At 45.0% G+C, this 144,179-nt stretch overlaps 1 long non-coding RNA gene across 2 annotated transcripts; it reads right to left on the bottom strand.

Moving 5' to 3' along the window:
• Positions 1-43,464: 43,464 nt before the first annotated feature.
• Positions 43,465-98,915, bottom strand: LOC134935140 (uncharacterized). Of its 2 annotated transcripts, none has more exons than XR_010179929.1 (3): positions 98,739-98,915; positions 46,646-47,071; positions 43,465-45,828 (listed from the first exon to the last, which is right to left on the bottom strand). It is a non-coding gene; the product is annotated as an uncharacterized LOC134935140 (long non-coding RNA). The 2 variants fall into 2 exon arrangements; XR_010179930.1 differs by having other exon boundaries at positions 46,646-46,818.
• Between the last annotated feature and the right edge of the window lie 45,264 nt (positions 98,916-144,179).

Below are 144,179 nucleotides of genomic sequence, written 5' to 3'. Positions count from 1 at the left end.
CTGTTATCCAGTGTCTCCCTGTCACCCACTACCTACCTGTTACCCTCTATCACAGCGTCACACACTATCTCCCTGTCTCCTATGCTTCCCCAGTCACCCACTATCTCCCTGTCACTCACCATCTCTGTCACAGTCTATCTCCCTGTCACCATCTCACCCACTATCTCCCTGTCACCCCTGCATCCCCAGCCACCCACCATCTCCCTGTCACCCACTCCCGGTCACCTCTATTATCTCCACAGGGGGTGGGGGGGGTTTAGGGGCAAAATATTGCCTAAGGAATCAAAATAGTTAGGGCCAGAAGTTCAATCCAAATTTTTATCTTATTGTCTGTTTGGGCGTTATCATTCACACAATGCAAGCCACGCAAGTGACCCAAGCATTCCTTGCCGCCACTCACCCCTGCTCAGTGCCGGCTCCCTGTTGCTGCCCACTCAGTGTCTGCCAGGACGGGTTATACGCCGGCACCCGTCCCTGCTGTTACTCCTCTATAGTGCTGCCACCTCTGCTGCTCCTCTCCTTTCTGCGGTGGGCTGCTACCAATCGACGGCTGCTTGAATGTGACCCACTTGCCCCTGATGCTGCCTTACCATCGACGCTGGTGTTCCTGCTCCTGTTCTGGCTGCTTCTCCAGTTTTGAGAACCCACAGGATCTCTTGGCCGGGTGAGTGCCTATATTAGGGTAAAGGTGAAAAAATAACCTGGGGCACAGCAAGATTTGGATAAGGGTAATGGTATAATATTTAGTTTGTTTAAACAAAGTGTCTGTTAGTACAGGTAACAGATATGGCGTAGAAATAGTACATTTAAAAGAAATAAAAATCAAAGTCAAAATAAAAACAGTAAAAACTGTTTTTGGTACCACTGTGTCAAATAAATAATGTACAATGTAAAAGTACAGTATACAAACAGTTTTGCAGCCCATAAAGATTCGTTTTGAAATGGAGAGAGCAGCATAGGTAGTGGTGACTGATGGTCCTGCTCCTAATATGTTAATGCAGAGCGTAATACTAATATGGGCACTTACCTGTACATCTACCCGGCGGGGGTTAGCAGCCCAAGTTCATAATGCAATAGTTCACTGGATCCTTTTGTCTGCTATCACAGTGTAGCAATAGCGTCTGCAAGACGCTATCGCTACACTGCAGGAGTCACCTGTGTAACAACATCATTGCCTCTGGGAAGAGACGCCACTTAAACCAAATCCACACAGATGGATAGACAAAAGTATCCAGTGAACTATTTCTACGCCATATCTGTTACCTGTTCTAAAAGACACTTAATTTAAACAAATTATAAATATTATACCATTTTTTTTCTTTATATACTATGCTGGGTAGCTCTTATAACGTTTGGCCACTCCTCTCTGGTCAGGTGGCCACACCCCTTCCAGCATATGGCAACGCCCCTTAGTGGGCCCATATGATTGCATTTCCTTGGTGGGCCCTTCATGCCCCAGTCCGACACTGCCTGGCTGCCATGTCAGGGTTGGCAGAGGGGGGCGCCGCCAGCCAGTGTCCCACTCGCAACCCTCCCCCCCATAGTTTCTAGGACTTTTTTTTCAAAAGGAGAGCAGTGAGGAAAGCAGCAGTGCAGTCCTTCCCCTTTTCTTTCCCCTGTATGATGCTGCTGTTGATGGGGATGGTTGAGGTCACGATCAGCCCCAGCGCAAAAAATCCTGCACTGTGGATACTTTTTGTATTAAAATACAGTTTCATTTAGCAGTGAAAAACACATTATTAATAGCACACATACAAAAATATAAAATTAATAGAGCTATCTGTCAATGGGGGAATTCCAGGAAACAGTATCAGTCCCTCTGATCTGCGATCCCAGAGAGCGGGTGATCCCCTGCCTCTGCATTGCCCTGCTTCCTCCTCACTGATAGCAACAGCCTTGCTGGGACATTCCTGACAGGTAACAGCTTGGTGAAACGTCTTGAGCACAGTGGCTCCAACAGGAGAAGAACAGAAGAGATCTCCAACAGGGTGTTAATGCACATAAATATAATTATTTCATGATATTGTGGCTAGTTATGGGTATTATGTAGGTAATTGTTGTATAAGAGTTAATTATATTAATTAGATTGAATGTGCGTTACACTGTTGATGAAGTAGGTTATATTTTTTCATTAGAGATTGATATTGATGAGACAATGATACTGTAAGAGGGTCAAACTACTCTTTGCATTATATGGTGATCACACTCCTCTGAGTTATATGCCAGTCACTGATGCTTTATACATTGGCACAAATACTCTGTATTATATGGTGGTCACTGTGATATCTCTATGTATTATATGGTGGTCACTGTGATATCTCTGTGTGTTATGTGGTGGTCATTGTGATATCTCTATGTATTATATGGTGGTCACTGTGATATCTCTATGTATTGTATGGTAGTCACTGTGATTCTAGGTGCATGATATGGTGATTACTGCAATGCTCTATATATTGTATGGTAGTCGCTGTGATGTTCTCTGCATTATATGGCGGTCATGTAGGCAGAGGGTGACTATTACCTACTGGGGTGGGAGCCAAGCTGAGTCTTTTTCCCGGGTGACAGAAATCCTAGCTTCACCCCAGCATTCGGTTATGTTTTCTTTGCAGCATTGTATTACTTGTATGTTTTGTGTGAACTTGAGGGCTAATAACCACTTTTTATAGTTAACAGATATTTGCTTGAGTGTGAAAATATATTCCCATATCTACATTGCTGTAGAGTCCGCATCGGCTGGCTGATTAGGGCTTTGCTTACGGTCCATTTATGCCAGAACAACGTTTCAATGCACCCGGCTCTTTACACCTATGTCAAAGTCAGAAAAATATCTCTATGCACACTACCATATTTGCACCTCACACAGGTCCGTGCTGCGCATGCGTACGCTCTCCCGTACGTGCGCATACTCGCAGTCGCGGGCACCCGCAGGCGCACGGTATGCGTATTTACGGTAGAGTTTATGTGATCGTAGCGTGCGACTCAATCATTACATATTTTCACTATATAATGTATTTTTTAGATCATGGTCCCTTTGATAGATTCTGAAAGTTTGGTTAATATAGAATGTTCATGAACAGAGAAATCCCTCTTTGTTTGATACGAAGGGTCAGACAGGAGTAATACAGTGGTGTTTAGTATCCATCGGAAGAATATTTAATTAGAAATATTCCGGTGTTGGTTTGAAGCAGATCAATCGCTCGTGCGAATAGTTATGGACATAAGAAGTTTATGAACATTTACTTTATTTGCACTTTATTACCCATGCGGCGGGAAACCCAGTTTCCCTCCCACCTGAGCTGTTGGAAATAGTCACAGCCCACCTGTATGAATCAACCTATGACCTTTTGTTATAATGCGAAGCCGAATTCCTGTGTCCAATGAACAATGAGATTGTAGGGACCATTGAATTGCATTGTGTGTGGGGCATAAATAGAAAGGCCGATCACATCCAGCTCTCACTCTTCAACGGTTATCATTGCTGAAAATCGGGAGCTGGATGTCCAGAGGCGCATGCGATCGTTTCCTTTGTGCGTAAGTTTTTCTCCGTAATCATACTGTTTCTCTCTTGTTATTATGGGCCATATCTCTCTCTCTCTTCTCTTTCTCTCATTTTTCTCTTAAACTTAATTGTATTGTATTTACTGTGTAGTTACCTGGTTAGTTAGTCTATGTTATATTGTAGTGTATGATTTGTATTTGTATTAATTCTTTTGCAAGTATATCATTCAAAATATATATATATTAGGCGTTGGACCCTAAGCCCAGGTATCTGTGTATTTCTTATAGAGTTAAGTATTCTCAGAGCGTCGGTGACGCTCAAACTGCTTTTAAGCTAGTAAGGTTATACTGTGTTGCATTTACACCATATCACTACACAAAGGGTTTACTGCATAATACACTGTTTATGGTTTAGATATAAAGGTTTTACATTGTGAGCGTATGCGCCGCTGGTGATCTCCTCGTGGTCTCGAGCGGTCGCATCGCTGTAGCGAATCATTACGGTATTCAGCAGCCAATAGCGTGCCTGCCAGTGATCTCTTGGCCGTGAGCGAACGTAACGCTTGAGCGTCTCGACCACGGCTAAGCGATTGTTACGCAACGTGCGTACCCTTACGGTACTTCATACGTAGTTAGCGTACAGTGTTCTTAGACCTCATAAAGGGTATTATATACGATAAATATTTAGCTTTATCACCTATTACCTGCAAGTGCAAGGAACTGGGTGCGTTTAAACAATGCCCTGGCATAAATGGACCGGAAGCAAATCCCTGTCTAGCCATTTTGACGAAGTGTACAGTATATGTATATTAGGCGCAATGCTGGACCAGGAAGTGCTTACTTGGCATAGGAGTCTCTGCTGGATTTCTCAGAAAGGCAATGAAGGACATTTTATGTGGACATAGTGACATAAAGCTCTAGGTCGATGGCTGCCTGGTATATGCACATTATGTGGGTGTGGCTTGGGGTGCCAGGTGAGGCAGTGGACCTATCAGGTCTTATATGCGAACAGGTGACAGGTAGGTCCCCCATGGGTCAGGGGGACTAACTGATCCTAATAGCCTCTTCGCCGGGAGAAGCTGACTCTCCCTTTCATCCCGATATCTGTGTCAGCTTGCTACATGGTGGTGGGAGGGATGACCTAAGGGTCGTTTTGTGACCAAGTCTGTATTGCCCTGAGGTGCCTTGTGGCAGTCAGTGGAAGATGGGTGAGATCCCCTATAGGGATAGGGGCCACCACCTGCCCAGGCAGGCTCCCCTTTCCCTACAGTGCGGTACATTGACAGACATCCCAAGTTGGGGTGGGGTAGGCAGCAGGCCACCACCCTTCCCGCAGTTGTCCCAAAAAGGAGGGTAACTGTAAGCCCAATGTTGATGGAACCCCTCCTTTTTGAGTTGCATAGGAGTTTGGGCTGGAGCGTGGGCCCTCCTGAGTTGCATAGGAGGTCGGGCTGGAGCTTGGACCTTCCTGAGTTGCTTTGGAGGTCAGGCTGGAGCTTGGGCCCTCCTCCTGGTTGATTTGTTATTACATGATTTGTTATTACACATTCAGCATTCAAATAGGCCATCCATTTCCTGGCCACCATACTCATTTTAACAACCTTAAATAAAAGCTGACCTATTGGTTATTTGGCAATATGGTGGTCTGTGTCAATTATTTTGTAGGTGATTGGGAGTGCATGGACATTTACAGGCATTAGGCCGATAGAGGATTATACACTCTCCATTAGTGAGTGTTGACATATAGCCTAAGGGTACGATGGCAGACAAATATTCCATGTAAAAAAAAAATTGGAAGTAAGATATAGTCAATAGATGGAGGCAAGGTGAAGAACATGCTATGGGGGTCATTCCGAGTTGTTAGCTCGTTATTTTTTTGTCACAACGGAGCGAATAGTCGCTAATGCGCATGCGCAATGTCCGCAGTGCGACTGCGCCAAGTAAATTTGCTATGCAGTTAGGAATTTTACTCATGGCATTACGAGGATTTTTTTTCGTTCTGGTGATCGTAATGTGATTGACAGGAAGTGGGTGTTTCTGGGCGGAAACTGGCCGTTTTATGGGAGTGTGTGAAAAAACGCTACCGTTTCTGGGAAAAACGCGGGAGTGGCTGGAGAAACGGAGGAGTGTCTGGGCGAACGCTGGGTGTGTTTGTGACGTCAAACCAGGAACGACAAGCACTGAACTGATCGCAGATGCCGAGTAAGTCTGGAGCTACTCAGAAACTGCTAAGAAGTGTCTATTCGCAATTCTGTTAATCTTTCGTTCGCAATTTTAATATGCTAAGATTCACTCCCAGTAGGCGGCGGCTTAGCGTGTGCAAAGCTGCTAAAAGCAGCTTGCGAGCGAACAACTCGGAATGACCCCCTATGTCCTATAATAGGTAACACAATATATTAAGTAATGCAAGACTTCCAGTAGTGCTTTGTTTTGTAGTAAAAGTGATTCCTACAGTGAGCTTAGGATATAACATTATTCTCTTATTTTTTTATTTTACTTACTTCTTATAGGCTTTTAAAATAAAAAATAAAAAATTTTGTTCTGGCTTTAACATTTCATTTTTTTTTTGCCAAATTATGAACTTTGTTAAATTGATTTGCTGATCCCTAAGTAAGTAATTGCTTTTGTATAACAAAAAAACAACAACTTTAATATGGCTATAAAAAATAGTTATTTAAGGTTGCAATGTTGCCATTTAAAATGTGGGTTATTTTCTTTGTACACCATTAATTTTATTCTATGCTCAAGGGTGCAAAATAAGTGAGATCCACACAACGGGTTGCAACTGATATGACACCAGGCAATTGATTTCTATCTGTTCAGAAATGTCAGCAGCAGTGCCACATTGTGTCATAAGATCTTATACATTGAGAACTCTGCATCTAGATGGGTGTCACAGCTAGTGTACAGAAGTAAAGAGTCAGGACATTGAGTGTTTATTAGTGAGACAGGGATAACTGGCATCGCACCTTAGAAGAATGTTTTACAGATGATGTTGGGACAGACAGTTGTGCATATTTCTGGACATGTACAGTATGTGCAGAATTTGTAGACTTGTACAGTACAAAGACGCACGATTAAAGAGGAGAATTATCAGAGCAAAAGGGGTCATTTGCAGGGATCAGTTGCTGTCAGAATGGAGAAGTCATCGTCTACTCAGTGACGTCTTGCAGCTATAGTACATATTAGATTCTATTTACATATTAATAAATTGAATCAACAATGTACAAAGAGACTTTCAATGTTTTCATTTTAACATTAAAATACATTTGCTCCCGATTTTCTCACTCATATTCAACTGGAACATTGTGCACACAAGGATTGTGGTAACTATGCACTTAGGGCTTTGGCGTATCTATAATGGGTGCAGTGTGTGTTGTATACATGGGCCCCTTGGACCAGCAGGTCCCACACTGCACACTCTGCACCCATGTTTAATTACTTACCTCTACAGAGTACTGCTTTGGCGCTGCAGCAGAAATCACCCGGTAGATGGCGCAGCAACCATTTTGCCTCGTGATTTGCGCATGCGCAGTAGAAATTGGTCTCCAGGAACATGGATACATGCACATGCGCAGTACTGCGCCACAGAGAGGAGGGGGCTCACATGGAGTCTGCACACATGCTTCCTTTTCTCTTAAACAGCCCTGACTTAGGGCCTGATTTCTGAGTCGCACACAAATTCACTTTACAGGCAGACACAGAGATGTGGCCATCCTCTACTCTTTATCTCTCTCTCTTGCTCTCTCCCTCTCTCTGTAAAACTCTATTTACGTTCATATTTATTTAATTTCATATTGAAATTTGACTACTTGTACTGCAGTGCCTCTCAAATTGAGTCTTTAGGATGAGTTGGATATGAAATCCCAGCAGCCGGGATCCCGACAGTCAGAAAACCCACACATCCCGGTAAATATTTTCACCCTAGGACTAACCTACCCATCCGGCAGCCTAACTAACCTCCCTCTCCCTCAGCTTAACCCTAACCACCCACCCTGCAGCCTACCCTAACCTTCCCCACCCCCACAGCCTAACCCTAACTCTTGCCCTAGTGCCTAACCCCAACCCCTGTGTATATAGCATCGGGATGTGTTGGGTTTCTGGCCATCGTCTTTTGACTGTCAGGTTCCCGACTGCCAGTGTTTTGACCGCATCCTATTGGGACACATTAGCAGTGCATGTATAGCAAGTTTCCTCATAGAACTGCAATTAAAATAAAAAAATAGGATTATAATTACCTACCGGTAAATCCTTTTCTCGTAGAGGATATTGGGGTCCATTTAGTACCATGGGGTATAGATGGGTCCACTAGGAGCCATGGGCACTTTAAGAATTTGATAGTGTGGGCTGACTCCTCCCTCTATGCCCCTCCTACCAGACTCAGTCTAGGAAACTGTGCACGAGGAGATGGACATACTTTGAGAGAAGGATAGATAAGGATAGTGGTGAGATTTCGAACCAGCACACGCAACAAGAGGAAAGCTAAGCTAACCAAACTTGAAACAGGAACAGCAACAGCTAAACCAACAAATACTTAACCAAGTAACAGTGCAGGAAGAACGAAGCACTGGGCGGTCACCCAGTATCCTCTATGGACTACGAGAAAAGGATTTACCAGTAGGTAATTAAAATCCCATTTTCTCTAACGTCCTAGAGGATACTGGGGTCCATTTATTACCATGGGGATGTACCAAAGCTCCCAAAATGGGCGGGAGAGTGCTGAGGTTCCTGCAGAACTGATTAACCAAACTGAAGGTCCTCAGAGGCCAAAGTATCGAACTTGTAGAACTTAGCAAACGTGTTAGAACCTGACCAAGTAGATGCTCGGCAGAGCTGTAAAGCCGAGACACCCCGGGCAGCTGCCCAGGAAGAACCCACCGACCTAGTAGAGTGGGCCTGTACAGATTTTGGACATGGCAAACCTGCCATGAAATAAGCATGCTGGCTAGTAAGTTTGATCCAGCATGCAATTGTCTGCTTTGAAGCAGGACACCCAATCTTATTGGGATCATAAAGAACAAACAGCGAGTCCGTTTTTCTGTGACAACCTGTTCTTTTCACATACACCTTCAAAGCCCTCACAACATCCAAAAACTTTGAAGTAGCAGAGGTGTTGGTGACAACTGGAACCACAATAGGTTGGTTGATGTGAAATGCGGACACCACTTTAGGAAGAAATTTCTGACGAGTTCTGAGGTCAGCTCTGTCCTCATAAAAAATTAAATAGGGACTTTTGTGAGACAAAGCCCCCAGCTCTGACACACGTCTGGCTGAAGCCAAGGCCAACAGTGTGACGGTCTTCCACATAAGATATTTTACGTCCACCTCCTGTAACGGTTCAAACTAGTCTGATTGGAGTAACTGCAGCACCACATTGAGATAACAAGGTGCCATGGGAGGCACAAACGGAGGTTGGATGTGCAGAACACCTTTCAAGAACATCTGGACCTCAGGGAGAGAAGCCAATTGTTTCTGAAAGAAAATGGACAAGGCCGAAATCTGGACTTATATGGAGCCCAGACGCAGGCCCACATCCACGCCTGTCTGCAGAAAAAGCAGGAAATGTGCGTCCACTATTGGTGGATTTTCCAATTTTTTCCTATCTTCCAGAGGAAAAGGAAAAGATGAGAGCAACCTTTTACGGATCTGAAGCTTCTTATCAGGATTAACCCATGGTTCTTCAAACAGGGTATTCAATTCCTTTGGCACAGGAAAAGTAACTGAGGACTTCTTCTTTACATTAAAATAAGATTCCTCACTTTCCTCTGACACCTTATCAGGAATATGCAGAACAGCTCTGATAGCCTTTATAAGATCCTCTATTCCCTGTGACAGAGCCACATCCCCCCTCCCCTCCAAGTCTACCGCACCCTCCTCCAAGTCTGACCCCTCAGCATCAGAGTCAGATTGCAGGATATGGGCCAGAGATCGCTTTTGCGGTGAAATGTGAGGGGACTAAGACGCTTTTATGGGGACTGAGTCTCTGTTCATAAACTCATCCACAGTTTGTTTTAAGTATGGCGTCTTTTTCTCATTGCGGGACAATTTTGTAGAAAGAGTGGAAATCATTCCTTTGAGAGAATTAACCCACTCCGGTCCAGCCCCGCTAGCCTGTGAACCCTGAGTACCCAGTAGTGAGCCCCCTGGTGAAGAGGAACACTCCGCTGTACAAGAAACAAACTCTTTGCCTGACATAGGCCCTCATTCCGAGTTGTTCGCTCGTTCTTTTTCTTCGCATCGGTGCGATAAGTCGCAAACTGCGCATGCGCAATGTTCGCAGTGCGTCTGCGCCAAGTAAATTAGCACAAAAGTTTGGTATTTTACTCACAGCGTAACAAAGAATTTTCATCGTTCTGGTGATCGTAGTGTGATTGACAGGAAGTGGGTGTTTCTGGGCGGAAACTGACCGTTTTCTGGGTGTGTGTGAAAAAACGCTGGCGTGTCTGGAGAACGCGGGAGTGTCTGGAGAAATGGGGGAGTGTCTGGGCGAACGCTGGGTGTGTTTGTGACGTCAAACCAGGAACGAAACTGACTGAACTGATCGCAGTGGCAGAGTAAGTCTCGAGCTACTCAGAAACTGCAAAGAAATTTCTAATCGCTATTCTATTCGCAATTCTGCTAACCTTTCGTTCGCAATTCTGCACAGCTAATAATCACTCCCAGTAGGCGGCGGCTTAGCGTGTGCAAAGCTGCTAAAAGCAGCTAGCGAGCGAACAACTCGGAATGAGGGCCATGATGTAAATGTGACAGCACACACACACACACACACACACACACGAAAAGGTTAAGTACAATTAACTTACAAAGAGCCCTTCAGGGAGACACATAGTTGTTTGGAGCCAGCCCCCACCGCGCCCTTATCGCTAATGCCAAGCTTAGCCAGGTCACAGGCTAAGTACGCTGGTAGGGGACTTAGGGGGTCATTCCGAGTTGATCGTAGCTGTGCTAAATTTAGCACAGCTACGATCTTCTTCCCAGAAATGCGGGGGGATGCCCCGCATGTCAGTCCGGCCCCCCCACAGAAGTGCAAAGGCATCGCACAGCGGCGATGCCTTTGCACTTTACGAGTAGCTCCCGGCCAGCGCAGCTTTAGCGTGCTGGCCGGGAGCTACTCATCGCTCCCCGGCCCACAGCGGCTGTGGCCCGCCCCCCGTTCGGTCTGGCCACTCCTGCGTTGGCCGTACCAAACACTGCCGTTCCGCCCCCTCCTGCCCAGCATTCCTGCTACGGCCTTGGGCCGCCTGGCATGCGCTGGCGCACTACGGCGCCAGCGCATGCGCAGCAGGGACCCGTTCGCTCTGCTGCGTTAAAACGCAGCAAGCGAATGGGTCAGAATGACCCCATTAGTACACTAATAGTCGCTCCCCCCCTGCTATGACCCCCTGGTACCGCTGAAGTAATCTGGAGTCACACCGGAGGAGCTGCGCGTCCCTGTCCTGTCAGCGTCTGTGTCCACTGCAGAGGGAAAATGGATCTGGTAAGCTGCTGGATCCTCTCATAGTGAAGCCCCACCCCTTCAATGGCGCGCGGTCTTCCCGCTTTTTTTATACTGGCTGAGGAATCTGGTGCTTAAAATGGAGAGAAACCGTTTTAAGGCTGTTTTGTCAGTCTGGATACTGTGTACAGTGTACTGAGACGTAGTTGTGTACTGTGTCTGGAGACACATTCCGCCCCATTTAGAAGCCGTGAGTCTCCGTACCCTCGTGCTGCCATAATGGCTGGCATCCCACTAACCGGGACGCCGGCTCAGTACTCACCGCTCTTCATTCTACTGGCTCTGTTAGGGGTGGCGGCGTGCTGCGGGATGTACGCTCGCCGTGGCAGGGCTTGCGAATAGCTCCCTCAGGAGCTCAGTGTCCTGTCAGCGGGGAACAAGACCATTAACCCTTCAAGATGTTGGGCTGTTGCCCCCTTCTAAGTCCCACGAAGCAGGCAGGCTGGTGCCAATCAGCCCTGCCTGAAAACAACAAACATCGAAAATAAATGCAGAAAACTCTTCAGGAGCTTCCTTCAGCGTGACCGGCTCTTCCGGGCACATTTTCTAAACTGAGTCTGGTAGGAGGGGCATAGAGGGAGGAGCCAGTGCACACTATCAAATTCTTAAAATGCCCATGGCTCCTAGTGGACCCATCTATACCCCATGGTACTAAATGGACCCCAGTATCCTCTAGGACGTAAGAGAAAAAGTACCTGTTTATTTTTTTTAATGTGTCAGTCGGGGATGAATACACATGTTCCAGCAAGAAGATATAGAAAACATGCACTGTTAGCGTGGAGGGAATCACGAGACCGACCGTCGGGATCCTGGCAGTCACAATGCTGACGCTGGAAACCCGACAGATGGTGAAATGTCGCCGCCGGAATCCCGGCGCCACAGGCTTTTCTCCCACTATGTGTGTCCACAACACCCACAGAGGGAGAATATAACTAGTGGCGAGCACAGCAAGCCCGCAAGGGGCTTTCCAGCGCTCACCCCGCTGCCGGCATACTGGTGGCTGGGATCCCGGCTATCAGTATAACGTATGTATCCCGTCCTGAGGACTGGGTTTCAGAAGCACTGGTGTAATGTATTGATGCAGCTTATGTATTTAACACCTTTACTGAACCGATCCAAAATCTGAAGCAATGTGCCAGTAATCAATGATCCACTTCAGCCCAAACCACTAGGATCTAATTTAGAAAAACATAGAATGGATGCGCAGAAGTCTTGCAAGACCCACTGACTGACTGGAAAAGAGGGATCTACTGTCACTAGACAAGGACACATAGGAACCGATCCAAGAATCCAGGCAGTCAGAGGTTTATTTACTCACTGTAGCTGAGTAGATCTACTGTTCTATATAAATGCACCCTAGTAAAATGAAAAGGAGTGCATTGCTGACCATTAAATATTTAAGAAGAAGATGGGTAAGATGGACTACTGCGCACTAGGAGAAAAATTGCTGCACACTAAGAATATCAATTAACTAGAGATGAGCGGGTTCGGTTCCTCGGAATCCGAACCCGCCCGAACTTCAGCTTTTTTTACACGGATCCGAGCGACTCGGATCTTCCCGCCTTGCTCGGTTAACCCGAGCGCGCCCGAACGTCATCATGACGCTGTCGGATTCTCGCGAGGCTCGGATTCTATCGCGAGACTCGGATTCTATATAAGGAGCCGCGCGTCGCCGCCATTTTCACACGTGCATTGAGATTGATAGGGAGAGGACGTGGCTGGCGTCCTCTCCATTTAGATTAGAAGAGAGAGAGTGAGATTGAGACAGAGACACTTGATTTACTGGAGCTTAGGAGTACTAGAGAGTGCAGAGTTTACTAGTGACTGACCACTGACCAGTGACCACCAGTGCAGTTTTATTTAATATAATCCGTTCTCTGCCTGAAAAAAACGATACACAGTGACTCAGTCACATACCATATCTGTGCTCAGCCCAGTGTGCTGCATCATCTATGTATAATATCTGACTGTGCTCACACAGCTTAATTGTGGGGGAGACTGGGGAGCAGTTATAGGTTATAGCAGGAGCCAGGAGTACATATTATTAAAATTAAACAGTGCACACTTTTGCTGCAGGAGTGCCACTGCCAGTGTGACTGACCAGTGACCTGACCACACTGACCACCAGTATAGTATACTATATTGTGATTGCCTGAAAAAGTTAAACACTCGTCGTGTGACTTGTGTGGTGTTTTTTTATTCTATAAAAAACTCATTCTGCTGACAGACAGTGTCCAGCAGGTCCGTCATTATATAATATATACCTGTCCGGCTGCAGTAGTGATATATATATATTTTTTATATCATTATTTATCATCCAGTCGCAGCAGACACAGTACGGTAGTTCACGGCTGTAGCTACCTCTGTGTCGGCACTCGGCAGTCCATCCATAATTGTATACCACCTACCCGTGGTTTTTTTTTTCTTTCTTCTTTATACATACTACATCTCATTATCATCCAGTCTATATTAGCAGCAGACACAGTACAGTACGGTAGTCCACGGCTGTAGCTACCTCTGTGTCGGCACTCGGCAGTCCATCCATAATTGTATACCACCTACCCGTGGTTTTTTTTTTCTTCTTTATACATACTACATCTCATTATCATCCAGTCTATATTAGCAGCAGACACAGTACAGTACGGTAGTCCACGGCTGTAGCTACCTCTGTGTCGGCACTCGGCAGTCCATCCATAATTGTATACCACCTACCCGTGTTTTTTTCTTCTTTCTTCTTTATACATACTACATCTCATTATCATCCAGTCTATATTAGCAGCAGACACAGTACAGTACGGTAGTCCACGGCTGTAGCTACCTCTGTGTCGGCACTCGGCAGTCCATCCATAATTGTATACCACCTACCCGTGGTTTTTTTTTCTCTCTTCTTTATACATACTACATCTCATTATCAACCAGTCTATATTAGCAGCAGACACAGTACAGTACGGTAGTCCACGGCTGTAGCTACCTCTGTGTCGGCACTCGGCAGTCCGTCCATAATTGTATACCACCTACCCGTGGTTTTTTTTTCTTTCTTCTTTATACATACTACATCTCATTATCATCCAGTCTATTTTAGCAGCAGACAGTACAGTACGGTAGTCCACGGCTGTAGCTACCTCTGTGTCGGCACTCGGCAGTCCATCCATAATTGTATACCACCTACCCGTGGTTTTTTTTTTCTTCTTTATACATACTACATCTCATTATCATCCAGTCTATATTAGCAGCAGACACAGTACAGTACGGTAGTCCACGGCTGTAGCTACCTCTGTGTCGGCACTCGGCAGTCCATCCATAATTGTATACCACCTACCCGTGGTTTTTTTTTCTTTCTTCTTTATACATACTACATCTCATTATCATCCAGTCTATATTAGCAGCAGACACAGTACAGTACTCCACGGCTGTAGCTATCTCTGTGTCGGCACTCGGCAGTCCGTCCATAATTGTATACCACCTACCCGTGGTTTTTTTTTCTTTCTTTATACATACATACTACATCTCATTATCAACCAGTCTATATTAGCAGCAGACACAGTACAGTACGGTAGTCCACGGCTGTAGCTACCTCTGTGTCAGCACTCGGCAGTCCATCCATAATTGTATACCACCTACTCGTGGTTTTTTTTTTCTTTCTTCTTTATACATACTACATCTCATTATCATCCAGTCTATATTAGCAGCAGACACAGTACAGTACGGTAGTCCACGGCTGTAGCTACCTCTGTGTCGGCACTCGGCAGTCCGTCCATAATTGTATACCACCTACCCGTGGTTTTTTTTTCTTTCTTCTTTATACATACATACTACATCTCATTTTCTCTATCGTCCTAGTGGATGCTGGGGTTCCTGAAAGGACCATGGGGAATAGCGGCTCCGCAGGAGACAGGGCACAAAAAGTAAAGCTTTCTGATCAGGTGGTGTGCACTGGCTCCTCCCCCTATGACCCTCCTCCAAGCCTCAGTTAGATTTTTGTGCCCGGCCGAGAAGGGTGCAATCTAGGTGGCTCTCCTAAAGAGCTGCTTAGAAAAGTTTAGCTTAGGTTTTTTATTTTACAGTGAGTCCTGCTGGCAACAGGATCACTGCAACGAGGGACTTAGGGGAGAAGAAGTGAACTCACCTGCGTGCAGGATGGATTGGCTTCTTGGCTACTGGACATCAGCTCCAGAGGGACGATCACAGGTACAGCCTGGATGGTCACCGGAGCCTCGCCGCCGGCCCCCTTGCAGATGCTGAAACAAGAAAAGGTCCAGAATCGGCGGCAGAAGACTCCTCAGTCTTCTAAAGGTAGCGCACAGCACTGCAGCTGTGCGCCATTTTCCTCTCAGCACACTTCACACGGCAGTCACTGAGGGTGCAGGGCGCTGGGAGGGGAGCGCCCTGGGAGGCAAATGAAAACCTATTTGGCTAAAAAATACCTCACATATAGCCTCCGGGGGCTATATGGAGATATTTAACCCCTGCCAGAATCCACTAAAGAGCGGGAGACGAGCCCGCCGAAAAAGGGGCAGGGCCTATCTCCTCAGCACACAGCGACATTTTCCTTACACATCTCCGCTGGTCAGGACGGCTCCCAGGTCTCTCCCCTGCACTGCACTACAGAAACAGGGTAAAACAAGAGAGGGGGGGCAAAATAGTGGCAAAAATTATATTATAAAAGCAGCTATACAGGGAGCACTTATTATAAGGCTATCCCTGTCATATATAGCGCTTTGGTGTGTGCTGGCAAACTCTCCCTCTGTCTCCCCAAAGGGCTAGTGGGGTCCTGTCTTCGTTAAGAGCATTCCCTGTGTGTCTGCTGTGTGTCAGTACGTGTGTGTCGACATGTATGAGGACGATATTGGTGTGGAGGCGGAGCAATTGCCAAATATGGGGATGTCACCTCCTAGGGGGTCGACACCAGAATGGATGCCTTTATTTATGGAATTACGGGATAGTGTCAACACGCTAAAGCAGTCGTTTGACGACATGAGACGGCCGGACAATCAATTAGTGCCTGTCCAGGCGCCTCAAACACCGTCAGGGGCTGTAAAACGCCCTTTGCCTCAGTCGGTCGACACAGACCCAGACACAGGCACTGATTCCAGTGGCGACGGTGACAAATCAACCGTATTTTCCAGTAGGGCCACACGTTATATGATTTTGGCAATGACGGAGGCGTTACATTTAGCTGATACTACAGGTACCACTAAACAGGGTATTATGTGGGGTGTGAAAAAACTACCTATAGTTTTTCCTGAGTCAGAAGAACTAAATGAGGTGTGTGATGAAGCGTGGGTTGCCCCCGATAAAAAGATGCTAATTTCAAAGAAGTTATTGGCTTAATACCCTTTCCCGCCAGAGGTTAGGGCGCGCTGGGAAACACCTCCTAGGGTGGACAACGCGCTCACACGCTTATCTAAACAAGTGGCGTTACCCTCTCCTGAGACGGCCGCACTTAAAGATCCAGCAGATAGGAGGATGGAAAATATCCAAAAAAGTATATACACACATACAGGTGTTATACTACGACCAGCTATAGCGACAGCCTGGATGTGCAGTGCTGGAGTAGCTTGGTCAGAGTCCCTGATTGAAGATATTGATACCCTGGATAGGGACAATGTTTTACTGTCTTTAGAGCAAATAAAGAATGCATTTCTTTATATGCGTGATGCACAGAGGGATATCTGCACACTGGCATCACGGGTAAGTGCTATGTCCATTTCGGCCAGAAGAAGTTTATGGACGCGACAGTGGTCAGGCGATGTGGACTCAAAACGGCATATGGAAGTTTTGCCGTGTAAAGGGGAGGAGTTATTTGGAGTCGGTCTATCAGATTTGGTGGCCACGGCTACAGCCGGGAAATCCACCTTTTTACCTCAAGTTACTCCCCAACAGAAAAAGACACCGACTTTTCAACCGCAGCCCTTTCGTTCCTTTAAAAACAAGAGAGCAAAGGGATATTCATATCTGCCACGAAGCAGAGGAAGGGGGAAGAGACAGCAACAGGCAGCTCCTTCCCAGGAACAGAAGCCCTCCCCCGCTTCTACAAAAGCCTCAGCATGACGCTGGGGCTTCTCAAGCGGACTCGTGGGCGGTCGTCTCAAGAATTTCAGCGCGCAGTGGGCTCACTCGCAGGTAGATCCCTGGATCCTGCAGATAATATCTCAGGGATACAGGTTGGAACTAGAGACAGATCCACCTCGCCGTTTCCTGAAGTCTGCTTTACCAACGTCCCCCTCCGAAAGGGAGACGGTCTTGGAAGCCATTCACAAGCTGTACTCTCAGCAGGTGATAGTCAAGGTACCTCTTCTACAACAAGGAAAGGGGTATTATTCCACTCTATTTGTGGTACCGAAGCCGGATGGCTCGGTAAGACCTATTCTAAATCTGAAGTCCTTGAACCTGTACATAAAGAAGTTCAAGTTCAAGATGGAGTCACTCAGAGCAGTGATAGCGAACCTGGAAGAAGGGGACTTTATGGTATCCTTGGACATCAAGGATGCGTACCTCCACGTTCCAATTTACCCCTCACACCAGGGGTACCTCAGGTTCGTCGTACAAAACTGTCACTATCAGTTTCAGACGCTGCCGTTCGGATTGTCCACGGCACCTCGGGTCTTTACAAAGGTAATGGCCGAGATGATGATTCTTCTTCGAAGAAAAGGCGTATTAATTATCCCATACTTGGACGATCTCCTGATAAGGGCAAGGTCCAGAGAACAGCTAGAGATGGGATTAGCACTGTCTCAAGAAGTGCTAAAACAGCACGGGTGGATTCTGAATATTCCAAAATCCCAGTTAATGCCGACAACTCGTCTGCTGTTCCTAGGGATGATTCTGGACACGGTTCAGAAAAAGGTTTTTCTCCCGGAGGAAAAAGCCAAGGAGTTATCCGAGCTTGTCAGGAACCTCCTAAAACCAGGAAAGGTGTCTGTACATCAATGCACAAGAGTCCTGGGAAAAATGGTGGCTTCTTACGAAGCAATTCCATTCGGCAGATTCCACGCAAGAATTTTCCAGAGGGATCTGTTGGACAAATGGTCAGGGTCGCATCTTCAGATGCACCAGCGGATAACCCTGTCTCCAAGGACAAGGGTATCTCTTCTGTGGTGGTTGCAGAGTGCTCATCTATTGGAGGGCCGCAGATTCGGCATACAGGATTGGATCCTGGTGACCACGGACGCCAGCCTGAGAGGCTGGGGAGCAGTCACACAAGGAAGAAACTTCCAGGGAGTGTGGACGAGCCTGGAAACGTCTCTTCACATAAACATTCTGGAACTAAGAACAATGCTCTAAGCCAGGCAGAACCTCTGCTTCAGGGAAAACCGGTGTTGATCCAGTCGGACAACATCACGGCAGTCGCCCATGTGAACAGACAGGGCGGCACAAGAAGCAGGAGTGCAATGGCAGAAGCTGCAAGGATTCTTCGCTGGGCAGAGAATCATGTAATAGCACTGTCAGCAGTGTTCATCCCGGGAGTGGACAACTGGGAAGTAGACTTCCTCAGCAGACACGACCTTCACCCGGGAGAGTGGGGACTTCATCCAGAAGTCTTTCACATGCTGGTAACCCGTTGGGAAAGACCAATGGTGGACATGATGGCGTCTCGCCTCAACAAAAAACTGGACAGGTATTGCGCCAGGTCAAGAGATCCGCAGGCAATAGCTGTGGACGCGCTGGTAACGCCTTGGGTGTACCAGTCGGTGTATGTGTTTCCTCCTCTGCCTCTCATACCAAAAGTATTGAGAATTATACGGCAAAGAGGCGTAAGAACGATACTAGTGGTTCCGGATTGGCCAAGAAGGACTTGGTACCCGGAACTTCAAGAGATGATCACGGAAGATCCGTGGCCTCTACCTCTAAGGAGGGACTTGCTTCAGCAGGGTCCCTGTCTGTTTCAAGACTTACCGCGGCTGCGTTTGACGGCATGGCGGTTGAACGCCGGATCCTAAAGGAAAAAGGCATGCCGGAAGAAGTCATTCCTACTTTGATTAAAGCAAGGAAGGAAGTAACCGTGCAACATTATCACCGCATTTGGCGAAAATATGTTGCGTGGTGCGAGGATCGGAGTGCTCCGACGGAGGAATTTCAACTGGGTCGATTCCTACATTTCCTGCAATCAGGATTGTCTATGGGTCTCAAATTGGGATCTATTAAGGTTCAAATTTCGGCCCTGTCGATTTTCTTCCAGAAAGAATTGGCTTCAGTCCCTGAAGTCCAGACTTTTGTTAAGGGAGTGCTGCATATACAGCCTCCTGTGGTGCCTCCAGTGGCACCGTGGGATCTCAATGTGGTTTTGGACTTTCTAAAATCTCATTGGTTTGAACCACTAAAAAATGTGGATTTGAAATATCTCACATGGAAAGTGACCATGCTACTAGCCCTGGCTTCGGCCAGGAGAGTGTCAGAACTGGCAGCTTTATCTTACAAAAGCCCATATCTGATTTTCCATTCGGACAGGGCGGAACTGCGGACTCGTCCGCATTTTCTCCCTAAGGTGGTGTCAGCATTTCATCTGAACCAGCCTATTGTAGTGCCTGCGGCTACAAGTGACTTGGAGGACTCCAAGTTACTGGACGTTGTCAGAGCATTGAAAATATATATTGCAAGGACAGCTGGAGTCAGAAAATCTGACTCGTTGTTTATATTGTATGCACCCAACAAGATGGGTGCTCCTGCGTCTAAGCAGACGATTGCTCGTTGGATCTGTAGCACAATCCAACTTGCACATTCTGTGGCAGGCCTGCCACAGCCTATATCTGTAAGGGCCCACTCCACAAGGAAGGTGGGCTCATCTTGGGCGGCTGCCCGAGGGGTCTCGGCATTACAACTTTGCCGAGCAGCTACGTGGTCAGGGAAGAACACGTTTGTAAAATTTTACAAATTTGATACTCTGGCTAAGGAGGACCTGGAGTTCTCTCATTCGGTGCTGCAGAGTCATCCGCACTCTCCCGCCCGTTTGGGAGCTTTGGTATAATCCCCATGGTCCTTTCAGGAACCCCAGCATCCACTAGGACGATAGAGAAAATAAGAATTTACTTACCGATAATTCTATTTCTCAGAGTCCGTAGTGGATGCTGGGCGCCCATCCCAAGTGCGGATTATCTGCAATAATTGTACATAGTTATTGTTAACTAATTCGGGTTATTGTTGTAGGGAGCCATCTTTCAGAGGCTCCTCTGTTATCATACTGTTAACTGGGTTTAGATCACAAGTTGTACGGTGTGATTGGTGTGGCTGGTATGAGTCTTACCCGGGATTCAAAATTCCTCCCTTATTGTGTACGCTCGTCCGGGCACAGTACCTAACTGAGGCTTGGAGGAGGGTCATAGGGGGAGGAGCCAGTGCACACCACCTGATCGGAAAGCTTTACTTTTTGTGCCCTGTCTCCTGCGGAGCCGCTATTCCCCATGGTCCTTTCAGGAACCCCAGCATCCACTACGGACTCCGAGAAATAGAATTATCGGTAAGTAAATTCTTATTATCAACCAGTCTATATTAGCAGCAGACACAGTACAGTACGGTAGTCCACGGCTGTAGCTACCTCTGTGTCGGCACTCGGCAGTCCGTCCATAATTGTATACCACCTACCCGTGGTTTTTTTTTCTTTCTTCTTTATACATACATACTACATCTCTTTATCAACCAGTCTATATTAGCAGCAGACACAGTACGGTAGTCCACGGCTGTAGCTACCTCTGTGTCGGCACTCGGCAGTCCGTCCATAATTGTATACCACCTACCCGTGGTTTTTTTTTCTTTCTTCTTTATACATACATACATACTACATCTCTTTATCAACCAGTCTATATTAGCAGCAGACACAGTACAGTATGGTAGTCCACGGCTGTAGCTACCTCTGTGTCGGCACTCGGCAGTCCATCCATAATTGTATACTAGTATCCATCCATCTCCATTGTTTACCTGAGGTGCCTTTTAGTTGTGCCTATTAAAATATGGAGAACAAAAATGTTGAGGTTCCAAAATTAGGGAAAGATCAAGATCCACTTCCACCTCGTGCTGAAGCTGCTGCCACTAGTCATGGCCGAGACGATGAAATGCCAGCAACGTCGTCTGCCAAGGCCGATGCCCAATGTCATAGTACAGAGCATGTCAAATCCAAAACACCAAATATCAGTAAAAAAAGGACTCCAAAACCTAAAATAAAATTGTCGGAGGAGAAGCGTAAACTTGCCAATATGCCATTTACCACACGGAGTGGCAAGGAACGGCTGAGGCCCTGGCCTATGTTCATGGCTAGTGGTTCAGCTTCACATGAGGATGGAAGCACTCAGCCTCTCGCTAGAAAAATGAAAAGACTCAAGCTGGAAAAAGCACAGCAAAGAACTGTGCGTTCTTCGAAATCCCAAATCCACAAGGAGAGTCCAATTGTGTCGGTTGCGATGCCTGACCTTCCCAACACTGGACGTGAAGAGCATGCGCCTTCCACCATTTGCACGCCCCCTGCAAGTGCTGGAAGGAGCACCCGCAGTCCAGTTCCTGATAGTCAGATTGAAGATGTCAGTGTTGAAGTACACCAGGATGAGGAGGATATGGGTGTTGCTGGCGCTGGGGAGGAAATTGACCAGGAGGATTCTGATGGTGAGATGGTTTGTTTAAGTCAGGCACCCGGGGAGACACCTGTTGTCCGTGGGAGGAATATGGCCGTTGACATGCCTGGTGAAAATACCAAAAAAATCAGCTCTTCGGTGTGGAAGTATTTCACCAGAAATGCGGACAACATTTGTCAAGCCGTGTGTTCCCTTTGTCAAGCTGTAATAAGTAGGGGTAAGGACGTTAACCACCTCGGAACATCCTCCCTTATACGTCACCTGCAGCGCATTCATAATAAGTCAGTGACAAGTTCAAAAACTTTGGCCGACAGCGGAAGCAGTCCACTGACCAGTAAATCCCTTCCTCTTGTAACCAAGCTCACGCAAACCACCCCAACAACTCCCTCAGTGTCAATTTCCTCCTTCCCCAGGAATGCCAATAGTCCTGCAGGCCATGTCACTGGCAATTCTGACGAGTCCTCTCCTGCCTGGGATTCCTCCGATGCATCCTTGCGTGTAACGCCTACTGCTGCTGGCGCTGCTGTTGTTGCTGCTGGGAGTCGATGGTCATCCCAGAGGGGAAGTCGTAAGCCCACTTGTACTACTTCCAGTAAGCAATTGACTGTTCAACAGTCCTTTGCGAGGAAGATGAAATATCACAGCAGTCATCCTGCTGCAAAGCGGATAACTGAGGCCTTGACAACTATGTTGGTGTTAGACGTGCGTCCGGTATCCGCCGTTAGTTCACAGGGAACTAGACAATTTATTGAGGCAGTGTGCCCCCGTTACCAAATACCATCTAGGTTCCACTTCTCTAGGCAGGCGATACCGAGAATGTAAACGGACGTCAGAAAAAGACTCACTAGTGTCCTAAAAAATGCAGTTGTACCCAATGTCCACTTAACCACGGACATGTGGACAAGTGGAGCAGGGCAGGGTCATGACTATATGACTGTGACAGCCCACTGGGTAGATGTATGGACTCCCGCCGCAAGAACAGCAGCGGCGGCACCAGTAGCAGCATCTCGCAAACGCCAACTCTTTCCTAGGCAGGCTACGCTTTGTATCACCGGTTTCCAGAATACGCACACAGCTGAAAACCTCTTACGGCAACTGAGGAAGATCATCGCGGAATGGCTTACCCCAATTGGACTCTCCTGTGGATTTGTGGCATCGGACAACGCCAGCAATATTGTGTGTGCATTAAATATGGGCAAATTCCAGCACGTCCCATGTTTTGCACATACCTTGAATTTGGTGGTGCAGAATTTTTAAAAAAACGACAGGGGCGTGCAAGAGATGCTGTCGGTGGCCAGAAGAATTGCGGGACACTTTCGGCGTACAGGCACCACGTACAGAAGACTGGAGCACCACCAAAAACTACTGAACCTGCCCTGCCATCATCTGAAGCAAGAAGTGGTAACGAGGTGGAATTCAACCCTCTATATGCTTTAGAGGTTGGAGGAGCAGCAAAAGGCCATTCAAGCCTATACAATTGAGCATGATATAGGAGGTGGAATGCACCTGTCTCAAGCGCAGTGGAGAATGATTTCAACGTTGTGCAAGGTTCTGATGCCCTTTGAACTTGCCACACGTGAAGTCAGTTCAGACACTGCCAGCCTGAGTCAGGTCATTCCCCTCATCAGGCTTTTGCAGAAGAAGCTGGAGACATTGAAGGAGGAGCTAACACGGAGCGATTCCGCTAGGCATGTGGGGCTTGTGGATGGAGCCCTTAATTCGCTTAACAAGGATTCACGGGTGGTCAATCTGTTGAAATCAGAGCACTACATTTTGGCCACCATGCTCGATCCTAGATTTAAAGCCTACCTTGGATCTCTCTTTCCGGCAGACACAAGTCTGCTGGGGTTGAAAGACCTGCTGGTGAGAAAATTGTCAAGTCAAGCGGAACGCGACCTGTCAACATCTCCTCCTTCACATTCTCCCGCAACTGGGGGTGCGAGGAAAAGGCTCAGAATTCCGAGCCCACCCGCTGGCGGTGATGCAGGGCAGTCTGGAGCGACTGCTGATGCTGACATCTGGTCCGGACTGAAGGACCTGACAACGATTACGGACATGTCGTCTACTGTCACTGCATATGATTCTCTCAACATTGAAAGAATGGTGGAGGATTATATGAGTGACCGCATCCAAGTAGGCACGTCACACAGTCCGTACTTATACTGGCAGGAAAAAGAGGCAATTTGGAGGCCCTTGCACAAACTGGCTTTATTCTACCTAAGTTGCCCTCCCACAAGTGTGTACTCCGAAAGAGTGTTTAGTGCCGCCGCTCACCTTGTCAGCAATCGGCGTACGAGGTTACATCCAGAAAATGTGGAGAAGATGATGTTCATTAAAATGAATTATAATCAATCCCTCCGCGGAGACATTGACCAGCAGCAATTGCCTCCACAAAGTACACAGGGAGCTGAGATGGTGGATTCCAGTGGGGACGAATTGATAATCTGTGAGGAGGGGGATGTACACGGTGATATATCGGAGGATGATGATGAGGTGGACATCTTGCCTCTGTAGAGCCAGTTTGTGCAAGGAGAGATTAATTGCTTCTTTTTTGGGGGGGGTCCAAACCAACCCGTCATATCAGTCACAGTCGTGTGGCAGACCCTGTCACTGAAATGATGGGTTGGTTAAAGTGTGCATGTCCTGTTTTGTTTATACAACATAAGGGTGGGTGGGAGGGCCCAAGGACAATTCCATCTTGCACCTCTTTTTTTCTTTTTTTTTTCTTTGCGTCATGTGCTGTTTGGGGAGGGTTTTTTGGAAGGGCCATCCTGCGTGACACTGCAGTGCCACTCCTAGATGGGCCCGGTGTTTGTGTCGGCCACTAGGGTCGCTTATCTTACTCACACAGTCAGCTACCTCATTGCGCCTCTTTTTTTCTTTGCGTCATGTGCTGTTTGGGGAGGGTTTTTTGGAAGGGACATCCTGCGTGACACTGCAGTGCCACTCCTAGATGGGCCCGGTGTTTGTGTCGGCCACTAGGGTCGCTTATCTTACTCACACAGTCAGCTACCTCATTGCGCCTCTTTTTTTCTTTGCGTCATGTGCTGTTTGGGGAGGGTTTTTTGGAAGGGACATCCTGCGTGACACTGCAGTGCTACTCCTAGATGGGCCCGGTATTTGTGTCGGCCACTAGGGTCGCTTATCTTACTCACACAGCTACCTCATTGCGCCTCTTTTTTTCTGCGTCATGTGCTGTTTGGGGAGGGTTTTTTGGAAGGGACATCCTGCGTGACACTGCAGTGCCACTCCTAGATGGGCCCGGTATTTGTGTCGGCCACTAGGGTCGCTTATCTTACTCACACAGCGACCTCGGTGCAAATTTTAGGACTAAAAATAATATTGTGAGGTGTGAGGTATTCAGAATAGACTGAAAATGAGTGGAAATTATGGTTTTTGAGGTTAATAATACTTTGGGATCAAAATGACCCCCAAATTCTATGATTTAAGCTGTTTTTTAGGGTTTTTTGAAAAAAACACCCGAATCCAAAACACACCCGAATCCGACAAAAAAAATTCGGTGAGGTTTTGCCAAAACGCGGTCGAACCCAAAACACGGCCGCGGAACCGAACCCAAAACCAAAACCCGAAAAATTTCCGGCGCTCATCTCTACAATTAACATACAAACACCATATGTCAAAATATTGAATTTGAAAGAAAAGGATGATATCTATGGTGAGCGCTATTTTTCTCAGGGAGGTAGCAATGATGATCATAAAACAAAATTTAGTTTATAACAAAAAAGACAAATGTTTTATTTTTAGACATCCATGGTTATAAAGTGACAGTGCACATAACATGGCTCAGACAAACAATGACATGTATTAAAATTATGTATTGCACAGACCCTTATTTTGTAAACATTAGCATTGTAAACATTAAAGGACAGTCTTTGTGCAAGATGTTTTATCAATGGTGAGACTTCTGACTCATACCGTTTTGGGTATGTGGTGTGTGCCTTGATGTTAAAAGGTGGGTTCCAGCCGGGCAGCCCAGCAACACACCACACACTTGGCCCAATTGCAGATGGATGCAGCGAAAACACCGGTAGAGGTCCAAAGAAGATTGAAAGTCCCACTCCAGGCACAACGTGTTTCGGATAGATGATCCTTTTTCAAGTGCTTTACTTGAAGTGTGAATCATTGCCCTATTTAAAGTGCTTATCCGTAAGTATCTGATTACGAAGTTCCCGCCGTTTTGCGTTCCACCGCACGGCCGGAACCGGAAGTATGCGTTCCACCTACGTACTCTTTGACGCTTAAATATTTAAGCCAAATTCACTATGATATTAACTAAAGAGACACTAGGAGAATTCCAAATAAACCTAAGCAACCTGGATCTGCTGCCTCTACACCCAAAATGGTGGTTACAGTGTAATGCAGGCTGTTCATGAGGTGCAAATATATTTTATGGATACACAAAATGCCCATAATCACACACAATAGTTAGTGTATGTGGCAGGGTCTAAAATATTTGGCATCTAATGAGAATACACAAAATAGCATTTCAAATATCCTATATTCTACAGCATTAATAGAAACTTAAGGGAGTGATTCAGACCTGATCGCAGGGCTGCTAAATTTGTTGTCCTGCTATCAGATAGTCGCAGCCCAAAGGGGGTGTATATTCGCCAGTGCAAGTGTGCGATCGCATGTGTACGCCGTGCTAAAAATATCCCTCAGGCAGCGGACAGCTGCAAATCTGTACGCACCTCACTCACCATCAAATGTTTTTACCAGTGTGTGCAGCCTGGGATTTACTCCTACAGTGCGATATGAACAGGCTGATCGGGTCCAGAGCTGACATCACATACCCTCCCTGAAACCTCTTGGGAATGCCTGCATTTTCCCTGACACTCCCTGAGAACGGTCAGATACCACCCACAAACGGACTCTTCCTGTCAATCAGCATGTGACTGGCTTAGTGATTAAAATTTTCGCACCAGTCTGTTGCTGTTCGGCGATGCCTGTTGTTATTTGGCAATGTGTGTGTGCATTGCGGTGCATATGCATGTGCAGTCTATCGATAATCGCCCGCTATACGAAAACGCACAGCAGCGATCAGATCTGATTAGGGCCCTTAGTACAACAGAGATGAGTTTATTAAGCAGTGATGCTGGATAACTCAATTCTAGTTTTGTCTCTGCCTTTGGCCAAATCCAACAGGTAATTCTGTCTACCTTACCTGGCACATCTCCAGTGGCGTAACTCCCACCCCTGCAGCCACTGCGGAGGCTTGGAGGCGCAGGGCTGCGAGGGGTGCCGCCACTGATTCAGAGCAGATTGACATGCGGACTAGCCCATACTTGCCTACTTTTAAAAACTAGATTTAGGGAGATTCCAGGCAGCAGCAGAATGCGCCATGCAGGGGTGTGTCTAGTTCCACCTATGGGTGTATTTATTGCAATCAGGGGCGTGTCCTGCAATGGCAGGTGAAAACTATATTACTAAAAGCAGCAAAAAAAAAAGAACAAAAAAGAGTAAAAATATAGGTACAAGATATATTAATGCACCGTGTACATTAAGTGACTGAGAAAACCAAAATCTATATACACTGGTGCGGGATTATATATATATATATATATATTATATATATATATATATAGAGAGAGAGAGATATTTATGGTAGACTTACAATTGTTAAACATCTTTCTGCGAGGTACATTGGGTTCCACAGGGAATACATTGGGGTGTAGAGATGGATCTTGATCCAGGCACCAACAGGTTAAAGCTTTAGCTGTCCCAAGATGCATTGGGGCCTCCTCTATAACGCCGCCTCCAGGCACTGTGAGCTCAGTTTAGTTAACCAGTCCAATGCAGGAGTAGATAAAAGAGAAGGAAGATGTTAGTCACATAGAACCACATTCTCACGACAGAAGTTACCAGCAAATAATGCCATACAAACCCATAGAAGCTAGGTGCATCAGGGTAGGCGCCCTGTGGAACACAGTGTACCTTGCAGAAAGAGATTTAACAATGGTAAATCTACCATAAATCTCCTTTTCTGCAGCGGGGTACACTGTGTTCCACAGGTAATACATTGGGGATGTCCCAAAGCAGTTCCTCAAGGGAGGGGACGTGCCTTAGCGGGTATGAGAACCTAGCGTCCAAAGGAAGCATCCTGAGAGGCGGCATAGAACCTAATGAATGTGTTCACTGAGGACCATGTAACCGCCTTGCACAAATTTTCTGTGGACGCGCCACGGTGGGCCGCAGGAAAGGGTCCAACAAACCGAGTAGAATGGGCTTTAATAGCAGCAGGAGCTGGAGGTCCAGCCTGTGCATAAGCTTGTGCAATCATAATTCTAATCCATCTGGCCAAGGTTTGCTTAGTCGTAGGTCAGGTTCGTTTGTGAAAACCAAAAAGTACAAAAGGGAATCTGACTCCTGATAGAGGCAGTCTTCTCCACGTATATACTGAGAGCCCGTATCACATCCAAAGACTACTCTATGTAGGACAAACCAGAAGAGATGAAGGCCGGAACCACAATCTCTTGGTTAAGGTGAAAAGATAACACCACCTTAACCAGGGTGAATTCTAAGAACTGCCCGGTCATGGTGAAATATCAGAAAGGGTGGACAAAGCGCCTAGGTCCAACACCCTCCTAGCAGAGGCAATAGCCAGTAGGAACAGGACCTTGACCGTGATCCATTTAAGGTCCACTGACTCAAGAGGCTCAAATGGAAACTCTTGCAGGGCATTCAGAACAACAGACAGATCCCATGGAGCCACAGGAGGGACATAGGGAGGCTTAATCCATAAAACACCCTGAGTGAAAGTATGAACGTCAGGAATAGATGCAATTTTTCTCTGAAACCATACCAACAAGGCAGGGATATGAACCTTGAGGGAGGCCAGACGAAGGCCTAAGTCCAGGCCTTGTTGCAGAAAAGCCAGAAGTCTGGAAGTACTGAATTCGTAAGTCTCGTAATTCTTAGCAGCACACCAGGTGAAGTAAGAATTCCAGACCCTAAAATAAATCCACACAGATGTCGGTTTGCGGGCCTTCAGCATAGTTTGGATGACCGCCTCGGAGAATCCTTTGGCATCAGGAGTAAAGCTTCAAGAGCCACAGCATCAAAGCCAGTCTAGCCAGATCTGGATAGACACAGGGGCCCTGAACGAGGAGGTCTGGGCATTGAGGAAGTAGACGAGGATGCTCTATTGATAGACCCTGCAGGTCTGAGAACCAATGCCATCTGGGCCATGCTGGAGCGACTAGAAGTTGTATTCCTCCTACTTGTTTGAACTTCCATAGTACCCTGGGCAAGAGTGACACTGGAGGGAACACGTAGGGCAGCCAAAAGTTCCATGGAATTGCCAGTGCATCCACGAATGCTGCTTGAGGATCCCTAGTTCTTGATCCGAAGACCGGAACTTTGTGATTGTGTCGAGATGCCATCAGGTCTACATATGGTAGGCCCATTTGTTCATTAGGACTTGAAAGACTTCCTGATGAAGACTCCTCTCTCCAGCGTGCCCTTCCTGACGACTGAGAGAATCACCTTCCTAGTTGAGGACTCCCGGAATGAACACTGCTGATATTGCTGGCAGAAGGCATTCCACCTAACATAGGATTTTTGTCACTTCCATCATTGCCATGCGGCTTCGAGTGCGCCTTGATGGTTTATGTACATCACCGTGGTGGCGTTGTCTGACCGTACTTGAACAGGCCTGTTCTGTATCAGAGGCAGGGTGAGAGACAAAGCACAGAACACTGCCCGCAATTCCAGAATGTTTATTGGGAGGAGTGATTCCTCCATGGTCCACCGACCCTGGAAAGAGTGTTGCTCCAACACTGCACCCCAACTCCTCAGACTGGCATCCATAGTCAGTAGGACCCAGTTGGGGATCCAGAAGGGACAGCCCCTGCTCAAATGCAGGTCCTGTAGCCACCAGGTCAGCAACAGATGAACCTCTGGAGTCAAGGAGGTTCCATACGGAACTTGTACACCCTCACAAACTTGTTCAGTGATTTGTGGCTGAGAATAGGCCGGAAAGACCCATCAGGTTTCATGACTAGAAACAGTGTCGAGTAGTATCCTCTGCCACTCTGGGACAGAGGTACCAGCACTACCACTGCTGTATCCAGGAGGGAATGCACAACCATATGTAAAGCTTGCGCCTTTAACGAATCTGAAGGAATAACCGTTGTGCAGAACTGGCGAGGGAGACGTCTCTTGAAAGAGACTGCGTACCCGTGAAAGATAACTTCTCACACCAATGCGTCTGAAGTGGTCATTAAACAGACCTGGATGAATCATAGTAGTCAGCCCCCCACCCTTGGATCCCCCAGGGGGAGGCCTTTCCCTTCATGCAGCAGGCTTGTTATGAGAAGCAGGCTGACGAGCAGCCTAGGATAGTTAGGCCTTGGGCTTAGTGGTTGTTGGGAGCATGAGACAATCTCAGGTATGCTTGACCTTGGCCTTCCCTTAAGGCCGAAAGCAGGGAAAAGCGGTACCTTATGCCTTCTGTGCAGAAGTAGTAACAATTGGGAGAAAGCAGTCATAGTAGCCACCGATTCAGACCCAATTTTTAATTAGGTCTTCCCCAAATAAGATGTCCCCAGTAAAGGGGAATACCAGATCCACCTTCCATGACCTCAACCACAGAATACGGCGAGCCAGGACAGACATATTCGACGCCTTGGCAGCCAGCACACCTGCCTCAGGGGATGCCTCCTGGTGTAGAAAAAGGTGGCGGTGGTATTGTGAGACATGGAATGTCTGGCATTGTCAGATATCCTCGGGCAGCTCTTCCTCTAATGCCTGATACAGTCATGAATCTATTTTGCAGCCCCAAGAAGACGCAATCGTGGTCTATGTACAACACCCATAAGGGAGTAATAGACTTCAGGCATTCCTCCACTCGCTTATCTGTCGGTTCCTACAGTGGTGAGAGGCAGAGTGGATGACACCCGATGGGTGACACATGAGTTCACTAGCAGTGAATTACCTACTTGTTGTATAACTCTGCAGGGGGAGGATATCGAGCTAATGCCCATTGTAGACAGGGGGAATGTCTTCCCTGGATTAGTGGTAACAGAGTTTTATTTACCCGACGTGTGAACATATCAGTTTGTTTAACCACAGTAGGGGAATCCTCTTATCAGTGATTTGTAGGATTTGTTTCCCAGTAACCCCTGGTGTCCCCAGCACACCAATCTGTACCTGTACCAAGCCATGAAAGACTAATATATATATATATATATAATAGAAATCCAGAGGTCTTAGTTACATACAGTTTGCAAACGTATGATAAGCCACCAGGCCCCGACAAGGCTCCTCTGATGCTGGTGGTCCCTAACTCTAGGTCTGGGCCCGGGGTGTAGAACCCCATGAACCGGCAAAGGCCAGCTACCCCACGGCATCACAATGCGAGAAGGTAAAGTGTTAGTATGTGTTAATAAAAGGAAAACAAAATCTATATACAAAAATTTATATACTAGTGATAGTGTAATTAAAAGACCAGAAGGATTAATAAATGTGTTAAGGGGGTGCTAAATAAGATCTCGCAGTGTGCTACCCCAAAGCAGAGCTAGGGACTACTAGCATCAGAGGAGCCTTGTCGGGGGGATCAGGCAGCATTGCTGTTGTGTCTTATATGATGAGAGAATGGAGAGCAGAAGTTGTTTTAAGGAAGTGCACTAATTATTGAAATAAAACTTTTAGGGTTCTATTAATTATCATTTGCAGTTAGAACTCAAAAAGAAAGATTTCAAATGGCAAATATATGTTTCCAGGTCACATGTATATTTTTAGAGGACCATCCAATTTCGTAGTCATCCTCAAGCTAAATTATGCTCTAGATTTGATGAATGGATCCAGGGTTGGGGAGGGGAGGGGGTGGACTGCTGTATGCCGGGGGACTGTAACGCCTGAGGTTTTAGGTTTAAGCACCACAGGGAAGGGTTATGGTTCGGCTGCCAGGGAGGGAGGGGGGGGGGGGGGGGGGGGCTAGAGTTAGGCAGCGGGAGAGGAGTGTGTGTTTAGGTTTAGGCACCACCGGGAAGGGCTAGGGTTAGGCTGCGGGCATGGGAAAGGGATAGGGTTAGGTTGCGGGAGAGGCGGGATTAGGTTTAGGAACCACCCAGGAGAGTTAAGGTTAGGAAGCGGGGTGGGGGTTTAGGGTTAGGCTGTGCGAAAGAAGGGTTAGGGGGTAGGGGGGAAAGATTAAGTATACTTACCGAACCCCTGTCAGGAATCTCACCTTTGGGATGCTACTGTCGGTCTTCTGACCGCCGGCATACTGAACGCCGGTCATGCGTATGTATTCCCCATGAACTTGTAGCTTCTAGCCAGCTCTCCAGTAAAGACATACGGTCACAGTGGACACTTGTAATCTGCTACTATACAGTTGGCAGTGCAACTCTTCAATACTGCCTCAAGGTGTGGGCACACCACATAGATTGAGGCCCTTGAGAATTTCTTTATCCTGCTGTAGTCCCAATTAGTCTGGCTATAGGTGCCTCCACATATTCTGGGTGGTCACTTGGCCATATATGGGACTCTCTCTGATGAGTCACTTACATTCACCCCAGGGCCGGCTCCAGGCCTACTAGCACCCTGAGCGAGAAAATGTAAAAGCGCCCCCCCCCTACCCCCCCCATGCGCGCGCCGAAGGCGCGCGCGCTCCCGGAAAAGTGGGTGTGGCCTCTGGAAAAGTGGGCGTGGCCTCGTAACTTCATATCATCAAACTATAAACATATTTTCACACAATTAGCAGCCTTACACATAGCCACAGTAGTGTTCCTTACACACAATGTCTCCAGTATAGTGCCAGATACACATAATGTGCAGTGCCAGATAGACATGACATGCCCCCAGCAGTACCAGCTACACATGACATGCCCCCCAGCAGTGCCAGCTACACACGATAGTGTTCACTTTTTAGGGCATGGTGCTGATCACAGGGAGGGCACATTTTTAAGTTAGGAGGGCAAAATGATGTACATACTGCTTGTTGTTCCCATACCCATACGTCAAAGCATGGACAGTGCGCGCCGAAGGCGCGCAGCAAAAATTAAGGGGAGTTACTTCGTGGGGAAGGTACGTGGCCACATAATAGTGGCAATTTGCATTACACCACACAGTAGTGCAGCTAATACACACTGCACCAGGTAGAACCTCCTATACACTTTGCGCCAGGCACAGCACTGAGACACATTGCACCAGGGAGAGCACTGAGACACATTGCCTAGCCACAGACGCCTAGCGGGAACACTACATGACATGCTCCCCAGCAGTGCCAGCTACACGTGACATGCCCCCCAGCAGTGCCAGCTACACGCGACATGCCCCGCCCAGCAGTGCCAGCTACACGCGACATGCCCCCCCCAGCAGTGCCAGCTACATAAATGGCCACACAGTGCCAGATATGCCCCCACAGTGCCAGATACATTAATGCCCCCACAGTGCAGATATACCCCCACAGCGCCAGATACATAAATGCCCCCACAGTGCAGATATGCCCCCACAGTGCCAGATACATCAATGCCCCCACAGTGCAGATATACCCCCACAGTGCCAGATACATAAATGCCCCCACAGTGCCAGATACATAAAATGCCCCCACAGTGCAGATATGCCCCCACAGTGCCAGATACATTAATGCCCCCACAGTGCAGATATGCCCCCACAGTGCCAGATACATTAATGCCCCCACAGTGCAGATATGCCCCCTCAGTGCCAGATACATAAATGCCCCCACAGTGCAGATATGCCCCCACAGTGCCAGATACATTAATGCCCCCACAGTGCAGATATACCCCCACAGTGCAGATATGCCCCCACAGTGCCAGATATATAAATGCCCCCACAGTGCCAGATATATAAATGCCCCCACAGTGACAGATATGCCCCCACAGTGCCAGATACATTAATGCCCCCACAGTGCAGATATGCCCCCACAGTGCCAGATACATTAATGCCCCCACAGTGCAGATATACCCCCACAGTGCAGATATGCCCCCACAGTGCCAGATACATTAATGCCCCCACAGTGCAGATATACCCCCACAGTGCAGATATGCCCCCACAGTGCCAGATATATAAATGCCCCCACAGTGCCAGATATATAAATGCCCCCACAGTGCAGATATGCCCCCTCAGTGCCAGATACATAAATGCCCCCACAGTGCAGATATGCCCCCACAGTGCCAGATACATTAATGCCCCCACAGTGCAGATATACCCCCACAGTGCAGATATGCCCCCACAGTGCCAGATATATAAATGCCCCCACAGTGCCAGATACATAAAATGCCCCCACAGTGCAGATATGCCCCCACAGTGCCAGATACATTAATGCCCCCACAGTGCAGATATACCCCCACAGTGCAGATATGCCCCCACAGTGCCAGATATATAAATGCCCCCACAGTGCCAGATATATAAATGCCCCCACAGTGCAGATATGCCCCCTCAGTGCCAGATACATAAATGCCCCCACAGTGCAGATATGCCCCCACAGTGCCAGATACATTAATGCCCCCACAGTGCAGATATACCCCCACAGTGCAGATATGCCCCCACAGTGCCAGATATATAAATGCCCCCACAGTGCCAGATACATAAAATGCCCCCACAGTGCAGATATGCCCCCACAGTGCCAGATACATTAATGCCCCCACAGTGCAGATATACCCCCACAGTGCAGATATGCCCCCACAGTGCCAGATATATAAATGCCCCCACAGTGCCAGATATATAAATGCCCCCACAGTGACAGATATGCCCCCACACTGTGGGTGGCTGTGACTAAGCAGAACTGGTCTGGACTGGTCTCTGTGTGACTCACGTGTTAAGCAGCTGCAGCAGGAGGAAGGGAAGGCGGCGGCCAGGCAGTCTGCAGCAGCGTCCCGCCTCCAGGCTATCAGTGGCTGCCTGTGCCGATGACTCATCTCTGAGGGGGAGTACTGTGGTCTGTGGGCGGTCCGCAGACGGCAGAGGCAGAGACTAAGCTGTAAGGTCTGATGATCGATTCGGCTATGTGCGCTGTGCGGCGGCGCCCGGCGTCTGACGTCAGACGCCGGAGCCGCTGCCGCCGTATAGCGTCAGCGCGGACAGCCTGTGTTACTGTGTAGTTTACATTCAGTCCGCGACCCGCCCACAGGCAGCACTCCCACCTCATGATGACGAGTCATCGGTACGGGGCAGCAGGGCGGCACGCACACACCACACACAGTCAGCCGCGGCCGTCCTCTGCTACTCGAGGCTACTACTATACTACCACTATTAGGAGGCGGGCGGGCCGGGAATGGATAAAGGGACGGATCGCTGTGTGCTGCAGTCACAGGTGCTCCAGCCAGGTTCCAATATGGCGGCGCAAGCATGCGGCGCCCATTAAGGGTGGCGCCCTGCGCGGCCGCTCTATTGGAACATGACTGGAGCCGGCCCTGATTCACCCACACTACATTATATGAAATAGAGAGAAAACAGTCTCTGTAGGTCCACCTCCACCTGTCAGCAAAACAATCTGAGGAGTTTAGGCTATAGGACAGATCATTTTCAGGTCAGTGGTATTCCTGCAACCATAACACCTTTCCAGCCACGGGGCCTAATTCAGACCTGATCGCTAGGCTGTGTTTTCGTGTAGCCTGCGATCAGGCCTAAACTGTGCATGCGTATGCACCACAATGCGCAGGCGCGTCACACGGGTACAAAGCAGATCGCCGCTCAGCGATGGGTTTGTGTGAAGAATCCATTTGCACGGGCATTCGCAAGGAGATTGACAGGAAGAAGCCATTTGTGGGTGGCAACTGACCATTTTCTGGGAGTGGTTGGAAAAATGCAGGCTTGTCCAAGCGTTTGCAGGGCGGGTGTCTGACATCAGTTACGGTCCCGGACAGGCTGAAGTGATCGCAGTGGCTGAGTAAGTCCTGGGCTACTCAGAGACTGCACAAGATCTGTTTGTACAGCTCTGCTACACATGCGATTGCACACTTGCAAAGCGAAAATACACTCCCCTATGGGCGGCGACTATGCGAACACAGGACTGCAAAAACCCTAGTGAGCGATCAGGTCTGAATTAGGCCCCATGTGTACTGCAGGGGGATGATGGGGGGGGGGGGGGGGACAGATATAACATGTGCAGAGAGAGTTAGATTTGGGTGTGGTGTGTTCAAACTGAAATCTAAATAAGTGTAAAAATAAAGCAGCCAGTATTTACCCTGCACAGAAACAATATAACCCAACCAAATCTAACTCTCTCTGCACATCTTATATCTGCCCCCCCTGCAGTGGGTTTGCCCATTAGCTAACAAATTTGCTGCTGCGATATGATCTGAATTTCCACCTCAGTTCCTATTGTCTCTGATGGCTTCCAGGGACAAAACAGTGTTGTGGCTGGCTATATTCCCAGTTTGATACTGGGATTATTCCACTGCTTGCCAACAGTTATAAACTGTGATAAGCTGGGTTTACCTGTATAGTTTCAGTTTGTCTACAAATATTGGTGCTACTGGACTACCAGACTCAGTGACTGTGAATGGGAACTGAGTAAAAGATGTAGGAGATACGTTGCTATCACGCCCATGCTTCCTCACCAGCACTTAGATCAGCACTTATGGGTGCTTGGGATAGCTGTTGCAGTACTCTTTGCTGGTGCCTATGGCTGGTTCCTCCTGACTATTTATTTTGCTTCAAGACTGCAGTTTAGTAGGCAGAAAACTAACTCAGGGCTTCACTGGATTCAACACAGAAAAGCCCGTGAATGGATCAGAGTTTATCTGTTATCTGTAGGTTACAGGTATAAAGCAGGTAATACAGTAGGAGTCCTACAGGATCTTGTAAAGCAGAATGAGTTTACTTCTAATAATGAGTCCTTACAAAGACTGTTACATACCTTTCTGTGATAGAAATGATCATCTATAAATACAAGATGGTACAGACATTACATGAGTCTTTGCTGCCCTTTTATATAGTTTCTATACACATGCTGGCAGTGTGAAATCACCATCATCAAAGTTAATTTATAAGGGGCTATAGGTTTTGCAGCGACATAGAGTAATAGAGGTCTGATATACAGGAAAACAGTTTGAGCAGAATAAACAGTGAATGGATGCAGCGGTGCATCAAGAAAGGGGAGTGCCTGTGTGTAGCCTCTGTCGTCGTCGTCGCCCCCCCCCCCCCCCACACACACACACACTTGTTCTTTCCATAGTAGACTCCTCGGAGCTGCCAGGAGTCTACTGCTCATGCACGTGATTTCTATATTGCATATGTGCAAATCTTCGGAAACATGGTGCCTATGTCATATAGTGATGATACGGAAAAATGGCGCTTGCACTATGTTCCTTGTAACACAGCGCAAATGGGGAGGTATTTTGAATGGATGCAGGGTGTGTGGCATGGCCCTACGGGACCCAGGGGTTTGTTTGTACAATACACATTGAACACATTATAGATATGCCCATGGATCGATGCAATTCATTTTCCAAATATTAAGGCACACAGACAATGGCCGGGATGTAATTAAGTCCAAGTTCGGCGGCCTGTCGACCTCTTGACTGTCGACTATATGGGGTCGACCTAATCACTGTCTATCTTCTAACTGTATAACTTCCATACCACACCTAGGGGGAGAGTTTCCTTTGAAACGACATGGAGCACAGCTAACGGCTCAGCAATTCACTCGCTTTGCGGCCTGATCTCACCCCGGACTCATGGATTTTTGTACACAGTCCCATGGGAATGCAAACAAAAATCTGCGAGTCCGAAGGTAATGTAAGTGTGCCTTCAACCAGTGGCACCCTTGCAAGTGCCCTGCTGCACCCCAGGGTGCCACACACCCACTTTGGGAACCTCAGAATTACATAAATAATTGTATTTGCCCCCCTTCCAGTCTAACATGGTTTGTTTCAGATACCAAGTTACACTGAGTCTACCCCATTTGATTTATTTAAGCTTAAATTGATTTGTTTCAATCCTTATCATTCATTTCTCCAACACAGCACATAACAGGGGACATCTTCTGTGTACAGTAAATGAGTAGATATAAAAGGTAAATAGATCATTTAAAGTTTCTTCAAAATAAAAACAATTAATTCCCAGTTCCTGATCCACTGAAAAGATCCCCTATTACAGATAGGAAACTTGTGTTTGATTTGAAAAGTAATTGTGTTTCATGTGAATCAATGAATCTTTAGAGAACCGTTTAGTTTCACGTCTCTGCAACATCTCAGCATCATGTCAGGTTTTGCCATTGATTGTGTGAAAGGTGTGTGCTGACGGTTTGTTGTCAAGGCATGAACAGAAAGAGAGCTGTAAAAATGTCATTGTCAGATATCCTATACTGTTTATTAGCTGAAACTTGTTATATGAGCTCACCCTCCTCATGCTAAGGCAAGTTACAGAGAACCCTCAAGTATCAAAGGTTGGTTTGTCCTTCTATATAAAATAGACTGAAATGATATTTCAGGGCTTTTAAATTAGGTATATGAAATATAAATCAGCATCTGTATTTTTACTGCATGTTAGGTTTTTTCTCTCTGGCTAATACAGCACTTGTTCTCTGGTGGCTAGACTACATGAAGTGCAACATAATGGCTTGTCAGGAAGACGCTGCTTCACTGGAGTCAGTAATGAAAACAGTAGGTGAAGATGTTTATTGGCTTAACCCAAGTGTACTATTGAAAACATGTAACTCCTTAAAGGAAAATTATAGCTTAAATACAAGTTGCTCCTGAAGCAGAAAACAAATTACAAACACCTGAAAGTATATGTAAATTTGTTGATCTAAAATAGTTGGAATTAGCACATATGCCATATACATAATTGTGTGTGTACATCATATTTATGTTGGTGGAGCTGTTGCTATTGATATCTATAGACACCATTCAGCTCTGATCTATTCCCACTATGGATTGTCCTATTAAGATGCATAGAAATGGACACTTTATCTTCCTAAGTTTGATTAACCCTGTCGCTGTGAAATGGTTACATTCCAACATCAACATCCATAATTATTTGTACATTACTCATACAATTATACCATGCTGAGACTTTGAATTTTCTGAAAATAACATTAGTTTGCTTAATTCTGCCACGACTTTCCTGAAAATACTGTAGAATTAGTTTATTTCTCCTTACATGACAAAACCAATCTACCCAAAATAACCAAGTTAGGGTTTGTTTTTTTTATTGAAAAGGCAGAAAAGTGAACTACTGTACAAGCAAACGCGTTGTTTGCATCGGTATAAATCCACTTTTCCAACAGAACAAAAACAGGTTTCTAGGCATAGATTTTTGTAATAAAATATTATAAAATGTGCACTTGAAAATGATACTGTATTTTTCTGTTTCTTTACAAGTTTGAATGAAACTCATAAAATGTGTACAATTAATATGGTGGTCCAACCCTTTTATAAATAAGGCAACTTGTTTTATCAAATGAGGTAACCCCTGTGTTTATTTATGCCAGGATGGAGGAAATCTGTGTATTAGAACCCCCCCCCCCCCCCCCAACTCTGGTTTCCCTATTTTTTTCTAGCATATAGTATGCTAGGGTGCAGTATGGTTTGCCGGCGGTCGGGGTCCCGGCGACCAGCATACCGGCGCCAGAATCCAGACTGCGCTCGCCACGCTGTGGGCATGGTGGCGCGCTATGCGAGCCATGCTATCTATTCTCCTATTCTCCTTCTCCCTCTTGGACCCCCAAGAGGGAGAAAAGATGTCGGTATGCCGGCAGTCGGGATTCCAGCGCCGGCATGGTGCTCGCCGGGAGCTCGGCCGCCGGCAACCTGAAGACCACCCGGTATGCTACTATCTGATCACCAGATAATAACTACCAGATAATAACTACAGAGCACTCTGAAAAAGGGGACTTTCTTTTTATACTAGGGTTCCCTCGAGTTTGTAAGTACCAAGATGGGCAAGATATGTGTATATGTACATAAACACACAAATACAATCAGCCTTGAGTTTTTGGAAGAGTGTGTTATAAGAACAGCGATCCACAAGTAAATAAAACACTGAAGTGTTTTGTAAGCGAAACAGTAATGTTTTGGGCAGTGGTGAATTTCCCATTAGGCACATGAGGCGGGTGCCTAGGGGCGGCATTTGTTTGGGGGCAGCATTTGGATGCTTGTGTTGGTACTGTCAGCCCAAAAAGTACCAGTGACTACAAAATATTTCAACTTTACTGTACCATGTGCCATCTTGAATAGAGTGTAAATGGGTAAGATATGCACATACTGCCCCTGTAAGCTGTCCCACTTAGTAAATATGTACTGTATACATAATTTATTAAAAATTCACAGTTTGTGGCTTTTTTTAAATTATTCAATTAAATTGGCTATCATCAAATGAGGGTTTATAGCCAACCAATAAAAATAATAAAATTAGGCAGGTGGGTGGCGGCCATTACTGTTGTGCCTAGGGTCGCCCACACCCCTAAATCCACCCCTGGTTTTGGGAAATGAGAAGCAAGTACAAACTATAAAATACTGCACAAATTAGATTCATAAAAAGATTAGGCAAGAGGTTCTCAAACTCAGTACCCAGGACCCCCAACAGTTCATTTTTCCAGGTCACCTAGCAGGTGCACAAGTGTACTCATTCCTCACTTACAAATTTGAAAAGATCCACAGGTGGCGCTAATCATTTCACTTGTGATTCTGTAAGGAGGCCTGGAAAACATGAACAGTTTGTAGTCCTGGGGACTGAGTTTGAGAATTTTTAGATTAGGCCTATATTAATCATGAAAGTGTGATGTCATAGGAACTGTCTATACTACTGATGTTAATTTTGTGTAGGTGACACATTGTATGAATTGCTTGAAATGCATCTGGAAATTCCTGTCTTCACCAAAGTGCAACAACATGAGGACATCAAAAGGGTCACAATAATAGTCTAGGACCAAATCTCCCTTCCAACTCACAACTGTTACAAAGTCCTTTTAGAACAGAAATGGCATTATGACCCTACTAACAGCAAGTAACACACCTACAAATGAGCCCCCTCCAGTGGCGGCTCAAGAGGTGGGGCTGCAGCACAGTCCAAAATTCAAACAGGGGAGCCACACCAACCACCCCAAATACTGCCAAACATCACCAGCCGGGACTCACTGGCAGTTGGTGTGGCTCCCCTATTTGAATTTTGAACTGTACTGCAGCCCCACCTCTGCAACTGCCACTGGCGACCTCCACTCTCCTTTACCTCCAGGCAATAATGTTTAATCATAAAATGAATTCTTGTTTCCTCTCCACTGCCACATCTCTAATAATGTGGCGATCTTGCTCCACAAGTCTACGTGACCTGGTGGAAGTACAGGCGCACTTGCACGTATTGAGGTGGGTTAGAAGTTTGTCTTTGGCATTGCAAAGCACCAATATGTACTTCATAAACATTTATATTTGTTGGAAGAGAAGCTTCTAAGAGATGGCGTTGTTATCAATGCTTTTTTTATTATTGTTCTCAATGACTTCTCACTTTTAACTGTGCTGAAAAGCACTTGACAAACACAAACAGCTAAATATTAAGCGAGCTTGTATGTATACTGCATTTGGAATGAACAGAAATAAAAAATCATGACAGTGTGGCGTTTACAATGGGCCATAAAGTTGATGTTTATCAAGGTATTGACAATGTCACATTATCAAAATTTTATGAGAAATATGTAGTTTTAGAACAGTAACTTGAGGCTTTAGAATTGTAAGAACAATGCGGATGGCATAGAAACTGAATCTGATAATGTGAAACATCACAGCCCTTCAAACAGCTAGACATACCCAATAATGCAAAGTTAACAGCTGTAGCTGTAGAGAAATTCTTTGATGCAAACATGATCATGAATGTATTCAAATGGGTACTGTTAAGATGTATCAAAATAAAAGCATGATGACTGAAAACTGTACACTGTGTCCTTCATAACTTGTATCTGTGTTATACTTGCAATTGACTCTATTTAAACAGTGATCTACACTAGATATTATTTGAATATGTGCTTCATTCAATTTAGATACATTGAAATGATTGTTGAAATGGTTATTATTATTATTATTATTATTATAAATGCATCGAGGACCAATTTGCGTAGCCGTGCCAAGATTTCTGGTGGTCACAAGGGTCTGTAGGGCAAGATTACATCTGGAGGAACAGCAGTTTGCATGGCCCAAAGCAAGGAATTATTTTTACACCAGCCAACAGAGATCAGGTCTTGTCCTATAGTTTTAATGGGGTGTAATTTTCACCTCCCGGATGCACTCTGGCAGAGAAGCACATTTCTAAGTACCCAATCCTTCTAATCTTCTTAAGGTTCTGCAACCAATACAGTTCCAATGTTCTCTCACTCTCATGATTAATTTAAGATATAAATGAGGCTAAAATGACCGGTAGTGTAGGAGGGAACATATATGTTTTACTGGTGACCGGGATCCCGGCTGTCATGATCCCAACAGCGGGATCCCGGCCACCAGTATGCCAGCAACGGGGCGAGCGCTAGAAAGTGCGATTGCCACGGTTATATTCTCAGAGGGAGAATAGCCTGTGTCGCCAGTATTCCAGCGGTGGCATTTTATCACCTGTAGGGATTCCGGCATCGGCATTGTGACCGCTGGGATCCCGACCGGTGGTTCTCCATGCAAAAGAACAATAATGTTTTATTTAAAAATAGCACCCCAGGAACTTGCTGCAGAACTGTGTACAGAATGCTGTGTCGCCAAAACCAAAGAATGTAGAAAACTAGAAACATAGAAACAAAGAATTTGATGGCAGATAAGAAACACTTGGCCCATCTAGTCTGACCTTTTTTTTTTCATATTTTTATCTCAAAACTTATTTGATCCTTATTTCTTTGTAAGGATATCCTTATGTCTGTCCCATGCATGTTTAAATTGCTCTACTGTCGTAGCTTCTACCACCTCTCATGGGAGGCTATTTCACGTGTCCACTACCCTTTCTGTGAATTAATTTTTCCTCATATTTCCCCTGAACCTCCCCCCTCCAGTCTCAGTGCATGTCCTCGTGTCCTATTGCTTTTATTCATTTGGAGAATGTTCCCTCCTGGACTTTGTTAAAACCCTTGATATATTTGAAAGTTTCCATCATGTCCCCCCCTTCCCTTCTCTGCTCCAAACTATACATAGAGATTTTTTTGGTCTTTCTGGGTTATGTTTTGTGATGTAGGCCATGCACCATTTTAGTTGCTCTTCTTTGTACAGTCTCTAATGTATTAATATCCTTTTGAAGATATGGCCTCCAGAATTGGACACAGTATTCTAGATGAGGCTGTACCAATGACCTATACAGTGGCATTATTACTTCTTTCTTTCTACTGCTAATTCCTCTCCCAATGCAGCCAAGCATCTTACTAACCTTCCTCATTGCTCTGTTACATTGCTTACCTGCCTTACCTGCTAGTTATAGCCATCTTTCTATTTCAACAGGACAATGAGTGAAAGTGGAAGAATCTGCTTCAGTGGCAGAGTTACTGTGTGTTACTATATATATCTGATGTACTTTGTACACACATGGCTTACTGGATTTAAGCATACAGTGTTCTCCTGCTCTTGTCTAGTTGTAAAAAAATGTACAGGACTGCTTTTGTATTTTCCAGCTCACTCTCATACTCTGTGGTCAAAGACAAATGCCATGATAGACTCATTTGGCAACAGGTGCCCTATCCCACTATCCTACTCTAAATGACTTGGCTCACCTTTGTAAGTATATATCAGAAGGTGGGTGAGCTACTGTACATCTAAAAAAACATAGCCAGTTTAAAGAGGTATCACATCCAAATTATGCATTAGTTATTTAATAATTATGCAGCTGCTTGCTACAGAACTGGAATTTTAATAAATATAGATCATAATTTACATAGCTATTTGGGCCAGTTAGCACCAATAAACCACTAAAACTAATGATCACGAGGGGCGGATGGATCTCCATGCTCAACTTACAAGTGTCCTTCTCTAACTCCCCCTCTCCATCCACCACACACACAGCCAGAGTAAGCACTGGTTACATGTCTCATTTTACATCTAGGGACTCTCAACTTGTCTTAATGCTACTGGATAACCCAGCCTTAGAATATCAAAGGTTTGTCCAGCTTATACTTTACATAAAATATGAAATGAACTAGCTCACTGATAAATTCATAGTAAAGGAATTATTAGACTTTTTGGGTTTCCAAGTTTATCCTTTGTAATTTGTAGTTATTTCTTAGCAATTGCTTTAGTCTAGTTTGTCAAAGTTCTATAATGATCCCTTTAATCAAGACTAGACATTCCAGCATGGGGCTGGGAAAATATATGAAATAAAATATTCATATGTTTTGAAAGCCAAGTGTATATCATGTATTTCCTGTGCATAGTTTCGGTGAACAGGAAGTGATGTCGAGTAATCCCCAGACCTGTGTTCCTGCGAGAAGCATTTTCACTTTAGCTACTGCGACCTGGTATATAGAATTTTTATAATAAATAAAATAACATAAATCTTTTTTTTTCCCATCAAGTTAATGAAGTACTTACAGTACAGTATATTGCTGTGAATGATGCACTGTGGCCACAGATAACTACTTTAGCTTAGAATAGTTTGTCATTTATTTTCTTGTTGTTTAAGACAATAAACTTTGCTTTTCTGTATTTCTTATTTATGTCACGTCTGTCTTGTCAATCTCTCAAAATTCAACAATGGAGCCCGGATTCTAAACACTATTACCAATACAAAAAGTGCAAGAGAGTTTGGTGATGTCAGACACAAATGTGTGCTTATAAGATATTTGTGAATGACTCTTAAACTTGTACACTTTCCATCCATTCAGCATGTAAATATTAACTAAAACATTCCATTCTTTGCACGCACGTTCTATAATCTCTTTACCGAGCACAATTATTTCATGGAAGTAGATTTAAAGACACTTTTCCAGCAAAGCAGAAGATTAAGCTATACTGATTTTGTTCATACATTACAAAAACTGTTAAGATAAGCAAATATTCAAAAGTTGGAGTTTGTGGATCACGTTTTATTTCCTGAGCAGTTAGTGGGCATTAAGATGGATCTGCTTTGCTTATATAGGTAAAGTTCTGTATGCCATTTTGGAATATGCATTTCCCTTACTGCACAGATTTAAAAATAAGTGAATGGCATACTCCAACTTTTCTAATTTAACCCTAATGTTAGCCAAACAAGTACAACATTCTGGCATGATAATTGCACTGCCTACAAAGCAGCCTGAATAAGTGTCATCACCCTGAAACTTAAGAGGGCAGACTGGGTTCCTGTGTATAAAGACATGGTTGCTGTGGGTAAAGTGGGCAAAATTTCAAAACTTTTCTGCGGATTCTTAGCCTCATTCTGGCTCTTTGTAAGGAACTTTGCTCGTTTCTCAGGAGTAATGTGACCTTAAGTATTCCAAGCATAAAATATATTATTAACTTTTTAACATAAATTATTTTATTACAAACCTCGCATCAACCTCTTTGCGTCTACTAGGTCTTCCTTACCCATGATTTTCTGATGGAGAGAGGAGACAAATTCTGCAGTCATTGTGGTCCCTACAACATTAGCTTTGGCTAGGGAAGAAAGCAGTCATAAAAGTCTGTGTCCCCACCCCGTCAGCTAAATAGCAGTATACTGTATTTAATATTTTACAAGTATTAGTATGGTTTTAGATGGTGATGATAGTTTTATTTTAAACTCTCTAACTCAAGTTGAAAACAGAGCAGGTACAACATATATATGTTGTATTATAAGTTAGTCTGAAGCATTGTAATGCTATTGTCACCTATTCTCTTTAATAAGCTTATCTTTTACACAGTCACTACTGTACATCTTTTATTTATTGTGTTCTATATGCTGGGCGAGGGTATTTCTCTGCTCTTTCAGTGGATAGTGCTTGGTTAGGCAGTCGACTTGTCAAGTGTCTGTTTCTTGTAGAGAGGAGCTCATTATCCCCGCCTTAACCCAACCAAGCCAATTTATTTCAGAACTTCCATCGTCTACTTTATGTGCTATAATAAGATCCTCTTTTCTCTTCATCTCCTCCTCCCCCTCTTTTGCCATGCGAGCTAGGGCCAACTTTGTAGGGACATCAAACCACTTTGCTGATGATGGAGGGGAAGACTTCTTCACAGGGGCGGATCCGACTCCCAGTGCCGGTCTGAGGTTCTTTGTGTTCAATAGTACGACCCGTTCTCTTTGACATCCCACTCTCAGCGGGCGGCTCATCTACTCTTAGCCTTGGGCTTTGATCATGTGTTCCACTCGCTGCTCCCGCCGAGTTCAGCTCCTCGGGAGCCCATGACATAGCGAACCGTTCCACTGGTTGTCGCAGTGCTTATAAAAAGGAAGAGAAGATTAAAAAGCCCTGGTGTAGAAAAGATGAATAAATGTATGAATAATATACAGTTAAAGTGGAGAATACTCTCAGTAAGGCCCCTCTAATTTAGTAACTGGATGTCTCTAGTAGGCCTGGCACAGAAGCTGCCTGGTAGGGATTTCAGTTTTGTCAATGCATTATTAGTATGTCATATTTCCAAAGAGAAATTGAACAGTTTGCACGAATAAAAAGTGGAGAGCAGTTCCATTCCTCCATTGAGAGCACTAGCTAATACACCATAGTATATGACACTGCAATATAATATAATGCACCATACTGTACTTATTATTGACCTGCTGTACTATACTTTTTATACCAGATCTCAGACTAAAAATGAAAAAATATCTATGACTAATGTATTAAAGTAGATGGTAGTTTGTTTGGCTGTGTTTTAGTACCTCTCTATGACACAACCACTGTTACAAGCAAAGGCACAAAGAGTCCAAAAGAGACATTTAAAAAGTGTTAATAGATTTTATATTATATTTTTAATGTATTCTGTATTATGCAGCTACTGCATTATATTTTATATTAATATTATTTCTTTATAAGGCACCACAAGAGTGCCACAGTGCTATGCAAAAGATTACAGCAAACTAAAAGTTACAGAAGCACAAACTACTGCAAACAGTTTCACAACTTTTCAGAAATACATAATACAGTTCATAACTATCTCCATCATTAAATATAGTGCTCAATTACATCATTATGAAGAGAAGAGAAAAGGTCCTGCCAGCAAGAGCTTGCATTCTATATACAGTATGTGATACTTACTTTCTTCTTCTAGAAAATATAGCACTAAAATGTTCTTTTCTGCATAAGAACTGTTTCCTTGCCACATTTGGCATTATTTTTCTTTTAAATATTTTTGTTCTTCTTATACTTGATTAAATAGTGAAGAAATCCGTCTGTATATAATTCAGTCCTTGCATAGATGGCAACAGCACCTTAGGCAGAAGAGTCGTTGCATTTCAAGAAGTATCTTCTGAGAGTGGCTAGATAGACATTATAATATACAGTAGAGCTTTTTGCGAACAGACCCAGTCATCGGGGGGAACAACATTTAGGACTTCAGCACATATTACAGAGCACTTGATTGAGTAATGGAGTTTAGTCCCAGTGGAATTATCACATTGGGATGTGCACATCCAGGTATTTAGCTGTCCATATGATGTGGATTTAATGATGTGATATGCAGACCTTGTAGAAATTAAATAAGATGCACTATAGTTCAATGCAATTACAACAGAGATGGAAAAACAATACTCTATTATTTTTAGCATTATTTTATCTTTATGTTTTCAAGTATACACATTACTTCTGGGAGACTTGTGGAGGCAAATGAAATTGAAAGCATTGGCTCCATATAGTATAAAAAGTAAACTACAAAAGAATAGAACATCAATTCTGTAAGGCATTGTCATAAGGATTGGAATAGTAGAATATACGTCTTCCTCACACCTTAAAAACATAGTAATATACTAAAATTCTGAAGACAATTCCATTATATAAGGGACTACATACTATATACTATGCTATTATACTACTACAGAACTAGACTGTATTTTTCAGTGTGTTATGTGATACTGTTTGTATTCCGTATATTCATGTATATCCAGCAGTCACTGTATGCCACACTGATATACAATACTTTGAAGATGCAGTTTTTTATGTCACTCACTGATGCTGGTGAAGCAGATGGGGATAAGGCTACCACAATGTAACCTTTCAGTGGCTTTCAGAAAAACAAGATTATGGATGTTGGAACATGCCTGAAATAATGCAAAGGCTGTTTATGATGGATTCTGGAGGCAGATAACAGTATGAGTGCTCACCAACTGTTTCATATAGGAACTACATTTTCAGTTGTTTCTGGATATGATTTATCAGCAGACTGTGGGGGTCATTCCGAGTTGATTGCTAGCTGCATTTGTTCGCAGCGCAGCGATCAGGCTAAAAAATGGCAGTTCTGCGCATGCGTATGCGGTGCAATGCGCACGCGCAACGTACGGGTACAACGACTGATGTAGTTTTGCACAGGGTCTAGCGATGCATTTCAGTCGCACTGCTTGCCACAGAGTGATTGACATGAAGTGGGCGTTTCTGGGTGGCAACTGACCGCTTTCAGGGAGTGTGCGGAAAAATGCAGGCGTGCCAGGAAAAATGCAGGCGTGGCTGGGCGAACGCTGGGCGGTTTTGTGACATCAAATCCGGAACTGAATAGTCTGAAGTGATCGCAAGTGCTCAGTAGGTTTTGAGCTACTCTGAAACTACACAAAAAAAAAATTGTAGCTGCTCTGCGATACAAGCGTTCGCACTTCTGCTGAGCTAAAATACACTCCCAGTGGGCGGAGGCATAGCGTTTGCATGGCTAATAAAAACTGCTAGCGAGCGATCAACTCGGAATGACCCCATGTGTGACCAAGCAAGATAGTTATATACCAATGGGTTGATTTACAAACATGCTGTAAAAGTGCAAACATGCAGTAACACATTGTGACCAATCAGCATTTAGCTTTGATCCAGTGATAATTTGATAATGAAAGCCAATTGTTGCTATTGGTTGTTGCTCATTTCCAACGTTGCACCATATTAGCACCAAATTGTCTCCCAAAGCTGTTATTTAGTAACCATCTAATTCTGTAATGACCTGGTGTAGGAAATGTGGACAAATGTATGAATAAATACATACTATACTATAAAGTGCAGAACGCCTTGGTTGCCTATAGTACATTTCTGTACTGTACAGCTAAATTATATATATATATATATATATCACTAATATCTTTCAAATCAGCTTGATAGTGCAGCTATCACTGAGATCAAATTTGCTATTCAAAAAGAGATGCATTAATGTAAAAGTTACTTTTATTATAATCATCATAATAATACTCAACTAGATTCTATGTGACTTGGATCTATTGTCAACGTGCTAACCTCACACTGACGCTTTGTTGAGCTCAGCATTGTGTTACAAAATATGTTTATTGCAGTGTGTGTCTTGGATCACAATACTGTCCTTTATTCTCCTTACACTGCATGTGTTATCCTGACCAGTAGATGTCTCTATTGTTTGCATTTGGCTTGATTGCAGCAGACAGCCCTGAGATTCTGTACCTTGTCTGCTAGAGAGAATTGAGAATGTGTGTGTCAGAGAGTAGACTGGGAACTCTCTGCTATATCTAAAGGGAATTGTTCATATGGATTTTTTTTCCTGTTCTAGCTGATGGTGTAAACTTTAATCATAGAAACACATAAACAGACACTAGAAATCTGAAACAGATCTTAACAAGCTTTTCCCTCTAGAAACTTTGTAACTCAGCTAAAGTGTGATAACAGGAAGATGAAATTATCCATGATACAGTACAAACTGAAACACATCACCAAATCATCTCCAATTATTGGAACAGTGAACGTCTAAATTGGTTTGTTTCTCACTGGGTTCATTGGGAGTATAAAAGGCGCTACCATTATTAGAGACACATGTTAGTTTCACTTGCAAGGTGTTTAACTCTTTCAAGTAATTTCCTCTTTACGTATCACTTAATTGTGTTAATTATCGGTTAATTCTCTGAGGAGGATAAACTGCAACAGCCCTACAAAGACAAGATAATAATGGTATAGACTAGTATAGACAGCCCCCTCCCAGCTCCTCACAGGAAATAAGAGAATGGTGACAATGGGGATAGCCACACATTGAGAGATCCTATTGCATTACCGTATCCTAGAATTATTGTCTATGTGGGCAATTTGGGCACACACGTGGTATACAAGATATACTGTATATACATTGTTGCTGCAAATACACCTAAACCCACCAAGCACAAGATGATCTACACAGCTATTTCTGCGCTAAGTACACCACTGATTTTAATGCAGTTTTCTTGCATTTGAAATACTGCTATTCAATAAATATTCACTTATGAAGTACAAAGAATAGGAACAGAGGTGACAATTTCATTCAGAATACAAAGACAAATATGACAAAGTGACCTTTTTTGAGGGTCTGTGCCAGGAAATTAGGGGCCATTTCCTGTTGGCGGAACATACTGGACTGTTCATATCAGTCTGGTCCTATGCCAGTTAGATTTTCTAACCAGATCAAATAGTTATCAGTTATTGGTTATGCCGGCCCACAAGCAGAGTAATGGCAGGACAATATGACTGGAAACAACCATATTGGCCAATCAGATCTGTCAACTTGGGAACATCTTATGATGGATTAGTGGTAATGGAGTGCTATGGCTGTAACCATTTCTTGCTGCAGCTTATCACACTGCTGATACAGTATTAGAATTATATGAACACTATATGGACTTGTTAATGACATACAGCAGCCACTTTTACACAATTAAAATGAAATGCCCAAATATACCTTTTTTTTCTAATATACTGTAACTAGAAATGAGTAAAGTTGCAGCAAAACATTAACTGTTCCTTTGATTCTCTTTTCTATATTTATATTTATATTTCTCCCCCTTTAAATGACAGTACATCTGATGTGACTATAAACTGAACAGATTGAGGATATTTCTCATATTTAGCAGCTTGGAGTTTGAGGATAGGGTTAGGGGCAATTTTTGCCCAAAACTCAAAATATATCCACCCGATTGCAGCAAATGGGAAACCTCTTGCCTTCACTATAAATAAAATATAAACAATCAGATAGAATATGAGGCATAAAGTGTTCACCTTCAATCATTGCATTCTTTTTTGTGACATATGAAGCATTTTTTTCTAACTCTTTCTGAACATTTAGTAGAGTCCCAAATTCCAGGGAGCTGCCCCATGAGAACAGACAACCTTGTTGTATTCTGCCCAATTCTGAAGTCAAGTGGGTGTGGCAGGAACATGATGATATGATTCGCTGTGGGTCTCAGCATTTTGCAGCAGGGGTGAGCGTGCCAAGCTTCCCGCAGTTGTCCCTGTACCTTACAATTGGTTCATTGACAAACTACAAAGCTGAAGCATCAATGTAACCCTATGCCCATGTATTAAGGTGATTAGTCTATATATTATAGTTGGCTTAGTCAATCTAGGCTTTATCTTAGGGCCCAGAGGCCACAAAGGGGCCCAAAACTGTTTATAAAAGGAGGGAGAGGGGGGTTGGGGTGGCTGGGGCCAAACTAGTACCTTGCCTTGGGACTTTTGTTAATCATGCTCTGCAACTGCACATCATTTTCTCTGTCTTATTCCACCGTCTGACACATTTGTTACCCACAAGCTCTAAGCAGGTATTAACCTTGTTTACCTAAGAAACCTGCAGCCGATGTATCACATTTAAAGCATAAGTTTGTTACATTTGATGCAGATGCTAACAGACAGGACATTAATTAGTTGAGGGGGCTACCCAGCTCGGCTATAGACAGCCGGCCTGATAGAGATCCCCCTATGTGTATGTGTGTGGGTGTAATAAAGATATTAACAGGATGGAATTTTTCAGTTCTCTCCCCCCAGGGTGTCTGCCTGGGAGAGAAAGAGATGAATTTTAATAACAGATGCCTTAAAAAACTGATAGTGGTATCACAAGGTCATAACTCATTGTGTCACAGCGTACAGGCTTTGACTTTTTCACTCTACCTTCAGGCAGCTTCCATTTAGTGAAGGCCCATTCCTCCAGACACTGACAAGATACCAGAATAAAAAAAGCACACAAAAAAAACAAATGAAAGCCGGTGACGTGTTAACCTGTGCATGCATAATAGTTACTGTTCTACAATGCAAAAGATTGTGAATAAAAACAAAACACATAAGGAACATATAAAAATATGCCACTGACACACTTGCACAGGATGTGAAAAGGGAATTGTGGAAGAAGCAATTCATATAGACATTATCTAGAGATTTGAGACCAATAAAGATGATTGGAATAGTTCTGGTACGACAATGGAGTCAGGGAGGTCACTAGTGCAGCGTGGCAATTCTGCAAAGCGAACTCATCTGTCGCACATGGCGGACCAAGTGGGTAAATTAAAAACTACTAAATGTGTCCCCCGTCATCACTAACCTGCGTATCATTACTTTGTTCTATGTACATGGGCGCCAAGTGCTTAGCAGTGACATGTAGGCATAACATGAAGAATGGAAGCACAAAATCCCAAATGATTTAGAATGAATGTACACACAGAGCGTTTATGGAATGGAGGCACAGCGTTCTCTATTTGTGAGGGGAAGAGATCTTTGAAATAAATGGTATAGGGTGGGATCACCTTTATCCTCTTGGTATTTTGTCCTTCTCAGGGTCATTAAGCAGCAGCCGTTGTGTGGCAAGCAGCTGCCCCTGCAGTCAATGTAGAAGGCACTGACTGCTGAACACAGAGCAGCTCCCTCCAGGAGATTCAGCCTTCACTTGTGCGGCCCTTGTCTCATTCACCTCAGTGACTTCCGAATGGGGATTCTGCACCGCTTAACATTATTTGACAACAGATCACATTAAACTGACCTACTCCCAGTATTTAAAGAAGCAGACCCGGAGGACAATAAGTCTCATATATACAAACTGAAATCAACTCTGGAAGTTACTTCATTTAACATTTTTCCCTTTCATCTCAATATAAGGCGTGCAAAATAATTAATGTGGTTATTGTATTTGAAGCAAATTCGTCCAGATGTTCCTGTAAACCCTGTAGTGACACAGACTGGTTATAGTTTTCATCTCTGATAGAGGGTTACATTCCGTGGGTCAGTCACATCATTCTAATGCGATGTTAATATTCTCTTCACAGAGTTGTCCAGAGTTAGTTCAGCAGACTGCATGAGGCCTCAGGTGTGTGCTATTCCCCTGTGACATCACTGATCAACCATTTAACCCTTATAGTCCCACTATGGCGACACTTCCCCCTACTGTATGCTAAAAGACACATCTTCATTCAATCCTATGTCCACTTACCTGCAACTCTGCATAGCCCACAGTTGCATTGCCACGTCCCCACTGAGCTTCACCGCCACCAGAACGCCTCGTGCAACCAGGGTACATTTATTAGTCAGATGTGATGGAAATGAGTGTGACTCCTCTGTATTTAATGTGCCCATTTCTTGAGCATACAGTTGTTTGCCTAACTGTCCCCAGCACTTATGGAGTTATGGGCCGACCTTCAGTGGACACCACTTTACAGCCTGGTGTTAGGCATTGCTTGTACCTTCAGTCAAGAGTGAAACATTGCTAATTGAAACATTAACACATCCATCCCATGCAGTCTCTGACAGGTCTATAGTAATTTAAAGATCAAACATGCTTAAAACTGTGAAACGGATGTCATTGTTAATGTTGTTCATTATAATAGATCAATTGATGTGCCACACTTTGCTGTTAACTATGTAGCTGCTGCCCAGACTTAGCACCCCAGGACCACAGAGCATAACTTGCTATCTCATTCAGATGACAACCAGCTGACCAGCAAGATGTCATGGGTGGAAGTGTGCCCAGACTTCTAATCTGAGATGGAGCCAGCACACATATTCCATGTATTGCAGTGAGCAAAGAATAAACAGTCAGTCGGACATTCTGTCTAACATGACCATCAGGCACCGGCCAACCCTTTCACTATTGCCAATGACAGTCACTGCATTATGTATGCTTTTTACCGTAAGAATGCTAAAGGCAGGTAGTTGTGAAACGCGGGGCAGAAGCGCCCGCTGTGAAAGAGGTAATCATGGTGCCGTCTGACAGTGTAGAATTAACGTTCACTTACATGATGTTTTATAATAAGTAGCATTGCTACTTATTAAGCTTATCCAAGCTCGTCAAAATGACGGAACAACATAACAGCTATGTCAGCACCGTCGGCTGTGCATGCCCCAATGAAGCAACACTTGAGTTGCTCCGCTGGACATTATCCAGTAACCACTGGTGTGCAATACAGTCAGATTCCCCCCTTAGAGGTAAGGAGCAGCGTTAGCCTTTTAGGATATATATATATATATATATATATAGATATATATATATATATATGTATATATTTTATATATATATATATATATATATATATATATATATATATATATATATATATATATAAAAACAACATAAAAACATAATGCAATATCTATCTATCTATCTATCTATCTGTCTGTCTGTCTGTCTGTCTGTCCATTGGTCTGTCTGTCTGTCTATAATGAATACTACATGCTGTTTATATAATAATTTACAAGTTTGTTGCTTTAAACTATAGTTAACGAATGTGTGTGTGATAAGCTCACAAACAAGATGAGCGCACTGTACACTTTAGCATAGCAGCAAACAAAACACATGAAAGCAGTTCGTAAATAATGATATCTTCCAACAGTCCTCAAAGGCTTATGATCTAAGGGTATACAAAAGCAATAAATGCAGGAGAATAAAAAACACTGGTTAACCAGAGCAAAAGTACATGCCACAAACGAGTATTGCTATTATAATTACAGTGTATTTATGTATGCAACGAGAGCAGAATTGGGACCTATTGATGTGAGCTAGCCATGGGAAGAATCACTTTCTGTGTAGGGTTACAAATACCAAGCATTATAAAAAATGTACGGAACAACCTATTTTCCCGTTTTAGAAACATTTCGTACCAGACATGTACATATAAATATATAGCAAATGTCATATGCTTACGTGTTAATGTGACAATACAAAACTAATGCATTTTAGATGGCAGCCTTGACTTGTAACTACCATTCATTCATTGCTTGCAAATTGATCTCACAAATATCCCCATGTTCTTTGCCAGAACAGTGACTTTGATCTTTCTGCTTCTCTTGGGTCACTCACAACTGCATTAATGACAGTCTTAGAAGGCCACGAGATTCAAAGCACAGTGAGGGTGTATTTAGTATATCAAGAACAATTTATATATTGTCCGAATCAGCATCTCTGCAAAGTGGAAATTGCTGCGTGTCCTTACCCAAAGCAAGGAGAGCTCCTAAAAATGCACCCCTTCCCCTTTTCTCATTTTTGTATTCTCCCACAGCAAAACTAAATTGGTTTTTGCAGAGTTCCACGTAATAAACCCAATCCACTCGTTTTCTACCAGTGGCTGAGCACCACCATTGTGGCCTGCAAGCCCATGTACTTGTTACGATTCCTGTACTCCAGACTGGAGAAGATCTTATGGCAGAGATCTGAGTACAGGAATGAAATACAGGTTGTGGGAGCTGGAGAGCCTAGTAACCCCTGGCGCCCTAACTCCGTTGTCTCGCCCGTGTTATCAGAAATCCCCTGCGAGACTATGGTTGCTTGAGCCCATGGCAGCCGCGTTCGAAGGGCGGATTATGTCTGCCCAACCCCGATGCCCCCGCAGGTCTTAATGGGAGACAAGGGGAAGTCCGAGACAGGGTGATAACAAGGGGCCCTCTGACTAAGCAACCAAGCCAGGGGTTACAAGCTAACTAAACTAAATCAAAAGGTATGTGCGGACTAGCCGCCAGGGAAAAGGACAACCAAAGATCCACGGATCCGACACTCCTATCCGGCACCGCTGGACACCAGAGTGGATCTTGTGGAAGCGGAATTCTCCGCAAAGCTCCAGAACTCAAAATAAACACAATAATAAATAGTAGCGGACAAGCCGCAACACACGGCTGCGCCGCGACTCACGAACGCCACCAGATGTTAAAGGTGCTCGATCAGACTCCAGGAACAGATGGTAACTTCCGAGTACAGGATCACTGAGAACAGGAACAAACGAACAGACCGGGACTGGGAACTCTCTCTGCAGCAGAATCAGGCAAACAGGAAGCTATCACCGGCGTCTGTGAGGAGTCCTGGGAGTGCTTTTAACAGAGAGTCCTAATTAAATAATCCAGAGCAGCTGGCCTATTGCATGATTCCAACTGACAAAATGCAATTAGCAGCCAGGTGAGGCTGAACACATGGAACAAGCTGCAATTACACAGACTAACCAGCGGCAGCAGACAAGAGCATACTAAAACAGAGCAACAGGAAATCCTGGCATGCAAGACAACTTAATAAACATGAAATACCTAACAAAAATGCAAAACAGGAATGAGCCACAGCCGTGGCTCATAACAGTACTTTGGTAGAAAACTGGGTACCCCAGCATAGTGAGGACAAGTGGAATTGCCATTGGATCTCTGCTTTTTTTTAATGTCAACCTAGGCATGCAAGTCAACTTATTTCAATAGGGGTCTAACATACTAAACAGTCCTGACAAAAAAAATGGTTCATAGATTTTTATATCTTATGATTTTTTTTTCTGCTGAGCATATTACTTTGTTCCATTTTTTTGACAGCATCCTTAATTTTCTTCTTATTCTAGTATGGGAAGGTCAATTTTGGGATTATTCATTGATTATTAATTTCTGTACTTTTGGGGGTTAGCTTACTGTGGTTTTATGTTCCACTGGTAGCTTAGAAACACAATTAGACAATTTCAGTATGTTTTTACCATTTTCTTTCCATAAGTAGTTGACTTCTGATCTCTTCATCCTCTTTGAAAAACCTTTCGCATCATGCCAATCGAACTAGACTTTTACATTATTCTTGGCTACTGATAGAGACTGATTGTTGATGGACGTTTTCCCCTATTATCATCCAGTTAGAAAGAGTAACTGCAAGATTCTACCATTACACTGTACATATAGACTTGGGACATTTGTAGATGCCTGCTAACTGGCTTGTTAAGGTGCCATTCACTCTGATTGGCTGCACTGATTATCTCACCTCTTAGCAAGGGTCTTTCGCGTATAGCAAATAGATATGTGTGCAGACCACAGTGTTTTGATTTTGTTTCTAATCATCATGTTTTGGTTTTGGCAACCCCCCCCCCCAAGTGTTTTGGTTCAGATTCAGTTTTTAGTTGACTTAAAAATCTATAAAAATTTTTTGATAATCATTGATTAAAAAAAGTGATAAAAATAGAGAAAAACAGCTAAAATGATGTACATTTTGCCATCCAAAACACAAAATTTGGATTTAAAATCTGATTTCCAAACCACGGGAATTTCTGAACTGGATCTTGGTTCAGATTGGATCTCCTCAGGAGATCTGAACCAGGTTTTAGTTTGGTTCAGATCCACAAAACTTGTGTGGTTTTCTGATTTTTGAGAACCGAACTGCACATCTTTAATAGTAAAGCACAGTGAAATAATAAAGATTAAGTTAAATGTATCACCTCAGTCTTTGCTAACTATTTTGAAGAAAAATATATCTTCTCTAGAACTGAGGTTAGCACACCTTAATTAGGCAATAAGGCCTTGTACACAGGAGCCTTACTGTTACTATTAATGAATGAGAGTACAAGTTTTCTTCAATGCTTTAATTAGCATTGTAAAATGGTTATAAGCAGCAGTAGTAACAGAGAAATCCGTTACCACAAAGATCAATAAGTGAGACCAATTAAAAAATTAAATGTGTGTGAATGTTACTATATTCTCTTTCATTTTAACATAGACTAAAGTTTTTTTGTTGTTGTTTTGTTTTGCTAAAGAGAACTGTTGATTTAAAAAAATATGTTTCTTAAAAGTTTAGATATTAATTATTATTTATTAAGGTGTTTTAACTTTTAAGGAGTAGTTTCCCTAATTGGTAAGCCAAGTCAGCCAAATGCTGTACCTAAGGTTTTGTACTTCTCAATACAAATCTTAGGGTTAAGAAAAAGGTAAATCAATTGACCATTATATTTCCAAGTATTGAAGCTGTGCTCCACTGTTGGATGTAAACGTTACCATGAGTTGCCACAAATAATTTACCTGAAGGCAGTAAATTGCACACTCTCACTCAGTATATTTTTGTGGATAAGTAACCCTGGAAACTTAATTTATTTTAATTAATGGTCATGTTGCTGTTCCCTTCCTTTACTTGTAGCAAGAACTATTGAATATAGTGAATCAAATGTTTTATTTCCTTCTGTGTTTCTTTTGTATGTCCAGTAGAGGGCACCTAAGGTACACGCTAAGCCACAGATACACTGCAAATACTTAGAAGAAAGGATGCTTTTACTTTTACAAGTTGTTTGTTATAGATGGGGCAGTTGTCACTAGACTTATTTGTTATGGACCAGTAGTACTTGTTTTAGTGTGTAGCAGTATTAAGTGTATAGTGCATTTGAGACTGTCATAGAGTTATTTGAAGAATTGCCATTTCTATATACTGTAATACTTTGTCTCTAGTACAGTGCACGCAGGGGGTTATTAAGAGTTGGTTGCAGATTTTGCTATCACAGCCAAATCTATGACCTCTAAAATCACATGCTGGGGGCCACCAAGCACAGGGCAAGGCCACTCAGCATGTGTGGCTCCACCCCGCGATAGACCTCTATGGCTGTGTATGCAGGCGCTCCTGCGTCTTGTTTCCACTTGCAGGAAACGCAGGTGACGTTATCGGGCGGCCCTGAAAACGCCCGTGATCCTCCCTCCCAATGCCGCATCGACGTACCTGGACGCCCATCACCTGTCAATCACCATGCGGTCACATCCTTCCGGTGAAGGGTCATGCGCTATAGCCGCTGTGCGTGCGCAGACCTTCTGGATGCGGTTACTGTGTGCGAATGCATCGGCTGTGTTCAACTCTGAATAAGGCCCTCAGTTCTGAAATGTTTTGCACTGCAATTTGTTTTTCAAGTCATGCTCTTTAAGATTGTAAGTTCTTTGGGATAGTTCTATAGTACTTTTTCCCTGATCTCTATGTATGGCTGCGACTACTTGTGCAATTTTACTACTGTATACTGTATAATTGATTATTTTTACAAGCATTTTACCTAGCATAGTGAGAAGAGGACATTGCAAATTTGTACTTTACTTAGAAACTCTATGTTTCCTGTTATACACTTTTTGTGTCATTGCTAATGAAGAAGTGATGTTTGTCTGTCAGTATGCTGGATATCATTACCAATGTGTCTTCCTGCTTATATATTGTAATCTTGTAACTCGGCTCCACTCATCACAGGAAGCAGATTTCCTCTCCAGAGAAACAGCCTGGGTACAGAAGAGCCACAGGAGATACACTCAAGCTAATAAATGCTATATAACTAGGTGGTTTTCAACCACAGCGGCCACAACAACTGACTCAACATAAGGATGTGTGTGGTACATAGCTCAGAGCTTCTCAAATTCACTTGAAATTAGATCAGATGATTTACTCAGAGTTGATGATTGAATCCCAAGTTCAACAAATGATCCAACCTCTGTAACATACCACTGAGATCAATAATAGTGCTACTACTGGAACTGAGATATTAATATCTGCTACATTAGTGCAGTGCATGATGGGTCACAGATAAGGCAGATCATTGCTCAGAATCGGGATTCGTAAACTGATCATTCACAACATTGGCGGTTTAAGAATTAATAGCACTAACTGTATTATTGTGACTGTATTATTTCGTTATATGCAGTCACAGTATTTTAATTCCTCCATACAACACTGGAAGTGTTATCGTCACCACGATCCTCATATACCAATTCCTCCAATATTAATTTTGTTTATTTTGTTCAACATGGTATATTCACATTGATCATAGGCAGGGGTGTATACAGAATGAAATGACAGGGTGGGCACCATAACAGAGGAAGGGATGGGTGGGTGTTATTTGCATGCTGCCAAAGGGTTACGTGCTCCTGGGAAACTGGACATGGCCTCATAACAAGGGTCATGGCATCAAAGGGGGAATGCCATAACCGTATGATGGGTAGAGGGTCATGCCTTGGAGAGGCAGAGGATGACAGGAGAGAGAAGGTGATGGGGAGATAGTGATGCAGGGGAGAGGCAGAGGGAGAAGCATTGGGTGATAGAGAGAAATAGTGGAAGACGGAGAGGCAGTGGGTGTCAGGGAAAGACAGAGGGTGACTGTGAGAGGCAGTGGGTGATGCCATGGAATGGGTGACAGGGGGAAGCTGTAGGTGATACCAGGGAATGGGTGACAGGGGGTACAAGTGGGTGATGGAAATGGGCGGCAGTGGCCGACAATGAGGATGACGGGAGAGGAAGTGGGTAACAGGAGAGAGAGGCGACATGGAAAGATAGACAGAGAAAGATAAACAAAGTGGACGTGGGTGACAGAAAAGGGTGATGGGGAAAGGCAGTAGGTGACAGGGAGATGATGGGGAGACACATTAAGTGACAGGGAGAGGCAGTGGATGATAGAGAGAATCAGAGGGTGAAGGTGATGCCTTGGAGAGGCAGAGGGTGACAGGAGAGAGAGGTTGATGAGGAGATAGCAACGCAGTGAGAAGCAGTGGGTGACATAGAGGATGATGGCTAGAGGAAGTAGGTGATGGAGACGGTGACTGGAGAAACGTGATGGGGAGAGATACTGGGAGTCAGGGAAAGGCAGTGAATGACAGGGAGAAGGTGATGGGAAGATGTTGACAGGGAGAGGCCTTGGAGAGTCAGTGGGTGACAGGAATGGGTGATGGGAAGATGGTAACACTAGAGGGAGGCAGTGGGTGTCAGGGGAGGTAACAGGGGGCAAGGAGGGACAGTGGGTGAAAGCAGGAGGCAGTAGGTGATCACATGGGGCAATTGGTGGCAGAGGGTGAGAAGGAGAGGCAAAGATGACTGGGAGAGGCAGTGGGTGACAGTGTGAGCAAAGAGTGATTGGACAACAAGTACGTGATATTCACAACTGGTGCTACTCCAGAGGACTACAAGGACACTTTCCCTTTCTCCTGGCAGTATGCACACATGCCCTTGTCAACTCCAATCCTGGCCTGGCACGTACTGGGAATGGGAGCTGCCCCACTCAGCACCTCTGGATGTGTGACCAGTGGAGGATTTAAGAATAAGGCTGCACCTAGGCACAACAATATTGCACCCCCACCCAGAAGCTGTGGCAGGTGTCTCTTCTTGAAAATCCTCTTTGTGTCTCTTCAGCTCCCTTTTGTCTCTCCAGTGCAGTAGTCTAGTAGTAGCAGCAGTAGTAGCAGAGTCTATGCCAGGGCCACATCTATGTGGGGGGGGGGGGGGGGGGGGGGGGGGGCTAGTTAGGCAGTAGCAACAGTAGGGTCACATCTTTGGGTGGGTGGGAGTGGGGGTGTAGTTAGATAGTAGCAGAAGCAGGGTCTATGCTATGGTCACACTTATTAACTACCACCAGGCTGATAGTTAAATAATTAACAAAAAGTATTTCAGTCACACTTAATTTCTAGAGCTAAATCACAACATGAGCATCCATTGTTCTACAATTATGTGAATAAGAATAGCTATTTTGCTGACACAAAGCATGATGCTGACACATGGAGAAGCCAAAGTACTAATTTTCTTAATAGTACTCATTATCTTAATATTACATAAATATTACAAATCAGGCATACAGCCCCCACACGTGACCCTGACACCACTGGAACCACGACCCCCTCCTCCCTTACACTTTCGTCACTCTGACTCCCCCGCAGCTGCAGGTCACAAGATGTGACTCCCTCCTAGATGCAGCATTGCCCTCCTCATCCAGCACCCAGAGGAGCAGTCATGGTGTGTTTATTGTGGTCATAGAGCATGCAGCACATACTTTGTGGTGAGCCAGCGGCAGCAGAGCAGACTCTAGTGCCCTGGGTCCTAGTGCCGCTATTCCTCCCGAGTGCCTGGCAAAAACAGAGGCGCTCCCTGAGGGGCAGATGTATTAAGCCTGGTGACGGCATAAGGAAGTGATAAACCAGTGATATATGCAAGGTGATAAACGCATCAGCCAATCAGCTCCTAACTGTTAATTTACATATTGGAGCTGATTGGCTGGTGCGTTTATCACCATGCACTTATCACTGGCTTATCACTTCCTTATGCCTTCTCCAGGGTAATACATCTGCCCCTGAGTGCGCTATAAATAAATAATAAATCATCGGCAGGAAGGGGGGGTGGGGTGGACAAGTGCCTTGATGCCCCCCTCCCTGAATATACCTATGATCATAGGTACTTATAGTTACATGATTAATGTTTAAAGGGGGTATTTTACCATGACTAATTGGTTCACCAGGGGGGCTATCTTATTAGATCCGATAGGCAGGCTAAGCAAAATCCATAATAAATTACTATTTTTGCAACGATAAGAGTGCGAAAATAAATAGGTTCACGGCTTTTTGCGGACACTATGTATTTTCACGAGAAAAACTATATAATTGGATACCGGTGAAAAATCTTCGGTAATTAAAATTTAAAAAAAGCCAGAAAACCACGGCGCCGCATTATCGTGGCTATTTAAATAAACCCCATAAAATGGCACTGAAACAAAAACATAAATCATTTATTTCTATTGAACTTCCTTGCCAATCAGTTTTATGAGGACATTGAGGGTCCGTGAGGGACTATTTATAGATGCAGAAGCAGACCAAAAAGTTTTATGACCAATGGGGTGGTATCAGAAATGTATACACATTTTGTTTAAAATGTAAAAATATATATATATATATATATATTTTATTATTTTCATTCTTGTTCTCAACAACTTCTCCTGTGGTACACACACACTATGTAGTATACAGTATTATGGGAATCCTTTTCCAGGGTTGTCCTTTAAAAGGTTCCCAAACGCCTCAGTTGAACTATAGTTGCATTAGGTTAGCCCATGATTGTACTAAACTATTTGAAACTAATTACAATTTTATTAGTAATACTAATATGGTATGCGGCTAGCATACCGATTGTTGGGATCCCGGCAGTCACAATACAGACGCCGGGATCCCGACGGGGGCACCATACTGCCGCCGGTATACAGGCGAGATAGGTGATTCCCCCTTTATGGGTGTTCACAACATCCATTGAGGAAGAATAGAACCTGTGGCAAGTGTAGCTCACCACCAAACCCACAAGGGGCTTCGTTGCGACCGCCACCCTGGCGGCATTCCACCGCTCGGGATGCCGATGTCGGGATAGTGACATTCGGCATCTCGGGAGGCGGTATTACATAGCGAACCCACTAATAATAATAAAATTAGATAATGCACTCCATGATGTAAATTATAAGGATATTAGAAGTCACTGAGGAGTTATATGACCATATATAATTATGAAAGTCATAGACTGAATGCATTAGTGTAGGTCTTGGGCAGTGGCACCGAGAGAAGGGTAGCAGGTACTATTTACCTGGGCTGAATAGAGGAGCTGGGTCTATGATCGGCCCCACTTCTCTGCCCACTACTGCTGGCTGTGTCTGTATAGCAGTGCAGCCACATACAGGGAAGGGGCTAGGTTCTGTGTTCCAGCACTAAGGAGTTAAAAAAAAAAAACATTGGGAGGACTTTGTGCAATAAATGGTTGAGAACCATTGGATCTCCGCCATCAATGGCAGAACCGTCAACCATTAGTGTTTAACAGTCATCCACCCCTAACAGCCATTGTTCAGAATGACTTGCAGGTAGTAAAGTAACACTTCTGCACTTCTCCAGAGTCCTGTGGTGATTTGCACAAAGATTTCTTTACAGTAACCATTTATACAAATATATTTTCACAGGTCTTTTATACAGGAAGCTGTCAGGATCCTGGAAGGGATTCCATCCCCTTTATATGTGTATCAATGACACCCGAGTACAGTTTAAATTACCAGAAATATTAAGTTATATAATCACTCTAAATAAGCTGTAACATGACATAAAATATGAATTTCTTAATTAGTTTGTATCATCATTATTATTATTATTATTATTATTAATAATAATAATAATAATAATAATATTATTAACACTTCTATAGCACCACCATTTTCCTTTACAATTGGGAACAAAATAGTAAAAAAAAAACATGACTGGGTATTAGTAACAGACAGACAGAGGTAAAAGGGCCCTGCTTGAAAGCTTAGTGCGGGTTTACAGAAGTTGAAATGTTGATCATAGCAACCAATCATATTCTATTATCTTCTAGAAGGCGCTAGATAAATGATAAGTACAATCTTATCGGTTGCTATATACAACATCTCCACTTCTATAAATCCGCACTTTAGTAAACATACCCCTTACAATCTATAGGGAAATATAACTATTTTGGAGAGCCAGACTCTAATAATGATTCAAATGCAAAGTGCTCTGTAAAGCAAAACACATTTGCTGCTTTGTAAAATAAAATATGACGTCCATTGTGTTTATTTGCTGAATTAGCTGTCAGGTTCTTGACAGTCACAATGACCCTGTGCTAATCTGTTATATACAGTAGCATCAGGAAAAACCTGGACAGAGAGCTACAGCTGATTCCTGTATACATACAGTCTGCAGTCATTTCAATGTAAACAATCAATAGATGGGCGTCTGAAGTGAGACAGTGCTGATGATAGGTTTGCATATATTATAATGGAAGTTATTGTGTTTGAGGATAACTTTCAGTGATCAAACTGGACTATTGCAAAACATGAACATTGGGGACTATTGAAACAGATATGTGTATTGGGAATGTATGAGACCAGTTTTGACAAATTAATTTAGTCACTGGAAGCTCAGTTAATAAGAGAAATTTGCTCGTTATCACAGTCACGTTTTTTGTATCAACCTGCTTGCTATTATTAATGATTAACTTATTAATACAAGCTTCTTGGGGAAGCATGATAAGCATAGTGGTTAGCACGACTGCCTCACAGCGCCGAGGTAATAAGTTAAATTCATGACAAATACACTTTAAGTGTGGAGTTTGTGTGTTCTCACGTTTGAATGGGTTTCCTCCAGGTGCTACGGATTTTTACTAAATATCCCAAAAAATGAATGGTAGGTTATTTGGCTTTTGACAAAAAATGTAATCTAATAGAGGGACAGCGCCGGCGGCATTTTGAATTTGGAGCCAGCTACGAACCAGTTTGAACTCATGACTGGCAGCCAATCATGAACGGCCTCAGTGCCATCTTGTGACTGGCTGCTGGTCCACGAGCTCTGATTGGCTCACTTTTGGCTACTGCTGGTCCCTCTACTGTTGCCTCCTCCAGAACTCCTTCACTGTGCTGCTGCTGTGGTTCCTCACACCGCGTTCATGCCTGGCGGCATCATCTGACAATAAGCGGCTTTGTCCTGAGACCGGCAACCGGTACCCAGGATGCTAAGTTGTTGGGTAGCAGGGGAGCGGAAGGTGAGGGGTGGTGGTGGTGGAGGGCCCTGCCTATTCTGGCAGTCCCGGGCCCCACAGTTTCCGATGGCAGCCCTACTATAATTCAGACCCCTCTAAGCAGTAACGTTTGCTACTTTTCAATGCCCATTTTAGTCATACTGCAAAACCACATGCCCACACCATGCCCTTACTTTACTTTGGTTGCATCTGCATGCTGATTGCAGCTCCGGTCCCAACAGTGGTACGCAGTTGCATGTCTAGCACACATTGTAAAAAGATGTGTATGTGGGTAATGAGAAAGGCAACCTGTGTAGAGAGAAGCCAAAAATCGTGTTTATGTCTTACTGAGTCAGAGAGAACTTTGGGTACTGGGTGACTGGCACAGGGTGGCTAACAACGTTTGGCTTGGGGGAGAAAGATTTGTACTGTAGCCTTGTCTTCCAATGTACTGTACCAGCAATAGAATAATGAGTGTGTTGAAAACTGTGCAGATATGGGGGGTCATTCCGAGTTGTTCGCTCTGTAAATTTCTTCGCATCGCAGCGATTTTCCGCTTAGTGCGCATGCGCAATGTCCGCACTGCGACTGCGCCAAGTAAATTTGCTATGCAGTTAGGAATTTTACTCACGGTTTTTTCCTCGTTCTGGTGATTGTAATGTGATTGACAGGAAGTGGGTGTTTCTGGGCGGAAACTGGCCGTTTTATGGGTGTGTGTGAAAAAAACGCTACCGTTTCTGGAAAAACGCGGGAGTGGCTGGAGAAACGGAGGAGTGTCTGGCCGAACGCTGGGTGTGTTTGTGACGTCAAACCAGGAACGACAAGCACTGAACTGATCGCAGATGCCGAGTAAGTCTCGAGTTACTCAGAAACTGCACAGAGATGTCTTATCGCAATATTGCGAATCTTTCGTTCGCAATTTTAAGAAGCTAAGATTCACTCCAAGTAGGTGGCGGCTTAGCGTTTGCAAAGCTGCTAAAAGCAGCTTGCGAGCGAACAACTCGAAATGACCCCCTAGGTACATAACTATATATACGTCTAATGTGGTTGAGGTTATAGATAGGGAAAAAATGAAATAAAAAAAAAAAACATTTGATGTCTTAAAGCTATAATCAAACATATCAATCAGCAACATTTGACTATAATCTCACCAGCTTTCTACTGACTAATGTACAATACAGAGAAAATTCTAGTGGTTTATATACAGTAAATGCAGATAGTATACTAGTGTCCACCACTTAATACAGACATCATCCTAGCGACCTATGCCCAATACCACAAACATCCTTGAGAAGACAACTCATACAGAAAGCATCCCTGTAATCGCCACCAGGGCCAGATTAACAATGGGGCGGATGGAGCTCCAGCTCCAGGCCTCCACATAAAAATAGGCCCATCATCATGGCAGCATGATGATCACTAGCCACCAGCTGGCCACATGGTTGGTTATATATCATATCTACTAAGATTGCATTTCTATTTTTCCAAATGTATGCAATTTTTTTTAAATATTTTTACATATTTAAAGAGACATTGGAGCTGATAGTGTAGGGGTGTACACGCCCACATGTGTCTGGCCACACCCACATAGCACTGATCACACCTCCCCAATTTCTCACAATAGGCCCCTGAATATATTTAGCTCCAGGCACATGTGGCCCTTAATCCGGCCCTGATCGCCACTCAATACAGAGAGCATCCCTGTGATCATTACTAGTGATGTGCACCGGAAATTTTTCGGGTTTCGTGTTTTGGTTTTGGATTCGGTTCCGAGGCCGTGTTTTGGATTCGGACGTGTTTTGGCAAAACCTCCCTGAAAATGTTTGGTCGGATTCGGGTGTGTTTTGGATTCGAGTGTTTTTTTTACAAAAAAACCCTCAAAAACAGCTTAAATCATAGAATTTGGGGGTCATTTTGATCCCATAGTATTATTAACCTCAATAACCATAATTTCCACTCATTTTCAGTCTATTCTGAACACCTCACACCTCACAATATTATTTTTAGTCCTAAAATTTGCACCGAGGTCACTGGATGACTAAGCTAAGCGACCCAAGTGGCCGACACAAACACCTGGCCCATCTAGGAGTGGCACTGCAGTGTCAGACAGGATGGCAGATTTAAAAAATAGTCCCCAAACAGCACATGATGCAAAGAAAAAAAGAGGTGCACCAAGGTCGCTGGATGGCTAAGCTAAGCGACCCAAGTGGCCGACACAAACTCCTGGCCCATCTAGGAGTGGCACTGCAGTGTCAGACAGGATGGCAGATTTAAAAAATAGTCCCCAAACAGCACATGATGCAAAGAAAAAAAAGAGGTGCACCAAGGTCGCTGGATGGCTAAGCTAAGCGACACAAGTGGCCGACACAAACACCTGGCCCATCTAGGAGTGGCACTGCAGTGTCAGACAGGATGGCACTTCAAAAAAATAGTCCCCAAACAGCACATGATGCAAAGAAAAATGAAAGAAAAAAGAGGTGCAAGATGAAATTGTCCTTGGGCCCTCCCACCCACCCAATTGTCCTTGGGCCCTCCCACCCACCCTTATGTTGTATAAACAGGACATGCAACACTTTAACAAACCCATCATTTCAGCGACAGGATCTGCCACACGACTGTGACTGAAATGACTGGTTGGTTTGGGCCCCCACCAAAAAAAGAAGCAATCAATCTCTCCTTGCACAAACTGTCTCTACAGAGGCAAGATGTCCACCTCCTCCTCTTCCTCCGATTCCTCACCCCTTTCACTGTGTACTTCCCCCTCCTCACAGATTATTAATTCGTCCCCACTGGAATCCACCATCTCAGGTCCCTGTGTACTTTCAGGAGGCAATTGCTGGTGAATGTCTCCACGGAGGAATTGATTATAATTCATTTTGATGAACATTATCATCTCCACATTTTCTGGTTGTCGGGGAGAATGTGAAGGAGGAGCTGTTGATGGGTCACGTTCCGCTTGACTTGACAATTTTCTCACCAGCAGGTCTTTGAACCTCTGCAGACTTGTGTCTGCCGGAAAATAGAGATACAACGTAGGTTTTAAATCTAGGATCGAGCACGGTGGCCAAATGTAGTGCTCTGATTTCAACAGATTGACCACCCGTGAATCCTGGTTAAGCGAATTAAGGCTCCATCCACAAGTCCCACATGCCTAGCGGAATCGCTCTGTTTTAGCTCCTCCTTCAATGTCTCCAGCTTCTACTGCAAAAGCCTGATGAGGGGAATGACCTGACTCAGGCTGGCAGTGTCTGAACTGACTTCACGTGTGGCAAGTTCTAAGGGTTGCAGAACCTTGTACAACGTTGAAATCATCTCCACTGCGCTTGAGTCAGGTGCATTCCCCTTTCCTTTGCCTATATCGTAGGCAGATGTATAGGCTTGAATGGCCTTTTGCTGCTCCTTCAACCTCTGAAGCATATAGAGGGTTGAATTCCACCTCGTTACCACCTCTTGCTTCAGATGATGGCAGGGCAGGTTCAGGACTGTTTGCTGTTGCTCCAGTCTTCGGCACGAGGTGGCTGAATGCCGAAAGTGGCCCGCAATTCTTCGGGCCACGACAGCATCTCTTGCACGCCCCTGTCGTTTTTTAAATAATTCTGCACCACCAAATTTAATGTATGTGCAAAACATGGGACGTGCTGGAATTTGCCCAGATGTAATGCACGCACAATATTAGTGGCGTTGTCCGATGTCACAAATCCCCAGGAGAGTCCACTTGGGGTAAGCCATTCTGCGATGATGTTCCTCAGTTTCCGTAAGAGGTTGTCAGCTGTGTGCCTCTTCTGGAAAGCGGTGATACAAAACGTAGCCTGCCTAGGAACGAGTTGGCGTTTGCGAGATGCTGCTACTGGTTGCCGCTGCTGCTGTTCTTGCTGCGGGAGGCAATACATCTACCCAGTGGGCTGTCACAGTCATATAGTCCTCAGTCTGCCCTGCTCCACTTGTCCACATGTCCGTGGTTAAGTGGACATTGGGTACAACTGCATTTTTTAGGACACTGGCACTGGCGTTTCTATAATGGGTGCAGTGTGTGCGGCGCACACGGGCACCTGAGTCCAGAGGGGGGCCCCCACCGCACCCACTGCACCCACTTGTAAAATACTTACCCCTCCGAAGTCCAGTGCTGGCATCCGTAGTGCCGCTAGAACACAGTGAAAATGGCCCAGCGGCCATTTCACGGCGTTCTGCGCATGCGCAGTAGAGAGATCTCAATGAAAATGGCCGCTGTGCCATTTTCCCGGAGAAATGCGCATGCGCAGTAGAGTCAGAGCCCTCTAGTGCTCAGACTCTACGGCGCTCCGGGCAGAGAGGAGGGGGCCCGACGGAGGAGGCTGAACACGGGCCCTCCTCCTCTCTTAAAACGCCCCTGGACACTGGTGACTCTTTTTTCTGATGTCTGTGTACATTTTCGGTATCGCCTGCCTAGAGAAATGGAACCTAGATGGTATTTGGTACCGGGGACACAGTACCTCAATCAAGTCTCTAGTTCCCTGTGAATTAACGGTGGATACCGGAAACACATTTCTCACCATCCAGGCTGCCAAGGCCTTGAGTTATGCGCTTTACAGCAGGATGACTGCTGTGATATTTCATCTTCCTCGCAAAGGACTGTTGGACAGTCAATTGCTTACTGGAAGTAGTACAAGTGGTCTTCCGACTTCCCCTCTGGGATGACGATCGACTCCCAGCAGCAACAACAGCAGCGGCCAGCAGCAGTAGGCGTTACACTCAAGGATGCATCGGAGGAATCCCAGGCAGGAGAGGACTCGTCAGACTTGACAGTGACATGGCCTGCAGGACTATTGGCTTTCCTGTGTAAGGAGGAAATTGACACTGAGGGAGTTGGTGGTGTGGTTTGCAGGAGCTTGGTTACAAGAGGAAGGGATTTAGTGGTCAGTGGACTGCTTCCGCTGTCATCCAAAGTTTTTGAGCTTGTCACTGACTTCTGATGAATGCGGTCCAGGTGACGTATAAGGGAGGATGTTCCTAGGTGGTTAACGTCCTTACCCCTACTTATTACAGCTTGACAAAGGCAACACACGGCTTGACACCAGTTGTCCGCATTTCCGTTGAAACAACTCTACACCGAAGAGGTGATTTTTTTTTTGTATTTTGACCAGGCATGTCAATGGCCATATTCGTCCCCACGGACAACAGGTGTCTCCCCCGGGTGCCTGACTTAAACAAACCACCTCACCATCAGAATCCTCCTTGTCAATTTCCTCCCCAGCGCCAGCAACACCCATATCCTCATCCTGGTGTACTTCAACAGTGACATCTTCAATTTGACTATCAGGAACTGGACTGCGGGTGCCCCTTCCAGCACTTGCAGGGGGCATGCAAATGGTGGAAGGCGCAACCTCTTCCCGTCCAGTGTTGGGAAGGTCAGGCATCGCAACCGACACAATTGGACTCTCCTTGGGGATTTGTGATTTAGAAGAACGCACAGTTCTTTGCTGTGCTTTTGCCATCTTAACTCTGTTAAGTTTTCTAGCAGGAGGATGAGTGCTTCCATCCTCAGGTATAGCTGAGCCACTAGCCTTGAACATAGGCCAGGGCCTCAGCCGTTCCTTGCCACTCCCGTGTCGTAAATTGCACTTTGGCAAGTTTACGCTTCTCCTCAGACGATTTTGATTTAGATTTTTGGGTCATTTTACTGAGCTTTATTTTTTTGGATTTTACATGCTCTCTACTATGACATTGGGCATCGGCCTTGGAAGACGACGTTGATGGCATTTCATCGTCTCGGCCATGACTAGTGGCAGCAGCTTCAGCATGAGGTGGAAGTGGATCTTGATCTTTCCCTATTTTACCCTCCACATTTTTGTTCTCCATTTTTTAATGTGTGGAATTATATGCCAGTAATATATCAATAGCAATGGCCTACTACTATATATACTGCGCACAACTGAAATGCACCACAGGTATGGATGGATAGTATACTTGACGACACAGAGGTAGGTGGAGCAGTGGCCCACTGTACCGTACTGCTATATAGTATATACTGGTGGTCAGCAAACTGTGGCAAAACTGAAATGCACCACAGGTATGGATGGATAGTATACTTGACGACACAGAGGTAGGTAGAGCAGTGGCCTACATGTACCGTACTGCTATATATTATCTACTGGTGGACAGCAAACTGTGCAAAACTGAAATGCACCACAGGTATGGATGGATAGTATACTTGACGACACAGAGGTAGGTAGAGCAGTGGCCTACTGTACCGTACTGCTATATAGTATATACTGGTGGTCAGCAAACTGTGCAAAACTGAAATGCACCACAGGTATGGATGGATAGTATACTTGACGGCACAGAGGTAGGTAGAGAGCAGTGGCCTACTATACCGTACTGCTATATATTATATACTGGTGGACAGCAAACTGTGCAAAACTGAAATGCACCACAGGTATGGATGGATAGTATACTTGACGACACAGAGGTAGGTAGAGCAGTGGCCTACTGTACCGTACTGCTATATATTATATACTGGTGGACTGCAAACTGTGCAAAACTGAAATGCACCACAGGTATGGATGGATAGTATACTTGACGACACAGAGGTAGGTAGAGCAGTGGCCTTCTGTACCGTACTGCTATATAGTATATACTGGTGGTCAGCAAACTGTGCAAAACTGAAATGCACCACAGGTATGGATGGATAGTTTACTTGACGACACAGAGGTAGGTAGAGCAGTGGCCTACTGTACCGTACTGCTATATAGTATATACTGGTGGTCAGCAAACTGTGCAAAACTGAAATGCACAACAGGTATGGATGGATAGTATACTTGACGACACAGAGGTAGGTAGAGCAGTGGCCTACTGTACCGTACTGCTATATATTATATACTAGTGGTCAGAAAACTGTGCAAAACTGAAATGCACCACAGGTATGGATGGATAGTATACTTGACGACACAGAGATAGGTAGAGCAGTGGCCTTCTGTACCGTACTGCTATGTAGTATATACTGGTGGTCAGCAAACTGTTCAAAACTGTAATGCACCACAGGTATGGATGGATAGTATACTTGACGACACAGAGGTAGGTAAAGCAGTGGCCTTCTGTACCGTACTGCTATATAGTTTATACTGGTGGTCAGCAAAACTGTGCAAAACTGAAATGCACCACAGGTATGGATGGATAGTTTACTTGACGACACAGAGGTAGGGTAGAGCAGTGGACTACTGTACCGTACTGCTATATATATAGTTATACTGGTGGTCAGCAAAATTCTGCACTGTCCTCCTACTATATACTACAATGCAGCACAGATATGGAGCGTTTTTCAGGCAGAGAACGTATAATACTGGTGGTCACTGGTCACTGGTCAGCAAAACTCTGCACTGTCCTCCTACTATATAATACTGCTGGTCCCCAGTCCCCACAATAAAGCAATTAGCACACTGAGCACAGATATTTGCAGCACACTGAGCACAGTCAGATATGGAGCGTTTTTCAGGCAGAGAACGTAGATATTTGCACTTGCAGCACACTGAGCACAGATATTTGCAGCACAATTTGCAGCCCACTGAACAGAAACTGAGCGGACGCCAGCCATGTCCTCTCACGATCATCTCCAATGCACGAGTCAAAAATGGCGGTGACGCGCGGGCTCCTTATATAGAATACGAATCTCGCGAGAATCCGTCCCGGGATGATGACGTTCGGGTGCGCGCTCGGGTTAACCGAGCAAGGCGGGAGGATCCGAGTCTGCCTCGGACCCGTGTAAAAAGGGTGAAGTTCGGGGGGGTTCGGATCCCGACGAACCGAACCCGCTCATCACTAATTACTACCAGAGATGAGTATTTTACAAGGATGACATAGATGCCAACATTTTGAAACTATTTCCTTGGACACTCTGCTGTTCATGTGATTTGCAAAAATAGAACATAACATCTGCCAACTTCGCATGATCAAAAAACTTTTTTATTATACTTTTATTTTACTTTTATACTTTTATTATACAGATATAGAACTATTCACCCTCAGCGCAAGGTGACCACTGGATATCATTGTCATTTGTAGTGCATCTCTGTATTACACTCTATACAGAGAGTTTTGTTTATAACTATGGAATACTGTAGCTGCTTTTTGATATGTTAGATTCTAAAAAGCTTATATAAGGATTGCAAAGATGTGCCAAACCTTAGAAAATAAGTAGTTCCAACAAAGATAAGTCTGCAGAATTATTAGAAACCATAGAGGCAAACTCTAGGGTAAATAGGTTACATAGAAATACAAATGTATAGACTCCACAGTGCCATTCCTGCTGCCTGTGGGTTAATGCTTCAGCAGCCCAGTGGAAGACTGGCCCTAAAGGCTTTGGAACGCAGGTAATAATCTTTCCAGGTAAAGTAATCATTCATAGTCAGCAGTCTCAAGAACAGTTACACGGACAAAGAACAAAGTCAAGGATTCAAATAGGTCAAAACACATAAAAACTGCTTTGCTATACTGGACAAAACTAAAATGAGACTATATAGACTGTATACAAAGCACTGACAAGAACAGAGCATCCCCAGTGAATAACAGCTGAAGCAAGAGCAATTGACTAGTGTAGCAATCTGCTTTGAGTGATGTCCAAGCCCAGATATTCAGTAGGCAAACAGTTACTCATTGTGTGTAGAATACATAATTACTGCCCACAGTTCATCCATGCATGTCATAGAATCTATATTAATTGAAACTTAGCATCTAGATGCTATCTTACTATAACTGCCCCCCCCCCCCACCCCCACCCTATTTACCTGTGCTGCACATCTGTCTGGGTTCTGAGTGGAACCTTCATGCAGTAAGCAGGAAAGCTCTTAGGGGGACATGTACTAAGCAGTGATAAAAGTGGAGAAGTGAACCAGTGGAGAAGTTGCCCATGGGAACCAATCAGCTGCTCTGTATACTTTTATAGTATATAAATGATAAATGTTACATCAATGCTGATTGGTTGCCATGGGCACCTTCTCCACTGGCTCACTTCTCCACTTTTATCACTGCGTAGTACATGTCCCCCTATGTCTGCAAGATTAGTATTACACCATCTAGGATAGTGCTCAAACTGGCATCGCTGTCTGTTCTCGAATGCACCTCTGTCTGGGCCACACCATTTAGACTGAGATCACCCTCCTTGAGTTTGGACAACCATAGCATGGCTACTGCATCCTACACCCTGATGACTGAAAATTGAAAAATTGTGATGGTAATAAACTGTGACAGAAAATAAAAGATATAGATGACCCTGTGTCCTTCTTAGATAACCTCCTTAGAGATGAACCTCAAAGGCTACTGTGGCAAGTATAGCCCACTATAATGTAACCACTGTAGATGTAAAAAAGAAAAAAAAAAGATCAGTAGGTTACAAATGTTGAACTGTACAAATTGTCTCAAACCTCCTTATTTATGTGCAGTTGTGATCAGTGGCGGCTGCTGCCCCTGGGCTGCAACTCCAACCACACATTGCAGGGGGGGGGGAGCATTCTTGCATAATCCTGTCCCCAGACTCATGTGAGCCAATGGGAGTTGGGGGGGCGGGCTTATAGAAGCTGATAGACAAGCATAGTGCTGTCTCCCGTCCTGTGGCACCGGCAGGTCAGGTATACACGCAGCGGCGGCTGCTGATCCCTGGGTAAGGCAGATAGCACATATATTACACACAACATCACATGTACGTTTACATGTGCAGACCAGCACATCCCTGTAATGTGTGTTCTTAGCTGCAGCCCATGGGAAGCAGCCGCTACTGGTTATGATGCAGATGACACCTGCTTTGCATGTAAGGAATAGCTACTATATACTCTGCCTGCACATACAAATATGAAACAGTTTGTGTTTTAGAGAACTGACTGTAAGCACTACTGACAGGGTCGGATTGGGAACAAAAAGCAGCCCTGGAAAAATTTGTACTAGTGGCCCCACATGGGCAACACCAGAGGTGTAAGGTCTAGCCATGGGCCATGGCAGCAGCACCCTCCCCCCAAGACTTTCCAGATAGTGGGCATGTCCAGCATCAAGGGGGAAGTTAAAAATAAATACAATTAAATATTATGAGCACATTATATGATACACCTTCAGAATTTAGGAAACTATATCATTCTTTAGAAAGATATATTTTCTTGCTTATCACATCAACCGTATCCCAATCACTATTCACTCAATCTTATATGTCAGCCAAGCAGGCAGACAGAGCATACACTAGATCATCTGCAATCACAGGCTAAGTGGCAAAGTCATTTTCATATATGCAAATTATTTTGCATCTTATTCAGTATGTCTATAAAAAGGACCACATGTCCTCAAACAAAACAGGCCCCACGGGTGCGTCGGCCCACCGGGGATCTTCCCTGTAAAACCTATGGCCAATCCGCCTCTGACTACTGATGAGTGACTGATGTGAATAATTAAACTAGAGATGAGCGGGTTCGGTTTCTCTGAATCCGAACCCGCACGAACTTCATGTTTTTTTTCACGGGTCCGAGCGACTCGGATCTTCCCGCCTTGCTCGGTTAACCCGAGCGCGCCCGAACGTCATCATGACGCTGTCGGATTCTCGCGAGACTCTGATTCTATATAAGGAGCCGCGCGTCGCCGCCATTTTCACACGTGCATTGAGATTGATAGGGAGAGGACGTGGCTGGCGTCCTCTCCGTTATAGTAGAAAAGAGTAAAGACTGAGTGACTTAGTTATAATTGTGGGGAGGATTGGGGACGGGGAGCAGCTGTTAGGGAGTACAGTGATTTAGATTAGGAGAGAGAGAGAGAGAGAGAGATTGACCTGATTTACTGGAGCTTAGGAGTACTGTAGAAGAGAGTGCAGAGTTTACTAGTGACTGACCACAGTGACCACCAGACAGTGCAGTTTTATTTAATATATCCGTTCTCTGCATGAAAAAAACGATACACACAGTGACTCAGTCACATACCATATCTGTGTGCACTGCTCAGCCCAGTGTGCTGCATCATCTATGTATATATTATATCAGTGGCGGAACAAGCAAGCGGTGGGCCCAGGTGCGACAAAATGCTTTGGGCCCCCCCCATCCAAGTCCACCCCGGGGGCAGTGCGCGCCGTAGGCGCGCGCAAAAATACATAGTGGCGTGGCTTCGTGGGCAAGGGGTGTGGCCACAAAATAATACCAACACAGTAGTCTCCATTATTCAAATTACGCCGCACAGTAGCACCACTACACCAGGTAGAGACCCTTTTACTCCTTACAGCGAACAGATTCCTCTTTTTACACATTACAGCAGACAGCGTGCCCTTTTTACACATAACGGCAGACAGCGTGCCCTTTTTACACATAACGGCAGACAGCGTGCCCTTTTTACACATAACGGCAGACAGCGTGCCCTTTTTACACATAACGGCAGACCGCGTGCCCTTGTTACACATTACGGCAGACAGCGTGCCCTTTTTACACATTACGGTAGACAGCGTGCCCTTGTTACACATTACGGCAGACAGCGTGCCCTTGTTACACATTACGGCAGACAGCGTGCCCTTGTTACACATTACGGCAGACAGCGTGCCCTTGTTACACATTACGGCAGACAGCGTGCCCTTGTTACACATTACGGCAGACAGCGTGCCCTTGTTACACATTACGGCAGACAGCGTGCCCTTGTTACACATTACGGCAGACAGCGTCCCCATTTTTACACATTACGGCAGGCAGATTCCTCCTTTTTACACATAGCAGCAGGCAGATTCCCCATTTTTACACATAGCGTCAGGCAGCCCCCCTTTTTTACACATTACGGCAGGCAGATTCCCCATTTTTACACATAGCGTCGGGCAGATTACCCCTTTTTACACATAACGGCAGACCGCGTGCCCTTGTTACACATTACGGCAGACAGCGTGCCCTTTTTACACATTACGGCAGACAGCGTGCCCTTGTTACACATTACGGCAGACAGCGTCCCCATTTTTACACATTACGGCAGGCAGATTCCCCTTTTTACACATAGTGGCAGGCAGTCCCCCCTTTTTACACATTGCGGCAGGCAGTACCCCCTTTTTACACATTGCGGCAGGTAGTCCCCCCTTTTTACACATTGCGGCAGGCAGTCCCCCCTTTTTACACAGTGCGGCAGGCAGTCCCCCCTTTTTACACATTGCGGCAGGTAGTCCCCCCTTTTTACACATTGCGGCAGGCAGGCACAAGAAAGAAAGAAGGAAAGAAAAAGAAAGAAAGAAAGAAAGAAAGAAAGAAAGAAGAATTATACTTACCCTCAGGCTCCTCGGTGCAGCTGCGTCAGACGACGATTCCCGGGCAGTAGAGAATGAGGAGGAGGGAGCCGGAGGACGGAGCCGCAGCAGCGCTTTGTTACTGGTGGAGGCGCTGCTGCTGCTGCCCCTCTGCTTCCCTATAGGCTGTTCTCGGAAGACAGCCTATAGGGAAGCAGAGGAGCAGCAGCAGCAGCGCCTCCACCAGTAACAAAGCGCTGCTGCGGCTCCGTCCTCCGGCTCCCTCCTCCTTCCTCCGTCTGTACCGCTGCTCAGCTCCTATCTCCGGGCGGCTGTGCGCTGCGGGCAGCGGTTGCCTGCAGCGCACAGCGGCATGTAATGAGTCAGTTTGACTCATTACATGCTTGGGCCCCTGGACAGAGGCGGGCCCCAGTGCAGTGCACTGCCTGCACTGCCGGTAGTTCCGCCTCTGTATTATATATCTGACTGTGCTCAGCTCACACAGCTTATAATTGTGGGGGAGACTGGGGAGCACTGCAGTGCCAGTTATAGGTTATAGCAGGAGCCAGGAGTACAAGACAGTCACATACCATATCTGTGTGCACTGCTCAGCCCAGTGTGCTGCATCATCTATGTATATATTATATATCTGACTGTGCTCAGCTCACACAGCTTATAATTGTGGGGGAGACTGGGGAGCACTGCAGTGCCAGTTATAGGTTATAGCAGGAGCCAGGAGTACATATTATATTAAAATTAAACAGTGCACACTTTTGCTGCAGGAGTGCCACTGCCAGTGTGACTGACCAGTGACCTGACCACACTGACCACCAGTATAGTTAGTAGTATACTATATTGTGATTGCCTGAAAAAGTTAAACACTCGTCGTGTGACTTCACTTGTGTGGTGTTTTTTTTTTATTCTATAAAAAACTCATTCTGCTGACAGACAGTGTCCAGCAGGTCCGTCATTATATAATATATATACCTGTCCGGCTGCAGTAGTGATATATATATATTTTTTATATCATTATTTATCATCCAGTCGCAGCAGACACAGTACGGTAGTTCACGGCTGTAGCTACCTCTGTGTCGGCACTCGGCAGTCCGTCCATAATTGTATACCACCTAACCGTGGTTTTTTTTTCTTTCTTCTTTATACATACATACTACGACATCTCTTTATCAACCAGTCTATATTAGCAGCAGACACAGTACAGTACGGTAGTTCACGGCTGTGGCTACCTCTGTGTCGGCACTCGGCAGTCCGTCCATAATTGTATACCACCTAACCGTGGTTTTTTTTTCTTTCTTCTTTATACATACATACTACGACATCTCTTTATCAACCAGTCTATATTAGCAGCAGACACAGTACAGTACGGTAGTTCACGGCTGTGGCTACCTCTGTGTCGGCACTCGGCAGTCCGTCCATAATTGTATACCACCTAACCGTGGTTTTTTTTTCTTTCTTCTTTATACGTACATACTACGACATCTCTTTATCAACCAGTCTATATTAGCAGCAGACACAGTACAGTACGGTAGTTCACGGCTGTGGCTACCTCTGTGTCGGCACTCGGCAGTCCGTCCATAATTGTATACCACCTAACCGTGGTTTTTTTTCTTTCTTCTTTATACATACATACTACGACATCTCTTTATCAACCAGTCTATATTAGCAGCAGACACAGTACAGTACGGTAGTTCACGGCTGTGGCTACCTCTGTGTCGGCACTCGGCAGTCCGTCCATAATTGTATACCACCTACCCGTGGTTTTTTTTTCTTTCTTCTTTATACATACATACTACGACATCTCTTTATCAACCAGTCTATATTAGCAGCAGACACAGTACAGTACGGTAGTTCACGGCTGTGGCTACCTCTGTGTCGGCACTCGGCAGTCCGTCCATAATTGTATACTAGTATCCATCCATCTCCATTGTTTACCTGAGGTGCCTTTTAGTTGTGCCTATTAAAATATGGAGAACAAAAATGTTGAGGTTCCAAAATTAGGGAAAGATCAAGATCCACTTCCACCTCGTGCTGAAGCTGCTGCCACTAGTCATGGCCGAGACGATGAAATGCCAGCAACGTCGTCTGCCAAGGCCGATGCCCAATGTCATAGTACAGAGCATGTCAAATCCAAAACACCAAATATCAGTAAAAAAAGGACTCCAAAACCTAAAATAAAATTGTCGGAGGAGAAGCGTAAACTTGCCAATATGCCATTTACCACACGGAGTGGCAAGGAACGGCTGAGGCCCTGGCCTATGTTCATGGCTAGTGGTTCAGCTTCACATGAGGATGGAAGCAATCAGCCTCTCGCTAGAAAAATGAAAAGACTCAAGCTGGCAAAAGCACAGCAAAGAACTGTGCATTCTTCGAAATCCCAAATCCACAAGGAGAGTCCAATTGTGTCGGTTGCGATGCCTGACCTTCCCACACTGGACGTGAAGAGCATGCGCCTTCCACCATTTGCACGCCCCCTGCAAGTGCTGGAAGGAGCACCTGCAGTCCAGTTCCTGATAGTCAGATTGAAGATGTCAGTGTTGAAGTACACCAGGATGAGGAGGATATGGGTGTTGCTGGCGCTGGGGAGGAAATTGACCAGGAGGATTCTGATGGTGAGGTGGTTTGTTTAAGTCAGGCACCCGGGGAGACACCTGTTGTCCGTGGGAGGAATATGGCCGTTGACATGCCAGGTGAAAATACCCAAAAAATCAGCTCTTCGGTGTGGAGGTATTTCAACAGAAATGCGGACAACAGGTGTCAAGCCGTGTGTTCCCTTTGTCAAGCTGTAATAAGTAGGGGTAAGGACGTTAACCACCTCGGAACATCCTCCCTTATACGTCACCTGCAGCGCATTCATAATAAGTCAGTGACAAGTTCAAAAACTTTGGGTGACAGCGGAAGCAGTCCACTGACCAGTAAATCCCTTCCTCTTGTAACCAAGCTCACGCAAACCACCCCACCAACTCCCTCAGTGTCAATTTCCTCCTTCCCCAGGAATGCCAATAGTCCTGCAGGCCATGTCACTGGCAATTCTGACGATTCCTCTCCTGCCTGGGATTCCTCCGATGCATCCTTGCGTGTAACGCCTACTGCTGCTGGCGCTGCTGTTGTTGCTGCTGGGAGTAGATGGTCATCCCAGAGGGGAAGTCGTAAGACCACTTTTACTACTTCCACCAAGCAATTGACTGTCCAACAGTCCTTTGCGAGGAAGATGAAATATCACAGCAGTCATCCTACTGCAAAGCGGATAACTGAGGCCTTGGCATCCTGGGTGGTGAGAACCGTGGTTCCGGTATCCATCATTACTGCAGAGCCAACTAGAGACTTGTTGGAGGTACTGTGTCCCCGGTACCAAATACCATCTAGGTTCCATTTCTCTAGGCAGGCGATACCGAAAATTTACACAGACCTCAGAAAAAGAGTCACCAGTGTCCTAAAAAATGCAGCTGTACCCAATGTCCACTTAACCACGGACATGTGGACAAGTGGAGCAGGGCAGGGTCAGGACTATATGACTGTGACAGCCCACTGGGTAGATGTATGGACTCCCGCCGCAAGAACAGCAGCGGCGGCACCAGTAGCAGCATCTCGCAAACGCCAACTCTTTCCTAGGCAGGCTACGCTTTGTATCACCGGTTTCCAGAATACGCACACAGCTGACAACCTCTTACGGCAACTGAGGAAGATCATCGCGGAATGGCTTACCCCAATTGGACTCTCCTGTGGATTTGTGGCATCGGACAACGCCAGCAATATTGTGTGTGCATTAAATATGGGCAAATTCCAGCACGTCCCATGTTTTGCACATACCTTGAATTTGGTGGTGCAGAATTATTTAAAAAACGACAGGGGCGTGCAAGAGATGCTGTCGGTGGCCAGAAGAATTGCGGGACACTTTCGGCGTACAGGCACCACGTACAGAAGACTGGAGCACCACCAAAAACTACTGAACCTGCCCTGCCATCATCTGAAGCAAGAAGTGGTAACGAGGTGGAATTCAACCCTCTATATGCTTCAGAGGTTGGAGGAGCAGCAAAAGGCCATTCAAGCCTATACAATTGAGCACGATATAGGAGGTGGAATGCACCTGTCTCAAGCGCAGTGGAGAATGATTTCAACGTTGTGCAAGGTTCTGATGCCCTTTGAACTTGCCACACGTGAAGTCAGTTCAGACACTGCCAGCCTGAGTCAGGTCATTCCCCTCATCAGGCTTTTGCAGAAGAAGCTGGAGACATTGAAGGAGGAGCTAACACGGAGCGATTCCGCTAGGCATGTGGGACTTGTGGATGGAGCCCTTAATTCGCTTAACAAGGATTCACGGGTGGTCAATCTGTTGAAATCAGAGCACTACATTTTGGCCACCGTGCTCGATCCTAGATTTAAAGCCTACCTTGGATCTCTCTTTCCGGCAGACACAAGTCTGCTGGGGTTGAAAGACCTGCTGGTGAGAAAATTGTCAAGTCAAGCGGAACGCGACCTGTCAACATCTCCTCCTTCACATTCTCCCGCAACTGGGGGTGCGAGGAAAAGGCTCAGAATTCCGAGCCCACCCGCTGGCGGTGATGCAGGGCAGTCTGGAGCGACTGCTGATGCTGACATCTGGTCCGGACTGAAGGACCTGACAACGATTACGGACATGTCGTCTACTGGCACTGCATATGATTCTCTCCCCATTGAAAGAATGGTGGAGGATTATATGAGTGACCGCATCCAAGTAGGCACGTCACACAGTCCGTACTTATACTGGCAGGAAAAAGAGGCAATTTGGAGGCCCTTGCACAAACTGGCTTTATTCTACCTAAGTTGCCCTCCCACAAGTGTGTACTCCGAAAGAGTGTTTAGTGCCGCCGCTCACCTTGTCAGCAATCGGCGTACGAGGTTACATCCAGAAAATGTGGAGAAGATGATGTTCATTAAAATGAATTATAATCAATTCCTCCGCGGAGACATTGACCAGCAGCAATTGCCTCCACAAAGTACACAGGGAGCTGAGATGGTGGATTCCAGTGGGGACGAATTGATAATCTGTGAGGAGGGGGATGTACACGGTGATATATCGGAGGATGATGATGAGGTGGACATCTTGCCTCTGTAGAGCCAGTTTGTGCAAGGAGAGATTAATTGCTTCTTTTTTGGTGGGGGTCCAAACCATCCCGTCATTTCAGTCACAGTCGTGTGGCAGACCCTGTCACTGAAATGATGGGTTGGTTAAAGTGTGCATGTCCTGTTTATACAACATAAGGGTGGGTGGGAGGGCCCAAGGACAATTCCATCTTGCACCTCTTTTTTCTTTTATTTTTCTTTGCGTCATGTGCTGTTTGGGGAGGGTTTTTTGGAAGGGCCATCCTGCGTGACACTGCAGTGCCACTCCTAAATGGGCCCGGTGTTTGTGTCGGCCACTAGGGTCGCTAATCTTACTCACACAGCTACCTCATTGCGCCTCTTTTTTTCTTTGCGTCATGTGCTGTTTGGGGAGGGTTTTTTGGAAGGGACATCCTGCGTGACACTGCAGTGCCACTCCTAGATGGGCCAGGTGTTTGTGTCGGCCACTAGGGTCGCTTAGCTTAGTCATCCAGCGACCTCGGTGCAAATGTTAGGACTAAAAATAATATTGTGAGGTGTGAGGTATTCAGAATAGACTGAAAATGAGTGGAAATTATGGTTTTTGAGGTTAATAATAATATGGGATCAAAATGACCCCCAAATTCTATGATTTAAGCTGTTTTTTAGGGTTTTTTGAAAAAAACACCCGAATCCAAAACACACCCGAATCCGACAAAAAAAATTCGGTGAGGTTTTGCCAAAACGCGGTCGAACCCAAAACACGGCCGCGGAACCGAACCCAAAACCAAAACACAAAACCCGAAAAATTTCAGGCGCTCATCTCTAAATTAAACAGAATAGTGTTGATTTTGAGTCAGACCCTTTTGCCATAGTTGCTCCTGCAACATAATACTAAATTTAGATTTAGCCCTCCCGCTGATGTACTGCCATGTATTTGAATGCAGGAGGACTGGGATGCCCACTTTGTGCAGCTGCAGTCCCACCCATTGGAAGCACCATTGATACTTGCAGCAGCCCCATGCTAGGTGCAGAATTTGTGTCAGAGTATGGCTCCAATGTATTTACTAAGCGCCTTAGTGCAAAACCACTTCTGCAAACATGCCCGCGACACTGCCATAACACAGCCATAAGACGGAATATATTTGTGCACATACACAGCAACCTCCCAGTCACTGCCCAGGAATGGCCAATACATTCCAGAGCTCAATTGGTCATGTGACTCTGAGCGTTAACCCCATTGGGCATATGAGTTGTGAAGATACGGATTCTCAGATCACTCAGGTAAACAGTTTAGTAAAGTGGCAAATGCCCTTTATTGTAAAAATACACACACAGTACACAAAACAGTAACTATTACATGCCAGGATGGTATCTTACTTACTAAGTCCCCACAGTAATTTAGAATTACAGTCTCCTGCCAGCCTGCCAGCAGTAGTTCTGAGTCCCCTGGTCTAGACTACCAGCTCACACAGTGCCCTTTGCCACTGACGGCACCGCAATCCCTAGTCAGTGTCTCCACTTCAGAGGTACATCCACTCTCTCTGTCCTTCTGTGTAGATCTCCCCCTCAGTGCACGTCCAGTAGCCTCTTGAAACCAGCGGATCCCAACAATGCTTCTAGGCCTCAGCACACTGGCAGCACTACCTTACCAGTAGCTTTTAGAAGCCAAACACATCACTCCTCTCAGGCCAGGAACTTCCGTGCACTCTCTGTTTCAATAGCCTCTGTTATCCTCAAACCTTTCTATGTCCTACCATAAGGCGACACCTTCTGGCTCTGTATTGGGTGGGTTACATTAAAGGGGCTGACTACAGAACACTTTCAGATAGACCTACTTTAACATGCCCAGGCATGTCCTCTAGCACACAATAGATGTTAATTAAATGAACCTTAATTAGTCTGATTGTGTGGCCTGGAATCCATTGTCTGGGGAAGAATGAGGGGGGTGTATGGACTGACATCTGAGACTGGCTGTATCTCCAACAGCAAACACACAGGTTATCAAAGCAGTCACATGGGGGGAGGACACACACACATTATTTTACAAACTATAATACAATAACCAGTACATTCATATATATACATCTTCATATGCATTCTGTACAAAATATCAGGCTAGACATATTATTCCCTGATAAGCACAAACACATATACCAGGGGGATAATGTTTCACAATAATATGTGATGTCCAGTTCTATTGTGAATCCAGGCAGCATGCTGTATAGGTGATACCCAAGTTCTGTCCTGTCTCTTTACACTAACGCACTGAATCCAGAAACAGGCTGGCAAAAAGTACTCCTCATGAGCCAGCTGGGCTGCGTCCGTTACAGACCTCCCCTACTTTTTCCAGCCGCTGCGATTCAGTGACAAGAGTAACTCATTTGGGATGGGCAGACATCACATCTGGACCGCCTGGGTCAAACAAGTGTGGACTTACGTTTCCATCTGGCGGTAGAGGGTCTGGGCTCAGCAGTTCACAGTTTTTAAGACCCCCTCCAGTATCCCAGGCACTGTGTTTAAACAGCCTGATTGGTGGTGGGTAACCCCTATCATCAGAGGTGCTTCCCTCGCCACCCTCCTTTTTGGGTGACAACACTCCTTTTATATTTGGCGCATAAGAGTGGGGAGTGAGCTGCATCAACAAAATCTGGTCTCTGGGGTCTTCACTCTCCCTCCCCAACACTATATTCCCTGGGAACTCCACCTCCATCACCTCTGGTGCATCTGGACAGTGGTTTGCCTCCCCCTCCCCCATTTTGAGTGACGTTACTCCCTCTACTTCTGAGGTATCACAGGGTAGCACAATCTGCATCACCAGCCTTGCATCAGGAAACCTGGCAGGGATAGTCAGTGGCTGGGGCCCTTCTTCTGCACTTAACCACTGGGATGAATTTGGCTGCAGGGGAGCTGCGAGTATCTGTAATTCTACTTCACGTGCTCCCCCCTCAAAAGCCTCTACCCCCTGTCTTCGGTCTAAAATGTCTTCTACGCCCTCAAATGATAATTTCTGGGCCTCCACTAGCATAGCAAACTGGACAGCTGGTTCAGGTGCCACTGACAGACTAGACCTCACCTGCAGCGGTGAGTCCTCGGCCCTTATCAGGTCCTTGGTACCCTTGACACCAACATCTTCTTGGTACTGGCATTCATTCACCAGTTCCTCATCTTCCATCTCTGAAAATGGAAAGCCTGGAAGCTGCACTTCTCCCAGGTCTATTGCTGTATCAAGCAGATCATGACTCTGGGTCTTGTCCTCTGCGTGTGGTGCATTGAGCCCTCCCACCACAGGCACCTTAGCTGACTGGTTAGGCCTTTGTAAAGGAATGCTATAACTCAGCTGTTCCTGATATATTCCTTGCATAGGGTAGCACAGGGTAGCATTCACTGCACTTACCCACACTGTATAGTCCAGACTCCATGTACGCCTTTCTGGGGATAACTGCCTCCTGGAGTGATCCAACACACCTTGCTCCCTGGTCTGTTCATGCCACCTTAGAGTGGATTCCATCAGCCGACTGCTCGAGCTCTCCATCCTCTGACCCAGTCGCTGGTTTGGCAAATCTCCTCTGTATGAAACTTCAGGCGCCAGGTTGCGTCGCTGACAACTTCTCAGGGGCACATCCTGATGGCACAGGGCAGTCTGTAGAATGGTGGCTGCTGGTGCAAGAGTCCGCACTGTAGGACTGTCTTCTGGTAATCCCAGCACCTCCTTTATTACCCGCATCCGATCCTCGGGTGTCGCGCCATCTCCCAGTGCTTCTAGACGGGCCTGTAATAACTTTGGTGTCTTTTCAAACTTTTCTCCAACCTTCCCCTCTCCAAGGGCTTTCAGACGGGGTTGTACTAACCCTCGGGATCCCACCTCCGATCCACCGCTCTCCCTGCGGTTACTGGCATCGAATGTCCCGGCTGTAGGTCTCAACCACTCCGTCACTTGTTCCTCCTCATCTGACTCCTCAGAGTCCTCCTCCTCATTATCAGGGTGTTCTCGATCCCATAGAACCAATCTTGCAATTAGGGATTCCTTTACATCCGTTACAGTCACCTTAATACCGCGCGCTCGACAGACCATATGCAGGAATCTCTTGTTGAGGTTTCTGTACATTTCTGTTTCTGCCTCCATGCTGCTGACTTTCCAAACGTACTAACAACTTTTCAGCAAGATACCTGGCTACTGTGTGCCAAACTGTTTACAAGGCTCTTAAGTGCCCTCCGCTGACACCTCTCGCAGCCTTACCCAGGGTAAACCAGGACTGAGTGACCCCACTGCTTGCCACCAATTGTGAAGATACGGATTCTCAGATCACTCAGGTAAACAGTTTAGTAAAGTGGCAAATGCCCTTTATTGTAAAAATACACACACAGTACACAAAACAGTAACTATTACATGCCAGGATGGTATCTTACTTACTAAGTCCCCACAGTAGTTTAGAATTACAGTCTCTCCTGCCAGCCTGCCAGCAGTAGTTCTGAGTCCCCTGGTCTAGGCTACCAACTCACACAGTGCCCTTTGCCACTGACGGCACCGCAATCCCTAGTCAGTGTCTCCACTTCAGAGGTACATCCACTCTCTCTGTCCTTCTGTGTAGATCTCCCCCTCAGTGCACGTCCAGTAGCCTCTTGAAACCAGCGGATCCCAACAATGCTTCTAGGCCTCAGCACACTGGCAGCACTACCTTACCAGTAGCTTTCAGAAGCCAAACACATTACTCCTCTCAGGCCAGGAACTTCCGTGCACTCTCTGTTTCAATAGCCTCTGTTATCCTCAAACCTTTCTATGTCCTACCATAAGGCGACACCTTCTGGCTCTGTATTGGGTGGGTTACATTAAAGGGGCTGACTACAGAACACTTTCAGATAGACCTACTTTAACATGCCCAGGCATGTCCTCTAGCACACAATAGATGTTAATTAAATGAACCTTAATTAATCTGATTGTGTGGCCTGGAATCCATTGTCTGGGGAAGAATGAGGGGGGTGTATGGACTGACATCTGAGACTGGCTGTATCTCCAACAGCAAACACACAGGTTATCAAAGCAGTCACATGGGGGGGAGGGGACACACACATTATTTTACAAACTATAATACAATAACCAGTACATTCATATATATACATCTTCATATGCATTCTGTACAAAATATCAGGCTAGACATATTATTCCCTGATAAGCACAAACACATATAACAGGGGGATAATGTTTCACAATAATATGTGATGTCCAGTTCTATTGTGAATCCAGGCAGCATGTTGTATAGGTGATACCCAAGTTCTGTCCTGTCTCTTTACACTAACGCACTGAATCCAGAAACAGGCTGGCAAAAAGTACTCCTCATGAGCCAGCTGGGCTGCGTCCGTTACATGAGTTATACAACTTTTTAGTGATTTTGACACATGTGCAGTCACAAAAAAATTGCCAACTTATATGAACATTGACATTACGCCCAATTCAGAATGAGCCCCTATCTGTGACGATTCTTCGTTGGCTGCATTTTGACAAGCGGGTTGCATTATTCAAAAAACACAGCAGCATTTTTGCCACTGTACTGGATACTTAATTTGGCATGCACTACTAATTCATATGGGTAAATAAAAGTAAAAAATCTCCATTTGGCTCAGAAACAGTTTGTTGCAATTAATATTTTACAGCCAAGACAAGAATCCCACTAGTACTATAGCTGTGAATACACTGATCGAATGAAATAGCTCAATGTCATTGAACCTATATTGATGCAGAAAGTATTTCTGGGGAATTTAAATATTCCCGATCAAAGGTCTGTTGCAGGCCTGTACATCGTATCGTCATCTCTGTGTATACCTCAGATTATGGGTCCAATAGTAACAGACTACCTTGTGTATAGAACTACAGACAAGGGGGGTCATTCCGATTTGTTCGCTCGCAAGCTGCTTTTAGCAGCTTTGCACACGCTAAGCCGCCGCCTACTGGGAGTGTATCTTAGCTTATCAAAATTGCGAACGAAAGATTAGCAGAATTGCGAATAGACACTTCTTAGCAGTTTCTGAGTAGCTCCAGACTTACTCGGCATCTGCGATCAGTTCAGTGCTTGTCGTTCCTGGTTTGACGTCACAAACACACCCAGCGTTTCGCCCAGACACTCCTCCGTTTCTCCAGCCACTCCCGCGTTTTTCCCAGAAACTGTAGCGTTTTTTCGCACACACACATAAAACGGCCAGTTTCCGCCCAGAAACACCCACTTCCTGTCAATCACATTACGATCACCAGAACGAAGAAAAAACCTCGTAATGCCGTGAGTTTAATACCTAACTGCATAGCAAATTTACTTGGCGCAGTCGCACTGCGGACATTGCGCATGCGCATTAGCGACTAATCGCTCCGTTGCGAGAAAAAAAATAACGAGCGAACAACTCGGAATGACCCCCATGGGACCTTAGTACATTGCATTCTGTTAAACACTCAATTTACTTATGTAGTAATTACATTTTGTATATATTTTGTAGAGAAGCACCAGTATAAAGTTACAAAATCTAAAAAGTTATACAGAACATTTCTGCTACTGCATCACCCAATGACATCTGCAATTACTTTCTATTAGCTGTTCCAAGATTATAGAAAGAGATTTGTGATGCAATGATAAAGCGAATTGAGACTGAGTTATTGCTCTCAATTATGGGCTGCAGGGATTGTTAATTATGGGCCAGTAACTCTCTTCTCTACGTCACTACTTACAATAACTCTAGTCGTTTTTCTCTTAGTTGCCTAATGTTGCACTCTTTATTCTAGTATTGCAATGGTCCTATACTGTACATGTGATATTGCGTGACTGATGGGATCTGATGGAATCACAGTATGACTGAAAAGGGAAAATGTAAGTCATTGTGTGTGTTTCCAATTTTACATCAAATACAACACAAACATTTTCGGGGCAGAACCAAAATGAATCATATTATCAACTCACTGTGAACTAGTGACATCACTTAATCTTAAACCATAGGAGGCCTGTGTCCACTGGACACTTGATGCGCAATCAAATACTTTGATTCTGTAACTGTGTACCTAGACACTCTACCCAGTTCATAACAGAGTACACACTTAATCTGCATATCAGGGTGCTCGCCTACTCTGCAAATCGGGGTGCTCTCCTACTTTACATATAAGGGTGCTCGCCTACTCTGTAAATCAGGGTTCTTGCCTACTCTGCATATCAGAGTGCTCTCCTACTCTGCATATCAGAGTGCATGTCTAATCTGCAAATAAGGGTGCTCTCCTACTCTGCATATCAGGATGCTCTCTTACTCTGCATATCAGAGTGCATGTCTATTCTGCAAATCAAGGTGCTTGCCTAATCTGTAAATAAGAGTGCATGCCTGATCTGCAAATAAGGGTGCTCTCCTATACTCTGCATGTCAGGGTGCTCTTGCCTACTCTGCATATCAGGGTGCTCTCCTACTCTGCATATCAGGATGCTAGCCTACTCTGCAAATCAAGTTGCTCTCCTACTCTGCATATCAGGGTGCTCACCTGCTCTGTAATCAGGGTGCTCGCCTAATCTGCATATCAGAGTGCACGCTTACTATGCAAATCAGGTTGCTCGCCTACTCTGCATATCAGAGCACATGTTTAATCTGCAAATCAGGTTGCTTGCATAATCTGCAAATCAGGGTGCTTTCCTATTCTGCATATCAGAGTGCATGTCTAATCTGCAAATCAAGTGTCTTGCCTAATATGCAAATCAGAGTGCATGTCTAATCTGCAAATAAGGGTGCTCTCCTACTCTGCATATCAGGGTGCTCTCCTACTCTGCATGTCAGGGTGCTCTCCTACTCTGCATATCAGGGTGCTCTCCTATTTTGCATATCAGGGTGCTCGCCTACTCTGCAAATCAGGGTCCTCGCCTACTCTGCAAATAAGGGTGCTCGCCTAATCTGCATACCACAGTGCATGCCTACTTTGCAAATCAGGTTGCTCGCCTACTCTGCGTATCAGAGTACATGTCTAATCAGCAAATCAGGTTGCTTGCCTAATCTGCAAATCAGGGTGTTTTCCTACTCTGCATATCAGAGTGCATGTCTAATCTGCAAATCAGGTTGCTTGCCTAATCTGCAAATCAGAGTGCATGTCTAACCTGCAAATAAGGGTGCTCTCCTACTCTGCATATCAGGGTGCTCTCCTACTGTGCATATCAGAGTGAATGTCTAATCTGCAAATCAAGATGCTTGCCTAATCTGCAAATAAGAGTGCATGTCTAATCTGCAAATAAGGGTGCTCTCCTACTCTGCATATCAGGTTGCTCTCCTACTCTGCATATCAGGGTGCTCTCCTACTCTGCATATCAGGGTGCTTGCCTACTCTGCATATAAGGGTGCTCTCCTACTCTGCATATCAGGGTGCTCGCCTACTCTGCAATTCAGGGTGCTCGCATAATCTGCAGATCAGGGTGCTCGCCTACTCTGCAGATCAGGGTGCTTGCCTACTCTGCAAATAAGGGTGCTCTCCTACTCTGCATATCAGAGTACATGTCTAATCTGTAAATCAGGTTGCTTGCCTAATCTGCAAATCAGGGTGCTTTCCTATTCTGCATATCAGAGTGCATGTCTAATCTGCATATCAGGTTGCTTGCCTAATATGCAAATCAGAGTGCATGTCTAATCTACAAATAAGGGTGCTCTCCTACTCTGCATAAAGGGTGCTCTTCTACACTGCATATCAGATTGCATGTCTAATCTGCAAATCAAGGTGCTTGCATAATCTGCAAATCAGAGTGCATGTCTAATCTACAAATAAGTGTGCTCTCCTACTCTGCATATCAGGGTGCTCTCCTACTCTGCATGTCACGGTGCTCTCCTACTCTGCATATAAGGGTGCTCTCCTACTCTGTATATCAGGGTGCTCTCCTACTCTGCATATCAGGGTGCTCGCCTACTCTGCAAATCAGGGTGCTTGCCTACTCTGCAAATCAGGGTGCTCGCCTAATCTGCATATCACAGTGCATGCCTGCTTTGCAAATCAGATTGCTCGCCTACTCTGCATATCAGAGTACATGTCTAATCTGCAAATCAGGTTGCTTGCCTAATCTGCAAATCAGGGTGCTTTCCTATTCTGCATATCAGAGTGCATGTCTAATCTGCAAATAAGGGTGCTCTCCTACTCTGTATATAAGGGTGCTCTACTACACTGCATATCAGATTGCATGTCTAATCTGCAAATCAAGGTGCTAGCCTAATCTGCAAATCAGAGTGCATGTCTAATCTGCAAATAAGGGTGCTCTCCTACTCTGCATATCAGAGTGCACGTCTAACCTGCAAATTAGGGTGCTCTCCTACTCTGCATATAAGGGTGCTCTCCTACTGTGCATATCAGACTGGATGTCTAATCTGCAAATCAAGATGCTTGCCTAATCTGCATATCAGATTGCATGTCTAATCTGCAAATCAAGGTGCTTGCATAATCTGCAAATCAGAGTGCATGTCTAATCTACAAATAAGTGTGCTCTCCTACTCTGCATATCAGGGTGCTCTCCTACTCTGCATGTCACGGTGCTCTCCTACTCTGCATATAAGGGTGCTCTCCTACTCTGTATATCAGGGTGCTCTCCTACTCTGCATATCAGGGTGCTCGCCTACTCTGCAAATCAGGGTGCTTGCCTACTCTGCAAATCAGGGTGCTCGCCTAATCTGCATATTACAGTGCATGCCTGCTTTGCAAATCAGATTGCTCGCCTACTCTGCATATCAGAGTACATGTCTAATCTGCAAATCAGGTTGCTTGCCTAATCTGCAAATCAGGGTGCTTTCCTATTCTGCATATCAGAGTGCATGTCTAATCTGCAAATAAGGGTGCTCTCCTACTCTGTATATAAGGGTGCTCTACTACACTGCATATCAGATTGCATGTCTAATCTGCAAATCAAGGTGCTTGCCTAATCTGCAAATCAGAGTGCATGTCTAATCTGCAAATAAGGGTGCTCTCCTACTCTGCATATCAGAGTGCACGTCTAACCTGCAAATTAGGGTGCTCTCCTACTCTGCATATAAGGGTGCTCTCCTACTGTGCATATCAGACTGGATGTCTAATCTGCAAATCAAGATGCTTGCCTAATCTGCAAATAAGAGTGCATGTCTAATCTGCAAATAAGGGTGCTCTCCTACTCTGCATATCAGGTTGCTCTCCTACTCTGCATATCAGGGTGCTCTCCTACTCTGCATATCAGGGTGCTCTCCTACTCTGCATATCAGGGTGCTTGCCTACTCTGCATATAAGGATGCTCTCCTACTCTGCATATCAGGGTGCTCGCCTACTCGGCAAATCAGGGAGCTTGCCTACTCTGCAAATCAGGGTGCTCTCCTACTCTGCATATCAGGGTGTTTGCATAATCTGCATATCAGGGTGCTCTCCTTCTCTGCATTTCAGGGTGCTGGTCTAATCTGCAAATCAGGTTGCTTGCCTAATATTCAAATCAGAGTGCATGTCTTATCTGCAAATAAGGGTGCTCTCCTATTCTGTATATAAGGGTGCTCTTCTACACTGCATATCAGATTGCATGTCTAATCTTCAAATCAAGGTGCTTGCCTAATCTGCAAATCAGAGTGCATGTCTAATCTGCAAATAAGGGTGCTCTCCTACTCTGCATATCAGGTTGCTCTCCTACTCTGCATATCAGGGTGCTCTCCTACTCTGCATATCAGGGTGCTTGCCTACTCTGATATAAGGGTGCTCTCCTACTCTGCATATCAGGGTGCTCGCCTACTCTGCAATTCAGGGTGCTCGCATAATCTGCATATCAGGGTGCTCGCCTACTCGGCAAATCAGGGAGCTTGCCTACTCTGCAAATCAGGGTGCTCTCCTACTCTGCATATCAGGGTGTTTGCATAATCTGCATATCAGGGTGCTCTCCTACTCTGCATATCAGGGTATTTGCATAATCTGCATATCAGGGTGCTCTCCTTCTCTGCATATCAGGGTGTTTGCATAATCTGCATATCAGGGTGCTCTCCTTCTCTGCATATCAGGGTGCTGGTCTAATCTGCAAATCAGGGTGCTTGCCTACTCTTCATATTAGGGTGCTCTCCTACTCTGCATATCAGGGTGCTCATCTACAGTACTCTGCATATTTGTCTGCTTTTCTACTCTGCATATAAGGGTGCTCTCCTACTCCGCAAATCAGGGTGCTCGCCTACTCTGCAAATCCGGGTGCTCTCCTACTCTGCCTTTCAGGTTGCATACCTACTCTGAGTGTCAACGAACATGTTTACTCTGCATATCAGGGTACACATCTATTCTGTTTATCAGGGTACATGCCTATAATGCATATGAGGGTGCAGTTCTCACGGAAACTGAGCACAAATGACAAAGGTTGAAATTAAGGATACTATTATTGCCAAAAAGATGAATAAAATAAATTATATGATACACTCTTTGTGTATTGGTAGTTCAGAAAATAACAGTACATACCGCATGTTTCCTTGTAATTGTCATAGTCAAGGTCTCTTCATGGTATTGTACATTGTGACTATGTAATTTCCTTATCTTTGATATTTGGTATTTAACATTGCCTATTATACTGCAAGTAATTACATAAAAAGTCCCAAAAAATAATTTTGCAAATTTCATTAGAGAAATTCCAAAAATGAAACACAATTCTTTTTTGCAATATTAATATTTGCACAAAAAAGCACAAAACATTATTATTACAAACTCTGTAGAAAATACAATTACTTTTGAAGTTATATTCTATAGTAACAATATTCTTTTATATTTGAAAAGATGTTCGACTAAAATAAAAAATGTAGGACAACCTAGTGTCTTTAATTGTACTGACTAGTGCCGTCCACGCATCAGCACATCCCGTGTATGTATAATAAGTAGTGTTCTGCAGGAAAGGCTAAAAGATTGAGCTTAAGCAAACTTCCATCTTACTTGTAATCTAACCAAGTGAATAAAGAATAATGAGAATCCCAGAGCAATATAAACTGCTCCCTGTCCTATCTAGTAAAGAGGAGACGAGTTCCCGGCACTCCTGATATATCATTTTGTATATTCATGGTTCCATTATAAAGGACACCTAATAATGAGAGATTGGTATGCAGAAGGACTGTATTGTCAATATTTTATATTAAGAAATTTCACCAGGAAAGGTATCTGGTGATTAAAATCCCAAATTCAAGTATGTACCAAGGAAGCCTCAGGGAGGCAAAGTAATTTAACCATATGGAGTGTTTTAGGAAAATGACAGCAGAATATTTGCAATCTTTTTTTAACTATAATAAACATGGCACTAGTTAAGGCTAGTGGATACAATGGTGGCTGATTTATTTCTGGGTACATCAGAAAGGTGAGATGATGTGCAGTACTTTGTTATGACAAAGTTACTCTTAATAATTCAGATGTGAGCAGTGGCGGCACAGTCCAGAACTCGAAAACGGAAGCCACACCAACTGCCACTCCAAACATGGCCAAACATCGCTGGCCGGGACTCACTGGCAGTTGGTGTGGTCTCCCTATTTGAATTTTGGACTGTACCTCAGCCTCACATCTGTAACTGCCACTAGATGTGAGCGATGACTAGATAAGTGTGGGTCTAGAAATACAAACAATAAAATATTATGGCCCTGATTCCGAGCAATTGGTGCTCAATGACGATGTTCATGTCGTTGAGTGGTTATTTGCAACTGCGCATGTACAAAAGCTCCTGAAAACCCCCATGGTGCCTACGTTACACAGGGGGTATGCACAAAGGTGCGATCCGTTCAAATGGTATCAGAAATGTTGTGGGAAAGTGATGGAAGCTCCTGTTTGGTGACTGGGAGATGGCTAGAAATGCACGCATGAATGGTACATTCAGTGTGCATGATATGGGCGTGTAATGAAAGTGTTTGTATACACAGAGGCATGACCGCTCACATAGCAGGTCACACTCAGATGGAAAAACTGCAGCTGCCATAGGACTGCTGCAAGTTTCAAGGGTACGTCCGGTAGTGGCGTCTAAGGATGCATTAATTGGCATGGACGCTGAAAGTGGGGGTCTCAGTCCTTGCACATACAGCCACACAGATGTACACTAGGGAAGGAGTTTGTAGGGGCATTTGCATCAAGTCACAGATGGGTGACCGCCAATAGATGCTGCTGTGTCTACCTCCGTCTACCTCTGATTCAGGCCCTATGTGTGTTTGAATTCTAGAAATCTGTAAATATGGCTACAAAAGGCAGAAATGCAGGTATATAATTCAAATACATCATTCAGATGCAGGTCTATCATGTCCTTCAATCCTGTATGTAGTTAAAATGACTCTGTTATACCTAACGGCCAAAATTGATGGAATTGCCCAACGACTCTGCATTCGAATGACAGTAGAAATGGTAAACATTGACAAAAAAAATGTTAGGCAAGTTTTGCCTCAAGATCTTAACATGACAAAACTTTGTGCTAAGGTGGTTCCAAGGATTCTCACTTCCAAACAGAAAGAAAATCCAAAGCTAATTTGTTCAGACATTTTGAAACAACGCACTTTTTAGAAAAAGTTATTACTTGTGATGAAAATGGATCTTCCAGTACAATCAATGACAAAACATGAGTCCATGCACTGGAAAACACCTTCATCACCAAGAATGAAGACAGCACACCAAAGCAAATCCAAATTCAAAACCATGCTAATTATTATATTTGATATCAAGGGTGTTATTTTGGCAGACTGGACACTAGACGGTGCAACAGTGAATCAACATTACTACAAAAATGTTCTAGTTTCTTTATGGGAAAGAATCAGAAAAAAGAGGCCAGAGTTGTGGAAATAAAGGGGGTAATTCAGACCTGATCGCAGATGTGTGAAAAAACGCACCTCCCGCAGGCATGCCCTCCCCCCCGCAGACATGCAAAAGCATCACATGGCGGCGATGCTTTTGCATGGTTCAAGTAGCCCTCTGCTTACGTGAAGGCAGATGGCTACCCGCCATGTTTTGGTTCGCAGTGGCTGAATGTAATGTCACGCAGCCACCACGACATGCCCCTTAAACAGAGCATCACTGCCCACAAAATGAGGCATCCATGCCTTGTTCCCACCCCCCTCCAGGTATTAAACTGCATTCTGCGGTTTAGGACCTTGAACATGCACGCACCAGTGTATGCGCATGCGCAGATGGGCAAAAATTGCTTCATAGGGATTTACGCTCATTAGCGACGGGTTCTGAATTAGGCCCATGGTTTCATCAGGACAATGCACCTGCCCACACAGCTCTCTCTGTGAAGCAGTTTTTGGCTGAGAAATTGATTGCAGTTCTAGAACACTCTCCGTACTCACGAGACCTAGCACCATGTGACTGCTTTCTTTTCCCTAATGTCAAATCTGTACTCAAGGGAACCAGTGGCGTAAGTTTGTCCCAGTTGCCCGGAGGCAAGATAAATGTCGGTGCCCCCCTCCCGCCCCAGAAATATTATATATATATATATATATATATATATATATATATATATATATATATATATATATTATAAGAGAGAGAGAGAGATGGATAAATACATATAGATAGATAGATAAAGACAAACAGTAACACGCAGCCTGTGCCTCAAACACACACAGTGACATCATCCTTGTGCCCCAACCAAACCCACACCCAGCAACACCCAGCTTATGCCTTACACCCAACACCACCCAGCCTGTGCCACATACACACAGTAACACCCAGCCTGTACCTCGGATTCTGGGCGTCTGTAATGGGTGCCGACAGAGGGCGGGGTCTGAGGAGGGACAGGCGGCAGCAGAACACGGAGGAGACTTAGGACCCAGAAGCCACCCTCAGAGACCCCCATCCTCCTGCACAGCAGCGGCCACTGGCCAGGACCAGGAGACTGCAGTATTTGCCGGGGGAGTTACACAGAAGAGTGAGACAGCCTACACTGCTCAGGTATGCAGGCAGCTCTATCTCTCCATGGCTGCAGCTGCTTGCCGGGACTCCAGTCTCCCACTAATGGTGATGGTATCCCTGAGGAGTGGTGCCCCCTCCAGGCCTGGAGCCCGGCAGCAGCTGACTCCATTGCCTCCCAGAGTTCTGCATCTGAAGGGAACCCATTTTGCATCAGTTACTAAGGTAAAGAAGAAAACGACAGAAGCTGTTGAGACAGCTGACATATAATGAACTACAGCATAACTTTGACCAATGGAAAATAAAAATGCAGCGGGATGTATTTATTTATTAACTGTTTCTTATATAGCGCAGCATATTCCGTTGCGCTTTACAATTTGGGCAACAGTAATAGCACATAACTGGGTAATAACAGACAGACCTAGAGGTAGGAGGGCCCTGCTCCCCAGATTACAATCTATAGATGTAGATGCAGAAAGGGAATACATAGAAGGGGAATGGAGTTAAAGTGTACTTAATATAATTAAATGTACATTATAGCAGCAGTCTCATTATTTAATAATGAGACTGATTATTAAATAATGAGACTGATGAAACAATGCCAAAATTGAACCAGACTTAGTCCAAGTAATGTTCTTGATAACTCTGTGCTCCCTACATTGTGGCAGTTCTGCGGAAATGACAAATGTTTTATCAGGGCCAACTCAGAGTCCAGATCTTTACCCCATTGAGATCTGGGATGAACTGGAGCGACGGGGCATTCTAGGTGCATGGGCCTCCTTACGAAGTGTTCTTATCGAAACCAGCACCTTAGTGGCCATTTGGAACTTGTAAAACTGTATGCATGGAAAGACCCCTGTTCTTTTACTACTCCCTGATTAGCACTCTCCGGTCTCTGGGTTGCAGTTTTGGAGGTCTTTCAGGGCGAGGTGCATTCCTGCAATGACCGTTCTTCTTCCATGCATTAATGACAAAAGACAGAGCGGATTTAGGAACCCATCCATAATGCTGCTCACACTCATACCTCAGATCAAGCAGCTTATGATGATCCCCTTTTCAAACTTGACCCGCTCTTTTCGGCAAGCCATTTCGCTAGCAAATGATCTAATCTGTGACCCTCTGCCTGTTTTTTATACCTTCATAAACACGTGTCTGCTGCAGGAGCACACCTGTTCGTTTGTGCAGGGAGTGTTCAATCACTTTCGTCCACATACAGTAGTGTACCTGTACCCTTCTCTATCCAAAATGTTATATATAGTACATTGCTGCATACCACTAGACTTCCATAGAAGATTAATTATAGTTTTTAATACATCCCTATTCCTAAACTCTATAGATTGACATGATCTTTAAATTGTAGATTTCCTGTATATACAATAACTCATACGAATATATACATCTAAATAATTCAATAAACACGCTGCATTTGCATACCTGCTGAAACACTACATCACAAAAGATTTTAATCAACAGAAGAAAAAAAATATATAAATATATGATGCAGATATATTACCATAGTGGTATTTGTCAGGACACAATCAATCACATCTGCCTAGCCCTTCTTAGCTATTTTAGTGCCGAGCATGCAGATGTTACAGCCTAGCAAAGCTCAGCTCTTTCATGACAAATCAGTAGCTACACCTTGGCTTATTGCAATTATAACCAATTCACATGCAGGATTAGGTCTGACAAATGTATTTAACAGGCTAGGAAATTTGCATCAAGTCCTCATAATGAATTGCAAGAGCTGAAGGGAAAAAAAACCTCAAGAGGATAGGCGGGGGTGAGCAGGAAAGAAAGACTTTCACAATACCTTAATTCCTAAGGGAGATCTCTGCCATGAAGATATCCTGGAAAGTGTTTTTGGAACAGCCAGGTGCAAATGGGTTAATCAGGATATATTTGCTAAGCAGATACATCAGGGATATATTACAGATTCATTTCAAGCCTGTTCCTGAACATATGCCACGGTCTGCAATTCTACCTACAATAAGGCAATCAGGCCTCAGGGGCACTTATGTAATGTGCTAATGAAAAATGTAAACTGTGGAAATGTATCAAGATAATGTTATGTACCCAGTAAATGGAAGGGATCTGGTCACCTTAGCTACACGTTTCTGTGACCCTACATTCGATAGTGAAATCTGATCTTTTTGGCGCGGGAATGAATTTGATGCGATGGCAGCGAATTGCCTCGAGAAGGGTTGCACCCTTTAATATCGCTTTTTAAAAAAAAATTGCGATGATGGACTACTGTTTTATAGGAATGTATGAATCCAAGCATTGTGGCTACACATCTAGCTCAACTGAATTCCTGACTTTGTCAGTATACCTGTCACCTACAAACAAAGGAGATAGGCAAACTGCTGTCTTGATACTGTATTCAGTCTAGAGGTATTTACCATTACCTGTCAATATAAACACCTGGTTGAAAAGCACAGAATAAAGCCTGAAAGATTCTCAGAATCAAAATATCAGTCATCTGACTGTAGGAACCCCATTTAAGGAAACAGCAGATTGTCAGTAATATCAACCAAAATATATATTTTTTTAAACTAGATATACTCCACGGATTGCAATATAATGTATAGGCTTACCATACTATCCCTTTAAACCAGAACACTCATGAATTACACAGGTTCCGTGGCTGGCTGACTTTGAATCTGCAGTTCACCTGGTTTTTTTAATTAGTTTGAGAACCTGTGTAATTCATAAGTGTCCTGGTTTAAAGGGTCAGTATGATAAGCCTAGCAATATATAAGAGGAGTATTGCCAGAAAATACTAGGTACAATAGAAACAAAGCAGTTTTTTTTTATTTTTTTATTGAACTTATTTGGAATGCTTAATAAAACTCTATTGTGTGATATTCCTCATTGTTCTACAGTATGTTTGATGTAGAAGAGCCAAGTATGATGCCAGCAGTCATAGCAGTTGGGAGGATGGGGGAGAATGGAAAAAAAATATGTAACTATCTCATTATAATTACAAGTCTTTGGTTGCCACTTCAATATTAAAAGTATTTCATTCTTGGAGTCATCCAATACCACTGCACCTAGGTAAATGAGCATGGTTCATAATGGCTTGCCTTGACACCTTATACCCCTTTCACGCCAAACTTATAACCCAGGTTATTGTCGTGGCAACCTGGGTCCCCAGGCTTGGTGTGAAAGGATCTAACCGAGTTGAGCTATCTAGAAATCCGACCCCAGTCGCACTGACCTGGGTAGCCTGCGGTGTGAATGATGTAACTCTGGTGATCTGACTTGGATCAAGATAAAAGCATAGGGAGCACCAGATCACCGGTTTGGAGATGATGTCATCTCCAAGAACTGGCAAAGGGAAGACTGGCAATAACCTGTGTCCAGCCTGCGGTGTGAATGGTGTGACCCGGGTTATCTGACTCGGGCCATGCTAAAAATGTATGGAGAGCCAGATCATTGGCGCTTGGAGAGTAAATAATTTCCAAGCACAAGCAAAGGGAACACCCGTCAATAACCTGGGTCCAGTCTGTGGGGAGAATGCGGTATCAAGCAGCTCAACATGCCTTGAAACCAAGTACAATAACCCATGTCGGACCCGAGTTTTTTTGTGTAAATTCTTAGAGAAAATCTATTTTTTAACAGAACTCTATTGTTAAAATTTTATTTTTTTTTAAACATTTTGGACAGCCAAAAGCTAGGTTGCTATCTGTCTATTGGACATGGGGATGGTTGAAATGTGCACCTTAACCTTCATTTGTCCTAAAGTGACACTGTAGACACAGTGCCAGCTTGTCTAATGATAAGATGGGCTAGCGGCACGGAGTGGGTTAATTGCCGAGATAATTATTGCATGCTGCTCCGTCTACCTCTGTCAGCAATGCAAACAGCTGTTTATTGGAGACAGGGACTCGAACATATTAATGAATATAAATGAATTTACCCTTTACAGTTGCACATATGGTCGGGAAACCAATAATGGATTGTAATGTGGTTTAAGTTTAAGCTCAATCAATATTTTGATTTCCTGCCCGTGGTTTTGCAATGAAAAAAAATATTCAGAGCTAGTGCAATAGCCTAAGCAGTAGGAAGTGAACACGAGGCAAATTATGAGTTCTGGGAAAAACTGTAATAGGGTTTTCCTGTCAATCCCACAGTACTGTATGGCCTGAGTTATGCATTGCAGCACTGTGGGTTTAGGTTCCTGACTATGGTGTATTATTAATGTTTAAAGTGCTTTAGACACATTGGCCCCTGCTCAATATGCGATCAGGCGTCTACCCCAGGCAGGGCCAGGAATTAGCTCCTTTCTAATTGACAAAACCAGGATCTTTTGAAGGGCCGAGTGCCATAGTGTTAACCCTATGACTACAGTTGACAACAGCAGCAAATCATGGCAGGACAACGAATGAAAGAACTGAAGAGGCAAAGCTGCTATGTCTGATAGCATCACTGCAGCACAGGTCAGCAGTTCATACAAGGCCTTGTCTGCATGAAGGAATTTAGGCATAGACTGCCTGATATTCATCTCACATTAAAGGATGCATTTTTTTTCCCCTACCTTTGGGAGCTTAGTGAGAGGTCAGACCTGAGTTACTATGGTAACGGTCCAGACTGGCACTCTCTTCAGAGATGAAGGGATGTGATAATAAAGTTTAGTATTTTGAAGGTTTTTACCCTTACCTAGCCACGTCTTAAGTTGCTCCTAGAGATGAACAAAATTGCGGCCCAATTGCAGAAGTTGAATTGTGCAGTGGAAGAGGACGATTTCACAGCTGCACAAAGTTGCAATTATATTATATTCCAGTTTTCCTATATCATTCCACAAAATGGCATTTCACATTGTATTTGTAAATCCGCATTTCACAGAATGCATAGTCTATTGATAGAGCTTGTATGATAATAGTGATTTATTTCTGCTGTGTGGTTGGTTTGGTTAGTAGTACTTAGTATACCTAAACTCAAATTCCACCAAAACTTGTAAAATGTTCAGCAAAATATGGAATTAGGTGAAAAATCCAAATTTTGCTCTTCCCTAGGTACTTCTCTTTGGGGTATTGTTAGTTAAAGGGCTTTCAGTCCATTTGTGGGCACAAAAAAGAATAAAGATCCACAAATGTGTGCAGGCCTGCAAGCTAACAACCTGGAAACCCTTTTTCCTTTCTCATCTGTGTTTCTAGATTGGTCTTGAAGCCAGGTCAGCAGTATGGGGCATATTCTATGTATATGTAAAAACATGGCTTACATATTGACATACATTAATCCATTATATAGGGCAAACTCCTGTGTACACAGACACAGTGATCCTACTCAATCTCTTTCCAGTCCTCTTATCCTCTGCCATCTGTTTGTGTCTGATGCGAATTTCTATGTCCATGCAATATTACTGGATGCTAGTTATTAATAGAACCTGTATGTTTGTGTACATTGGCCATGATAAGTGTTTTGCTATTAAGAAATACTCTAGACGGGTAATATAATGCCTGCCACGATTACAAAAATTAAAAAGTATATTTAATGTACCAATGATCTGATTTTTTTGCTGCATTGCCCCAATCTGCAACATCCATAACTTCTGGATGTGATATCACAAAGAATAATTTTATCTTCTTTTCAATTTTGTCCAACTTTAATATGATAAAGATTGGACTCCATTAATCTGCAGTCAAGCAGAGAATGTAGAAATCAAGAATATGTTATATTGTACCATTGATTCGCAGAATGGATGGCTAGCCAATAAAAATCATTTCATGACCAAGATGTACAATACTCATAAAAAGTCTACAATAACCCAATAGCAGTTATGCACAGGTCTCTTGATTTGGTCTAATTTCAGATATCATAAGACTACCATAAGAAACATAACAAGCAAGAGTAGGTTGCATGGGAGGAAACCATTGAGGAAACCACTGTTCTCTAAAACTAACATTGTAGAAGACCACTTGGAAAACATTCGCAAATGTCTCCACGGCAGAAATTGGGTCATACAATTTGGCAATGGTCCTAAATGAACAAAAAAAAAGTGTTATAGAATATTTTAAGCAAATTATTATTATTATTATTATTATTATTATTAGTAGTAGTAGTAGTATCCTCTATTTACATGGCGCCACAAAGTACATAAACAAATGAGCGAAACAAGAAAACAGTGACTTAAAATACAAGACAATGCAGGAGAAGCATCAGCAGTCATACTTAAATAAGGAGCACAGTGACAGAAACCAATAGTTCAGTGCCATTGTAGGCAGTAAGGAGTAGATGATAGTATAAGTAAGAGAAGGAAAAGCACATGAGAGAGGAAGGCTTTGCTCATGAGAGCTTATATTCTAAAGCACATGAAAAATAGTGTTTTGGAATGGCTGATTAAAACTAAAAGCAGTTTGGTTCTCCAGAAATCAGAATTCATCCAAATTTTGTGGATCTGAACCGAATCAAAATCCGGTCTGGATCCCCAGAGGAGGTCCAATCTGAACCAAGTCCTGGTTCAGATCTTCCCGTAGTTCAGTATTTGAATTTTAAATATGAATTTTGGATTTTAAAATGCAAAAATGACATGATTTAAGCTGTTTTTATTGATTTTTATCAATGATTATTGTGTTTTTAATAGTGATGAGCGGGTTCGGATCCTCGGGATCCGAACCTCCCCGAACTTCACCCATTTTAAACGGGTCCGAGGCAGACTCGGATCCTCCCGCCTTGCTCGGTTAACCCGAGCGCGCCCGTACATCATCATCCCGCGGTCGGATTCTCGCGAGATTCGTATTCTATATAAGGAGCCGCGCGTCGCCGCCATTTTTCACTCGTGCATGGAGATGATCGTGAGAGGACGTGGCTGGCGTCCTCTCAGTTTCTATGTTCAGTGGGCTGCAAATTGTGCTGCAAATATCGGTGCACAGTGTGCTGCAAATACCTGTGCTCAGTGTGCTGCAAGTGCAAATATCTACGTTCTCTGCCTGAAAAACGCTCCATATCTGACTGTGCTCAGTGTGCTGCAAATATCTGTGCTCAGTGTGCTAATTGCTTTATTGTGGGGACTGGGGACCAGCAGTATTATATAGTAGGAGGACAGTGCAGAGTTTTGCTGACCAGTGACCACCAGTATTATACGTTCTCTGCCTGAAAAACGCTCCATATCTGTGCTGCATTGTAGTATATAGTAGGAGGACTGTGCAGAATTTTGCTGACCACCAGTATAACTATATATATAGCAGTACGGTACAGTAGGCCACTGCTCTACCTACCTCTGTATCGTCAAGTATACTATCCATCCATACCTGTGGTGCATTTCAGTTTTGCACAGTTTGCTGTCCACCAGTATATAATATATAGCAGTACGGTACAGTAGGCCACTGCTCTACCTACCTCTGTGTCGTCAAGTATACTATCCATCCATACCTGTGGTGCATTTCAGTTTTGCACAGTTTGCTGACCACCAGTATATACTATATAGCAGTACGGTACAGAAGGCCACTGCTCTACCTACCTCTGTGTCGTCAAGTATACTATCCATCCATACCTGTGGTGCATTTCAGTTTTGCACAGTTTGCTGACCACCAGTATATACTATATAGCAGTACGGTACAGTAGGCCACTGCTCTACCTACCTCTGTGTCGTCAAGTATGCTAGTATCCATCCATACCTGTGGTGCATTTCAGTTTTGCACAGTTTGCTGTCCACCAGTATATAATATATAGCAGTACGGTACAGTAGGCCACTGCTCTACCTACCTCTGTGTCGTCAAGTATACTATCCATCCATACCTGTGGTGCATTTCAGCTTTGCACAGTTTGCTGACCACCAGTATATACTATATAGCTGTACGGTACAGTAGGCCACTGCTCTACCTACCTCTGTGTCGTCAAGTATACTATCCATCCATACCTGTGGTGCATTTCAGTTTTGCACAGTTTGCTGTCCACCAGTATATACTATATAGCAGTACGGTACAGTAGGCCACTGGTCTGCCTACCTCTGTGTTGTCAAGTATACTATCCATCCATACCTGTGGTGCATTTCAGTTTTGCACAGTTTGCTGACCACCAGTATATACTATATAGCAGTACGGTACAGTAGGCCACTGCTCTACCTACCTCTGTGTCGTCAAGTATACTATCCATCCATACCTGTGGTGCATTTCAGTTGTGCGCAGTATGTATAGTAGTAGGCCATTGCTATTGATATATTACTGGCATATAATTCCACACATTAAAAAATGGAGAACAAAAATGTGGAGGGTAAAATAGGGAAAGATCAAGATCCACTTCCACCTCGTGCTGAAGCTGCTGCCACTAGTCATGGCCGAGACGATGAAATGCCATCAACGTCGTCTGCCAAGGCCGATGCCCAATGTCATAGTAGAGAGCATGTAAAATCCAAAAAAATAAAGCTCAGTAAAATTACCCAATAATCTAAATCAAAATCGTCTGAGGAGAAGCGTAAACTTGCCAATGTGCTATTTACGACACGGAGTGGCAAGGAACGGCTGAGACCCTGGCCTGTGTTCAAGGCTAGTGGTTCAGCTATACCTGAGGATGGAAGCACTCATCCTCCTGCTTGAAAACTTAAAAGAGTTAAGATGGCAAAAGCACAGCAAAGAACTGTGCGTTCTTCTAAATCACAAATCCCCAAGGAGAGTCCAATTGTGTCGGTTGCGATGCCTGACCTTCCCAACACTGGACGGGAAGAGGTTGCGCCTTCCACCATTTGCACGCCCCCTGCAAGTGCTGGAAGGAGCACCCGCAGTCCAGTTCCTGATAGTCAAATTGAAGATGTCACTGTTGAAGTACACCAGGATGAGGATATGGGTGTTGCTGGCGCTGGGGAGGAAATTGACCAGGAGGATTCTGATGGTGAGGTGGTTTGTTTAAGTCAGGCACCCGGGGAGACACCTGTTGTCCGTGGGACGAATATGGCCATTGACATGCCTGGTCAAAATACAAAAAAAATCACCTCTTCGGTGTGGAATTATTTCAACAGAAATGCGGACAACTGGTGTCAAGCCGTGTGTTGCCTTTGTCAAGCTGTAATAAGTAGGGGTAAGGACGTTAACCACCTAGGGACATCCTCCCTTATACATCACCTGGACCGCATTCATCAGAAGTCAGTGACAAGTTCAAAAACTTTGGATGACAGCGGAAGCAGTCCACTGACCACTAAATCCCTTCCTCTTGTAACCAAGCTCCTGCAAACCACACCACAAACTCCCTCAGTGTCAATTTCCTCCTTAGACAGGAAAGCCAATAGTCCTGCAGGCCATGTCACTGTCAAGTCTGACGAGTCCTCTCCTGCCTGGGATTCCTCCGATGCATCCTTGAGTGTAACGCCTACTGCTGCTGGCGCTGCTGTTGTTGCTGCTGGGAGTCGATCATCATCCCAGAAGGGAAGTCGGAAGACCACTTGTACTACTTGCAGTAAGCATTTGACTGTCCAACAGTCCTTTGCGAGGAAGATGAAATATCACAGCAGTCATCCTGCTGCAAAGCGGATAACTCAGGCCTTGGCAGCCTGGATGGTGAGAAACGTGTTTCCGGTATCCACCGTTAATTCACAGGCAACTAGAGACTTGATTGAGGTACTGTGTCCCCGGTACCAAATACCATCTAGGTTCCATTTCTCTAGGCAGGCGATACCGAAAATGTACACAGACCTCAGAAAAAGAGTCACCAGTGTCCTAAAAAATGCAGTTGTACCCAATGTCCACTTAACCACGGACATGTGGACAAGTGGAGCAGGGCAGACTCAGGACTATATGACTGTGACAGCCCACTGGGTAGATGTATTGCCTCCCGCAGCAAGAACAACAGCGGCGGCACCAGTAGCAGCATCTCGCAAACGCCAACTCGTTCCTAGGCAGGCTACGCTTTGTATCACCGCTTTCCACAAGAGGCACACAGCTGACAACCTCTTACGGAAACTGAGGAACATCATCGCAGAATGGCTTACCCCAATTGGACTCTCCTGGGGATTTGTGACATCGGACAACGCCACCAATATTGTGCGTGCATTACATCTGGGCAAATTCCAGCACGTCCCATGTTTTGCACATACATTGAATTTGGTGGTGCAGAATTATTTAAAAAACGACAGGGGCGTGCAAGAGATGCTGTCGGTGGCCCGAAGAATTGTGGGCCACTTTCGGCATTCAGCCACCGCGTGCCGAAGACTGGAGCACCTGCAAACACTCCTGATCCTGCCCTGCCATCATCTGAAGCAAGAGGTGGTAACAAGGAGGAATTCAACCCTCTATATGCTTCAGAGGATGGAGGAGCAGCAAAAGGCCATTCAAGCCTATACATCTGCCTACGATATAGGCAAAGGAGGGGGAATGCACCTGACTCAAGCGCAGTGGAGAATGATTTCAAGGTTGTGCAAGGTTCTGCAACCCTTTGAACTTGCCACACGTGAAGTCAGTTCAGACACTGCCAGCCTGAGTCAGGTCATTCCCCTTATCAGGCTTTTGCAGAAGAAGCTGGAGACATTGAAGGAGGAGATAAAACAGAGCGATTCCGCTAGGCATGTGGGACTTGTGGATGGAGCCCTTAATTCGCTTAACCAGGATTCACGGGTGGTCAATCTGTTGAAATCAGAGCACTACATTTTGGCCACCGTGCTCGATACTAGATTTAAAACCTACGTTGTATCTCTCTTTCCAGCAGACACAAGTCTGCAGAGGTTCAAAGACCTGCTGGTGAGAAAATTATCAAGTCAAGCGGAACGTGACCCGTCAACAGCTCCTCCTTCACATTCTCCTGCAACTGGGGCTGCGAGGAAAAGGCTAAGAATTCCGAGCCCACCCGCTGGCGGTGATGCAGGGCAGTCTGGAGCGAGTGCTGACATCTGGTCCGGACTGAAGGACCTGCCAACGATTACTGACATGTCGTCTACTGTCACTGCATATGATTCTGTCACCATTGAAAGAATGGTGGAGGATTATATGAGTGACCGCATCCAAGTAGGCACGTCAGACAGTCCGTACGTATACTGGCAGGAAAAAGAGGCAATTTGGAGGCCCTTGCAGAAACTGGCTTTATTTTACCTAAATTTCCCCCCCTCCAATGTGTACTCCGAAAGAGTGTTTAGTGCAGCCGATCACCTTGTCAGCAATAGGCGTACGAGGTTACTTCCAGAAAATGTGGAGAAGATGATGTTCATCAAAATGAATTATAATCAATTCCTCCGTGGAGACATTCACCAGCAATTGCCTCCAGAAAGTACACAGGGACCTGAGATGGTGGATTTCAGTGGGAACGAATTAATAATCTGTGAGGAGGGGGATGTGCACAGTGAAAGGGGTGAGGAATCGGACGATGAGGAGTAGGTGGACATCTTGCCTCTGTAGAGCTAGTTTGTGCAAGGAGAGATTGATTGCTTCTTTTTTGGTGGGGGCCCAAACCAACCAGTCATTTCAGTCACAGTAGTGTGGCAGACCCTGTCGCTGAAATGATGGGTTCATTAAAGTGTGCATGTCCTGTTTATACAACATAAGGGTGGGTGGGAGGGCCCAAGGACAATTCCATCTTGCACCTCTTTTTTCTTTCATTTTTCTTTGCATCATGTGCTGTTTGGGGACTATTTTTTTGAAGTGCCATCCTGCCTGACACTGCAGTGCCACTCCTAGATGGGGCAGGTGTTTGTGTCGGCCACTTGTGTCGCTTAGCTTAGCCATCCAGCGACCTTGGTGCACCTCTTTTTTTCTTTGCATCATGTGCTGTTTGGGGACTATTTTTTAAATCTGCCATCCTGTCTGACACTGCAGTGCCACTCCTAGATGGGCCAGGTGTTTGTGTCGGTCACTTGTGTCGCTTAGCTTAGCCATCCAGCGACCTTGGTGCACCTCTTTTTTTCTTTGCATCATGTGCTGTTTGGGGACTATTTTTTAAATCTGCCATCCTGTCTGACACTGCAGTACCACTCCTAGATGGGCCAGGTGTTTGTGTCGGCCACTTGGGTCGCTTAGCTTAGTCATCCAGCGACCTCATTGCGCCTCTTTTTTTCTTTGCATCATGTGCTGTTTGGGGACTATTTTTTGGAAGTGCCATCCTGTCTGATACTGCAGTGCCACTCCTAGATGGGCCAGGTGTTTGTGTCGGCCACTTGGGTCGCTTAGCTTAGTCACACAGCTACCTCATTGCGCCTCTTTTTTTCTTTGCATCATGTGCTGTTTGGGGACTATTTTTTTGAAGTGCCATCCTGTCTGACACTGCAGTGCCACTCCTAGATGGGCCAGGTCTTTGTGTCGACCACTTGTGTCGCTTAGCTTAGTCACACAGCTACCTCATTGCGCCTCTTTTTTTCTTTGCATCATGTGCTGTTTGGGGACTTTTTTTTGAAGTACCATCCTGTCTGACACTGCAGTGCCACTCCTAGATGGGCCAGGTGTTTGTGTCGGCCACTTGGGTCGCTTAGCTTAGTCATCCAGCGACCTCGGTGCAAATTTTAGGACTAAAAATAATATTGTGAGGTGTGAGGTGTTCAGAATAGACTGGAAATGAATGGAAATTATGGTTATTTAGGTTAATAATACTATGGGATCAAAATGACCCCCAAATTCTATTATTTAAGCTGTTTTTGAGGGTTTTTTGTAAAAAAAACACCCGAATCCAAAACACACCCGAATCCGACAAAAAAATTTCAGGGAGGTTTTGCCAAAACGCGTCCGAATCCAAAACACGGCCGCGGAACCGAGTCCAAAACCAAAACACAAAACCCGAAACATTTCCGGTGCACATCACTAGTTTTTAAGCGATTTGAAACCAAACTAAAAACCAAATCTGAATTAAAACACTTGAGGATGGTTTTGCCTCCAAAACCAAAACACGATGATAAATTAGAACCAAAACCAATATATGGGGGTCTGTGCACATCTTTAATTAAAAGTTTTGACCTTAACCCAATTTAAACTATGTGGGACAACATGAGGAGAGTATTTCACCTACTTGTTATAACTATGATATACTGTCGGTGTTCTTTTTTTGCAGCATTAACCTGCGTATGAATTTCAGCTGGTATGGTAAGTATGATCCTTCAATATCATTGCATCTAACTTTGTAAAAGGTCTGGGACTGAGGGTCGACAGCACAAAGGTCGACACACCTTAGGTCGACGCCAATTGGTCGACACACCTTAGGTCGACATGGACAAAAGGTCGACAGGAACAATGTCGACATGGAAAAAGGTCGACATGACTTTTTAAGTTTTTTTGGTGTCGTTTTCTTCGTAGAGTGACCGGGAACCCCAATTAGTGCACCGCGTCCCCTCGCATGGCTCGCTTCGCTCGCCATGCTTTGGGCATGGTGCCTTCGCTCCGCTGCCGCTTCGCTCGGCACACTTTACCATTCCAATCGTAGTCCACGTGGATCGTTAAGTATGAAAAGGTTCAAAAAAAAGAAAAAAATCGTGAAAAACTCATGTCGACCTTTTTTCCTGTCGACCTTTTTTCAGGTCGACCTTTTGTCCATGTCGACATAAGGTGTGTCGACCAATTGGCGTCGACCTAAGGTGTGTCGACCTTTGTGCTGTCGACCTGGAGTCCGGATACCCTTTGTAAACACGGACTCTATATAATCTACAGTATCTATGATTTGTTCTTACTGCCAGATTATTCTGTTCTGTTTTGGAGAGAGGCTAGTACTGGTTGTCTTGTGGCCCCAACCTAGCCTGTGTATTCATGCAAAAAAATGTAATCTTGAACTTGGGTTCTCAAATTTCTACAGTGTAGTACATCATACAGCTGCCAGTACCCTCTGATCTGACCTGCCAGTGTCTTTTCAGTAAGTAGCTGCTTTATTTTTACAAATTTGTTATTAAATACTTTTATGCTTTATGTTCTGATTTATACAAACTTGCTATCTGACTTGCTGCACTTTTACTTGCATCTGACTATATATACATATATATATATATATATATATATATATATATATATATATATACACTTCTTGTTGAATCTCCCATTTTTTAAATATAATTTCTTTAGCATATTTCTGTTACAGTGCATCTGGAAAGTATTCACAGCGCTTCAATTTTCCCACATTTTGTTATGTTACAGCCTTTTTCCAAACTGGAATAAATTTATTTTTTCCCTCAAAATTCTACATACAATGGGGGTAATTCCGAGTTGATTGCAGCAGGAACTTTGGGGGTAATTCTAAGTTGATCGCAGCAGGATTTTTGTTAGCAATTGGGCAAAACCATGTGCACTGCAGGGGAGGCAGATATAATATGTGCAGAGAGAGTTAGATTTGGTGGGGTGTGTTTAATCTGCAATCTAATTTGCAGTGTAAAAATAAAGCAGCCAGTATTTACCCTGCACAGAAATAAAATAACCCACCCAAATCTAACTCTTTCTGCACATGTTCTATCTGCCTCCCCTGCAGTGCACATGGTTTTGCCCAATTGCTATCAAAAATCCTGCTGCAATCAACTTGGAATTACCCCCTTTGTTAGCAGTTGGGCAAACCCATGTGCACTGCAGGGGAGGAGTGGGGGGGGGGGGGGGGGGAAGGGGGCAGATATAACGTGTAGAGAGAGTTAGATTTGGGTGGGTTATTTTGTTTCTGTGCAGGGTAAATACTGGCTGCTTTATTTTTACACTGCAATTTAGATTGCAGATTGAACACACCACACCAAATCTAACTCTCTCTGCACATGTTAACATGTTATATCTGCCTCCCCTGGAGTGCACATGGTTTTGCCCAGCTGCTAACAAAGTTCCTGCTGCGATCAACTCGGAATTACCCCCAATACCCCATAATGACAATGTGAATAAAAGTGTTTTTCAGATTTCTGCAAATTTAGCCAGAGCCCAGACTTGAATCCAATTGAACATCTCTGGAGAGATCTGAAAATGAATATGTCTGTCCACTGACGCTTCCCATCCAACCTGATGAGGTGCTACAAAAGAGGAATGGGCAAAACTGCCCAAAGATACTGTAGGTGTATCAACCTTGTGGCATCATATTCAAAAGGACTTGAGGCTGTAATTGCTGCCAAAGGTGTTTCAACAAATTATTGAGCAAATGCTGTGAATACTTATGTACATGTGATATCTTAGTTTTTTATTTTTAATACATTTGCAAAAATCTAAAAAAAAAAAACCTTTTTCACGTTGTCATTATGGGGTATTGTGTGTAGAATTCCGAGGGAAAAATGAATTTATTCCAGTTTGGAATAAGGCTGTAACATAACAAAATGTGGAAAAAGTGAAGTGCTGTGACTAGTTTCCCGATACACTGTATGTCAAATCATATAGCTTGTTATGCACACACAGATGTACTTATTCATTCTGATATGTAATAAATTGTACTCACTCGCAGTCAAGGCCCTTTCCTCCTGTCTTCTTTGTTTCCACCCCTATGTTCTTGCATCATGCCCCAGCCAGTGGTGGATTTCCCACTAAGCACGTGAGGCATGTGCCTAGAGGTGACACTTGTTGGTGGGTGGCACAGCATGATCACTTGCATGAGGACCCTGCTAGGCTGATGGCCAGATGAGGCCAGGTGATTCTCTTTCTTTGCTTTTGTCATTATGACTTAATTTTTATTATTTTGTATCTAGTGAGGGAGGAGGGGGTAATGGTCAGAAAACTGTGGTGGTGGTGGTGGGGGGGGGAGTGAGGTTAGTGCTGCTTTGGCGGTCAGGAGGTGCCAACATGAAGGGGGCAGTGACATGATGGTGCAACCAATAATGCTGTGCCTAGGGGTGACCTGACCCCTAAATTTGCCACTAGCCCAAGTACAACACTTTTTTAAATACATTTTACCTAGTATGTCTTATGTAAGTCAGTGGTTGAAATGGAAATGTAAAAACGTGGTCATGTACCCCAAATAAATGTATTATCAATGTTAATGTGTAATGTGTTGGATTATCAGAGGCCTGGTGTTACCCAATAGCATTGTGTCATCAGGGAATCGCTCTGGCCATTGCATTTTTTCTTTGGAAAAATATTTGCTCCTCCCTTTCTTTACTCCACAGCAGAGATGCAAGGTTCTCTCCCCAGACACAGAAAATAAGCCAGATCAGAAATGTTCATAAAGGGTTTTATATTTATTACTAAGAACTCTACCAAGAATGTTAAGGTGGGGCATTTTATTTAAATGATTAGTTGACAGATTGGTCTTGCATAGAGTATAGTATAAATTGAAATAAAATATCACAATCATAGTTGTAATCACCTTCACATGGCATTGGGGGCTCTAATGGCCTATTAAATGTATATGGAGAAGACTGAAGGTCTATAAGCGTCACATGGAGTAGTTCAATGCACAAAATAAGAAGTATGTGGAGGGATCTGGTAGCATTATTTTTTAAATTGTTGAAACATATTTTCAAAACTATAACAAAGCTAATTGTAATGTGGGGTCCCAAAATCTATATTCATTTACCAAAATATTTGGCCATGACAGAAGTACGACTATATGCAGCTCGGCATGGCTTGTCCTTATCATGATGAATGCGAACGTGCATACGGTACACAAGTAGGATGAAAAAGTACTCATCTGCAGGTGTTGCTTTCTCCATGAAATACTTTTTCAAAAGTAGGCAAGTATGGTAATCAAAAAGCAAAAAGCAAGATCCAATTGGAGGGTGTTTGCACTTTGGCTGAACTGTTGAACCTTGCCCACCGCACTGCATGAGGAGCTCATCATTCACCATCTTGGAGCAACATACCCTCTAGCGGTAAAGCCACAACACTGGTTATTTACACACCTCCTACAAATCTGCAATTGCTGGACATATTGATCATTGGGGAAAAAATCTGGAACGGACTTCCTCATTCTAATACTGTTTCCACTCCTGGCATATTGGGTGACCCTGGTTTCATTTATTGTATTATGCATACCTTTTTAATGTTCATTATTGGAACTCACCATTAATGGTTTATACTTTTATACTCTAGTGTATTCACTTTTAATATTAAATTTTGAAACATCAGATATTGTTGTTATATGCAATATTTTAGCGCAGCCTCATTTTGCTTTTTGTTCACACATTATGGGAGTGACTTCCCGTTTCTTTTCGGCTGCTGCTTGGCATGGCACCTCATACCTAAGCACCCGAGAACCCCTTGGGTAACCCCTTCTCTCCACACAAGTATGGTAATCAAGCCTAATAGCTCCTGCTATGACTGGCACTCTACAGCAGGGGTGGGAAATCTTTTTTTTCTGCCAAGATTTGGATTTTTTCAACATCATTCATGGGCTATTTTTTAAGCACCCACCCCCAATGTGTGTGCTGTCCTAGGAAAGTAGGCATGGCCTTATACAATGCCCACATTAGTGCTCCTAACTTGTAATGGCCGCAGTAATAGCTGCTCACAAATACTGCCCCCAGTAATGCCAGATACACATAATGCTCCAGTATGGTACCAGTTACACATAATGCCCCAGTATAGTGCCAGTTACACATAATGCCCCGGTAATGTGCCAGTTACACATAATTCCCAAGTGTAGTGCCAGCTAAACATAATGTCCCCAGTAGTGTAAGATACACATAATGTCCCAGTTTAGTGCCAGCAGGGTACTCACCACCACGGCAGGACAGGTCCCATCCAGACTCCTGCACACCAATGGTCCAGGTCCTGTGTCCGCTCCGCAGTGAAGCCATTCCTGCCACCAGCAGCCAGCAGAGCAGCCCTCTGATGAGATCTCTCTCCAAAGCTGCCTCGCATCACCACCCCGAAGCCGTCTACAGCACACTACATCTTGGGAGATGTAGTTTTCTCACACTGTACACTGTATATGTAGCACAGTGTGAGAAAACTACATCTCCCGTGATGCCATGCGTGGTGGATGGCTTTACACTCTGCAGCTGCCTTGGCAGCGCCCTGGCCGGAAAAAATGCTTCGCTGGGCCGTATAAGGCTCGCAGGATGAAGGATCCTCACTACTGCTCTACAGTTTGAGCACTGCGCATCACATGCGGAAGGGGATGGACACATTGTTAGGGTGCACAAAGTTATGGTAAAAACGGAGGTATGGCATACCACTGTATATCTCCCTACCGCAGCCACTCTGTACAGTATTATGCTCAGATGTCAGCTATATACACCCAGTTGTCTGATACGTGCCTGCCCCCTTCCAATGCAGGGTAAACATCTTAACCATTACTATAATAAAATAATGATAAAGAGGCATATGCTAAGAAGAAAAGGAAGGTATTCTTTATATAAATATATTAGGTATTAAACTATTAAATAAGTAAGCAAGAGGGAAAAGAACAGTATGTTTGCAAAGAAAGAAAAGCCCCACTAAGCAATATCACTGTGTGCATGCATACCACATCTTTCCAGGTGGGTGGCCAGCTACCAACCCATCACAAAACTCAAGATATACACCTCCCACACCATTGACCTAGCAAAATGCCCACTTGGACCAAGTGGTTTTGCTGACACCAGTAAGGTAGAATCAGCCTAATCCGTGTATTGGAGGTATCTAAAGGCAGATAGTGATTTTCCCACCATGAATAAAGCCAACACCAACTAACAAAGCTAAAAGTGAGGAAGGATGGGAAACTGCACAACTGGAGAGATTATTCCAAAATGGCCCAAAAAAACCCTTCCCTAAACCACCAGTATAAACCTAAGCCCCACCTACCAAAATATTTTTATTTTGTCAAACAGGACACAGGGTAAAAAGGTGGATCACGGAGACCGTGTAAGGAAAATGGGTAAACCAATATTTGTATTATATCTTTGCAACACCACTGAAACTACTGTAATTATATATATACTAGGTGCTTCATCGCGCCCTAGGGGCGCTCTTCACACTGTCGCAAGGGGCTATGCCCCCTTAACCCTTGCATGTCTTTCTGGGGTTCAATATTTGTATTATATGGAGTATTACCTGCATTCCTTTGTTAGTGGTTAAATATTGCACAATGAAAGGGCGTGCGATGGTGAAGGAGACGCAGCCCCTTGCGACGGCGTGAACAGTACCTGCAGGGCATGATGTACAGAATGTAGCGGGTGTGGGGAGGACTGCGGCTGGGGGAGGGTGTCTGTAGTTGCTGCGGGTGGAGGGGGGGCGGAAGCGGGGGGGGGGGCCCGGATGGGGAAGGGTCGGGAGGTGCTGCGGATGGGGGAGGGGCAGAGGAGTGGGGGCTGCAGATGGGGGAGGGGTCCGGAGGCACTGCAGGTGGGGGGGGGGGGCAGGGGTGCCATGGGTGGGAGAGGGGCAGGTGTGGGGATGTTGCGGATGGGTGAAGGGTTCCGGAGGTACTTTGGGATGGGAAGGGGCAGGGGTGCCGTGGGTGGGGTAGGGGGTCTGAAAGCACCATGGGTGGGGGAGGAGCAGGTACAGATGGTGCAGCGGATGGGGAAGGGGGTCTCGAGGCGCTGCAGGTGGTGGAGGGGCAGGTGTGGGGGTGCCGTGGGTGGGGGAGGGGTGGGTGAGGGGGGGACCATGGATTGAGGAGGGTGCCTGCAGATGCTGCGGGTGGAGGGGGGGCAGGTGTGGGGGGAGACAAATATGGTGGGTGGATGGTGGAGGGGGCCTGGAGGTGCTGTGGGTGCTGGAGGGGCGGAGGAGTGGGAGCCGCGGTTGGTGTAGGGGGTCTGGAGGCACAGCATGTGGGGGAGGGGAAGGTACGGAGGTGTGGTGCATTGGGGAGGGGTCTGGAGGTGCTGCAGGTACTGTACCTGCCAAAAAGGTAGTTGGAGGGTATGCAGTAACAGGGCCAGGACAGGGGTGACGGGGTCAGGACAGGGGTGATGGTGCCAGGACAGGGGTGACGGGGCCAGGATAGGGTTGACAGGGCAAGCACAGGGGTAACAGGGCCAGCATAAGGGTGACAGGGCCAGGATAAGGGTGAAAGGGCCAGGATACGGGTGAAAGGGCCAGGATAAGGGTGAAAGGGTCTGGATAAGGGTGACAGGGCAAGGCCAGGGGTGACAGGGACATGACAGAACACAGGGCACGGGAGAGATTGGTATTAGGGACAAAACAGTGGTGACAGACAAATGTGTCTTACCGGAGTCACTGCTGCTGGCTGCTGCTGTTCCACTCCAACCTGTTGGGATCTGCTGCTAGTGGAGACTTGGCATGGCTGACTCTCTCAGGCTTGGGTCCTGCTTCCTCTGCCCGTCCGCATCCCTCCCCCCACTCCTCAGTCATACACTGTGGACCTCGCGCGGCTGCCGGGCACTGTAGTAAGGGGAGACTGGGAGTGACTGGTTAGCCCCCTGGAGACCCTGCGGCTGGAGGGAGGAGGGGGTCATAGCATGCACGCGGCGTGGACCTCGCGGCTGCCGGGCACTGTGGAAAGGGGAGACTGGGAGTGACTGGTTAGCTCCCAGGAGACGCTGAGGCTGGAGGGAGGAGGGGGTCGGAGCCTGCAAACAGCGCAGACTTCTGCAGCGCTATCCGCCGGCTAAAGTGTGTGAAGGAGCTGGGCACACCTCACTGCGGGTGGCAGTGCTGCAACTAGCGGTGGGTTTGCCGGGACTGGACATAACAGAGGCAGTATGGAACCTGCACAGCTTCAGGTGCCCCACAAAACTGCAGCTAAAAAGCGTGGAGTGTGCCAGAAAGTAACGCTCCTCCGTGCCAGAGAGCCCCTGCTGAGTTTGCTGATGTGGTGGGGGAAGGGGGTCAAGCACACAGTGAGCCGGTGCCCATTTGTCTGTACGGCATACCCCCTCACAGACCCTCCATACCTCCCCACTGTCCCGATTTTCGCGGGGCAGTCCCATTTTTTTGGGTCTGTCCCGCTGTCCCACCCGCAGTGTCCCACCCGCAGTTGGGAAGCTCCTGAACTCGCTGTTCTGCTTAGCAGAGCAGCGGTGAATAGATGCGCACAGCGTCTGTTTAGTGGAGACAGGAGGAGAGGGGGCATCAAGGGTACGGATTAAGGGGGGGTTCCAGCAGCAGAGCCGGATTAAGGGGGGGGGGGCAGGGGGTACGTACCGTGGGCCCCACAGTTTTAGGGGCCTCCCCGGCTGGAGTAGCTCTGTCCCAGCTCTGTAGCTCCCCCGTCCTGCCAGCAACAGCAGCAGCATTGTGCTACAGTCAGCACACGCTGCTGCGTGTTGGCAGGTCTGTGGTGTTGCAGGGAGGCAGCAGCCTCCCTGCTTTCTTCTGCCTGTGCGGGTGTGTAGGGGAGAGCAACCACCCCCTCTGGATTTACCCCTAGCTGAGGGGCCAAAATCCCATTAAAAATATATATATATATACACACACACACACACACACACACACACACACGTGTAATTTGCATAAGGGGGCGTGGCCACAAGGGGAGAGATTAGGCCACGCCCCCAAACCCACAGCAGGCACAGCAATGTGATAGGGCCCCCCTGTTTCAAGTGCCCTGGGCCCCCCGGACTCATAATCCGCCCCTGGGGGCATGCCAGCAGCTCACAGTGAGGCATGCCCCCACACTGACGAAAACGGGGGCCCTCCTGTGAAGCCACGCCCATTTTCATTGGCCACGCTCCTTTTTCACTGCCTGTGTGTCGCTCCTTCTGCCTGAAGAAATCTGGGAGGTATGCACCCCTGCCTGTGCCATGCCCATACCATCTGCTTCTGCTCCTATAGATTTGCCCAGATCTGTGACTCATTTGAATAACTCCGCCCAGTGTTGTGACTCCACCCAGCGTTAGCAAATGAGTCACAAAGTCACAGATCTGGGCTATTATATAGGATATATATATATATATATATATATATATATATATATATAAACGAAAAAGAAGCTGCGGCACTCCGAGTCTAATGATCAAAATATGTGTATTGTACACAAAAAAAGTGGTCACATGAAATGACAACGTTTCGGGACTTTGCGTCCCTTTGTCAAGGTGTGAACAAGAAGTATATATACTGTATACACTGCTCAAAAAAATAAAGGGAACACTAAAATAACACATCCTAGATCTGAATGAATGAAATATTCTTATTGAATACTTTGTTCTTTACATAGTTGAATATGCTGACAACAAAATCACACAAAAATGATCAATGGAAATCAAATTTATTAACCCATGGAGGTCTGGATTTGGAGTCACACTCAAAATTAAAGTGGAAAAACACACTACAGGCTGATCCAACTTTGGATCCAACTCATCAAAATGAGGCTCAGTAGTGTGTGTGGCCTCCACGTGCCTGTTTGACCTCCCTACAATGCCTGGGCATGCTCCTGATGAGGTGGCGGATGGTCTCCTGAGGGATCTCCTCCCAGACCTGGACTAAAGCATCCGCCAACTCCTGGACAGTCTGTGGTGCAACGTGGCGTTGGTGGATGGAGCGAGACATGATGTCCCAGATGTGCTCAATTGGATTCAGGTCTGGCGAACGGGCGAGCCAGTCCATAGCATCAATGCCTTCGTCTTGCAGGAACTGCTGACACACTCCAGCAACATGAAGTCTAGCATTGTCTTGCATTAGGAGGAACCCAGGGCCAACCACACCAGCATATGGTCTCACAAGGGGTCTGAGGATCTCATCTCGATACCTAATGGCAGTCAGACTACCTCTGGTGAGCACATGGAGGGCTGTGCGGACCCCCAAAGAAATGCCACCCCACACCATTACTGACCCACTGCCAAACAGGTCATACTGGAGGATGTTGCAGGCAGCAGAACGTTCTCCTTGGCATCTCCAGACTCTGTCACGTCTGTCACATGTGCTCAGTGAGAACCTGCTTTCATCTGTGAAGAGCACAGGGCGCCAGTGGCGAATTTGCCAATCTTGGTGTTCTCTGGCAAATGCCAAACGTCCTGCACGGTGTTGGGATGTAAGCACAACCCCCACCTGTGGACGTCGGGCCCTCATACCACCCTCATGGAGTCTGTTTCTGATCGTTTGAGTAGACACATGCACATTTGTGGCTTGCTGGAGGTCATTTTGCAGGGCTCTGGCAGTGCTCCTCCTGTTCCTCTTTGCACAAAGGCGGAGGTAGCGGTCCTGCTGCTGGGTCGTTGCCCTCCTACGGTCTCCTCCACGTCTCCTGATGTACTGGCCTGTCACCTGGTAGCGCCTCCATGCTCTGGACACTACGCTGACAGACACAGAAAACCTTCTTGCCACAGCTCGCATTGATGTGCCATCCTGGATGAGCTGCACTACCTGAGCCACTTGTGTGGGTTGTAGACTCTGTCTCAAGCTACCATTAGAGTGAAAGCACCGCCAGCTTTCAAAAGTGACCAAAACATCAGCCAGAAAGCATAGGAGCTGAGAAGTGGTCTGTGGTCACCACCTGCAGAACAACTCCTTTATTGGGGGTGTCTTGCTAATTGCCTATAATTTCCACCTGTTGTCTATTCCATTTGCACAACAGCATGTGAAATTGATTGTCAATCAGTGTTGCTTCCTAAGTGGACAGTTTGATTTCACAGAAGTGTGATTGACTTGGAGTTACATTGTGTTGTTTAAGTGTTCCCTTTATTTTTTTGAGCAGTGTATATATATGCATATAGCATTTGACATTTGAAGGAAGCATTTAGTGGCTCACTACTGAAGGGTTGGGGACTGTGGGACACAAGGACTTTGCTACAGAAGTGTTACCTTCCCTTTAACTATATTAGCTTGGAATTGAAAGAAACAGAAAATTATTCTGCTTGGATCTGTGGCTTTGAGTTACTTGGCAAAAAGAATACATGCAGACTAGTATTCATTGTTTAAAATGATATAGCGGATGCTTTGTATTTCTTTAATGATAATTATAAAGCATACAGACGAGTGTCGTCAGATCTTCATCCTTTCATAATCACATAAAAATACATAAGAGAAAAAAAGGATCAGAACAATGGCTGGATACATAAAAGAACTCTAGGTGGATTTTCCCTAGCACATTGTACAGTGCATTTAAGTTTCAAACCAAATGTGGGAGGGGAAAAGGGGGGGAGGGGGGCAAGGAAAAGGGGGGAGGGGAGTTGTCACACAATGCTCTCAGCACATACAGTATAATGTGTATGAGCACATGTGGTCTGACAGATTACAAGCTGTACGTCAGTAGACTCACACCCCTGACACAGTCCAGTACCTGTGCTCTGGCTATTGCCCTAATCATTAATAGATTTAATGCTGACCCCACCTAAAATCACAGCTATACTGTACATTCAAACATAGGGTGTGTACACACGATGAGATCCCTGCTATGTTCGATTTTGACTATGCGATTTCCCTTGAATTCCCCCAGAGCCCAGATAGTACAGATTGTACAGATTTTGACTATCTGTGCATGAGATTTTGTCTATGTACGATTTTGACTAAGTGCCAATTTTGACTATACTCTGTACTAGATTGTACACTAGATAGTCAAGATTGACTTGCCTGCACAGTCTATCTAGCCTTACGATACCGACCCCACGGGAGCGCGCATCGGGATCGAATCTGTATTGCAAGCTGCCTAACACCATGAGATATGCACTTACTTTTCATAAGATTTTGACCATATAGTCAAAATCTCACAGATTTATCTCACCGTGTGTACCAGTGACGTGCGGTGAGGTCAGGGGCTGGGGAGGCACTGCAGCTAAACCCCCCCCCCCCGGAAAAGTGCAGTCCCCCCACACCACTGAAACCAGCACCAGGCAGAACCAGCCAGGGGGGATAATGCCATAGCAGGGGAGACACTCAGTGTGTGAGACACTCAGTCTGCCATGCCATTAAACACCGCCCAAACCAGTCAGCCCAGGGCTGGAATTCCTCGGAAAGTGGGGCCCCCAAAAAATCAAAATGGGGTCCCCCCTCCCGAGCAACAACCAGCACTGGGCTGATAGCCCAGTGCTATGCCCCGCACCCCTGGTGGCGGTGGGTGCGGGGTTCATTGTATGCTTATACTGTTCTTTACAGGTGGCCTACAGATCCCAGCAAGCCTGCCCCAGCACGCTAGCACTTGGAGAACCACAAGTGCCAGCATGCCCGGACATAAATGGCCCACTGGCACCTGTAGTCCACCTGCAAAGAATAGTAATATTGTTCTTTACAGGTGGCCTACAGATCCCAGCAAGCCTGCCCCAGCATGCTGGCACCTGTAGTCCACCTGTAAAGAAAATATTTAAAAAAAAAAACTACACATTCTTTAAAAAAACCTTTATTAAACTGGATCTTCACCTGGGGGCGGCGACCTTTAAGCTCTTTTGCGTGGCCGCCGCCTTCCCAGGGCTTCCGGCGTCTTCACCTGGGGGGGCGCCACCTCCCCAGGGCTTCTGGCGTCTTCCTCCGGCGTCTTCACCTGGTGGGCGGCGGCTGCTAAGCTCTTTTGCATAGCCGCCGCCCATCCAGGACTTCCAGCGTCTTCACCTGGTGGGCGGCGGCTGCTAAGCTCTTTTGCATAGCCGCCGCCCATCCAGGACTTCCAGCGTCTTCACCTGGTGGGCGGCGGCTGCTAAGCTCTTTTGCATAGCTGCCGCCCATCCAGGACTTCCACGACGTCTTCGTTCTTCAGGAGCTCTTCTCTGCTCCTCCTCCGCCGTGGGACTGACAGCCGCTGCCTCGCGCTGACTTATATAAGTCAGCGGGAGGGGGCGGGGCGATGACGCGGCGAGCCATGATTGGCTCGCAGCGGCCATCTTGAATTTAAAAAATGACACTGAGGCGCCATTTTTGAAATGGGTACCGCTTCCGCTGCCAAACTCTGCACAGTGCACAATAAGCCTCTATGCCGCGTCCCGCCGCCAGCACCTCCGCCGCCCAGCCCGCCGCATCCCGCACCTCCGCCGCCACCGACGCCCACACAGTGATTGACAGCGGATCCAGTGACGGATCCGCTGGCCAATCACTGTGGCCTCACTCACAGGGACGTGCTTTCATAGGTTGAAAGCACGTCCCTGTAGGAAAGCGGCACCTCTAATGGTGCCGCTTTCCCATGTTATTTCAATGGGCTTTTCCTGCCCATTGCTAGGCTCCGCCCGCGCCCGCCCCCCGCTCCCATATCTTTTCCCAATCACTACGGGAGGCACCACGATCGGTGCCTCCCAAACTGATTAGGAACACTTTAATGATGAGCAAAATAATAAAGAAGATACTTATGTGTCATAAGTATCTTCTTTGTATTATTTTACTCGTTAATGACAGGGGAGGCACTGCCTCCCCTGCCTCCCCTGACTGCACGTCCCTGGTGTGTACACACCCATACTCTCTTACAGTAATCAAAGTGATAACACACTGAAGTAGATAAAAGGTTAATCTAGCCAAACACCAGTTTTTAAACTGCAGTTTGTTGGATTTGTTTTATAGGCTCAATGGGTGATAGCCAATTGATTATTGCGCCTGATCTCCCATCTAAAGTGACGGGAGGTGATATTCAATTATGTGTAATTCAATTGTGTCTCTTTTTTTGTGCTGATCAGTAACAAATAAAGGTGGAATGGTGAGAGGACAAAGTTACAAAGTTTTACATCTGTTAAAATATTTTAATTTTTGTAATACTATTCTTCCATCTTAAGGGGTAATTTAGTTATTCCCAATATTTTTTTTGAGCGCTAAAATCATGACTTTACCGTGATTATTTTTTCAAGCAATCCAAGGGTCTGTTTTTAGCTTCCGAAAAATGATCTGTTTTCTGGCAAAACCACATACAATAGAATCAGTGATAAGTTTACGGATTTATATGTTATGCTGCTGAAATAATGAAAACAGGTTAATTATCTGGGATTTCTCCCCTTAGTTTCCACGTTTATTTTATTGATCTAAATAAACCAGTTCTGATTTCATAGTTACACGAGTGTGTTTCATATAGAGATGAGCGCCTGAAATTTTTCGGGTTTTGTGTTTTGGTTTTGGGTTCGGTTCCGCGGCCGTGTTTTGGGTTCGACCGCGTTTTGGCAAAACCTCACCGAATTTTTTTTGTCGGATTCGGGTGTGTTTTGGATTCGGGTGTTTTTTTCAAAAAACCCTAAAAAACAGCTTAAATCATAGAATTTGGGGGTCATTTTGATCCCATATTATTATTAACCTCAAAAACCATAATTTCCACTCATTTTCAGTCTATTCTGAATACCTCACACCTCACAATATTATTTTTAGTCCTAAAATTTGCACCGAGGTCGCTGGATGACTAAGCTAAGCGACCCTAGTGGCCGACACAAACACCTGGCCCATCTAGGAGTGGCACTGCAGTGTCACGCAGGATGTCCCTTCCAAAAAACCCTCCCCAATCAGCACATGACGCAAAGAAAAAAAGAGGCGCAATGAGGTAGCTGTGTGAGTAAGATTAGCGACCCTAGTGGCCGACACAAACACCGGGCCCATTTAGGAGTGGCACTGCAGTGTCACGCAGGATGTCCCTTCCAAAAAACCCTCCCCAAACAGCACATGACGCAAAGAAAAAAAGAGGCGCAATGAGGTAGCTGACTGTGTGAGTAAGATAAGCGACCCTAGTGGCCGACACAAACACCGGGCCCATTTAGGAGTGGCACTGCAGTGTCACGCAGGATGTCCCTTCCAAAAAACCCTCCCCAATCAGCACATGACGCAAAGAAAAAAAGAGGCGCAATGAGGTAGCTGTGTGAGTAAGATTAGCGACCCTAGTGGCCGACACAAACACCGGGCCCATTTAGGAGTGGCACTGCAGTGTCACGCAGGATGTCCCTTCCAAAAAACCCTCCCCAATCAGCACATGACGCAAAGAAAAAAAGAGGCGCAATGAGGTAGCTGTGTGAGTAAGATTAGCGACCCTAGTGGCCGACACAAACACCGGGCCCATTTAGGAGTTGCACTGCAGTGTCACGCAGGATGTCCCTTTCAAAAAACCCTCCCCAATCAGCACATGACGCAAAGAAAAAAAGAAAAAGAAAAAAATTATGGACGGACTGCCGAGTGCCGACACAGAGGTAGCCACAGCCGTGAACTACCGTACTGTACTGTGTCTGCTGCTAATATAGACTGGTTGATAAAGAGATGTCGTAGTATGTATGTATAAAGAAGAAAGAAAAAAAAACCACGGTTAGGTGGTATACAATTATGGACGGACTGCCGAGTGCCGACACAGAGGTAGCCACAGCCGTGAACTACCGTACTGTACTGTGTCTGCTGCTAATATAGACTGGTTGATAAAGAGATGTCGTAGTATGTACGTATAAAGAAGAAAGAAAAAAAAACCACGGTTAGGTGGTATACAATTATGGACGGACTGCCGAGTGCCGACACAGAGGTAGCTACAGCCGTGAACTACCGTACTGTACTGTGTCTGCTGCTAATATAGACTGGTTGATAAAGAGATGTCGTAGTATGTATGTATAAAGAAGAAAGGAAAAAAAACCACGGTTAGGTGGTATACAATTATGGACGGACTGCCGAGTGCCGACACAGAGGTAGCCACAGCCGTGAACTACCGTACTGTACTGTGTCTGCTGCTAATATAGACTGGTTGATAAAGAGATGTCGTAGTATGTATGTATAAAGAAGAAAGAAAAAAAAACCACGGTTAGGTGGTATACAATTATGGACGGACTGCCGAGTGCCGACACAGAGGTAGCTACAGCCGTGAACTACCGTACTGTGTCTGCTGCGACTGGATGATAAATAATGATATAAAAAATATATATATATCACTACTGCAGCCGGACAGGTATATATATTATATAATGACGGACCTGCTGGACACTGTCTGTCAGCAGAATGAGTTTTTTATAGAATAAAAAAAAAAACACCACACAAGTGAAGTCACACGACGAGTGTTTAACTTTTTCAGGCAATCACAATATAGTATACTACTAACTATACTGGTGGTCAGTGTGGTCAGGTCACTGGTCAGTCACACTGGCAGTGGCACTCCTGCAGCAAAAGTGTGCACTGTTTAATTTTAATATAATATGTACTCCTGGCTCCTGCTATAACCTATAACTGGCACTGCAGTGCTCCCCAGTCTCCCCCACAATTATAAGCTGTGTGAGCTGAGCACAGTCAGATATATAATATATACATAGATGATGCAGCACACTGGGCTGAGCAGTGCACACAGATATGGTATGTGACTGTCTTGTACTCCTGGCTCCTGCTATAACCTATAACTGGCACTGCAGTGCTCCCCAGTCTCCCCCACAATTATAAGCTGTGTGAGCTGAGCACAGTCAGATATATAATATATACATAGATGATGCAGCACACTGGGCTGAGCAGTGCACACAGATATGGTATGTGACTGAGTCACTGTGTGTATCGTTTTTTTCAGGCAGAGAACGGATATATTAAATAAAACTGCACTGTCTGGTGGTCACTGTGGTCAGTCACTAGTAAACTCTGCACTCTCTTCTACAGTACTCCTAAGCTCCAGTAAATCAGGTCAATCTCTCTCTCTCTCTCTCTCTCCTAATCTAAATCACTGTACTCCCTAACAGCTGCTCCCCGTCCCCAATCCTCCCTACAATTATAACTAAGTCACTCAGTCTTTACTCTTTTCTACTATAACGGAGAGGACGCCAGCCACGTCCTCTCCCTATCAATCTCAATGCACGTGTGAAAATGGCGGCGACGCGCGGCTCCTTATATAGAATCCAAGTCTCGCGAGAATCCGACAGCGTCATGATGACGTTCGGGCGCGCTCGGGTTAACCGAGCAAGGCGGGAAGATCCGAGTCGCTCGGACCCGTGAAAAAAAACATGAAGTTCGTGCGGGTTCGGATTCAGAGAAACCGAACCCGCTCATCTCTAGTTTCATACATTGAGATGTTATCAATAATACCTTGGAACTGGTTAATTTAGAAGTATATGGCAACTAAGTAGGGGCACTAGTCTTACCTAGCTAACAAACCCTTAACCACATAATCCACCAACATAAATACATGACAGCAGTCTTGGAGTTTGTGAAATGGGTATATAAGCTCTTTAGACATCCATCTTCCACTACTATTTGCATTTTAGTTAAACAAGATAAAAATGGTCAAGTTAACAGGGGTCTCATAACAGTACTTGGTGCTGTTGAGGACCCTGTTTCTTTGACTACCTAACTTCTGGTCTGCAACTTCCAAGGGGCCTTCATTCCACTTCTGACATCCAAGCACTGCCATTCTCAAGTAGCTCTGTGTTCTATCTCTCTATAGGCATTCAAAACATTATTCTGCTTAATCAATACAGGTTGAACATCCCTTATCCAAAATCCAAAATCCCCAATTTTTAGGTCCCATCCTGACGAAAGATGCCATTAAAGTGCATCTGAAATGTAGATAGCAAGCTGTGGTGGCTGTGTGACTCATTTCAGAAATCTGTGCATTGTGCCCTTGAGGTCCAGGAGAAGGCACCCAGGTATTATTTTTTTCTTATGGAGTGCCGGTCTAGACATATGGATTATATACACTGCTCAAAAAAATAAAGGGAACACTTAAACAACACAATGTAACTCCAAGTCAATAACACTTCTGTGAAATCAAACTGTCCTCTTAGGAAGCAGCACTGATTGACAATCAATTTCACATGCTGTTGTGCAAATGGAATAGACAACAGGTGGAAATTATAGGCAATTAGCAAGACACCCCCAATAAAGGAGTTGTTCTGCAGGTGGTGACCACAGACCACTTCTCAGCTCCTATGCTTTCTGGCTGATGTTTTGGTCACTTTTGAAAGCTGGCGGTGCTTTCACTCTAGTGGTAGCATGAGACGGAGTCTACAACCCACACAAGTGGCTCAGGTAGTGCAGCTCATCCAGGATGGCACATCAACGCGAGCTGTGGCAAGAAGGTTTGCTGTGTGTGTCAGCGTAGTGTCCAGAGCATGGAGGCGCTACCAGGAGACAGGCCAGTACATCAGGAGACGTGGAGGAGGCCGTAGGAGGGCAACAACACAGCAGCAGGACCGCTTCCTCCGCCTTTGTGCAAAGAGGAACAGGAGGAGCACTGTCAGAGCCCTGCAAAATGACCTCCAGCAAGCCACAAATGTGCATGTGTCTACTCAAACGATCAGAAACAGACTCCATGAGGGTGGTATGAGGGCCCGACGTCCACAGGTGGGGGTTGTGCTTACAGCCCAACACCGTGCAGGACTTTTGGCATTTGCCAGAGAACACCAAGATTGGCAAATTCGCCACTGGTGCCCTGTGCTCTTCACAGATGAAAGCAGGTTCTCACTGAGCACATGTGACAGACGTGACAAGAGTCTGGAGATGCCAAGGAGAACGTTCTGCTGCCTGCAACATCCTCCAGCATGACCGGTTTGGCAGTGGGTCAGTAATGGTCTGAGGTGGCATTTCTTTAGGGGGCCGCACATCCCTCCATGTGCTCGCCAGAGGTAGCCTGACTGCCAATAGGTACCGAGATGAGATCCTCAGACCCCTTGTGAGACCATATGCTGGTGCAGTTGGCCCTGGGTTCCTCCTAATGCAAGACAATGCTAGACCTCATGTGGCTGGAGTGTGTCAGCAGTTCCTGCAAGACGAAGGCATTGATGCTATGGACTGGCCCGCCCGTTCGCCAGACCTGAATCCAATTGAGCACATCTGGGACATCATGTCTCGCTCCATCCACCAACGCCACGTTGCACCACACACTGTCCAGGAGTTGACGGATGCTTTAGTCTAGGTCTGGGAGGAGATCCCCCAGGAGACCATCCGCCACCTCATCAGGAGCATGCCCAGGCGTTGTAGGGAGGTCATACAGGCACGTGGAGGCCACACACACTACTGAGCCTCATTTTGACTTGTTTTAAGGACATTACATCAAAGTTGGATCAGCCTGTAGCTGTAGTGTGTTTTTCCACTTAATTTTGAGTGTAACTCCAAATCCAGACCTCCATGTGTTAATAAATTTGATTTCCATTGATATTTTTTGTGTGATTTTGTTGTCAGCACATTCAACTATGTGAAGAACAAAGTATTTAATAAGAATATTTCATTCACTCAAATCTAGGATGTGTTATTTTAGTGTTCCCTTTATTTTTTTGAGAAGTGTGTATATATATAGATATATATATATACTAGGTGATTCATCGCGCTCTCCCGGCGCTCTTCACACCGTCGGAAGGGGCTACGCCCCCATAACCCCTGCATGTAGTTGTGTGTTTTTCCACTTTTAATTTTGAGTGTGACTCCAAATCCAAACCTCCATGGGTTAATAAATTTGATTTCCATTGATAATTTTTATGTGATTTTGTTGTCAGCACATTCAACTATGTAAAGAACAAAGTATTTAATAAGAATATTTCATTCATTCAGATCTAGGATGTGTTATTTTAGTGTTCCCTTTATTTTTTTGAGCAGTGTATATATATATATATATATATATATATATATATATATTTATGTCATTGTCGTAGTAAGGGACCCAAAAATTGTGGATTTTACATTTTGAATAAGGGATACTCAACCTGTGTGAGTTTTAGTGTGAGTACAAACTTACATCAAATCGCTGCAAGTATGATGCGAGTTTATACTGCAACTAGCACTGTGTAATAACTAGAGATGAGCGGGTCCGGTTCTCCGAAAACCAGACCCACACGAACTTTGGGATCCGAATCCGTCTCAGGGTTTCTCGGACCCCAAATTAAGGCAAAACATCATCCCGCTGTCTGATTCTTGCGGGTTTATACTATAAAGGTCCTCGGTGATCTGCGCTATTGGCGAGTGTACTGAATGGACATGTTTGTTTCAGTGCTGTGTTGTCTGACTGGCTTGGGATGGTGTAATTGTATCTGAAAGGGGTGCTCTGTCTGCTGTATCTGATAGAGGTGTTCTTCTGTCTGCTGTATCTGAAAGGGGTGCTCTGTCTGCTGTATCTGAAAGAGGTGTTCTGTCTGCTGTATCTGAAAGGGGTGCTCTGTCTGCTGTATCTGAAAGGGGTGCTCTGTCTGCTGTATCTGATAGAGGTGTTCTGTCTGCTGTATCTGAAAGGGGTGCTCTGTCTGCTGTATCTGAAAGGGGTTTCTCTGTCTGCTGTATCTGATAGAGGTGTTCTGTCTGCTGTATCTGAAAGGGGTGCTCTGTCTGCTGTATCTGAAAGGGGTGCTCTGTCTGCTGTATCTGATAGAGGTGTTCTGTCTGCTGTATCATTCCAGGGGTGCCCTGTCTGCTGTATCAGTCCAGGGGTTTCTCTGTCCCTACATCCAGGGGGCTCTGCGCCAGTGTTAATTAAATGAACCTAGTATAACATACAGGGGCTGGTGTGTCCTATTATCAGTATCAGTCCAGGGGTGCTCTGAAAGGGGTGCTCTGTCAATTCTTCCAGGGGACTCTGCCCCAGTGTTAATTAAATTAACCCTGTACCATCCATGGGGTGGTGTGTTCTATCAATATCAGTCCAATGGTGGTCTGTCTGCTGTATCTGAAAGGGGTGCTCTATTCAATTATCCAGGGGGTTCTGCCCCTGTGTTAATTAAAGTAACCCAGTTTAACATATAGGGGCTGTTGTGTCCTATTATTAGTATCAGTCTAGGGGTGCTGTGTCTGCTGTATCTGAAAGGGGGGCTCTGTCCATACATCCAGGGGGTTCTGCCCCAGTGTTAATTAAAGTAACCCAGTATAACATACAGGGGCTGTTGTGTCCTATTATTAGTATCAGTCTAGGGGTGCTGTGTCTGCTGTATCTGGAAGCAGTGCTCTGCCCATACATCCAGGGGATTCTGCCCCAGTGTAATTAACTTAACCCAGTATAACAAACAGGGGCTGGTGTGTCCTATCAGTATCAGTCCAGGGGTGTTCTGTCTGCTGTATCTGAAAGGGGTGATTAGTCCGTCCATCCAAATCAAAAATAAAGACAAAACGCTTACAAATATAATTATATAAACAAATATATATGTTTTGTTTGTGCTGTACACCAGTGTACTATACAATTTTTTATTTTATTTTCATAAGTACTGTGACATTGCCGGTCAGACCACAGTATATTATTATTTTGTACTCATACATATATTGTGTGACACTGTCAGTGAAATTAAACCACAGTGTTTGATTACTGTTTCTGACTCATACACGTATCATGCAATGCTGTGGGTGAAGGTAGTACCACAGTAATAGATTGCAACACTGTAGGTGGGACATTTTTGGTACTAATTGCAGTGTGTGCTGTACCCCACTTTGTGTTTGTTGATAGAAATGGAGGACGAACAATTGAGAGGAGATCATGAAACCACATACTAGTGCTGATGCTGCTGCCACTATTCCTGATAATGCAAGTCCATCAACGTCATCTGCTAAGGCCAATGCCCAATGGCATAGAGGGCATGTAAAATCAAAGCTGGTGCACGTAAAATAAAAAATGCAATATAATTTTCCAGTGCTAAAGAAAAAAAATTACAAGTTAACTGCAGAGAAACATAAAATTGGCAATATGCCTTTCACTTCACAAAGTGGCAAGGAAAGGTTTATGACTAGTGGTTCTGCATCTCATAATGATGATGTAAGCCTTTCTCCCTGTAGATAAGATAAGAAAATTAAACTTGTTAAGGCACAGGATTCAACTGTGTGCTCAGAAATATCACCAATTCCCGAAGAGAGTCCAAGTGTGTCCGTGGGTGTCATGTGTGAGTCTGACGTTCCCAATATTGTACTGTAAGGAGGCTCCTTCCACATTTTGCATGCCCTCTGCAAGTGTTGGGATGAGCAGCACAAGTCAACATGCTGACATTTAAAATTGAGGATGTCACCGTAGAAGTACACCAGGATGAGGAGAATATTTGTGTAGCTGGTGCTAATAAGAATGTTGATGATGAGGATGTTGATGATGAGGATGTTAGTTTAAATAAGGCACCAGTGGAGACAGTTGTTGCCCACGGTATGAAAAATCCTGTTGTCATGCCTGAGCAAAAGATAAAACATTCCACCTCTTATGTGTGGAATTACAGTATTTCTACCCAAATCCAGACAACAACTGTCAAACTATCTGTATCCTTTGTAAAACCATAGTAAGTAGAGGTAGGGACCTTAACCATCTAGGAACCTCCTCCCTGTTACGTCACTTGCAGCACATTCATCAAAGGTTTTCGACAAATTCAGAAACTTTGGCTAAGAATGCAACCGGCAGACAGAGAGGGGGGTGTGCTTTTTACCCCTAGTTTTCCCCCAACACACTAAAAAATTACCCATAACCATACCTGAACCTATCTGGTAATAGAATTTCAGAGAATTGGTTGCATGCATTTGCAAAGACATGTTTAGCTGCTGAGCCACGTCAAGGCTTCTCTGATATTAGCAGTCCTAACACTACATAATAGCGGTGCCAGCATAAGGCCATGTGATTTGTCTACAGTAAGGCCTCATGATAAAGGCTCATACTAAAACACATTCAGACAGAGAGCTAACTTACCCGGGAGCCACACCCAGGATCTCCCATTAGCACTACAAGGAACAGTATGCCTTCCAAATACTGCTCCCATTCAATGTCTTTCTCACACATGCAGACAAACAGTGGCAGTTGCTCAATCATTCCTGGAGATAATTATATATCAGGTGCTAGAAAGGGGGAGGGGTCACAGAAAAACAGCAGACGGGGGGGGGGGGTCCCCCTCTCCGGTATCCCCCAGCACACTAATAAACTACCTGTAACCATTCCTGAACCTATCTGGTAATTGAATTTTAGAGAATTGGTTGCATGCGTTTGCAGAGACCTGTTTAGCTGCTGAGCCACATCAAGGCTTCTCCAATATCAGCAGTCCTAACACTACATAATAGCAGTGCCCAAATAGGGTCATGTTATTTGTCTACGGTAAGGCCTCATGATAAAGGCTCATACTAAAACGCATCCAGACAGAGAGCTAACGTACCTGGGAGCCTTCCCCAGGATCTCCCATTAGCACTACAAGGAACAGCATGCCTTCCAAATACTTCTCCCATTCAATGCCTTTCTCACACATGCAGACAAACAGTGGCAGTTGCTCAATCATTCCTGGAGATAATTATATATCAGGTGCTACAGCAGATGGAGGTGCAGCAAAAGGCCATCCAAAGTTACACATCAACCTATGACATAAGGAAAGGAGTAGGAATGCACCTTAGTCAAGCGCAGTGGAGAATAATTTCCGTGTTGTGCAAGGTTCTCAAACCCTTCGAAGTTGCCACATGTGAAGTTAGTTCAGACACTGCCAGCTTGAGTCAGGTCATGCCTGTTATTAGACTCTTAGAAAAGAAGCTGGACAAATTGAAAGAGGAGCTGAAAGGAAGGAATTCCGCTAAGCATGTCGGACTTGTAGATCAAGCCCTTCATTGGCTTCGCCAGGATTCAAGGGTCATCAATCTTTTGAAATCAGATCACTATATTTTGGTGTCCATACTTGATAGTATTCAGCCACAAGTGACAGTCCATGTTTTGCTGAAGTGATTGGTTTGTTAACCTGTGCATGTCTTGTTTAATATACACAACATAAGGATGGGTGGGAGGGCCCAAGGCCATGTTGGAAGTTTAAGCACCACATGTTTGTGCCACCCAATGCTGTCACTTAGCTTAGTCATCCAGCTACCTTGCTGCAACCTTTGGGCCTAAAGTGGATGAATACAATATTTACTGGAAATGAATGTTATTGAGGTTAATAATACTGTAGGAACAAAAAGAGGCTGCAATTCTGTAATTTTAGCTGTTTTAAAATAAAAATACGTATCCAAACCAAAACCAAAACCCGCATTTTTTGCCAAAAACGATACAGATCCTAAACACGATGGAGATACAGATCCAAAACCAAAACACAAAACCCGAGAATAGGGTCGGCGCACATCCCTAGTAATAACCTGTGAATTGAAGAAATCAAGACTATTAGAAATCAAGACTTTATTTATTAAAGTGCTTTCATAAAATACGGGGGGGAAATTGTAGAGATTCCACTGTACTTTACGAACCAGCACCAGGCTCTTGGAGCCGGCCCTGGTTCTAAAAATATGGGGAACAAAATCAGTAGGGGTCACCTGTAGTTATAGAACAAGCACCGGGTTCCACTAGCAGGAGGGTAATGCCACAGCCAGGGGACACATTTGACTGGGCCTTGTGACCGAAGCATTCATCCTTCCAAACTAATCAGCACCCAAGGCCTGGGCGGAAGCCCGGGCTATCTCCGTTTATCCAGGGCGGAGGGTGCCGAGTTGATAGCAATGAAGTGTAAAAATTAGAAATCATTTTGTCTTTTACAGGAGGACTACAGGTCCCAGCAAGCCCCCTGCATGCTGGTACTTAGAGAACCAAAAGTACCAGCACACAGGGCATTATGGGCACGATGGTAGCCATAGTCCTCCTGTAAAAGAAATATTAAAATAATGATAAAACACACAAACCGTGAGAGTATAGCTTTTTTTTTTTTAATTCAATAATTTTTTATTGGAATTTTACAATTTTGCTTTAACAACTTACACAACAACAAAAATCAACAAAAACCGACATAAAGATCAACATACAGACAGCTGCATGTATATAAAGAAAAAAAAAATGAAATAAAGAAAAAAGGCACATAATACAACAGATGGATGAGAATTCGGATAAAGCTATATAACTGCAGAGCACTGGTGACCTGTCCTAATATACCACTTCCAATTTAAGCACATGCACAGCAGGTGTAGCACAATATATCGTAAGATAACAGAACATGGCCGGCCGCTGGCTCTCCACCTCTAAAATATCCCAAATGAGAGAAATAAATACAGATCTGAGCCTTATTTATCCTTGAAATATCCAGAGCCCGAGAGTATAGCTTTAATGCATACATGCACTCACATATTGTATACTCACCCTGGCATGTCCGGTCCGCTTCTTCAGTAGAATCCAGATACATGGAGAAGGTCCATGTTCACCTATCCCTGGGCAAATATCACATCATCTTTTCCAGTAGGCATCCAGGGGTTTAAAAATAAAAACAATTAACCCAAACCCCTGCTGTACATACAGCGCTGGTCCAGCAAATGCTGGAACCCACGTGAGTTATGGCATGTTCAGAGACGCCAGCTAACCAGCAGCCGCTTCTATGGGAACAGCACGCTATTTAACACACTGAAGCATGCACTGCTGATCTGTACATGCAGACCACACTCACCTATCTGAAGCTGGTCTTATTTTTTTGCTATTTTTCTTAAGTAATCCTGTGCAAGTTAACAACTCGCACTCTATTACATTGTGCGAGTAGTGAAAATGCGAGTTACATGCGAGTTTGCATGTTCTTGCAGCCTATTACTTTTTCCAGTTGTAAAAAAGTGCGCATTTAGTGCTAGACGCGCATTTTTTTTCAACTCACACCCTATTACATTTAGCCCATCGACACCAACTGCTTTGGATTGACGGTCGCAGCTTTTTATTTATAGTGGGTCAAATTCAAATCACCTTAATGGGTGGCAGACAAGGATGCTTCAAAACACTTAGCTCCACCCAGATCTAACTGCATAAAATTTGTGGACAACTAAAACGCTCTCCCTGTCTCAAGTGTAAATTGCACAGTGAATGACACACTCACCCTTACCTATGACCCAGTAGGAGCACATCTACAGGGACAGGCGCCCAATGTCCTTCTGCAGAAGTAAGCTGTACTCGCTGTCCTTCAAAGGGTAAGCGCCCCACAACAAGCCCTTACACCGCACCCGGCCACTGGTTTGTAGAGCCTTCATACTTATGTGCGCCCTCAAAGAGAACAAAGCAGTTAGTTAAGACAAACAACAAAGATAATGACACAAGGGTGGGTGGGAGGCAGGTAGGGAGGGACAACCAACTGGCAAAGATGGCTGCCAGCTCCACCCCCTATCCTATATACCCTAACAAATTGACACTTCCTTAAATCCTTTTATAGGCCACTGACCACTAAAACCCCCACCAACTATCTGCCTAGTAACTGGTGACTAAGAGGTACATTTACTAAGAAGTGATAAGAACGGAGAAGTGAGCCAGTGGAGAAATTTCCCAATCAACCAATCAGCAGCTCTGTATCATTTTATAGTATGCAAATTATAGATGTTACTTCAGTGCTGATTGGTTGCCATGGGCAACTTCTCCACTGGCTCACTTCTCCGCTCTTATCACTGCTTAGTAAATGTACCCCTAATTCTTAAACCAATAAAATAAAAAAAGAAACCTAAGGACTCATAAACTTAAACTTAAACAGCTCTCGTCTAATCTAATCACCTGAGTGAACATGTAACTGACTCATACACAATCAGCAGATTAATCTTCTGAAATACTCTGCTCTGTGAGTATACTAATGGACTTATTGGACACAGGAGGTTCTAACCCTATCCACTTTAAAACTACTGTAAGGTCACATAGGTGAATACAGATGAGCCTAGTGACAACCTTAGTGTTACAGGAGGTTAGAGTGTCCATGGTGTTCCTTGTATTAATGGAACTAATATAAACACAGCTCTGGAGAGAACACCCTTACAATTCTTCCCTTGTTATTTCAAGGTATATGACACATAAAACCGGATGCAGTTATGTTCCCGAAGGATGGATTCCCGGCGGTCGATATACCGACACCAGGATCCCAAAGGACACCGCAAGCCCAGCGTCTAAATACCGACAGCAGTAATCCTGAATATCCTTCCAGCAGGATGCACTAGCGTCCTGCTGTGGGAGGGAGGTTAGGTTTAGGCAGGAGAAGGGGGGTTAGGGTTATGGTACAGGGCCAGGAAGATTAGGGTTAGGAACCTTGGAAGGAGGGTTTAGTTTAGGCACATAGTAGAGGAGGTTAGGGTTAGGCATCAAGCGGGGAGGGTTAGGCATCAAGCGGGGAGGTTTAGGTTTATGCAGTGGGGAAGGGATGGTTAGGGTTAGTCACCACCAGGGAGGGTTAGGTTTAGGCACCCACAAGGGAGGGTTAGGGTTAAGGTTGGGGGCAGGGGAAAGTTAGGGTACTTTAGAGGGGGCTGTTGGGATTCTGATGGATGGGATGCCGCTGTTGGTATTCTGACCACTGGCATCCCGTCCATTGGTAAATCATACTGATCCCGGTTTACCATGCTTATTTATTACAAATGATTACAGTATTTAAATACAATCATAAATAACACAACTTTAAAGTTCTGAATTTTACACCCTATTCTTAGTAATTTATCAACCCTTTTCCTTCAGTTCAGATGATGATTTTCCAGGACAAGCTACAATATGCTGCTTGTCATCACTTTCACAGGCAGAGTGATGGTAGGCAGGTACACCAGATGGATAAGCCTAGTGTGACTAATTATTGTGTATTTGGCTTTAATTATTATCATTTATAATAGCAGAAAAGACAATAGAGGTTCATTGACATGGTAGGGAATTTTGGCAAGCTAAAAAAAGCATCTTTAGGATGTTTACCCAGAACATGGCATGTGTGTATTTAATGCATATAAAGTATGTGAGGTATGCTTATAAGTATTAGCCCATGCTATGCTAGTAGTTTTGGATGTTTTGATTCATATTTAAATTTGTAGACTATAAAAGTATGGGATGTTTAATTATGTACTTGAGCAACACCCAAATGTCCATAGATGGACATCCGTGAAAATATTCAGTTCCCAATTGTCAGTTTGTACAGTGTCCGTATTATGGAGTGTCAGTCCTCAGATTGCATAATTCATTTTAACTTGTAGACCACAATTATTTAGTATCTAGTTAACAAAATGAAGGAAGAAAGAGAGAAAGACAGAGTGAGAGAAAGAAAAGAGAAACAGAGAGAGAATGTACAGAGAAAGAGAGAGAGAGAGAGAGAGAGAATGAAGAGAGAGAGAGAGAGAAAAAGAAAGAGAGATAAAGACATAGAGAGAGACAAAACAAAGAGAGAATGAAGAGAGAGAGAGTTAGAGAGAGAGAGAGAGAACGAAGAGATAGAGAGAGAGAGAGAGCAAGAGTGAGAGAAATTAAGAGATAGAGGGCCTAATTCAGACCTGATCGCTAGCAAGCGATTTTTGCACTGCTGCGATCAGATAATCGCCGCCTACAGGGGAGGGTATTTGAGCTGTGTAAGTGTGCGAACGCATGTGTAGCAGAGCTGTACAAACACATTTTGTGCAGTCTCTGCACCGCCCAGGACTTATTCAGCCGCTGCGATCACATCAGCCTGTCTGGGACCGGAAATTGACGTCAGGAACCCTCCCTGCAAATGCATGGACACGCCTGCATTTTTACGGACACTCCCTGAAAACAGTCAGTTGCCACCCACAAACTCATTGTGATCGCATGTGCGAACGGATCTGTCGCACAAACCCATCGCCAAGCGTCGATCCTCTTTGTACACATGCGACACGCCTGTTCATTGCGGTGCATATGTATGCGCAGTTTGGACCTGATCGCCCGCTGTGCGAAAACGCACAGCAGCAATCAGGTCTAAGAAAGAAAGAAAGAAAGAAAGAAAGAAAGAAAGAAAGAAAGAAAGAAAGAAACAAACCTCTGGCAATTTATGAAGGCTTGCAATATATACTGTACTGTACAGGTAGCCCTCAATAGAAAATAGTGCTCTATGGAGTAAGTAAATACCTTTTGTTATTAGCCTATATATCAATGATTATAATGTTACTTAGTAGTCCACATTTTGGTACTTCTCTGCCTTTAATTAACAATAATATGGTCTTAATAAATGCGTTATAACTAAAGGTGTGAGATCCCCAACACGATTACCTTGACAGTGTTAGGAATGTTCGCTTTGCAATTAGATTTTGATATTCATTTTTCAATGACAGGGTGAATATCTTTCTCAAGGAACAGCAGAGGATGTATTGCTGCCACTAACACATCTCTAACTAGCCGTGTAGTAATCAGGAGTGCACATTAGCACAAGGCGGTTACTAGAAAAACCTGGAGCATCTTCAACTCTACATCTTCCAAATCTGCAAAAGAATCAGACCATTAACATAAAGAAACACACGACTTAAATACAGAATGCAAATATGATAGGAAAGTAGGCTTTACCTTTTAATTACAGAAATGTTAGATACTGTAAAACATATAAACTTTTTTAAACACACACACATTAAAGTGAACTGTTAGCTATACCAAAGGCAGGCACATGCAAAATGTTGAAAAGAGAGAAAAGAAATAAATGAGAGTGAAAGACAGAAAAGAAAGCACTTGGCACATACACTGTGAGCACATACATATATCAGGTCAATACCTAAGTTGAGCCTTGGTTGGACTTGAAATTGCTAGCAATCCTTGGATTTGCTAATGAGGGAAAATGGAATTTTCATATGACTGGATCTAGTGAGATTTGTTTGCTGCTCCAGGCTTTAGACATTCTGCAAAAAGTAGTGCTACTGAAGTCTGTTCTGAAGGTAGCACAACTACAGTCCAAGAAGCTGATGCACAGGTCACATGGTATTATTGGACCAATCATTGAGCAGGAAACGTTGAATGCCTTAGAAAGAAACGGTAATTTTCACTGGTGGTCAAAAATTAGGGAGGAAACCTGCACAACAGAAGGCACAGCATTTCGGTCTACATGGAGGATTAGTCAAGGTGAATAAGTGTGTTTCTCTATTTTGTATATTTTTATTGCAGTCTTCACAAGGCCAGAATACGGGGGACAGAGGTGTTTGCCCCGGGGCTCCCTACACAGGATCGGTCTGCTGAGCTGCTTATGAATGCATAATGCATACACTATGTATACAGAAGCAGTGTCATGGCAGCCAGCTCGGCACATGTCTCTCCCTGGCATTGTCTCTGTAATCTCCTTCCTCCCCAAACTTAGTTACTTCCTCCAGCGGTAACTGCACTGCACTACCGAGCACTGAGCCTTGTGCAGACAGCCGGTGGGAGCAGCTAGGGGATGGCTCAGTTGACCCCTAAGGAGTGGTGGAATGGTGTGGACAACAGGTTGTTGTCGCTGGCATCGCTTCCCCATCTGTGGCTCCTCTCCAGCTCTGCATCACTACACCTTCTGTGCTTGCACCCACAGTGTGGGTCGGATACTGTGCAGGACAGATACAATGCAGGTTACAGTGTGGGTCGGATACTGTGCAGGACAGATACAATGCAAGTTACAGTGTGGGTCGGGTACAATCTGGGTTAGATACAGTGCAGGTCGGATATAGTGCAGGTTACAGTGCAGATCAGATACAATGTGGGTCGGATACAGTATGGGTTGGATATGGTAAGAGTTCGATACAGTGCAGGTGGAATACAGTGTGGGGCAGGTACAGTGCGGGCCAGATACAGTGTGGGTTGGACAGAGTATGGGTTCGATACAGTGCGGGCCAGATAGAGTGTGGGTTGGATACACCAATACCCCCGATCGTAAATGCTCCCAGTGGTGACTGTGAGGAGGATGATGCCGGTGGTGTCGGCAGTGCGGGGGTGCATGTGGTGTTCTCTGTGTGGGGGTGTCCTGCATTTTAGCCATCTTGATCATCAGCTACACCTTCATGTTGCCTGCCCTTGGTTGTGTGCTGGTAAACTTCCTGGATAGGTCAACTGACAATGCATCAAGCCACGCCCCCCTCAGTGAGGCAGATCAGATAGATGCCTCCCCTTCTTAATTTTTTATTTTTTTTTGGCTATCACTGATGACTATCACTGACGCGCTTAGCAAATATCAGAATTGCCAGATTCCCAATCTGACCATGGAGCATGTTATTATTATATGAGACCGGCATATTTATTAAGTATCGAGTCCTATAGTTACATACAGTATATATATATATATATATATATATATATACACAGTTGTAGGGAGTTCGTCACTGCAGTATGACCCTAATTCAGTATGGATCGCAGGAGTAATACTCCCTCAGTTTCCAGTATGTGCAGAATGGGTCCTGTGATTGCATTGCAATATTGCAAACGCCTGTGCCTTATTATACAGGCATAGGCATTTGGGGGGGAAGGGCTGAGGTGGCCAGCATTGACAGAAATAAGGGCGCGTTGCCATCATTTTCTGAGAGTCGCGAGACCAGGGACTGTGTTACGAGGCTTACTCAGCTTGCCGTTGCAGATCACTATTACGTTTGATCCCAGACCTCGATTCCGGTCGCAGTGCTGCAATCACAAATGCAGCAAGTAGGTGTGTACTGCATTTGCAAGAATATATTCTTTGTATTATTCTAATAATTTTTATAGTCAAAACTCTGGAGTAAAAGTCTATGACATGCGAGGCACTGACTACCTTTTCTGCACATTTCTGATCAAAACTCACCAAATTTCCAGCAGTACATTATATACTGCTGCACCTGTGCATAATGCCCACATGTATATACTGCTGCACCTGTGCATAATGCCCACATGTATATACTGCTGCACCTGTGCATAATGCCCACATGTATATACTGCTGCACCTGTGCATAATGCCCACATGTATATACTGCTGCACCTGTGTATAATGCCCACATTTATATACTGCTGCGCCTGTGTATAATGCCCACATTTATATACTGCTGCGCCTGTGTATAATGCCCACAGTTATATACTGCTGCGCCTGTGTATAATGCCCACATTTATATACTGCTGCGCCTGTGTATAATGCCCACATGTAGAGACTGCTGCACCTCTGTATAATGCCCACATGAACCCTTGGGATCATATATTGTATGCAAATCTGAATCTGGTACTAGCCAGTGTGTCCTCAACCATTTACCTCACCGCACATCCCTGGTGGGTACCCCCTCAGGTGTTTCAGGGGATATCCTGCAAATATTAAATGAGAAATAGGCCCCATAATATCTGATAAACTTGTTTAATTTAAGATCCTCCCCAAAATGTATTTATCTTATAAGCATATGCACAAAGAGTAGCATTGAGTAACAACACAATTGAGTCACATTATTATGAACATCAGCTAATAGCCAGAGTATCCGCCGTGTGCAGCACAGACAGCAGCTAGATGGGCTGAACTTTCATTTTATACACACGTCTCGTAGCCCCCAGGTTCATTTTGAGGGTGAGCTGCTCCACTGTAGCGTGTTGGTCCTCACACACCTCCATAGCCGACGTTCACATCTAACATCAATGGCACATGGTGCTCCGCAGTTTCCATGTCGTTTATTCACAATTTAAGCCATTTATCCTGTCACGCTACACCTTCACCACAGCAGCACGCGAACAGTCCACAAACTGCGCTCTTTCAAATATACTGCCACCCCTGGCCTGAAAGCCGATGATCATCCCTATTTGCAACTCAGATAAATCATCCCTTTTACCCATGATAGCAATGAGTGATATGTGTGCAGAGGGCCTATTGCACACCTTATACACCCACCAATCAGGGGTGGATTGGCCATAGGGCTCACCAGGAAGATTCCTGGTAGGCCGACTGTTTTGTGTATAGTCATGTGGCCCCACAGGACAGGAAGCCCACGGCACTCAGTACACTGCATTGTCCCCATTCATTCTGTTATTCCATCTCTGCAGTACAACAACTCTGCCATCCAGTGATGCTGCCATGGCTACACAGTATGTTCTACCTCTTGTGCTGCCCATGTCGGACCACTTCTCCTAAATTCTAAAGGGCCACTTTTAGTTCTCAATCCGCCCCTGATCTCAGACACAACTGCAGCAAAAGACACAAGGAGGGCCACAATTGCGTACAATCTGGACCTATGAGGTGGGATCCTGCCCCCCTCAACACACCCCACCCCCTCATCACACCACAGCCCCTTTAAGGCTACTTCCATAAATTTCCCGGGCTGGTTTTCCATCCAAATCCGCCCCTGCCACTAAGCCAGCGCACGTGATGCACTTCATGGGCTATGCGCTGCCGACATAAAATGTAGGAGGTGGTCATAATAATGTGACTCCCCCATGCATAAAACCCTCTATCAGTCAGCCAAGTAATAGAAAATGACAATGTAGCTGCATGGTTTCATGCGTTTGTGATTTTGTGCTATTTAGGCACTTATTAACAAATATTTCCCGTTGTTTATATGATTGTGTACCTAGAGATTATGTTATATTTTGTCATCCTGCCAATGATAAAAACACATTTATATTCTAGCAGTTTTAAGGGATATAATCTAATACAGTTTACTTACAATATATATTGGTTTACTATGTCAAAATATTTACCAGATCTGGAAGATGTGACAGAGAAATAAATATTACGGGACAACAAGCAAACACATGAATAGGTTATCACTTAGCGATACATCTAGGGCAAAAGATCACCATTCATAGTAGGCTGCAATCATTACAAGCCATGATCCAAGGCAATGCCCAGGCTGCTGTGAGATTAAAACAAGAGCAAGTCAATGGAAAGACAAGACGGCCGCAGACCCATGAAAACACAGTGTTCTAATTTGTAGTGATGTGTAAACTTGGCTAAAGCTGATACTTCCAAACTTTTGAAATGCATTATTCACAGAGCCAAACTAGATATTCTGGTGGTGCCCTGTGCCAGAAAAAGCATTGGCGTACCCCCCCCCCCCCCCCCTGCTCCCCCCCCCATAGTTTACAAACAGGGACATAAGCAAGGTCGAAACTAGGATTTTGGGCACCTGGGACAAGGCAGTAATTTGGCGCCCCTATACATGTACAAACCCACACACTTTGGAACCGTGCAAAAAACACAGTAATATACAGTTGGCAAAGTGACAACCAGCACCGTCAGGGTGCATCCAGCACACATTCCCCAGGAAAATGGATAGGAACACAAGAAAACTAACATGCACCTCACATACAGTATTGTGGGGACTCTGACTGGCCAACTGCTGTAGGACTACAGAGCCCAGCATGCCAGTCAGGACCTAGGGCCAATTAAAGAGGAGGAGTTCCAACTTTATAAGGAGGTTGGATACACAATGTGGGTTATCCTGGCTGCAGAGAGGAGTACCTAGGACTGGCTGGTGTTGTATACCTGATATGAGCCATGCAGTCACTGTATCACACACACACACACACACACACACACACACACACACACACACACACACACACACACGAAGGGGGGGATGAATCTGACTGGCCAACTGCTGTAGGACTACAAAGCCCTGCATGCGAGTTGGGACCTAGGACCACACTTTGGGAGGCAGCTGCTGTCCTGGCCTATTGAGACCTCACCTCAGTGCACAGAATAATTATCGGCTGCTGTGGCTTCCTCTTGCCCTTTCCTCCTCTGGTGGAGCTGCAGTGCAAGAAGGGGGTGGCGCTGAGGAACAGGGCCGGGGGCAGACATAGTTTACACAGGTACAGGAGTGTGTGAATGGCCACCCCCACCCCATTCATAAGTGTTCTAGTTGCCGGATGGGGTAGTTTCTCAAGAGTCCACATTGGTGATACTTGGGGTTACCACCTCAACCCTTTAATTCTGGGCACATATTAATTACACAGGTTCTGTGGCTGATTAAAACCAGGTGAAATGGAGTCTTGAAGTCAGCCAGCCACAGAACCTGTGTTATTCATATGTGTCCAGAATTAAAGGGATGAGGTGGTAACCCTAGTGGTACTGAGGAGCGGGGACCTGCAGCGAGGGTTCTGTCTGGGACCCAGCAGTAGGTATCCCCTTAGGGCCATGTCCTCCTCTGGTGGAGCTGTGGGAAAGGGGATGCGCTGGGAA

This window comes from Pseudophryne corroboree, chromosome 6, assembly GCF_028390025.1.
Source record: "Pseudophryne corroboree isolate aPseCor3 chromosome 6, aPseCor3.hap2, whole genome shotgun sequence".
Lineage (NCBI taxonomy): Eukaryota > Metazoa > Chordata > Amphibia > Anura > Myobatrachidae > Pseudophryne > Pseudophryne corroboree.
The sequence above is the reverse complement of the archived record's forward strand: the minus strand, read 5'-3'. Positions and strand labels throughout refer to the sequence as shown.